At 44.7% G+C, this 144,179-nt stretch overlaps 3 protein-coding genes across 11 annotated transcripts in view; 1 reads left to right on the plus strand and 2 right to left on the minus strand.

Moving 5' to 3' along the window:
• Positions 1-1,115, minus strand: part of GTF2B (general transcription factor IIB) — a 23,711-nt gene extending 22,596 nt beyond the window's left edge. The window contains exon 1 of the mRNA XM_066597324.1: positions 979-1,115. Within this exon, the coding sequence (XP_066453421.1) occupies positions 979-995 (17 nt within the window). The 5' untranslated portion in view covers positions 996-1,115. The remainder of the gene's footprint in view (positions 1-978) is intronic.
• Positions 1,116-11,176: 10,061 nt separating this feature from the next.
• On the minus strand, positions 11,177-78,977 carry KYAT3 (kynurenine aminotransferase 3). 7 transcript variants are annotated; one of them, XM_066597325.1, is made up of 14 exons: positions 78,914-78,967; positions 61,167-61,267; positions 47,194-47,252; positions 43,149-43,293; positions 38,808-38,957; positions 36,470-36,556; positions 35,458-35,583; positions 32,190-32,310; positions 30,356-30,432; positions 28,119-28,208; positions 23,768-23,954; positions 17,795-17,868; positions 16,874-16,960; positions 11,177-12,864 (listed from the first exon to the last, which is right to left on the minus strand). In XM_066597325.1, the coding sequence occupies exons 2-14, from the start codon at positions 61,263-61,265 to the stop codon at positions 12,811-12,813; spliced, it is 1,356 nt and encodes a 451-aa protein (XP_066453422.1). In that variant the 5' UTR covers positions 61,266-61,267; positions 78,914-78,967; the 3' UTR covers positions 11,177-12,810. The 7 variants fall into 7 exon arrangements, with proteins under 7 accessions (XP_066453422.1, XP_066453423.1, XP_066453427.1 ...); XM_066597326.1 differs by having other exon boundaries at positions 78,907-78,967; XM_066597330.1 differs by lacking the exon at positions 61,167-61,267 and adding an exon at positions 77,706-77,797 and having other exon boundaries at positions 78,914-78,949.
• Positions 78,978-79,178: 201 nt separating this feature from the next.
• Positions 79,179-116,348, plus strand: LRRC8B (leucine rich repeat containing 8 VRAC subunit B). Of its 3 annotated transcripts, none has more exons than XM_066597333.1 (4): positions 79,179-79,229; positions 98,559-98,684; positions 103,626-105,739; positions 106,584-116,348. In XM_066597333.1, the coding sequence occupies exons 3-4, from the start codon at positions 103,640-103,642 to the stop codon at positions 106,848-106,850; spliced, it is 2,367 nt and encodes a 788-aa protein (XP_066453430.1). In that variant the 5' UTR covers positions 79,179-79,229; positions 98,559-98,684; positions 103,626-103,639; the 3' UTR covers positions 106,851-116,348. The 3 variants fall into 3 exon arrangements, with proteins under 3 accessions (XP_066453430.1, XP_066453429.1, XP_066453431.1); XM_066597332.1 differs by having other exon boundaries at positions 79,195-79,256; XM_066597334.1 differs by lacking the exon at positions 79,179-79,229 and adding an exon at positions 81,992-82,063.
• The last annotated feature ends 27,831 nt before the right edge of the window (positions 116,349-144,179 follow it).

The following is a 144,179-nucleotide window of genomic DNA, read 5'->3' on the forward strand; positions in this document are numbered from 1 at the left end:
ACAAATATGCGCATAAGGCCTCCGGGGTGACAGGTGTGCCTGCAGCGCTTTACAAGTGTTTGAGATGCCACAGACGGGCAGCAGTTGTACTGCGCCCGCCCATCTCACGCCCGCGGTCACGGCTTTTTTTTTTTAAATTCCCCTTTCATAGCGGGCTGCGCATGAATCGTCAGCCAGAGCATACACCGTATAATGCGTACGGGCAGTATGGCATATTGTGCCCATACAGAAGCATGGGCTGGCTGGCACCAAGGAGGAGAGCCTGCCGCCATCTATACGCTACTGATCAATGAAATCCGCTGCCTATTCCCCGCGGCTGTGTGACCGAGCCGTAACGAGCCGTACCGGTACGTTTCCATGGAAATAACACCTCCAGACACTAAAATAATAATGCCAAGCGCAGATTTCGCCTTGTCAGTGATGCCCGCCCAGTGCGACATTCCAGTGAGCCCCACAGCCAGGACCGACCGCTCACGTCGGCGCGGAAACGCCGTTTTAGGCGTTGGAATGCTACGCCTGAACATAGCCCACTGACAGCGCACAAAGAGACGCAAATCGTGTCGTGGTTTGTGAGGTAAACGGCGCCGACTGCCCGCTGCAGGGAATTCGCATCTGGTTTGAGCCAAAATCCGTACCGCTGGGGCGAATCCACGGCCGATTGGAAATAACGCAGGTTTTCGGCTACCTGTGGATGTACCCGCAGACCGGCAGCGTCACCTGGGAAGGTCACATGACTGACCCTCCAGAGGCAGCCATGTCGGCAGTCACCCGGGTAACTAAGCAGCGGCAGAGCTGTTATAGCCTTCTAATACACCCCAGTCATGGCTCCTCCACAGCTGGCAGTGCGGGGCCTCCACTCCCCTAGGAGCTCCACACATACGGACATGTCACCCCCGACTACCCTGACAGGAGCCCTCACCGGGCCACACCACATACACACAGCTGGTCGGGGACCAGTAAACCAGACGGCTCACTCACCGACTCGTTGACGCCATTTTATTATTTTTTTCAAAGGCGTCTGTCCTAGCGAGCTACGGCCGACAAGTGAACCAGCAGGCTGTGCGCTCCGTCCTTTTATAGAGCTCGGTCACGTGGTCGGGGAGACGCGCTCAGCAAGAAAGACGGCGTCTCATTGTTACCTCTCGCGCATGCGCACACAGAACGTGAAGATTCTAGATCGGCAGCGCGCAGGACTGTAGTCGGCCAATGGGAAGCTGCGTAGCGCGCATGCCCGGTGGAAGTCTTCGCGTCGCACTTTGCACGTGGTTTCGTTTTTAGACTCCGGTGACGGAACTGTGGCAGCCGCAGTAAATACAGGCACAGCATCATGAAAATAATGGTGGAAGTTGAAAGGCAGATGCTATTAACACGTGACTGGTGAAGATAGGTTCTGTCACAGACAGCTGGTCCTGCAGCTCAGCTCCATTGTAAAGGGGTTGTCTCGAGTTAAAAGGAGTTTTCCCACTACCTAAAATTGCTACACAGCCACTTTGTACTTCCTGGTTGCTATGATCAAGTCATGTGACTGCTGTAGCCAATCACTGACACAGCAGTGACCTTCGGTAGCCAGTGAGTGGCTGCAGCAGTAACATGTTCTGGGAGCAGCAAGTAGGAAGTACAAAGTGGCTTTGAAACAATTTTTGGGAGGGAGAAAACCCCTTTAGGGCTCTTGCACACTTGCATTTTTCTTGCACTTTTTTTCACGCAATATCGCCTTTTTATTAACGCAAATGTCAATGGGAATTTCTAATGTTAAAAACGCATTGCACAAAAATTGCAAGTTTGTGCGAAGTCCCCTTGACATTTGCGTGAAAAAAAACGCAAGTGTGGAGGAGCCCTTGAAGTTATCCTCGATCATGTGCCGGTTCAGGTCCCACATCGTACCCATCCGCCTTCTCAAATAAATGCAGCTGCAGCCGAGCATCAGTCCCTTATTCCCTCTTCTACGAAATAACTTTAAATCATGGGTCAAACCCTTAAAGAGATAATCCAGGTTTTAGGCTGGTGAGGGTCTGCTGCCTGGGACCACTCCTATTCCGCTGATTGAAGTGGTGACCGTCGCAGCTGCTTCAGTGATTACATCCGAGTACAATCATGTTCACACTCAGAATGTTGCACTTTTTTGTAGCAGCTTTTTTGAGGCCTGCAGGTGTGTCCCATTGATTGGCACTGGCTTGCAGCACCCAGAACAGCCACTACGGAGAGTACAGACGTAAACCGCCATGACGCTCATCCCTTCAAATCAACTGATTGGCAGAGGTCCCAGGTGGCGGACCCCCTCTAATCCGACAGGCCATCAATTTCTAGAACCCGGATAATCCGTTTAAGTCATTTAGTGGCCTTTTGATACAAGAAACAGGGACCGGACGAGACTGTACTGTAGCTATAGATATAATGCATTAGTGGGGATTTCAGCTGTCAGGCCCCCCCACCGAAGGCATTTCCTACCAGGTTTCCCCCAAAATAAGACCCCGTCTTATATTAATTTTTGTCCAAAATAGGCACAGGGTCTTATTTTGGGGGGGTATCTTATACCCACCTAGCAGGTGCCATCTGGGTCCCTCCCGCTGCTCTCCGTTGTTCCTGCAGGCTTCCATGCAATTGTCAGCCTCTGACAGACCATTTCTTGCTGGTAACAAGATTGAAAACCCCGCCGACAGCAGGATTGCTCTAATTGGTTCTCGAGGGCCGTGCTCAGCCAATCAGAGCCAGCACTCGATGCACCAATCACAGCCATTCAGGTATTTATTGCTTTTTCACGTACTGCAGCTAAGGCTTATTTTCGGGGTAGGGTTTGTATTTCAACCCCACCCACATCCCCCTACCCACACACACAACGAAAATCAGGGTAGGGCTTTTTACCGGGGTAGGTCTTACTTTGGGGAAACAGTATCAACACAGTTCACAGCTATCAGCTCAACTCTTCTTGGAAGGGGTCCTAAGTACCATGTGCATGGATCTGATCCCGAACAGTAGGGATTCCCCTATACATGATGTGTGTTGCATGTTTTTAGAGAATTTGCTTAATAAAGCAGAAGTTTTAAACATCTCTTCATACAGCAATTCTGGCGTTATTTTTTTCTGACATTACACTTTTGTTACCTTTTATTTTTTTCCAACTTAATAAAAAACTTTTAAAACTAATTTTTACATTTTGTTTTAGTCCCCATAGGGTACAAGCACTTGCGATGGTCTGATCACTCCTGCAGTATGATGTAATATCATAGCATTAGATTATATCATCATTAGAGATGAGCGAACGTACTTGTCCGAGCTTGATACTCGTTCGAGTATTAGCGTGTTCGAGATGCTCGTTACTCGTAACGAGTACCACACGATGTTCGAGTTACTTTCACTTTCATCTCTGAGACGTTAGCGCGCTTTTCTGGCCAATTGAAAGACAGGGAAGGCATTACAACTTCCCCCTGCGACGTTCAAGCCCTATACCACCCCCCTGCAGTGAGTGGCTGGCGAGATCAGGTGTCACCCGAGTATAAAAATCGGCCCCTCCCGCGGCTCGCCACAGATACATTCTGACATAGAGGAGGGAAAGTGCTGTTGGTGCCGGAGCTGCTATAGGGAGAGTGTTAGCAGTATTTTAGGCTTCAAGAACCCCAACGGTCCTTCTTAGGGCCACATCTAACCGTGTGCAGTAGTGTGGAGGCTGCTTTTTGCAGTGTTGCACTTTTTTTTTTTTTTTGTATATCGGCCGTGCAGAGCATTGCGCCCTGCAGTAATTATACATACTCCAGGGCCAGTAGTGGTGGTGAGGCAGGGACAGAAGACATATATTTATTGAATATAGGCAGTGGGCCTTTCCAAAAACATTTGGGAAAAAAAAAATCTATTTGGGCTGCCTGTGACTGTCCTCAGTGTACTGGGTCTGTGCTGGGTGTAGTTGTCCTCCTAATTCATACGCAGCCAGCTAAGTGTTACAGCAGGCTTGCGCAAAATTATTTCCTGGCTCTGTGTTAGCTGTTACATCACCGCTGTATTCCAGTCCACAGTGCAACAGTCTGCAGTTATTTTACATACTCCAGGGCCAGTAGTGGTGAAGGAGGGACAGAAGACATATATTTATTGAATATAGGCAGTGGGCCTTTCCAAAAACATTTGGGAAAAAAAATCTATTTGGGCTGCCTGTGACTGTCCTCAGTGTACTGGGTCTGTGCTGGGCATAGTTGTCCTCCTAATTCATACGCAGCCAGCTAAGTGTAACAGCAGGCTTGCGCAAAATTATTTCCTGGCGTTCCGTAAGCGAAGTCAGCCTCCAACCACAGGCCAATAAGCGGCACATTTAATTACAGCGTTCTGTTTCTGCACTACTGGTAATACACCATGCTGAGGGGTAGGGGTAGGCCTAGAGGACGTGGACGCGGGCGAGGACGCGGAGGCCCAAGTCAGGTTGTGGGCACAGGCCGAGCTCCTGATCCAGGTGTATCGCAGCCGACTGCTGCGGGATTAGGAGAGAGGCACGTTTCTGGCGTCCCCACATTCATCTCACAATTAATGGGTCCACGCGGTAGACCTCTATTAGAAAATGAGCAGTGTGAGCAGGTCCTGTAGTGGATGGCAGAAAGTGCATCCAGCAATCTATCGAACACCCAGAGTTGTGCGCCGTCCACTGCTGCAACTCTGAATCCTCTGGCTGCTGCTCCTCCTTCCTCCCAGCCTCCTCACTCCATTACAATGACACATTCTGAGGAGCAGGCAGACTCCCAGGAACTGTTCCCGGGCCCCTGCCCAGAATGGGCAGCAAGGGTTCCGAATCCTCTCCCAACGGAGGAGTTTGTCGTGACCGATGCCCAACCTTTGGAAAGTTCCCGGGGCCCGGGGGATGAGGCTGGGGACTTCCGGCAACTGTCTCAAGAGCTTTCAGTGGGTGAGGAGGACGATGAGACACAGTTTTCTATCAGTGAGGTAGTAGTAAGGGCAGTAAGTCCGAGGGAGGAGCGCACAGAGGATTCGGAGGAAGAGCAGCAGGACGATGAGGTGACTGACCCCACCTGGTTTGCTACGCCTACTGAGGACAGGTCTTCAGAGGGGGAGGCAAGTGCAGCAGCAGGGCAGGTTGCAAGAGGCAGTGCGGTGTCCAGGGGTAGAGGCAGGGCCAGACCGAATAATCCACCAACTGTTTCCCAAAGCGCCCCCTCGCGCCATGCCACCCTGCAGAGGCCGAGGTGCTCAAAGGTCTGGCAGTTTTTCACTGAGAGTGCAGACGACCGACGAACAGTGGTGTGCAACCTGTGTCGTGCCAAGATCAGCCGGGGAGCCACCACCACCAGCCTCACCACCACCAGCATGCGCAGACATATGATGGCCAAGCACCCCACAAGGTGGGACGAAGGCCATTCACCGCCTCCGGTTTGCACCACTGCCTCTCCCCCTGTGCCCCAACCTGCCACTGAGATCCAACCCCCCTCTCAGGACACAGGCACTACCGTCTCCTGGTTTGCACCCACACCCTAACCTCCGCTGTCCTCGGCCCCATCCACCAATGTCTCTCAGCGCACCGTCCAGCCGTCGCTAGCGCAAGTGTTGGAGCGCAAGCGCAAGTACGCCGCCACGCACACGCACGCTCAAGCGTTAAACGTGCACATAGCCAAATTTATCAGCCTGGAGATGCTGCCGTATAGGGTTGTGGAAACGGAGGCTTTCAAAAGTATGATGGCGGCCCCGCGCTACTCAGTTCCCAGTCGCCACTACTTTTCCCGATGTGCTGTCCCAGCCCTGCACGACCACGTCTCCCGCAACATTGTACGCGCCCTCACCAACGCGGTTACTGCCAAGGTCCACTTAACAACAGACACGTGGACAAGCACAGGCGGGCAGGGCCACTATATCTCCCTGACGGCACATTGGGTGAATTTAGTGGAGGCTGGGACAGAGTCAGAGCCTGCGACCGCTCACGTCCTACCCACCCCCAGAATTGCGGGCCCCAGCTCGGTGGTGGTATCTGCGGCGGTGTATGCTTCCTCCACTAAACCACCCTCCTCCTCCTCCTCCTCCTACGCAACCTCTGTCTCGCAATCAAGATGTGTCAGCAGCAGCAGCAGCACGTCGCCAGCAGTCGGTGTCGCGTGGCGTGGCAGCACAGCGGTGGGCAAGCGTCAGCAGGCCGTGCTGAAACTACTCAGCTTAGGAGATAAGAGGCACACGGCCCACGAACTGCTGCAGGGTCTGACAGAGCAGACCGACCGCTGGCTTGCGCCGCTGAGCCTCCAACCGGGCATGGTCGTGTGTGACAACGGCCGTAACCTGGTGGCGGCTCTGCAGCTCGGCAGCCTCACGCACGTGCCATGCCTGGCCCACGTCTTTAATTTGGTGGTTCAGCGCTTTCTGAAAAGCTACCCACGCTTGTCAGACCTGCTCGGAAAGGTGCGCCGGCTCTGCGCACATTTCCGCAAGTCCCACACGGACGCTGCCACCCTGCGGACCCTGCAACATCGGTTTAATCTGCCAGTGCACCGACTGCTGTGCGACGTGCCCACACGGTGGAACTCTACGCTCCACATGTTGGCCAGGCTCTATGAGCAGCGTAGAGCTATAGTGGAATACCAACTCCAACATGGGCGGCGCAGTGGGAGTCAGCCTCCTCAATTCTTTACAGAAGAGTGGGCCTGGTTAGCAGACATCTGCCAGGTCCTTGGAAACTTTGAGGAGTCTACCCAGATGGTGAGCGGCGATGCTGCAATCATTAGCGTCACCATTCCTCTGCTATGCCTCTTGAGAAATTCCCTGCAAAGCATAAAGGCAGACACTTTGCGCTCGGAAACAGAGGCGGGGGAAGACAGCTGGATAGTCAGAGCACCCTCCTGTCTATATCTCAGCGCGTTGAGGAGGAGGAGCATGAGGAGGAGGGGGAAGAGACAGCTTGGCCCACTGCTGAGGGTACCCATGCTGCTTGCCTGTCATCCTTTCAGCGTGTATGGCCTGAGGAGGAGGAGGATCCTGAAAGTGATCTTCCTAGTGAGGACAGCCATATGTTGCGTACAGGTACCCTGGCACACATGGCTGACTTCATGTTAGGATGCCTTTCTCGTGACCCTCGCGTTACACGCATTCTGGCCACTACGGATTACTGGGTGTACACACTGCTCGACCCACGGTATAAGGAGAACCTTTCCACTCTCATACCCGAAGAGGAAAGGGGTTCGAGAGTGATGCTATACCACAGGACCCTGGCGGACAAACTGATGGTAAAATTCCCATCCGACAGCGCTAGTGGCCGAAGGCGCAGTTCCGAGGGCCAGGTAGCAGGGGAGGCGCAGAGATCAGGCAGCATGTACAGCACAGGCAGGGGAACACTCTCTAAGGCCTTTGACAGCTTTCTGGCTCCCCAGCAAGACTGTGTCATGGCTCCCCAGTCAAGGCTGAGTCGGCGGGAGCACTGTAAAAGGATGGTGAGGGAGTACGTAGCCGATCGCACGACCGTCCTCCGTGACGCCTCTGCCCCCTACAACTACTGAGTGTCGAAGCTGGACACGTGGCCTGAACTCGCGCTGTATGCCCTGGAGGTGCTTGCTTGTCCTGCGGCTAGCGTCTTGTCAGAGAGGGTGTTTAGTGCGGCTGGGGGAATCATCACAGATAAGCGTACACACCTGTCAACCGACAGTGCCGACAGGCTTACACTCATCAAGATGAACAAAGCCTGGATTTCCCCAGACTTCTCTTCTCCACCAGCGGACAGCAGCGATACCTAAACAATACGTAGGCTGCACCCGCGGATGGAAGCATCGTTCTGTATCACCATCAAAAACGTGGGCCTTTTCATCAATCTGTGTATAATATTCATCCTCCTCCTCCTCCTCCTCCTCCTCCTCCTCCTGAAACCTCACATAATCACGCCGAACGGGCAATTTTTCTTAGGCCCACAAGGCTCAGTCATATAATTTTTGTAAACAATTTTTATACGTTTCAATGCTCATTAAAGCGTTGAAACTTTCACCTGAACCAATTTTTATTTTAACTGGGCTGCCTCCAGGCCTAGTTACAAATTAAGCCACATTAACCAAAGCGATTAATGGGTTTCACCTGCCCTCTTGGTTGGGCATGGGCAATTTTTCAGACGTACATTAGTACTGTTGGTACACCAATTTTTTGGGGCCCTCGCCTACAGTGTAATCCAATTTTTTGCCCACCTGCATAAAAGCTGACGTTACATCAGCTGTGTTGGGCACTGCAATGGGATATATTTATGTACCGCCGGTGGGTTCCAGGGAGCCACCCATGCCGTGGGTCCACACGGAGTTGTAACTACATGTGTCCACTTCTAAAGAGCCCCAGTCTGACTGGGGCATGCAGTGTGGGCCAAAGCCCACTTGCATTCAACATGACATTACCTCAGCTGTGATGGGCAATGCAATGGGATATATTTATGTACCACCGGTGGCTTCCTGGCACCCACCCATGCTGTGGGTCCACACGGAGTTGTAACTGCATCTGTTTCCACTTCTAAAGAACCCCAGTCTGACTGGGGCATGCAGTGTGGGCCGAAGCCCACCTGCATTTAATCGGACGTTACCTCAGCTGTGATGGGCACTGCAATGGGATACATTAATGTACAGCCAGTGGGTTCCAGGGAGCCACCCATGCTGTGGGTGCACACGGAATTCCCATTGCGGAGTTGTACCTGCCTGTGACTATTTATAAAAAAACACGGTCTGACTGGGGCATGCAGACACCTTGACAGAATGGTGTGTGGCACATAGGTTCCCCATTGCTATGCCCACGTGTGCAGCTCCTGATGGCGGTGGCACAGGATTATATTTCTCATTGCTTCTGTACAGCATTGTGGGCTATCGCCCCGTCCCTTTTAAAGAGGGTCGCTGCCTAGCCGTGCCAACCCTCTGCAGTGTGTGCCTGCGGTTCCTCCTCATGGCAGACGCACTTATAAATAGACATGAGGGTGGTGTGGCATGAGGGCAGCTGAAGGCTGCGCAGGGATAGTTTGGTGTGCGCTGTGGACACTGGGTCGTGCGGGGGGGGGGGGGGGGGGAGGGGGGGGGTTGGTCAGCATGTAACCCAGGAGAAGTGGCAGCGGAGTGTCATGCAGGCAGTGATTGTGCTTTGTTGGAGGTAGTGTGGTGCTTAGCTAAGGTATGCCTTGCTAATGAGGGTTTTTCAGAAGTAAAAATTGTTGGGGGGGGGGGGGGGGCACTCTTGCCGCTATTGTGGCCTAATAGTGGGACCTGGGAACTTGAGATGCAGCCCAACATGTAGCCCCTCGCCTGCCCTATCCGTTTCTGTGTCGTTCCCATCACTTTCTTGAATTTCCCAGATTTTCACAATTGAAAACCTCAGCGAGCATCGGCGATATACAAAAATGCTCGAGTTGCACATTGACTTCAATGGGGTTCGTTACTCGAAACGAACCCTCGAGCATCGCGATAATTTCGTCCCGAGTAACGAGCACCTGAGCATTTTGGTGCTTGCTCATCTCTAATCATGATCTAACAGGCAATCTACCAAACAACACCACAGGCATGGCTTAATAGGCAATCTGCTATGGCAGCCTTAGAGGCTCTCAGAATGCCACTGGCTGCTGTGGCAACCACACAGCACCCTGCAATCTAATCACCGTATGGGACCCCCGAACATCGATCAGGGGATTTAAATACCGCTTTGAGATGCATTAAACTGTAAATCACATGGGGTGGTTTTAATTTGGTAAAAACTACGGTTTTTTTTTTGTTTTTTTACAGTACATGCAGCAAAAAACCACAACTGTAGCAAAAATACTGATGGCTTGTAGGTGTAGGTTTTACAGCTTCCAAACAATCCCTGTAAGAATACAGAGTTAGGACTCCTAATTCCAGCGCCATCATGTAAGGCAGCGTGTCGTGTGAGCTCGTTCTTCAACCTCTCTACTCTCAGTGCTAGCTTTTCGCCTCTGCATCAGGCCTCTTTAACACAAATGACAGCAATATCACCGCAAGTAAATTGCAGCTGTATTCCCGCAATTTCAGGCTGTGATTGGTTCTCGAGCGCCGCGGCTCAGTCAATAAGAGCCAGCACTTCCTAGAGGCAGGATTTATGACCCCCTGACCAGGAAGCGGCATCCGAAGACTACAAGTGTTGCTTGGGCTAGGGCTTATTTTAGGGGAAAACTTACTGATTTCCTGCAATGCAACTCAAATGAAGGCTCCACAGGGAAACATGGGCTACAAAACATTGCAAATTGCGGCAATATTCAGCCAGCCGTGACTTTTATTCGTAGTCCAAAATAGAAAACAAAAGGCCTTTTTTTATAAATAGCATCTGGTAAGAAGATTGATTTCCATGTGCTGCCTTATCTCCTTGCTTTGTTTTCTCTTGCAATGTTGCATGCTACAAAATATCACTAATGTGAAGTAACCCATAGGAAAGCATGGGCTTCACATACATGTGACTTGTGGCACCGTCGTATTGCGAGAGAATCGCACAATTTTGCAGCCCGCGTGAAAGCAGACTTACTTTGAGCACCTTCAGGGACCAATTTGTGGTCAGAATGGGCAAAAAAGGTACTATGTAAATAAGGAAGATGAAACAATACCTCTGCAGTGCCACAGGCCATGCTGAGGCCTCAGTGGTGGTGGTAGGTTCAGCAACCTTCTCCAATAGACCGAGATTAAAGGGACTGGCCACTTTATAGAAAGGCATTACCAAAAAGAACATAAACTTCTGTTGTGTCACAGACAACTCTAACTGCCCTTCTAGCTTATAGCAGCGCTTTGATTGAAGGAGAGAGTCATTCTCCAGGTATCATATTTACTAGAGATGAGTGAACCTACTCGTTTCGAGTAATTACTCGATCGAGCACCGCGATTTTCGAGTACTTCCGTACTCGGGTAAAAAGATTCGGGGGGCGCCGGGGGGAGGCGTGGCGGAGCGGGGGGTAGCAGCGGGGAACAGGGGGGAGCCCTCTCTCTCTCCCTCTCCCCCTCACTCCCCGCTGCAACCCCCCCCCCCACTCACCCACGGCTCCCCCCGAATCTTTTCGCCCGAGTATGGAAGTACTCGAAAATCACGGCGCTCGGGCGAAAAAGGGGCGTGGCCGAGTAGGTTCGCTCATCTCTAATACTTACCTAGATGACCGCTTTCTCTGCTGCTCCTGGTTGCAACACCTGCGCAGATCTGATGGAGAGGAGGGAGGGGAAATGCAGACAGAGCCAATATGTAGAGAACACACAGCAGGCCGTATTTATAGTTTTATTTTATTTTTATTGTATTAAAATAAATGATTGCATTAGACTCTGTACAAATAAAATCATGGCATTAGACTGGACAGGGCCCCATTAGACGGTGCAGGGCCCCATTAGACGGTGCAGGGCCCCATTCACACTGCAGCTAAAGCAGAGAAGATTTTAACGGAATAGAAATTAAACAGGTTCACTTTTTGCAACTATTATGGATTTCTTCCTCTAGGATTAATGAGAAAATACCAGAATGGTTTGTGTACATTACTTTTAGTACAATTAGGCCCCATGTCCACGGCCAAGGCGGAATATTGCTAGCGATATACTACCACGGGGAAGAATAGATAGGCTCACTGCAGAGAATCGCAGCATGTCGCGATTTAAATTCCGCGAGTGGAGAATCGCTAGGATTCTCCGCTCGTGGATGTCGGCGCTGCGCTTTCCATAGCAACCCTATGAAAAGCTTTACAGAGCGTGATTCGCGGGCGATCATCGCCCATGGACAGGCAGCCTTAGTGATGTGAATAAGGCCTTGGGCTCTACTGACATCTACGTTTATGGTTTCCATTCTTCTATTCCATCATAGAAACAGAAAAATGGAGACACTTATTTACTTTCCCATGGATTACAACTGGAGGGGGGAGGGGAGGGGGGTTTAGAGCTCTCATGTTTGTCTCCCTTCTGTCAAGTTCCTGTTTCTTTTCATGGAGACAATAGATGGCAGTGCTAGATTTTCTGTCCAAAAAATACACAACTAGAAACCTGACAGAAAGTTTCCTTCCGTTTTTGTTTTCTTTTTTATTACATTGTATCTATTTGACTAAAAAAAAAAAAAAATGGATGGCAAACTGATAGAAGCAGAGGGTAATATTGTTTCTGGTGTTGGATGGGCCAATCTAACTGATTCATAAATAAAACGGAACCTTTCCATTTGTTTCAGAATCTGTTTATGGGATGCATTAAAACAGAAACCAAATCGCAGATGTGAACAGAACCTAACCTGAGGCTAAAGATCATCAAAATGTTGCTGTACAATTAATAAAAGCTATATATGGTAGAAAATGTATGCAGGAGGCGGTCTCGCTGTACTGGTTGGCCTCTTCTTATAAACACCCCATTACATGACGATTCAGCAGTAGAGATGAGCGAGCGTACTCGGCCACGCCCCTTTTTCGCCCGAGCGCCGCGATTTTCGAGTACTTCCGTACTCGGGCGAAAAGATTCGGGGGGCGCTGTGGGTGAGTGGGGGGTTGCAGCGGGGAATGGGAGGAGAGGGAGAGAGAGAGGGCTCCCCCCTGTTCCCCGCTGCTACCCCCCGCTCCACCACGCCTCCCCCTGCCCTCCGGCGCCCCCTGAATCTTTTCACCCGAGTACTGAAGTACTCGAAAATCGCAGTGCTCGATCGAGTAATTACTCGAAACGAGTAGGTTCGCTCATCTCTATTCAGCAGCAATCACAATTTCATCCATGGACTTTATCTGGTTTAGATCTCCTGGCCAGGGTACTCAGCGGAGCGAACTGCAGTGTAATACTCGATACGTAGGCCATTATATGCATCTATCTCTATTGCTTTTATTTGAAAAATTAATAAACGGATTAAACATAAAGGCTGCAGATTCTAGTTCTAGGGTCTTCAATTGTTCCAATTCTTCAGGATCTTCTCAGCAGCGTCTATTGTTTCGTCTCGCTGTAAGGAAGCAAAAATAAATGTTAGTGTAAAATGTAATTGTTAATGGAGTAAGTAATGTTCAAATCAAAATCTTTTTTTTTTTTTTTTTTTTTGCAGTGGAGTCTAACCAGCAACTTACTGCACACTGATGAGGGGCAACCCCCCCCCCCAAACAGTCATTGCTATAAGGCTTGTTATATGGTCTGATACGGACTTGCAGGAATGCTGCCTTCTAATATAGACATTGTACACTGACTAAGCTCCTGCCATACACACTAAATGTGTGCACAGGCACCCAATGTGTATCATAAGAATGTCCCTTTATACGGGTGAAAAGAAAAATAGATCCCGCGCCGTAGAAGAAACTAATATTTTTTATTAGTAAAACAACGCGTTTCGACACTAAAGTGTCTTTATCAAGTTTATATAGACAATAGTGTGCATACAGACTTCTATACTGTGGTTACTCTCATTGTGGGATGCTCAACCTGTTCTCCTGGGGGGGGGGGGGGTTTCTAGGGGGAGGTGATTTGTTAGTCACCTGACAATCTACGGAGCTCTCATGTGTTCCATGGTTTTTTTCAATTAATTTTATTGTTCTGTTATGTTAAGTGTTTTCGTCCGCTTATTTCATCTGATTGATGGTTTGGTTTATTGTATTTCTATATCAAATGAATTGATAGCTTTTTATTTTATCATAACATAAAAAATCTAGTTGTTTCAATAAAATATTATTTGTGCCTTATACATTTTATATAAAATGGTTTCTATAATACTAGAAGAATATGTATATAATAATTATGTATATAATAAATTGCTATTTTGATTTAAAAAAATATATATATTATATATGTCTCTATTTTTTATATATATATATTTATTTATTTATTTCAGTATTCTTTAAAATTTCTCTAGCACTTCGTTTAGGCTATTTGGCATTAGGGTGTTAAGGCGATAAATCCAGAACATTTCTTTTCGTCTTAATTTCATTATTGAATTTTGTTTTATGGTTTCAAGGGGAATTAATTTTAGATTTTTACTGTCTTTATTGTGTTTTTCATTAAAATGTTTTGATATGCTATGTTTTTCATACCCTCTTTTTATGTTGTATCGGTGCTGGTTAATTCTGATGTTTAAACTATTAGATGTTCTGCCTATGTATCTAAGCAAGTCCACTTTCAATTAAACTTAAAGGGGTTGTCCCGCGCCGAAACGTTTTTTTTTTTTTTTCAATAGCCCCCCCCCCGTTCGGCGCGAGACAAACCCGATGCATGTGTTGAAAAAAAAAAACGGATAGTACTTACCCGAATCCCCGCGCTCCGGTGACTTCTTACTTACCTTGCGAAGATGGCCGCCGGGATCTTCACCCTCGATGGACCGCAGGTCTTCTGTGCGGTCCATTGCCGATTCCAGCCTCCTGATTGGCTGGAATCGGCACACGTGACGGGGCGGAGCTACGAGGAGCAGCTCTCCAGCACGAGCAGCCCCATTCAACACGGAGAAGACCGGACTGCGCAAGCGCGTCTAATCGGGCGATTAGACGCTGAAATTAGACGGCACCATGGAGACGAGGACGCTAGCAACGGAACAGGTAAGTGAATAACTTCTGTATGGCTCATAATTAATGCACAATGTACATTACAAAGTGCATTAATATGGCCATACAGAAGTGTATACCCCAACTTTGTTTCGCGGGACAACCCCTTTAAGAGCATTTTTAATTGCATGAGAGGCGCATTTTAAACTATACTTTCTATAAGAATGTCCCTTTAGTATACACGAGTATACTTTATTTTTCACAACATATAGGATAGTTTTGCTGTATAAAGGAGCAACAGCTTCCAAGTGTATAGATATTTAGCTGCATCCTGTTGTACAGAGTTTCCTCAAATTACAATAATTTGTTCCCTATTAAGTTAAAGGCCGTCTGTCAGCACTTATGAGCCCCATTAACTAAACTTCTGGCCTCACAGAAGCGGACCTGCTGAGTCTGGGGATGTGAGTATTAGGGTGCTTTCAGACACACTGGAACATTTTGCAAAATGCAGCGGAATATCCCACAGCAAAATCCACAAATCTAACAAAAATTTAAAAAAAAAAAATCACTAAAAATTCAAAAAGTAAATCCACGTAAAAATTCATGTTAGATACTCGGATTTCCGGAATGAAGTTTTCCACTGCAGGTAGCGAATACTTGTGCGTGCGCAGAGGGAGAGGACTACTTCTCTCAATCTATGTGCCATGTAGTTCACGAGATTCTCTGCAGAGCATAGCGAGTGAACAGCGGGGAAGACAAGTATAATACTTACATCCTGAACTCCACGTTGCAGCTCCTATGAGCCCATAAGTTTAGTTTATTGCACCCAAAAGGAGCTAAAAGACTTCCTTTACAAAATATCATAAAGGGCCTGAACACATTTTTTTTTTATGTTCAGCATATTCCCCGGGAAAAGCTCCAGACATACATGTAAGGCCTCATGCACATAGGCGGATTTGAATTGCGGAATCTGCAATCGGCACCCACGCAGAAGTTGCGCAGTCAAACCGCCCATAGGAAATCATGGAGCGTCGGCACCTCCATACACACATGCGGATTTGTTTTGTGTATCTTTTGTACAGAAAAGAAATCGCAGCATGCTTCATTTTACCGCGGATTCCACGCGGATGGGCTTCATTGATCTCTATGGAAGCGAGCGATCTGTAATGCATCCGCAATTCAATTGCGGATTTGTAGGCAGATACCTCTCTGGTTGCTTCTTGGAGACCAAGCAGGGAGGTGGAGGGGGAAGGCAGTCACTTTGGGCTCGCAATTTTTTTCAGCACGGATGATCCGCAGTGCATCCACATACATGCGCGCGGAAAAATTACATCCACGATCACCGCCAAGCGTTTAAAAATCATTTCCGCACACACTCGCAGGGTCTTCCGCTGCGGAATCCACGTGTGCCGTGTGCATGAGGTCTTAAACAGAGGCTGTGACAGATGCCCAACGGCAACTTTCGACACCCAAAGGCTGTAACAACATCCATTTAACACATACATTGTGAAAGCCTCATGACAAGGGATATAAGCATAGAGGGTGCAAAGAGTGTGGTGACACCCAAGACCCTTCAACTTTAGAGGGCCCATATGAGTAGACCAGTACTATAAAGTGAAGCATGATAGTTGGAGGACCCTGTAACAGATCTTGCATTGGGGCCCAGCAACTTCAAATTTCATCTCTATTCGTAACATATATGTTTAGTAGATGCATGTAAAGGATGCCATTCAGTAACATCTATCACCTAACGGCTCCAGTGTTTAAAAAAAAAAAAAAGCCACATGGTACTCATTTTTTTCTTCATTGGACTGTGTAATGCCACTTTTTTTTCCTTTACAGTATACTACCATATACCAGCTGAATGGGGATGGAAATCAGACTCTTTTGGCCTCTGCTACCATTAGACTGTAGGGGTTAACAACTACCGAGACCACAGCACTGGATCCCGGTGGCCATGGAGGGGTATGTATCTTTCAGTTTGTTGGCGAGGTTGTCTGGTAATCGGACATCCCCTTTAAGAAATGGACCTCTATGGACATGCTTTGTGTGTATGTTGGGAGTTTTTCTCCATTTCCCGCCCCACTGCCAATGCTCATATGACTGCAACAGCGAACGATTGGCTACCGCTGTCACATATCTACGTGTCATCACTGGAGCAGAAGAACAGATTGGCAGGGGAACAAGGGAGGCATAGACGGAGGGGTGGCAGGGGGGGAACAGTAAGGTGAGCATTATTCCTTTTGTTCTTTTAGACCTTTGTAAGCGGTTTACAGTTTTCTGGGTTGAGTGTTAATATACTGCATGACAATTTGTACGCGAATGTTTCAGTGGAGTCGATTAACATTCAATGTGAATATAGTGGTAGATCACGTTTCACGCTGACCTCACATGGAAAACAATATTCCAATCTCATCAATAGGGGTACAGATGGAGGTTCATATCCTGAAGTCTGAAGATCTGAAAAAACTAATATACTTATCGACTTACCTTGATAAAACAAAACCGTATATAGGTTTCAAATTGTTTTCTAGCTTCTGGCCCACAAAATGCTGTTACTGGGATAGCAGCAAGTTTCTATAACAGATTGCAGAGAGATTACTGTAAAGGTTTTACTCTTAAAGTTACCGTAGTTACGTATACACTTGCTACACTATTTTCAGATAAAGAATTTAGTGAAAATATAAAGCAAACGGCAAATGCCACACAAAATTGAAAATTTCGACTTAAGGGGGTTGTTCAGTTGTAAACTACTGATATCCTCAGGATAGGCCATCAATAGTAAATCGGAGGGGCTCTACCTTCTAGGATCTCTGCCAATCAGCTTATTACGTCCAACCAGGATCTGTCACCTGCAGATTTCCCACAATTGCAAACAAATAGTGATAAAACAAAACAGAACAAAAATAAGCAAAACTCTGTCCAGATATAACTAAAACAGGGGGGGAGGAACCTGCCTAAAAAAAGGGTGATCGCCCCATTAAGGACGGCCCTCACTGCTGGCCTCGGACCCTACTTGACCCTACGCAGGGAAAGGGGAATACTACAAGAAACCAAAAATAAGATAGCAAACATGCGCAATACTTAGTTCTGAGATGCACAGGTAATTGAGAGGTCCAGGACCAAGCTCTGGCGACTATCCCAGCCAAAGAGACTGCAAAATCAACAGCAACTCAACTCAGTATCAGGCCAAGCAAAATAGCCCTGATATTTACCCACATGTGCGACTAAGGACGTCACACCTAATACCACACCCACCTGACCTAGAAGATGTAGAAACATCTCTAAAACCAGCAATAGACTATTAGCAAGGCAGCAATGGAGCTTTACAGCCTACCGGAACCTCATTCATACATGTACATACGACTGTCATAGAGCTACATAAGAGCCTACTCATGCTATTTTACTTACCTTTGTTTTTATCATCCACTTTATAAATCTGTAATCGTAAGCTTCATCGTTCTTAAAATCAGAAAGGTCCACACCTTCAACAGATCAGGAAATAAGAAATGAGCTCAGTGTATTTATTAACTACCAATTCACTACAGATCTCCCTCACCCCAACTCCCATGATCACAACCATAATGTCTTCACCCTGCAATTACTGACCAATGATACTTGGAAAAAAGTAACAAAAGACCCACTGGAAGAAACCTACAGTGATAGATTATGTTAGGCGGTGTTCACACGCTGGAGACAGAGACGACTTCCGAAACAAGTTTGTAAAATCCAGCACCAACTTGATGAAGAACAAAACTTCACTTTATTATGGCATCTTTAAAAACTGTTCTGACTGGCACCAATACCCTCCTAGTTTCCAGCGTGACCCCTCTTAATCGTGGCAGACATACAAGCGAGAACACCACAATATTAAAAGCAAATAAAGACCAATTAAAAAAGCCGCACACCCAAGGTCACATGTTCTACTTGAATGTTTATATATGTGTATAATATAAACCAATTCATGTGTATCATACAGAATGCAAGTTAAAAATGACATTATGCACATTTATTGAAGCTAAAACCCAGCGGGTATCTTGTATTTAAGGGTAATATCCAATACGCCTCCTGGAGGAGGGGCTACTGTATGTTTTGTTCTATAAGACACATTGAATGATAAGACACACCCTCGTTTTAGAGACAGAAAATAGGGGGAAAATATGTTGAACCCACCCAGGGATAGTGCAGGGGATAGTACTGGGCGACGGAGCAGAAGGCGCAGCAGAGGTCTGAAACACTAGAGTTCCGTGTCACAGCGGCACTTGTATACGGCAGGGGGAAGGGAAAAATCTGATTGGTGGAAGGGGGGAGCAGCAGCAGTTCCCACTGGCGCTTACCACCAATCAGCGGTACGTACGGGTGATAGTTAAAAGGAGAGAGAACTGCTCACTTAAGTGATCGCGAGTTTCTTTTCCCGATTGCTCGCACAATCGCGCAAACAAATAGCAAATGCGCTCTATAAGACGCACTGACCCTCCCCTTAAGGAGCAAAAAATACGGTACTTCTACTATCACCTCTTCTTGTGGGCCGGTTAACTCTTTCAATCCCATAGTACCCTATGTATATATTTACAAAGTCTTTGGCATCTCTATATATATTTCTTTCCATCAGCAGGGTTATTAATGTCCTCAGGATCTTCGGATATCCTGCACCTATGTAGTACAACCTACTTCACCTTGCATGTCATGCACTCAATAATATGCACCATATATTCCACATTTGCGTTTTGTATGAAAGCTTTGTGTTTACATGTAGCTTATTGACGGCGGATCTTTTCAGCTGCAGAAAACCTGCACTGAATAAGCTTTGTGTGAATAAATCTCAACATCGCAGAAGAATTTGGGAGTACAAGTTTATAACCACCCATGACACTTTCAACACAGGCCTAAATTCTTCAAGAGGCTTCATGCCTGACTGGCGATTAAGAGAAATCTATAGCACAGATAACACTCTGGCCTGGTGACCCCCTAACACCAATTTAGGAACCATAAAACTTTCACATCCCTGATCAATGGGCTAAGTATTTACTCCTCTGCTCATCTTGTTCTGGTATTGTTTTAAGTGCAAATTAATCACACCATGTCTGTGCCTTGTAATGTATAGATATGTATGTGTCTTCGGACCTTTTCTATTATGCCTGAGGAAGGTTCGAAAGCTCGCTATAACATTATGTATTTTTGTTAGCCATTAAAAGGTATCATATCTACAAGATTATTTGGTTTCTCGTGCCAAGAACAATTACTTAACATCTATTTGAACCACGTTTCGTATTTGCTTTCTATTTCAACTAAGGCCGGTCTCACCATTGGATAGGAATTGCAGATTCCGCAAGAGAGTTTGATGCGTGGTAACAAGCGGATCAATCATATGCATTGGATTACGCAGTTCCACTCCCTTTAGTGAGTGGGAGTTACCAAACCCGCTCGTGGAAAATAGAACAATGCATGTTCTATTTTACTGCGGAAGCTCGCAACAGAGCCCATTGTTCTATATGGTCATGGATATACCCGCAGCCCATATTCTGGCCTAAGTAGATTGGATTTTGAAACTGTTAAATAAACTAAAATCCTCCCCCTTTTAGCTACTGCACAATAAGCTTCAGCCAATATCTTAGCCAAGATAGGATATTGGAATAATAAAAAGGTATATTCTAAAGAGTTATGGAAATAAAAAAGTAATTCCTCCTCCAGGAGGCGTAATGGATATTAATCTTGAACACAAGATGGGGATTGATTCCCGTCAGAACTGTTTTTAAAGATGCCATAATAAAGTTACGTTTTTTTTTTTATTCATCAAGTTGGAGCTGGATTTTGCAATTTTTTTGGAGGTCTCCTCTCCTAGCCGTCCACTAGAGCTTCCGGGCATCCAGCTGGAACACATTGGGAATTTATCCGGGACTGGATGAGCTGACTTACTGCTATTTGTATTTACTTTGTGTTCACAAATAGCTTATTTAATGCAAATTTCCTGCAGCTGAAAAGATCCTCTGTAAATAAGCTATGTGTAAACACATCCTGAAAGGGGTACTTTCATCTCAGCTTCGCATAGCCAAGAAAGGAAACCACTGCCACAGCACATAGTCACCCACAGTGCACTACGTCGTTTCCGTAACTCCTCGACTCTTTCTGACAAGTGTTCGGTATACAGCTTCCGGGTTTTCCCATTTCGGCCATGGAAAGCAGAGATGGGAATATCCCTGTAACATACACTAGAAATGAGGTGTAGTGTTTAGTATATTGGATGCACCAATATGTATCACATAGATGTCCATTAGATGGCAGCAGATAATGCTACGTTTTTATGCAATGTTCAACTCAGTCCCACCCGATTCCACTAGTTAACCTGGAGGAACAAAAAATATAGCGCATCCGAGTAGAATGAAGAACTATTCTGATTGTTTTGTGGCCGAGGCCTACAAGCTTACGAAGTAGAAAAAAATGGTGAACACACACTTAAAAGATCAAAGTACAAAGGCTGTGATGATTTACTCCAGATGCAAGCAGAAGTTGCAAAGTTTTTGACGTAGCCCTTTTTCAAGCTTGCGGAGGAGCACGGGGAAAATCGACCAAAGGTCACCCGAAAAGGGCTTCACCTAAAACATTGCAAAATTCTGCTTGTATCTGGAACAAATAGTAACTACAACTACATCTTGATCTTGTAATATGCGCTCGACAATTTTCGTATGTTGTCTGATCAGGAGTCATTGACAGTGGGGGCTCGGGTGGCAGCAGTACGCTCTTCAACCAGAAGGGTTAGTGCTAGTACTTGGTCGTTCTGTATTCTTCCGTCACAGACATACAGGCCAATCTAGGAATTCACAGAGTGAGACAGCACAGCACAAATCTGCTCCTTATGTACATACCGTTCTCCGTGTGCAAGCCTACACTGACAATCTCTGGATTACTTTAGGTTGTTGAAAATTGGGTCACCTGGATGTGCACCACGCTTCATACCATGAGGATACAAGAGTGACAAGCACTCAATTGATACAAGCTAATGCAAGATGCTTATATGATAGTGCCCTTTCTATGAACAAGACAGAATACTGTTTTATGTCGGTCTGCAGGGCCATCTGCTGTGCGGCGAAAGTCCTATTCAATAGGATAAGACACAAAACTCTCTATAACTGTTTGCTTTGGAACAGCCCTATCCAACCTTCCGTCTCTGCCTGGGAACAATTCCCTTTATGCAATGAATGCAAAAGATGAATGCAGGAAAGCAAGCTGGTAGGCCGTGCTCACTAAGGATATGTTCACACCTGGCGGATTTGCTATGTGTTTTTTTTTTTTTTAAAGAATCGGTCAGAAAGCCAATTTTGATGCTCCGATATCTATGACACATATGCCAAAGATGCACCGCAGATGTGCACTAGGATTAGACCCGCTGCCATCAGTGGGGCTATTTCTCGCATTTTGCACTTAGAATCCGAGGCGAATACATAACTTATGTTGCATACTTTTTTTTCCCCCTTCTTTCTTTACATATCATGGATGGAAATTTGTATAGAAAATTTCCAATGCACAGAAATGGGGCTGTAGTAACCCCATTCACTTACATTGGAAGCGGTTTGCCAGAATTGATGTGGAATTTGATGCTGAATCGGCACCAAAATCTGGAACGTGTAACTATAGCTAACCCTGTCATTTGTAGGCGAGTGAAAGGATTGCAAACTTGGTGACCACGGAGCATGGGTCACCACAGAGTAACCAGATCAATTGGTCCTCAAGAGAAAAGAACAAAAAAAAGGAAAGGGAGAAGGTCAATTCTACAAGTTTTGACATATTAAAAAGGTTGTCTCACTATTACAACCCTGGTTCATATGTCCTGTGGACATCCCAGGAGGCAGTTCCCTACTTGGGACCCACCTTTTTATATCAGAACGGATGGCTGCTTTGGATGGCCATTCATTTTAAGGGCCAGGGTGTAATGTTAGGTTTCCCCTGGCTGTACCCCTGATAACAGCTAAACGCCAGGGGTGAGAGAAGCTGAACCCATGAGGATACGCCAGTTGCTGCACTAGCTTCTATTAACCCCTTAAGGACCAAGCTGTTTGGTACCTTAAGGACCAGACACTTTTTAGGGATTTTACCCATGTGGTGGTCTTACTGCCCTATTTTTTTTCCTTTAGCTACCAAAATTATTTTTGCTGTATTTTTTTCTGTGACATATAGGGCAATTTTTTATATATTTTCTTCACTGAATTTTTTTCCCAATTTTTTAGTTTTATTGGGGGCACCAAGCTAAAAAGAAAAAAAAGATTAACATTCATTTATTAATTTTTTTTAATTAGTATATTTAGGCTAACATAGTATGGGAATGGGTTCATTTTGTCGTAGATGTTTTCATATATAATATGTATGGTTTTGTATTACAGGAAGAATATGGTGATGGTTTTTGTTTGTGTTGGCTTTGGGTCATTCTCTTTTTTATGCATATATATTTTTATTTAATTCTGTAATTTTATTTTACTTATTTTTGGAACTATTGTTTTTACCATTATGACGTCATATAAGACCTCTGGAGTCATTCAAATTTTTTTTTTAATTTCACACTTTTCCACTGTAGCTGATGCATCCATAGGATGCCCCAGTTACAGGAAAAACCATCCCCCTGTAGTGATATTAGTCACTGGCAGAGCTGATCAGGGACTGCTAGGACACTGCAGCTCTGCTGTAACAGGGGATCCCGGCGGTCACGTGATCAGTGGGTCGCTTAGTGGAAGTTGTACTTTCACTTTCACATTGAGTGCTGTGTACCCAGGAAAGGAGAAGGCAGAAGTGGTTAAAAACTGCTTCTCCCCTGGGGTACTCAGCTGTGACTAACAGCTGACAACTCGACCTGCTTGATTGCAGGAACATAGGCTTTAATCCCGCGCCGTACATCTGCTATTGGCGGGCATTAAAGCCCAGGACCAAGCGCCATATATTTACTGCGCTTGGTCCTTAAAAGGGTTAAAAAGTTGTTGTCCTCGTGATGAATCTTTAAGTAGGGGGTTAAAAAAATAAAATAAAATTTGTACTGCGTATGTCTGATGGCTCGCTGTGCGAACCATCTGCAGTACAGAAAAGAAGAAGAAAATGACAGGTACGTCTGGCGGATACCGGCCGAGCACAGGGTTGGATTGCGCTACGGGCTCACGTATGCGGAATCCGACTCGGTCATGTGCAGTTGGCCTAAGCGATAATGTTTGCACAGTGCTGTGGACTATGCTGGTGCTATAAAAATATTAACAGCTTCTCACGTAAATCCCCATTTCACGGCAGCAACACCTGAGCGTCAGCGGTGTGGACGCCATGCGACTGCTCAGGTGGCTTTACTTTGGTTTGCATTTGCACTCTTGTGAAGTAATGACTATTTTATATGTATTGGAAAACACTTGTTACCTAGTACAGAAACATCAGCAACCATGAAATATCCTCCTTGTGGTATGACCGGCTTCAGCCCAGCTTCCTGAAGTAGACGAGCCACGCGGTCACGTTTCACTTCCAGTTCCCGAGGTAGTTCATTGAAGTAACATTCCGCCTCATCCATCCTTTTCAAGTCCTTGAACAGAGCGTGGGCCAAGGCTTCCTGCAAGTGACACAAAGTTCTTGAGGGACAGGCGAGACCGTGCAGCAGGTCTCTAGGCTAAAAATCCCTTGCAAAGTAACAATGAGTGCACAGTAGGGGAACATACACAAAAAATCATTGCGAGGGTCTGTGTGTGTATAATGAAACTTGCTGTAAAAGTAGAACACATCCTCTGTGATCTCAGCTAGAAGTATCATTATGTAAAAGTGACCAATATATGGCATATACACTGGATATACAGTAAAACTAATCATTCAATTGCAAAACTTTTTAAGTTGGCAATTCAATGGCAAGCAAAATTCAGTTGACTTATCGCCTGTAACCGTGGTCACTGCAGCTCCTTTTATAATAGCAGGTTAGGTGAAGTCAGTTACAACAGCGACTGAGTACTAAATGTTAAATCACGTCACTGCCAGCAGACGTATAGCAATCTGCCTGTCTGTATTCTGCTGGGAAGTGGTGTTTGTACCTACCTTTGTAGATCTTTGTATTAGTATATACGTAAATACTAGTAATAATTAGGAAATTATAGTACCAGTGTTTCTGGTTGTGTTATGTGCCACACAGCTCTGCTACATGCACGTCACACACACAGCACTGTTACATACATTGTTCATCCCATCCAACAGGGATCAGAAGCAGCACACTGTTGGAGATGAAGGACCTGTGATCACATCACTGTCATGCTCCGCCCCTGATCACATGACGGTGATGACATTAAAAAGGCCCTGTATCCTTGTGCAGGTTGCAGGCGAACTACAAACTCAGTTGCTATGGAATACTAACGAACACCCAGCCGGACAGCAGCCGTGTGCGTACAGGACCTGTGATGATGTCACCATCATATGATCAGGGGCAGAGCATGTAACTCCCTCACTGGGGATGAAGGACCTTTGACGACATCACTGTCATGTGATCAGAGGCAAAGTATGTAAATCCCTCACTGGGAATGGCGTATTACTAAATTCCACACCACCTCCACACCATTTGCAACCTGATTGGTTGTTTGGGTTAACTGTTTCACGGTGATTGGTTATTTAAGTTGCCTGATTCACAGTGATTGGTTATTTGGGTTGGCTGATGCACGGTGATTGGTTGTTTGGGCTGGCTCAAGCAGAGGTGGTGTGGAATATAAAAATATGCCTGCGAATGAAGGACCCTTGACGACATCACAGTTATGTGATCAGGGGCAAATTATGTAAGTCACTCACAAACCAACTCACTCACGCACGGACGGACAGATCGTCCTTAGTAGTTTGATGACTGCTAGCAGTGGTTGTTCATCAGTATAGACTATATTATAAAGAAACTTTACTACTCCCAGCACCGTATATTTGACCAAGTGATAAAAATGACCATTTGTTGGCTTACTTACTCAGAGGGGACACAGCATTCCCCCCTATTGTAACTGTTCATGGTGCTGCTGGTAAAAAGCCCCTATATTGATTAACCAGATATTTGCTATTTTCTATACCAAATTTTTCTACCTGTAGACTCCTTTGGATAAATAGCCTGAGGCCTACCTTAATCCTTTCAGGTCCACTGTTGGACGTCTTCTGACAAAATCATTGAAGCCTGTACACCTCTGATGTGGGAAGATGTCTGACTGTGGCTCTACCACATGTCCCAGCATGTAGGTACTGGCTTTAGCCAGCAGATGGCACCATTGTATAAAGGCAGAAGCTGCAAGCATTCTAGGAAACCCTGAATCCTAAAATGGCTTGGTAAGGGTTAATATTACTTTCCCAAAACTATCCCAGAGTAGTGTGGCTAACCTTGAAGAGCACTGAGTGAGGATGAAATAGAAGATGCCATTGCATCTTTCCCTAATAGAAAGTCCTCATGTACTGATATATTCTTTTTATACCATTCAATTGAGAACTTAACATTTGTAGCTCCCAGACTTCTGATACTCTACAATTCCATCTTGCAGAATGGCACGTTGACAGCTACTATGCTTGAGGCCTTAGTTGTCTTGATCCCAAAACCAGGGAAAGACCCAACAGACTATGGCTCTTACCACCCCATTTCCCTCTTAAATACGGACGCCAAGATTCTAGCTAAAATATTAGCATTTTGCATTAATACAATTTTTAAGAAAATTATACATGCTAATCAATCTGGTTTCATGCCAGGTAAGAGCAGGTATATGAACCTTAGGTGACTCTGCACTAATCTTGCGTTGGAGTACTCTAATTGTGGGAAACTGACTCTTGTATTTTCTAATCAGGTAAGGCCTTCGATTCAGTGAAGTGGAGGCATTTGTGGGCGGTGATGGCTTGGTTTGGATTTGAGACAGTCTTCGTCAAATTGGTGCAGATCTTATAAAGTCTCCCAGTAGCTAGTATCAAAGTGAATACCCGTATTTCTGCACTAATCCCACTATTCCTCCAGTCCATCCTCCTGATGGACTGGGGCCCTTCCCTACTTGGCCAGCTAGCTAGTGTATGCCAGCTGGTGGTTAACCTTGAATGACTACAACCCGGCGATTGGCTTGGAGTGCAGGGTGGTTGGTTCGACATTCTGGGGGCTTCACGCAGTGTAAATACTCTTTCGGATATTGTGAGCAAAGGTACTTTTTGTATGTTTTTTGCAGCTGCGGTTAGCTTTCAACACACTGGTAAATTCGTATCTCAGATACTACCAGCGGCGCCACGCTGATAGGAACCAGTTCAGTGGCCTGACCATTCTCCTCTCTCTGAACCACTTGGAAGCTCTGGCCCAGATGTCCTAGTTACTGAAGACGCTCTTTAGTTTGTACAGCTACTAAACATTACACTTACGGGAGAAAACCATCCAAAAAAGGATGCTAGATGTTCCAGATTTGAACTCGGAGGATAGTGAAGACATATTAGCTGGTTATCGTGAGTGCTCAAAATAAATTTGACTTAAATGAATTTTGTCACTTCTCGTTTACACGCTGGGTCTACCCTCCTCAGCGAATCATCCTTAATATTTAACCACTTTGGGCACAGTCATACACACGTTTAGGGAGTGTGATGTATTACAAGATTACTGGAAGATGTACTTGAATTCATGGAATCTCATTTAGGGGTTCCAAGAATTCTTCCTCCTAAAGTTGGCCTATTCGAAGAGTTGAGCGAGATGCCAGTGGATGTAGCCACCCGTATAAAAGTTTTACTTTTCTATGTTTAAAAGGTAATTTTATAGAATTAGAACACTCTAAGAGGCCAAGGGGTAGTGCTATTTGACGTGTCAGAAGCTTTGGTCAGTGGGGGTCTAAATATGGAGACCCCCACTGATCGCTAAAACAAACGGGCAGAAGCGCCGCTCATCTGACTGCTGTGCCCGGTTGGCTGTCATCTGAGAGCAGTGTATGCACTTCATAGACTTTCTTTGGAGCCCGAAGAGAACTCTGAACAAAGCCGTAAGTAGCTGAAATGGCACAGTGCACAGGTGAGCACTTCTGTCCATTGATTTTAACAAGCGATGTGGGTGTAAGCACCCAGACCCCCACTGATCAAAACTTCTGACATGTTACTATGACCTCAGAACTTTTTATAGAAGTTTAGAGACACTTTAATAAATTCTCCATACATCTGACCGTGACATTTTAATGCAATTGTCCCTAATAGGGTATATTCACACAGGGCAGAAATGCTGGGGATTTTCCAAAGTGAAATTGGATGCGAAAAATCCACAGCATTTTACAACAACATTTTACAGAATGGGTAGCTGGATTGGGATTTAAAAGGAATGCCATCCACACTCCGTGGAAACAATCTGCAAAATTGGAAACGGACCCGCAATACTGATTTTATATTCGCAATATGAAAATTTATGCTGTGGATTTTCAGCATTGATTTCACCTATTCATATGAGGGAAATCCATTGTGTTACATTTAGACTTTGATGCGGAGCCACACTGAGATCCACTATGTGTGAACATAGCCATAAAGACCATTTACATGAACTGATATACAAGGAAAGTACATAATGAATACAGAGTTTGGATATACAAAGACATCTGAATACTATATTACTACAATAGATTGTGCTTGCATTAGAATATAATATATTGGCAGCAGTTACTATACTAGCACAATCTGGGCATGTATTATTGAATTGTAACTGGATTTACGGTTTGAGGTTTTATTAACTTCGGGATCTTGTGTCACCATTTTAAGCACACGTACGACTTACTTGTAACGGAGTAGGACAGGTATATATAGAGTTCTGCTGAACAGTTTGCAAATGTTTGATGAGATGTGCAGGGCCAATGGACCAACCAAGCTGGAAGAAAGATTTAGACAATTATTCATTATTCAAAGCGATTTTTAGCAAAACCTCTGGACTTAATCACTAAGGTTTGACGAGGATTTCCTAGTTTCTAAAAGATTACTCCACCTACAAATGAGACTTTGCCATCTCTTATCAAACAAAACCCCCACATGTATAAAAGGAAAAATTCTGTCAAAACCATCCTCTGAAATAAACAGATAAATGTGAGAATCAAACGTTCATGGGTACTGGATAGAATAACGTAAATGGACATCAACATTTCACACAAGCAATACCCCTCTAACAGCCCAGGTGTGCATCATCCAGCTTGGAATATTACTTGCATTAAAGGTTTTTTGATTTTTTTTACTACTGAAAATCAAGTTGGACGTGACTGCCACCAGGGGTCGCCCTTCCAGGACCTTTGCAATCCACTGCCTCTCATTAGGCATTTGACTTTTCTAGTAACAGGGACATGGAGACACTGTTACTACATGCTACAGAGGGGTGGGCATTCAGGGCCTTGCAGCTGATTGGGGCAGGGCTATGCAAGGCAGCATGGAAAGTGATGGAGAGGAAGTCCTGGCCAGTATAGTAGCAGCTGAATGGCTGCTTGGCACCCCCCCCATACCTATAGGTGGATGGCAAACAGCAGGGCAGCAGAAAAATAGGAAAATCTACATGGGAAACAAGTAATAGAGCTCCAACAGGGTGCAAACAACCAGCCACGGCCAATGAAGAGCTGGGCTGCTTTGGAAAGGTTTTAAAAAAAACTTAAAGTATGCTTTAAAATATCCTCCAATAGTATATTCTCCATTTCTCATACCTCCCCCACACCATTCCAGCCTAGAAGCTTGCACTTCTCTAACTACAGTATACTTCAGGTCACGGGCATCCCACCCATTTTTAGGATTTCTAATATAGCGGACATTATAATTGAGGACCTTATCCTACATAGTCACTATACCAAATTCCGTACTATTCTCTTCCTCAAGCTGAATCTGAATAAAATTGAATTAGTCACCTTTTACCAATACCTTTTTGCTCACCTAAGTTATCAAGTACTGTTAAGAAGTTCAAATTGTCTCAAATCTTAGAAACCTACCTCTGTCTTTAAACCTTGTATCTTTATAACCCTGCCTGCAACTTAAAGACCTGTCACATCTTCCGACAAGAGAAACGGGGCGCTAACCTTCACATCTGCACCCATGCTGTTTCCATTACAATTTTAATTTTGTTTCAGCCCCCTTCCCCATCAGTTTACTGTCAAATGGGCGGTCTCTATCACCGAAGGTCAAAGGCTGACATGAGGTTTAATTAATGTAACCCATTTTCCTTGTCAGTTTGATAAGTCCTCTTTAGAAACATCTGCATCATCATCATCTCCTTCATCTATGGTATGAACTCAATACTATTGCATGATCTTCTCACATCCTAAAAGACTGCAAAGTTCACCACTCAACGGATCCACCTCTACCCCAAGAAATCCATAACTCATGGTCATCACTTCTGCAGATTACCACACTAACCATACCTCTCTCCCCAATACACACTAGACTTTAGCTATTGGAACCCACGTATTTTGGGCAGGACTGCATGACTCATGTGTATGGGGGGGGGGGGGGGGACTCTCAACTTCCGTCATCGAATGATATTGGGAGAAGGAAGAACCCGATTTACTGAATTTCAACATCTGATCCTTTCACTTGCAACACCAGATCGGTCTGGTTGCAGCCTTCTCCACAAAAAACATGGATGCTCAGCTGAACTGTGTGCCAGAGTTGGGAGAGGCGGACAGCTATTGAAGGTGTGTGGGGGCCATGACTGTATATACAAAGCTATGTTAAATTTGTCTATTCTAATGCTTTTACCTTTGTCTATTCTAATGCTTTTACCACCAATCTCTAGATATCAGCCAAAACAGAACTTCTATAATGCATTTGATCTTTTGTCTTTATGCTATTGACTTCTCTCATAACTCCACTGGATTCACCTTGAAATATATGTTGGAGTTTAAAAACTTTTAGAATTTAGTTTTGGGTGCAAAGGAACAATAAAAAACAACAAAATACTAAGATAAAATAGCATAAAACAAGTGAATAATAAAATAAAGTTACATTGACATGCAAAAAACAGGAATATATTCTTGCAATGCTTACCTTCCATCCTGTTACACTGTATGTCTTCCCGGCGCTTCCAATAGTTATTGTTCTATCCCACATACCTGGCAGCATTGCTAAAAAAAAAATAAAACAAAAAAAGTAACTCCAATGTAGTTTATTGTACTGCCGGAGATTGCTGAGCAATGTACCTGGCCATCTCCCTCAGTCATCAACTAGAAGCACTAGAAGCCAAGTTAGGGTGCTTATAGTTTAGGCGGTGTGGAGTCCAGGGGGCCTCTTTTTTTCATACTCACCCACTCCCCTGTTCCTACAGTGGCCCCTTGCAAAATTAGTGCACACACAACATGCTTGACTCTTTTTTTAGAAGGCTGTGTGTGAATGCTTCCAAAGAGATGAAAGGGAATGTGTGCGCACTCCGCTCTGAAAAGAGTCAAGCTTGTTGTGCGCGCACTCACCTTGCCGAGGGATTCCCAGACCCATTCCTGCAGGGAGTATGAAAAGAGGCTCCCCGGACTCCACTTCCTCTAAACTATAAGCACCATTGCTCTGTTGTTTATAGTGCTGATCCTTGATGACAGATTCCCTTTAATCTACACAACCATCAATATTATAAGAAAATAATTACATGTAGCACGTTTGTTGCAAAAATTTCTGGAAAAAAAGAAAAAATCCCTTCCATACATCTGAGTGAGGCTGCTTGTGCAGCATGTGAATGGATTTCTGCACCTCATTCAGAGGACTGGGTCCGTTGCAGATTGCAGACATTTCAGAAAAAAAATTTGAAGCACGTGGATATACCCTAAAAGATTTCACCGATGGTCTCTGGTAGTAATCTGTGATTGTTCTCCGTAAGAGAAACCAAGTAATCTTATAGATATGATACTTTTTAATGGCTAACAAAAATACATGATGTTACAGCAAGCTTTCGAACCTACTGAGGCCTGAGGAAGAACCCTGAGTAGGTTCGCAAGCTCGCTATAACACTATGTATTTTTGTTAACCATAAAAAAGTATATCTACAAGATTACGTGGTTTCTTTCACTGAGAACAATCACATTTTGCTCTATTGGCCAACACCGTACCAAACGGATGTGTTCATTTCTCTTCAAACACAGCAGGACTAGATATGTAGACACAGCAGCAAAGAGTGAATCAGTAGCCCATACATAGACATCTCCCTTAGGGCTTATTTACACGTGCGTATATCGGACGCGTTTTCACAGCTGGGCCGATATACGCGACCATCTGATGCAGAAAGGCGATTTTCCAGTTCGTAAAAATGGCTGGCCAGCAAAGGTAACGTATATTGTGCACATTTCGGCCCCCATATTCTGGACCTATCTTTTCTGCCGGTCCCATAGACTCCGGAAAAGGGAGGTGGGAGGGAGTTTAGCAGCGTCTCTACTAAACTCCCTCCCCCTTCCCTCCGATCCTTGCCGGGTGTCGGCAAAAGGAGTGGGCAGGATATTAGCATTTTAGCTCCTGCCCCCTCCCACTGCAGACAGCCAGCAAGAGCGAAGGGAAGGAGTTTAGCAGAGCTAAACTCTCTTCCCCCGCCAAACTGTATACTAGGTGCACCCGGGCCGTCTAAATGGGCACTTAAATGGCTGATGCACAGACGGACGAAAATCGCAGCACCCGTGTGAAGGAGCCCTTAGGATGTTTTGTGCTTTGCCTGACACATAAAACTCGTACAAAAATACAACTGTCGCCCGTGTGAATGCATCCTATGTAATAAAACAACTTTTACCACAAAATGATGAGGCTGTGCAGCTCCAGGACCAGATCTTTTATTTTGATTATCTATTAAAAAGTCATGCAACAGAATTTGGAGAAACCCTCTAAATATACTCATGTAGGGATTCACTACCTATTTTTACGTGCTTGCTTCCAGGGTACACCAGCCATTCATAAACTTCATCACTGATACACAGTGTGTCATGTTTTATACACAGGTCCGCGATAATCTGCAATTCTTCTTCTGTGTACACCTAGAAAAAGAGTCAATGACATTTTGGTCATATTTTATGGACCCTGACATGAACTTCATATCCGGTTTAGACTAATCAGTTTAAAATACAGTGTTGTCATTCACTTTAATAAGACGCTTTAATTTTCCACTAGAGTTCTCTTTTATTATCCGGCCATTGGGGTGTTCAAGTGGTGTTACATTTACTGGCGTTACAGTCTTATTTGTTTCACATGAATTTTATTACATTTTTGTATAGAATAATGTTACATACAAAAATGATTAAACAAAGCAGTCAATATTAGGAGAGCCTTTGGTATAAAACATATCAAGGGAGATGCTGACCCTAAGAGAATGTTGTACGTACCCAGTGAAGGTGTTAGAGACAAAATACAGTGATACCTTGGGTTAAGAGTACCTCAACTTACAAGCTGTTTTACTTTAGAGCAGGCTCTCTCCTGAATTTTTGCTTTGACTTAAGAGCAAAAACGTGGGTTAAGAGCCTTGCTCTCAATGGGGCCGCCGCTGCTGCCGGTAGCCCCATTGAAAGCAATGGCCTGTTGACAACCCCTGCAGTGATTTTCGGGGAAGGGTTTAAATATAAGCCCTTCCCTGAAAATCATCCATAGCTGTAGAAAAAAATATATACTCACCTGTCCGCCACTGCCGGGGCTCAGGCGTATATAGCCGCCGCTTGTTCTTCCTGCATTTTTAATCCCCGCCTGCTGAAAAATTTCAGAGCATTGCATGGAGAACAAGCGGCGGCCAGGCGCACCTGAGCCCTGGCAGACAGGTGAGTATATATTTTGTTTTTTTACTGCAGCTCGAAAATCACTGCAGGGATGCTGGCGTACTATTGCTTTCAATGGGGCAACGCCATCCTCATTGAAATCAGTGGGAGAGCTTCACAATCCGGAACAGATTAAAGGCGTTTCCATTCATTTTAATGGGGAAAATGGTTTTGAGATAAGAGTGTTTTGGGTTAAGAGCTTCGTCATGGAACAAATTAAAGGGGTTGTCCCGCGCCGAAACGGGTTTTTTTTTTTTCAACCCCCCCCGTTCGGCGCGAGACAACCCCGATGCAGGGAAGTAAAGAAAGCTTACCGGAGCGCTTACCTTAATCCCCGCGCTCCGGTGACTTCAATACTTACCGCTGAAGATGGCCGCCGGGATCCTCTGTCTCCGTGGACCGCAGCTCTTCTGTGCGGTCCATTGCCGATTCCAGCCTCCTGATTGGCTGGAATCGGCACGTGACGGGGCGGAGCTACACGGAGCCGCTCTCTGGCACGAGCGGCTCCATAGAAGACTGCAGAAGACCCGGACTGCGCAAGCGCGGCTAATTTGGCCATCGGAGGGCGAAAATTAGTCGGCTCCATGGGAACGAGGACGCTAGCAACGGAGCAGGTAAGTAAAAAACTTTTTATAACTTCTGTATGGCTCATAATTAATGCACAATGTATATTACAAAGTGCATTATTATGGCCATACAGAAGTGTATAGACCCACTTGCTGCCGCGGGACAACCCCTTTAAACTCTTAACCCAAGGCACCACTGTACTTCCCTACACCATTATGGAAGAAATATATCCGGGAATAATTTCCTAAGCTCATGACTGCAGTAATAAAAAACAGGGTAAACTGGGGTCAAAACACAAAGGGAAAATGGGGTGGGTAGGAGTTGGGTGACTCCATGAAACGTAGAATTCTTCCAACCTCATGGTTTCACTTGGCCTACTACCCCTTAAATAGGGGGAATAGAAGAGACACTAACAGACTGACTGGGATTGCTGGGGAGGGTTTGGTTTAAGGCCCTGGGGTTCCAGATCCGCATAGTTAGGGAGTATTCATACCAGGAAGCCCAGGTACGTTCAAAAAGTTCCTCCCGATCCATTAGGAGAGAGGTCAATTTCTCGTTAAGGTTGAACTGTCGTGGATAATGATTAACAAGATCAATGCTAACCGATGCCTTCCTCCAGGAGCGCGCAATAGCCATGCGAGCCGATAAAAAGCATAGGGACACCATCGGGACATATGTTTGGGAACATCCGGAATCATCCTGCCCTTATTTACGCAAATTTAAATTTGTGATGGAAAAATTATTAACTCGTATCCAAAGTCGCCGTAATTTGAGACAATTCCACCAAACATGTAAGAATGTGCCCACCACAACCTTGAAAGCATAAACCTGATGCCCCTGTGAACATCTTAGAGAGCCTCTTGGTGGTCAGGTACCATCGCATAAGAAGTTTATGTCTCTGTGATTGATACATTGATTGACAGCTTTGCAGTAGCTTTAGCTATTTTGTGCCACTCAGAGGCTGGTATCTCCTCTCCCAACTCCTCCTCCCATTTGGTCATGTAAAAGAGTTTGCCCCGCGGTGTCGTAAAATTAGAGTACAACCTAGAAATGGCACCTGCCTCCCCAAAGATTGTGTTGCATACGCTTTCAAAAACGGACATAGAAGCTAATGTACGCCTACCCTCAGTTAGAGACCACACAAAATGTTTGATCTGCTGCAGGCGGAAAATCTCCGTATCCGGAATTCAGTGTGCTGCTCAAAAGAATTCAAGCGGATGAAATCCTAGTCTGTCGATTACATCAGCAATCCGCATAATACACTTCACAGGGTATTTAAACCTACTGATATCAAGACCAGGAGGGAATGCAGGATTGCCCAATAAGTTAGATATCGGGAGGTGTTTTGTTAGCAGTTCTATCCCACATTTCAAGTGAAGAGGAGAGGGCCGGGCACATCACCACCGGCCTATTTTTCGCCGCTAACCGAAGGGTGTGTTCGATCGGCACGGGGGACACTGCTGGTGATTCGATATCAATCCATGAAGGTCTATAGCTATGGGAAAACAAAGCGGACGTTACATCCTTTTTTAGTGCTCTGATTAATTATTGCTTTTATTAGATGGTACATACTGTCATTCTTCATATTATTGCCCTATTAGACACATTGTACATTTCAGGTTTACCTCTGTTTAAAAAAGTTGCACTGATACATTGTCAATATATTGAGGTTTTCTCACGGTTATTTTGAGCCCCATCTTGAGTGCCATCTTTTGCTCAAATACACAATTTCGTCCATTTTCTGTTATATTCCAAAAACTCATTTAAAAAAAAAAAAAATAGAAGAAGAAAACAATGCCGAACTCTTCTTACCTTTCCTAAAGGGTTGTTTGGAGTATTTAAGATTATAGCCTTGGTTCGTGGACTGAATTTACTGGCCAGTTCTTCAGGATCCAGAGTCCAATCACCACTTGACACAGTGACTTGGTTACTTTCCTTCTGTCATTTACAAACATATTTAACATCAAGAAAATCTACTTCAGAATATAAAAGGTAACAAGATTTACCCATAGGAGAGGGGAGCATTCACCCCCTGGGACCCCCTCCAATGGCTACAACATGGGACTCTGACACGAACCTGCACAAATACTAAAATACATGAATGAATTCATTCACACAAGCGAAACAAATCATAGTATGTTCTATCTTTGGGATGTTCCCTCGGAACGCTTTGCCCATTGTTTTCGATGTGACCTTAAAAGACATCGAATGGCACTCGCATGCCGTGCAATATGCATGCGAGTGCAATGCAATGTTTCCCATTGAAGTCAATAGCGGATTCTAACACACGGATAAGGACTGCAATTTCACAGAAGCGATGCGATTTTTACTTAAAAACGATTTGCATCGCCATGAAAAATTGCACGTTGGTAAGCGTGATATTGGTCAGAGTTTCTTGGCTCAATATCGTGCTCAACTGTGTGAATGTAGGCTGAGGGGTAACATTGTAGTGCTTTTGGTTTTTCAGCTCCATTCACTTCAATTTGGGAAAAAAAAATGTTCCTAGGAGGACTTAAATTGGCTGAGCCAGCGGCACTCATGATCCAATCATAGCACTCGCTTGTTGAGGGCGGGGTACTCAAAGACCCGTCACCAGAAAGAGTGTGCTGTGTCAACACTGAGGAAATGGTAGCCAGTAGAGCCGGAGACCAGCGCGAGGGACTCAGATGCCGCCGGCTAGGTGAGTATTGCTGTTTTTTTTTTTACTGTAGTTTAGCTAGGGCTTATTTTCAGGGGGGGGGGTTATATTTTAAGCCCCACCCCAAAAATGGGGGTAGGGCTTATTTTAGGGGGGGGGGCAGTATATATGTAGCATGCTACTTACATATCTAAGTGGGATATGGACAGGGATGCCTTTAGCCATCTTCACCATGGGTTCATAACAGTCATAAAACGGTTCAATTATTATCACCTGTTTAAAAAATTAACAAAAATTAAATATATTACGAAAAGTGCGTTAGTCAGTACAGTATATACAACAGATATCAGGTGTAGCATATTCTGATCAAACTGTACCTACACTTCCACGCTAACATTTTTTTACAAGCACTGATGATATGCGAATGGAAAGATGGAACAATACCTCTACAGCACCACCTATTGGAAGGCAGCATTCCTGCAACCCAAGGTCATAGCTTTTAACAATGACTAGGAATTGTGAACCAAAGCCAGAATAACCATGCACAGAAAGCAGTTTCGGGTGTTTGCCCAACATCAGTGAGCAACAGGTTTCTAGCTTGGCTAGTAAGAGGCCTATGACGTAGGTTGGGAAAGGTATCATTTCTCTTTAAGGAGAGCACTCTGAAGGTGAGTGAGGCGACTTATAAGGCTATTCATGCTCCTCTGTGAAATATGCATATAAGGAAGATAGAACAATACCTCTGCAGCACCACCTACTGGAAGGCAGCATTCCTGCAAGTCAATGTTAGACTCTTTATACAAGCCTTATAACAATGACTGGGAATTCAAAACCAAGCCAGAATCCATACACAGACAGCTGTTTCAGGGTTTTTGCTCCTCATCAGTGTGCAGTAGATTTCTGGCTTGGCTAGTGAGGTCTATAGACATGGGTCAGAAAGAGTATTGTTTCTCCTTAAGGAGAGCACCTAGAAGGTGTGTTTGAGGAAACTTATAAGGCCATCCATGATTCTCTGGGAAATATGCAAATAGCAAGATGGAACAATACCTCTGCAGTGCCACCTATTGGAAGGCAGCATTATTGTTTCATCTTGCCATTTGCATATTTCCCAGAGGATGGTATTTTAAGTCTCCTCGCACACCTTCTGGGTGCTCTCCTTGAGGAGAAATTATATGCTCCTGAAGCATTGATGAATCATGTACAAAAAAAATCATCCGTACCTTCCAGGTTACTTGCCATATTATCTTTGCATGAATTTTGAGTAGGAAAGTGACATTTACCCTGCCTGTTATTACAGCCTTGTTTCAGATGTAGAGCCCTGGCCCCCTGTCCACAGGCGTGATTTCGCCGGCGGTCAATAGCTGGCGAATCACGCTGTCTGAAGCTTTCCATAGCGTTGCTATGGAAAGCGCCGGCCCCTTGTCCACGTGCGGAGAATCATTGCGATTCTCCGCTCGCGGCCGGCAATTCACAGCATGCTGCACGATTCTCTGCGGTCAGCCCATCTATCAGACAGGCTGACAGCGGAGATCTGTCTGCCGGCTCCTGCTCCAAGGGCGACGGCTCCCGCTGCGGAGATCCGCCACGGGATACCGCAATGCCCGTGGACAAGGGGTCTAAGTTTATGGAGAGTCTTGCACGGATTCACATTGCCAGCAGAAGCTCAACCTGAGCTGGGCTACACTTGAGTTTATAATGAGCTGTATCGGACTATAGGTATCAATTTGGCCATTCGAGTATGAACTTTGTTCACATTCACATCATGGCTTGCAGTTAGGGCAGACAACACCACAGTCATAGACAAGTCAATACCACTGGCACTTGACAGACCCTATTGACGTATAATTCTCAGATTGGTATCCGTCATGGTTTCTGTTGTTCAGATGGAAAGGACATTGCTGCAGGTGACGCTATTCTTGCCATCAAAGGGAGTAAAACTGGACTTCATGTTAATTGCTAAGCATCAAATTAAGTAGTACTATCCAAAAATATACAGCTTGCACACAATAACCAAGACTTGCTCACTAACAGTTTATCTAAAGCTTCCATATTACAAGGAAGGGAAGAGAAATAAATGCAGTAAACTGTTGCTGCAATACAAAAAAAATAGTAGGAATCAAGGCTGTATAAAAAGCATGGGGCCAAAACCCCACCCACCTCCGGCTGCCAATAGCCAGAAAAGTTTGCTGATAATGTTGCCCTTTTACACTCAAAATCGTCTTACCACTGGCCGCCACATGTCAATGGGGTTTCATGCAAATAAGGAAAATGGAATAATACCTCTGCAGCGCCACCTATTGGAAGGCAGCATTCCTGCAAGTCAATGTCAGACTCTTTATACAAGCCTTGTGACAGTGACTGGGAATTGAAAGCCAAGCCAGAATCCATACACAGACAGCTGTTTCGGGGTGTTTGCCCCTTATCAGTGTGCAGTAGGTTTCGACTTGGCTAGCGAGAGACCTGTGATGTGGGGTTTCAGTCACTTGTCGTTTATGCAGCAAGGGATTCTACCCCAAATCCTTACCTCATCACCCTCTTCAACCAGGCCCTGAATAGCACTGAAGAGGGAACCGTATGCTCCAATTGTCACAAGAATATCTGTATTTGGATTAATCTTCCTTCCTGTGACTTTACCATAAACTTGAGAAAGAGCATCTACCAGCACCGGGTGACCCTAAGGAGAAAGTTAAAAAAAAAAAAAAAGCAACTGAAAATATATACAGAATATCACCACAATAACTTAGTAGGATTCCTATGTGCTATATTCCCAACATAGCATATGTTGCTGAAGAACATGGTGCAGCTAACGCCAGATTGGTTGTGTCGAATGATAGGTACAATTTCCTAAACTGAAAACTTGCTAAATCACCAACACGTTAAAGCTACAGATGTAGCAAACATCACGGTAAATGTCACTTTAACTACAATGTACTACAATGCTGTGAATCAAGATCTCACAATGCGCCAGTCATGTTAACGATTGCTAAATCTGTACATTTCCAACAAACGATAACCTAATTCTATCCGTTCCAGTCGTGACTGCTGAGCCATTTGCTAGATCCACTGATGCCTTCAGCTCAAGAAAGGGCGTCTCTTACATCTAGAAAGATCTGATCAGGTTAGACACTTCTCACTTAATTTTAAGGTTTTCTGACTGGAAGATATACGCCAAGAGTGGCGCAAGTCGGAGCTCGAGCAAGGATTCTTCTTAGCGAACAAAAATGTAAAGCAAATCATGTAAGTTGTGTAAACCTAGTTATTTACTCCAGAGGTCCGGTCAGACATGAATAATTACACGGGGTAACAGAGAAATTACCGCTCTCCCTGGGTTGTACCTCAAACCAGTCATCCGTAGCAGCCATGGCATCAGAAATGGTGTGAAATTTGGTACCCTTGAGGCGTTTCTTCAGGTTTGGAAATAGAGGATAGTCGGAGGGAGCTGGGTCTAGTGAATAAGGTGGGTGGTCAACCAGCTGGAAGCCTAGCTCCACCAGTTTTGCCGTGGTCGCTTGTGCAGTGTGAGCGTAGGCGTTGTCTTGCAGGAACAAGATTCCTTTTGACAGCTTGCCGCACCTTTTGGCCTTCAGAGCTGCCTTCAATTGGTCCAAAAGTTCAATGTAATACCTTGCATTGATGGTGGAACCATTCTGAAGGTAGTCCACTAGCAGCACGCCCTCCTTATCCCAGAACACAGACGCCATCACCTTAGTGGCAGATTTTTGCACCCTGAACTTCTTTGGGCGAGGAGAACCACTGTGCCTCCACTTTTTTGACTGCTCCTTGGTTTCAAGGTCATACAAATAAATCCAGGTCTCATCCATAGTGACCAGTCGATCCAGGAAGTTCTTAGAAGTCCAGAAACGCTGACAAATGGACCGGGAAGTTTTCACTCGCATGCTTTTCTGATCTGTTGTCAAACATTTGGGGACTCACTTTGCAGATAGCTTCTTCATGTTCAAATGTTCATGGATAATGACACAAACACGTTCATGAGAAATCCCCATGATGTCTGCTATTCCTTTAGCTGAAATTCACCAATTCTCCAGTATGAGGTTGTGCACAGCATCGACAATCTCCGGAACAACAACCTCTCTCGGTCGTCCAGGACGTTCCTCATCATTGGTGCTGAAGTGGCCCGTTTTAAATTTGGCAATCCAGTTCTTAACTGTAGAATATGAAGGGCATTGATCCCCCAATGTCTGCCACATATCACCATGAATATCCTTCGCAGACTTTCCTTGCAGAAACAAGAATTTTATCACTCCTCTGCTCTCATTTGCTGTGAATATCGCCTTAGACTCCGCCATTTTATTTTCCCGCGTGCCTAGATCACTGTTGCCATAAGCCACACACACACACACACACACACACACACACACACACACACACACACACACACACATTTTGAAAACATATATTGACACATAAGGCTTTCATGTGATGTAACATTCCTTACCCTAGAAACAAAAAAAGAACACAAAGCCAAAGACTTATCAGCAGCCCCTCGTAGAAGACCAACAAATGAAAGAATACTGACTCTGTAAAAAGGATTCTTCTTTATTTTTTATTCCAAACATGTAAAGTCCCATATTGTACAAAAGGTACCGCTGTAATGTTGAGTCCTAGTAGGTGTGATCAAGGAGTCAATCGGCTTTGAAAAACATTAAAGCGTGGGCAGAAGTCTTAACGGAACCTTTTCCCAATATGGGATTTTAACTGTTTGGAATTAATAAAGAAGAGTCCTTTTAACAGAGTCGGTATTCTTCCATTTGTTGTAATTACACAGGGGTAGACCCCAACAAAAGAGAACCTGGTGTAAGAACTTTATATGGTACCAACTGTAGCGTCTAGACTAGCTGTGGAGTTTCAGAAATAAAGCTAGGAGACGTTAGTCTATTCCTATGAATGTATTTTCATGTAATGATTGTTTGTACAAGTTGCGATCTCTTCTCTTTTCACCTGGCCGAGAAAATTGTACGAGATTTGTGTGTTGCGGAAACAAAAATCTCCCACGGATAAGAACCCCATTCTTTTGAATAGGGTCATACACATGAGCAATTTTTTACATGAATCACATTGCAATGCGATGCCGGAAACAAAATCGCAGCACGTCCTAACTTTAAGCATGCCATTGCATCACATAGCCCACTGTTTTCAATGGGGCTGGTGGCAGCATCGCAGTTCCTGCTAGGGGCACGCAATGCGATGCAAGGTTTCCCCAATAAAAATAGTGGGAGAAATTCTACGGCAGGTTTGAGATAAAAATGCCTCGCATCCATGGGGAAAAAAAAATTAAAATCATTGCATGTTGCGGCGAGCACGATATCGCGCCGTGAATCACCGCTAGATATTATTCTCGCCCGTGTGGGGTTAGCCTTAAAGAGTACTCGCACTTTTTTTTTTAATGTCCAGAATAGGTGATTCTAAGCATTTTTTGCAATATGTTTTATGAGCCTATTCTGTAAATTTTTCTTTAAAAAAAGCAAAAAAAAAAAAAAGGTCTTCTGCTATGCAGCTACCTTAAGACTTGTCTGAGAAATCAGTCATCACGTAGCTGCATAACAGGCTAAACAATAGCGGAAGCTAAATCTTTACAGATCAGATTTAGACCCAAGCATTCTGTTGTACCAAGACGACTCCTAGATATACTTTATTTTCTCTAACGCCGTGCTCCGACTCTGTCCCACCACCCGTATGCCTTACTGCCCTCTACGCTCACATGCCACCATCATTCCCGGGTGCTATGAAGGGAAGCTGTTCTACGCTCCAGATGGCTTCTTCCCTTCACAGCACGCTCAACGCCGGTCCTGATGCACTGAGAGCTCCTGTCAGTGCATCAGATTGTAACATAATAGCGAACACATGATGCACCGAGAGCCCCTGTCAGTGTATCGGGTCCAGCGGCCAGCGAGCGCACGGTGAAGGGAAGAAGCCATCTGGAGCATAGAACAGCTTCCCTTCACAGAGCCGGCATATGAACAGGAAGGGCAGTAAGGCATATGGGGGATGTGACAAAATGGGAGCACAGCATTACAGAAAATAAAGTGTATCTAATGGAGTTTTCTTAATACACTGTTCTACACAACCAAGCATGTGTGTCTGAATCTGGTGCTGCAGCCTTTACTGTTATGCAATAGGTGAAGATGGATTTCTTAGCCCAGTCTTCATGCAGGAGAGGTTTTTTTTTAAATGAAATATGTACAGAATAGGCTGATTAAAACATATTGCAAAAATGCTTAGAATCTTTTTTTTTTTTATGTAAAAAATAGACAAGTTCAGGTACTCTTTGCCTTGTTAAACTACTCTATTGACTTAGCCATATTTCTAACATGCAGTCAAATGTCAGAGTCAACAAAACCCTAGCCGGTTCAGGTATTTGATGCGTTTTAGGTCAAGCACACCTGATGCAACCAATGAAGCCCTTGATTAGTTGCATCAGGTGTGCTTGAGACAACACCTCATTTGCAAATGTGTGCTCTTATGTGGGATTTTATTCAGGGGGTTGAATAATTCTGAGATTGCAATAGTCATAAAAAGTGGTCTTTTATGCGGAATTTTGAGAAATTCTGACTTGTAATATTAGTTGTGTTAACCTATTTATAATGTTTGTGTTTTGCTTGCTTTTTCGCAAACAGCTAAAAGTTGGTAAATTTGGCAAATAAACCTAATTTGCAATGAAGGTTAAATAACTCTGATTGCAACTGTACATGAATATTAGCAGTTGTGTGTATATGTAGTGTGTGGGTGTAAGCAAGTTTACTTTTGATACGTGTATGTAGGGAGTGCGTAGCTCTGTTCAAATGTAGTTAGTATTTGTATACACGTACGGTCTTATTTCCAAAAACAATTCAAAAGTTTTACTCACAAAGCCACGAGTGTACTGATTCAGTTTGTCAACAAACACTGCTTGAGCAAGACCTTCCTTTACATAGGAAGGAGGAGATATGTCCGGGAACCCCTGACCGAGATTGACCACCGAAGGATCTGCAGCCAGTGCAGTGAATTCAACCCTGTACATGGAGATGAACGATAGGTGGTATGAACACGAGAGCTCACATATATACAACAAACAAGGGTATAATTACGAAGTAACATAAACAGCATGAAATGGTAAACCTTAGTAACTTTTGTACCCCATTTAATTGCTTAAGGCTGGTCTGACACAACCGGATTTCAATTGTATATCACCTTTGCGGACGATCCACCGTATTGTACACACATTGAAAAAAAATAGAATATTCACATATCTGCTCAGATGAGTGGGTATCAATTGCGAGTTCCACGAGCGGATTAAAAAAAAAATAAAAAAAATAAATAAATAAAAAAAGCGCACCATGTTCTATTTTTCTGCGGAATCCGCAAGGATGGCTTCCATTAAAGTCAATGGAAGCCGTCCTACCGGCGGCCCATCTGCAATTAACACTGCGGATGGGCCATGGGTGCCCGCATCATCACCTAGCGGTGGCGCTGGAAAAACAAATATGTACTGCGCATGACTGACGGCGAGTGTCTGCAGTCATCTGCAATACAGAAAACCGCCGGTACGCGTGGTTGCCGTCCGGGATCAGAGCCGTATTCGGCTGTGGGCTTCCTCATGCAGAATCCAAATAGCTCGTGTGAGTAGGGCCTAGAGAGTGTCACCCGAATACTCCTTTTCTAAGTGTCAAGTTACGCCTCTGGGTACAGACACTAGAAAAGTAAAAAGATATTTATCATACTGTCCACAAGCGCTGCGGAATATGTTGGCGCTATATAAATAAAGCTTATTATTATTATTACAAGGGTACGGGTGAAACCATTACTCCAGATGTTTCCAGCTAAAGTTCTTCAGATGTTGTACATTTCTTACCAACTTTAGTATGGTTCTCTCATCAAACTTCCTCCTTCCACCACATCCTGGAAGGCTTCTAACTGTTCCCTAAGTAGCAGGCTTATTTATAACATTTCTAGCTGTTTAAGCTGGGATGCTAAAGGTCTCCAGAGATACTATGTACCCTTTAGACTGCTTATGCTTGTTGAGTATAGCATTTCTAGTCCACTCAGATAGATCTCATTTTTACCATTGTGAACAGGCAATAAAACTGCCCTTTAAGTATCAAAGCAAATCCTGCCTTTTCTGCGGCGTGGCACACTGCCCCCCCTGCTGGTGTGATAGTCTGGGGGGGCTATTGCATACGTCAGTCAATCACCCCTGTGGTACGAGAGACAAAGACCGCTCAGCGATATGTTCAGGACATCCTGCAGCCACTTGTGTTCCTCTCATGGTGGCTTCCAAGAGGCATTTACCAGCAGGATAACAGTCACACACAAGGGGGGGGGGGGGTGACAGGAACGTCTCCACAACATTGTCACACTTCTGTGGCCTGCCCAGTTGCCGGATTTATCATTAATGTGGGACCATATGGGACACCAACTTCAACTGTGGACTAATTTGCCACAAGATACCATACGGAACCTGTATGCCTCCATGCCCACCCGTATCACATCTTGTATCCAAGATAGAGGGGGTACAACAGGCTACTAGAGCCTCCATGCCTGCCCATATTACATCTAGTATCCAAGCTAGAGATGGCCAACAAGGTACTAACGCCTCCATACCAGCCTGTATCACATCTTGTATCCAAGCTAGAGGCGGTACAACAGGGTACTAGAGCCTCCATGCCCGCCCTCATCACATCTTTCATCCAAGCTAGAGGGGGTACAACAGGGTACTAGAGCCTCCACATCCATTTGTATCATATCTTGTATCCAAGCTAGAGGCGGTACAACAGGGTAATAGAGCCTCCATGTCCATCTGTATCACATCTTGTATCCAAGCTAAGGGGGTACAACAGGGTACTAGATTCTCCATGCCCACCCGTATCACATCTTTCATCCAAGCTAGAGGCGGCCCAACAGGGTACTACAGCCTCCATACCAGCCTGTATCACATCTTGTATCCAAGCTAGAGGCGGTACAACAGGGTACTAGAGCCTCCATGCCCACCCGTATCACGTCTTGTATCCAAGCTAGAGGGGGTACAACAGGGTACTAGAGCCTCCATGTCCATCTGTATCACATCTTGTATCCAAGCTAAGGGGGTACAACAGGGTACTAGATTCTCCATGCCCACCCGTATCACATCTTTCATCCAAGCTAGTGGCGGTACAACAGGGTACTAGAGCCTCCATGCCCACCCGTATCACATCTTTCATCCAAGCTAAAGGCGGCCCAACAGGATACTGGAGACCCCCTTCAAGGGGTCAGTTTACTGCCATAAATTATCCTTTTTCTCTGATATTGTAATCTTTTACTTATATCAACGTTACAATCACACAGAGAAAGTTTCATTCGACCCACCAACTGCTTCTAGAGGCTTAATTTTTTTTAATTTTTTATTTTACAATGAGTGTATATTACAAGCCCACATGGCATATTTAAAAGGGACATCATTGACGTCCCGTCAGGTGCCGTGCTGCTGGGGCGCTGCCACGTTAAGCACATGGAATCTTACGCTTTATTAAAACCTTACCAAACTCTTATAAATAACAGACACCAATATTGGATAAAGAAGGCCGCGGTGTTTATTAACGGGGTTACAAACATTGGGGAGGAATGTAACCAATAATAACCATAACACTTCCTGTAAACTCCATCTTACAGACATGAGTTTACCACCACCAAACCCTCCCCAAGTTTACCTGCCCACCGCCTAATGCGGGCGACAATCCCCCATTAACTACACCGCGACAAACCTAAGGCAGGGAGGGTGGGATGCTGCTTCCTTTCCAGATGATGATGGCCCACATCCCTGCACCTCCATATCTCACTGCTGCTCCTCTCAGCCTGCTCCTCTGGGCCAATCACCAGCCTCTGCCAGCCCACATGATTCTGCCCGACAACCACTGGCATTTCCCACCATTTTTCTTTAGCCAATCATTTGCTGCTGCCAGGCACTCCATCACTGGGCAGAACTCACTCTGTGCCATCACATCTGACCCAGTAATAACCTTTGTAACATATCTTGGTTAACCAGAAAACCTCGTACATAGAGGGTGACATATCATCCATCCATCATGTACATAAAGCTCCCAGATCCCATGAGGCTTTCCCTCCTAACTGTCCCTCAAGCCTTACATTATGCAAAGCATACGTACTTTGGGCCCCTTGGCCCAAATGTATAATTAAAAAGAAACAAACAAACTCGGACGACCCCTTTAAAGTCCCAGATTGTGGATGTCATTTTTATGTTTGACTTTCCTTCTTCCTCCAGCTGTAAACCCACAAACCATCTGAGTGATGTATGCAAATGAGGGAGTCCTCTGTACTACTTCATCAAGCCCAGAGATGTATCAGCATGCAGCCTATTTTCTAGGCTTACAGCTAATGAGTACAAGCCTAAAAAAGGACATTTAAAAAAAAAAAAAAAAAAAAATGTTTTTTAAACTATTCCCTGATTACCATAGTTCAGGCAGTAATCAGGAGGAGACGTCCTCTGTAAAATGTTCCTATTATACTATAATTATTTTTGTCTTTACCAGCAGATGGCAGCATTGAGTTGTATTTTAGACATATAAGATCCTTTCAGAACGATCGACTATCTGCCGCTTTTAGTTTTACTAGGAAATAAATTTAAAAAGGGACATTTAAGAACGCAGCAGCCAGCAGGTGATCTCATGAAAATAACAAAATAAGCGATGCGCACACAGAAAGTCTTCTACGCAGTCCTGCAGTGGTGCCGCTGCGACTGCCGCATGCGATTGCTGCAGTGGCCACAAGTGGGCAGTCTCAGGGCAGTCACTGCAGAACACTGACTGAGACCTGCTGGAGCACCGGAGGATTTCAGTTGAGTTTTGCTATATGGTAATATTAGCAGACATGGATCTAATTTGACACCCTGAGTGCCTTTATATTTCCACGTGGCGTCTTACCAAACATTTCCATCAATCCCCTCGATACGTTTAGAATTTTTTTGTCTTGAAGGCATAATCTGAAAGAAATATGGAGAAAAATTGTAGTCAAAATAAATACAATTCAAAATCAACAAATATAAGATTTGTGTAAACTAACACAAAATAGACACTGAAGATATGTGGGCATTTATTAGCAGGGTTGATTTGGGGACAGCAAACAAAATTGCGATGTGTTTGGGGCAAGCAATCCCCGTGAACAAAAACGTATAGGAGACGGTTAAGAATTTCTCTATGTATTCCCATAGAGGAGTGCATGCTGAACATTTTGGAACCACTTTTCTCTAAATATTTTTTTCCCCCCACTGTATGTAGTCAGATACCAATTGTACAAGTTTCCCACTTAAAAAGATGAGAGGCTGTAATTGACATCATAGGTAGACCTCAACTATGAGAGACAACATGAGAAAACACATCCAGAAAATCACATTGTCTGATTTTTAACGAATTGGTTTGCAAATTATGGTGGAAAATAAGTATTTGGTCAATAACAAAAGTTCATCTCAATACTTTGTTATACATCCTTTATTGGCAATGACAGAGGTCAAACGTTTTCTAAGTCCTCACAAGGTTGGCACACACTGTTGCTGGTATGTTGGCCCATTCCCACATGCAGATCTCCTCAAAAGCAGTGATGTTTTGGGGCTGTCGCTGGGCAACACAGACTTTCAACTCCCTCCAAAGGTTTTCTATAGGGTTGAGATCTGGAGACTGGCTAGGCCACTCCAGGACCTTGAAATGCTTCTTACGAAGCCACTCCTTCGTTGCCCTGGCGGTGTGCTTGGGATCACTGTCATGCTGAAAGACCCAGCCACATTTCATCTTCAGTGCCCTTGCTGATGGAAGGTGGTTTGTACTCAAAATCTCACAATACATGGCTCCATTCATTCTTTCATGTATACGGATCAGTCATCCTGGTCCCTTTGCAAAGAAACAGCCCCAAAGCATGATGTTGCCACCCCCATGCTTCACAGTAGGTATGGTGTTCTTTGGCTGTAACTCAGCATTCTTTCTCCTCCAAACACGACGAGTTGTGTTTCTGCCAAACAGTTCTACTTTGGCTTCATCTGACCATATGACATTCTCCCAATACTCTTCTGGATCATCCAAATGCTCTCTCGCAAACTTCAGTCGGCCTTAGACATCTACTGGCTTAAGCAGGGGGACACGTCTGGCACTGCAGGATCTGACTCCCTGGCGTAGTGTGTTACTGATGGTAGCCTTTGTTACGTTGGTCCCAGCTCTCTGCAGGTCATTCACTAGGTTCCCCCGTGTGGTTCTGGGATTTTTGCTCACCGTTCTTGTGTTCATTTTGACCCTACGAGGTGAGATCTTGGTGTGTCGGCGCGGGTGAGCGGTGAGTTGCGGAAGTGAGCAGGGGGGGGGGGGGGGGGGGGAAGAGGGAGAGATCTCCCCTCCGTTCCCCCCCCCACCCACAGCTCCCCGCCGGCACCCGAACCTTTTCTTCCGAGCGGGCAGGTACTCGCTAAGGACAATGCTCGCTCGAGTAATTGCCCTTAGCGAGTATGCTCGCTCATCTCTAGTCTTCACCATAGTGGAGTTTGGAGTGTGACTGCTTGAGGTTGTGGACAGGTGTCTTTTATACTGATAAGTTCAAACAGGGGCCATTACTACAGGTAATGAGTGGAGGACAGAGGAGCCTCTTAAAGAAGAAGTTACAGGTCTGTGAGACCCAGAAATCTTGCTTGTTTATAGGTGACCAAATAATTATTTTCCACTATAATTTGCAAATAAATTCGTTTAAAAAAAAAATAAAAATATCAGACAATGTGATTTTCTGGATGTGTTTTCTCATGTTGTCTCTCATAGTTGAGGTCTACCTATGATGTCAATTACAGGCCTCTCTCATCTATTTAAGTGGGAGAACTTGTACAATTGGTTTCTGGCTAAATACTTTTTCCCCCCACTGTATGCAGACAAGCTTTTAATAAGGGAACTGATCAATTACAATAGGCTTTATTTTTTTGGGGGGGGGGGTGTTGGGGGTTGACACAATTATTTTAAATCTATGGTACTCAGGGCCAGCACACTAACATTATACCAAATGGGTGGGCAATGGAGCCAGCAGTAGGCACAAATGTCAGCAGGGTCTGTTTGATTCTCTCTCTATGCTCAAACATGGGTCAGAAGGCAGAAAGGGGAAACGGCGGTGTGAACGAGCCCGTACAGCTAGTGAACACTTAAAGCATTAGCACGCTACATGGACCTGCGTGACTGTGGAGGTAATCGGATGTATCGCTGCTGCACTCTATACGCGGTTGTACTGTAGAATTAATAAATTTCATTTTTGTTGAACACAATTACAATATTTCACTTGTATCCAATAAAAAAAAGTTATATTGTACTTCTGCAATACAACCAAATACTGGTGCGCGTTCATCGTTATCCCTCGTTATTTTCAGTAAACGTTTCTTGATGATTTCATATTATCAGCATCAGCCAAAGCTTCAATAAGGACCCGCTCACACGTTCGGGATTTGACAAGGATCTTGGCACAGATTCCACATTGCAATACAAAAGTCCCATTCACATGCAAAGATGCACGAAAAAAAAACAAAAAAACAAGCACAACAAAAGTCCACTGCAGAAATAAGCAGCATGATTTCACACACAAAAAAAAATAATAATCAAGGGTTAGGCAATTAACCCTTTCCAATCCAATTTGTATGCTGGTTTTAATAGGAGGGGTGGGAGGGCTTAGTCTTTTTCTGCCATTATAAAACAGCGCTATCTGCTGGCTGAAGCCTGTACTGCATGAGGTGACACGTTGGATAGGCTCCAAACAGCTGGCAATATACAGTAAGAGAACCCCAACGGATGTCTTCCAACATCGTAACTGTACAGCCTTAAATCATAATGTCTTTAGATGTCAGACAGTGGATTGGAAAGGGTTAAATAAAGGGTAAATTCTCATGTGGTTCTGCGGCACTTCGAACTGTACTTCCGCATCAGAGATCTGAGTATCAACTTCAGATTTCTGTCAGCAGATCATTTCTTAAATGCTTGTCAGATTTATAATCCTACCCAAAGAGATGAAAAACGTTTGCTAGGCTGCATATGGAGACATGAATGAAGAGGAAAAAAAACAAAAAAAACATCAATGTACAGACTCAGGGCTTATTCACAGGAGAGTATAGAGTTTTCACGGCCGGACGACATACGCTACCATCTGATAGATGGGCTCTGTGTATATGCCGTCCCTCCCGCTCGCCGGCTCACCTCTTCTCTCTGGCTGTCTGCAATGGGAGGGGGTGAAGCTAAGTCCCCCCACCACCCCCATCCGCAGCCAGCAATGGTAGGGGGCGGGATGGGGCGGAGCTTAGCTCCATCCTTGCCCATTGTAAATAGTCGGAGGGGAAGAAGAGGGGAGGAGAGTAGGGGGTGGGAGTTTAGCAGTCACTCTGCTAAATTCCCTCCCACCTCCCTTCTCCGGACACTGTCATTGGCTCCCATAGGCATCTATGGCAGGGGCCATAGTTCGCGGGAGTACGCCTATGCATTGGAATCCAATGCATCAGATGGTAGCATATATCAGCTGGCCGTGAAAACAGCGGCCGATATACGCTCATTTGAATAAGCCCTCAATATGCAGTTCCTGGTCCTTTTTTTTATTATGGATACCATAATATGCGTTACAAGCAGATTGCACTCGCACCATGCCAGTTCAGTCCATTTTTTTGTAACCCAGCCATGGACATGAAGCCGACTTTTTTTTTTCCTCTGGCAAAAACACACACAAAAATAGGACATACTGCAATTTTATTTTTAAACTCAAGACTGTTCGTCCGATTAAAAAAGAAAAACACATGTGAATAACCCCCATACAGATCAATGTGTTCTCTTCTAACGCAATTTCAGACTGATTTTTTTTTTTTCAATCTGAATACCGCATGCAAAAAATAAAATAAATCGCCTCAGTGAGTATACCCCAAGAGGGACATCAAATGGGTTTGGAAGACATTAAAAATGAGAAGTGCTCAAATTGTTGATAATTTACAAGAAAAGGTTACAACGATAATGTAGTCATGGAAACCCGTAGACAAGATTAGGGCCGCTGTAGATAAAGTCCGAATCACAGTGGAATCCAAAGGATCAGAAGCGACTTCAGGGAGGAACTAGTGGATGTATGGAATAGAAGAAGTGGTGATCAGGCGCAACGCAAATGGAGGGCCAGGAAAGTGAATCCCACAACAGATAGAAAGAAGCACCTTATCTCATAAAGAGGTTCACGCCATGAAAACCTTTGGGACCAATAAAGTGACTCCACTGCTTTTCATGCACATCAGCTACACATTCCATACAGTTATCCCATCTATGAGGAATGACGTTAGATCCCCCTTGAGAATGCTCATCCTGACATGACAATCTCTTGGACCCTTTGGCTTTTGCTAGCATACAAATACCTTTTTTTATTTATTTGTATACATTTTTAAAAACGTGCTTTGGTATTTAGCTAGGAAATAATTCCAGCAGACAGAACCCTGGTCCAGCAACTCATTGTGTCATAAATGAGCTATTCTCACACCAGATAAGGGTTTTCTTGAATATAACAGGTCACAGGTTAAAGTCCCATTTACACATAACGATTATCACTCACAATTCCTGCAAACGATGGCTTTTGAGTGATAATCGTTGCATGTAAACGCTTCATTCTTTCACTCTTCATCTGGACGATGATTTTTTGGTGAGCATAAAATCCATCCTTCAGCTGGAGAGAGATAACGCAGACCGCATGCCGTGTTCGCCACGGGAGCAGCTGATTACATTGTATTCGGCAGCCTGTGCGAAGACAATGCAGCTGAGTGCAAAGTCCAGACCACATGCTGGGATTTGCAAACAGCTGCTGAAGGCTCATTTACACATAGATGAAGGTAGCAGTTTATCCAAACTATTAAAACTACCAATCTTTCAATCGTTTGAAAGATTGTCTCTGCATGTAAATAGACCTTTACAAATTCATGTGGAAAAGGGATTACTATCAGCTCACCTCCCACTGTATTGTAGCAAATAGGCTGGAAGGAGATCCACCAAAAGCACAGAGAAGTAAATGGATGCCGGGATGGTTCCCAGGAAATAGACTAGAACAATAGGAAACTTCTCCAGACATTTATTTGATAACCTTTAAAATTATGGGGTGCACAACCCAATTAAAATGAACACCAACGCGTTTCAAGCATAAGCTCTTACTCATAGTATACTCCAAATGAACATTAGCAGAAATTTTATAAACATTCTAGTGGCAATAAAGAAAACATGTAGTAGATGGAAAATCCACTCCGGTTGACCTATAAACAATCAACAGAAATCCACGAGATCATACCCTTTCTACTCCAATATCAAAAAATGAACTCATGTTGGCTAAATGAAGAAGTGAAAAATAAAATGAAGCGTCCGATTAATTTCATGCAGTGGAAGCTGTTGCTCCCGATACAGTTTTGTCTTTAAATTTACAGGTAGTATACCTGATATATTGGACATGCCATATAGACAAACCTATAAGATAAACCATGCGACATGTTGCAAATTATGTATTACGACATGGACTAAATTTTTTTTTTGTCACGGCAAATAAGAAGGCAGTAGACTCCGTAATAAACTTGCATCTACCACGACGGCTGTAACCTTTTTTTTTATAACATTTAGGGCTTATTCAGACGACCGTATATTGGCCGGGTATTCACGCCGGCCGATATACGGCGTCCCTCTCTGCAGTGGGAGGAGGCTGGAAGAGCCGGAAGCAGTGCACTGAGCTCCCGCCCCCTCTCCGATTCTTCGCCCCTCGGCACTATTTGCAATGGGAGGGGAGCGGCGGGGCGGAGCTAAGCCTCTCAACTTAGCTCTGCCCCGCCCGCCAACTCCCATTGCAAATAGTGCCGAGGGGCAGAGAGGAGGCAGAGAGTGGGCACTCGGTGCACTGCTCCCGGCTCTTCCAGCCTCCTCCCCATGCAGAGTGGGACACTGTATATTGGCCGGGTATTCACGCCAGCCAATATACGGTGTCCCACTCTGCATGGGGAGAATACCCGGCCGATATACGGCTGTCTGAATAAGCTCTTAAAGAGGTAAAGTAGAGCATGCCCTCCTTGCTCAAACTCACCAATTGGCCGGATGACAACATTTGGCATGTAGTATAGAGTTGTCAGCTGAGGATCCAAATAGGCCAAGTAATTACGAGCCATATTTGCATTTGATCTCCATATAAGGAGGAGGTAGTCTAGTTAACAATTATACCACTCAATGATTGGTGGTCACATCTAGACAAAACTCCTGCCATGACACGTAAAGGTTGGCCAATGAGGGGAAAGACTAGTCCTTATTCGGACAACCAAATATCTATAAATAAATAAAACATTGTCAAACATAAAAGACATTGTTTTTGAGAAGAACAACAGAGCAGCAAGAATAAAATGCTGTAATACAACAGAATAATTATTGGACTTAGCTGATAGGCTACAGCAACTAATGCCTTATTTTGAGGAATGGACATATAAAAGACAAACATCACATTGTGATACTGAAAAATCCATACACCATGAAAAGCCATCCATAACTTTTAGTGATCCTTTAGTATATTTAATGTCACCCGGTATTTTGTGGACCAGGGGCTGAAGGAGATCATCCACTCAGTCACTTGGTTCTTGCAATGAATCAATCCAATATTATTGGTCTAAAAGGCAAGGGGTGAGAGTTATACTTTTGTGGGTTTTGGGAGAGGCATGGAAAATTAACATATTTGGATATTGAATTAAAGAAAAAAAAAGTTAATTTTGGTTTACATTAATAATCCCTAAAGACAAACCTTCATTTAATAAATTCTCAAAAGATGTACATACTGTAGGTGTAGGTTCTCAGGGCAGCTTCCTGCACACAATGTGTGACTTTCCCTCTGATGTAGGCACCCTGCACACGGGGGAAAATTCCGCAGCGGCATTTCCCGCAGAATTTCCACCTGTGCCCGCCTGCATAGGATCGCATTGCAAAACGCATTGCTATGCACACAGCCGCGAGTTGTCCATGTGAAAACAGGCGGCCACAAGTAGTCCACATCTGCAGGCGGCCATAGAGAGATATCCAGGAGGACCACGGAACTCCCTTTATCTGAGGGTCAGACGATTATGTTGGTATTGGCACGTAGCTGCTGCAAAACAAGTCTCTCAAAAGAAGTTATATTAGACTTAGCAGCCATAGAGATGACCGAGCACGCTCGTTTAAGGCTGATGCTCGAGCGGGCATTGGTCTTTTCGAGTAACTGATTACTTGTCTGAGCACCATGCCCCCCCGCATGGTGCTCAGACGAGTAATCAGTTACTCGAAAAGACCGATAAGCATGCTCGCTCATCTCTATTAGCAGCATTAGAAGAATGATGAAATTGACAAGGTGGGGCTCAACAACTTTGCAACAGGACATACCACGTTTCCCCGAAAATAAGACATCCCCTGAAAATAAGACCTAGGTGTTTTCCTTAAGTGCTAAATATAAGGCCTTCTACAAAAGGTAAGACCTAGCTCTGTCCCTGCTGTGTGAGTCTGCTGTGATGAGCTCCCCCTGGTGGCCGGAAACTGCACTGCTGTACAAGTGGTCCAGGAACTGCTGTGGGTGATCGTTACAGTCTCCAGACGGTGTGTGGGGGCCAGGTACTTTATAGCCCTTATTTTTTGTGGCCCTGTGTGTGAGTCAGGCAACCAATGTATCACTTTGATTCTTTAGGGGGTGATTGTTAAAGTCTCCAGACAGTGTGTACATGGAAATAATGGTAGTAACAAGAAAGTCTTGATAGGATTCACAGTTTGTCTGGTTATGCTGGTTTGTAAGAACTACTGTACAGTATATAATAAATGTTCATTTTTTTAACAAAGAATGTGAATTATTCTTCATGGAAAAATAAGCCATCCCCTGAAAATAAAACCTAGCAAAAAATATAAGACACTGTCTTATTTTCAGGGAAACTGGGTAGCTAAAATAAATAAAACTGTTGCTCAGATCCAACTTTAGTTTATGATGATCTATTCATGTTGCAGTGGAATTTTTTTTTTTAAATTGATGGAATTAATCATGCCTTTTGAATAAAAATAAATTAGTCTTTGGATAAAATTGCTTATTAATTTGTATTCATTATTGTACAACATTTCTACACATCTGAATACAAAACTACAAGATAATATTACTAAATTAGAAGATACATATGTGCAGACTAAACACTCTAAATGTAACCAGGATCTTAAGGACTGCACTACAGGTACAGTATACATATAATAATAATTATCTTTATTTATATAGCGCCAACATATTCCGCAGCACTTACAAAAACAGGGGGATACAGATGTACAAAAGTACAGAGACAGTAGAGGTGAGGGCCTATAGCGCTGGTCTCAAAATAATACAACTCCAGTTTAATCTTAAAAATAAAAAATAAATCATAAAAAAAAAAAAAAAAAAAATAGGCAGTTAAACCACCACACGGGGTAAAATCCCTAAAAAGTGTCTGGTCCTTAAGGGGTTAATATATTGGAGCAAAATAATTTCCTCTAAATATGGAGTGCAGATCAAAGGACTGTCCTTTCCTGAATGGTTCTTCAAGAATCGGTATATGATGATTTTCAGTTCATTCATTCTACTACCGTGTTTCCCTGAAAATAAGACAGTGTCTTACATTAATTTTTGTTCAAAAAGGTTTAACTTTTTTACATGTATAGCTGCCTGGACACTATTTAAATTGACTTTTTAAATTAACTGTTAGCAGGTCTTAATTTTGGAGTAGGGGTTATATTTCAAGCATCCTCAAAAAGCCTGAAAAATCATTTTGCATCCTCAAAAATTCTGGAAAATCATGCTATGTCTTATTTTCAGGGGATGTCTTATTTTCAGGGAAACAGGGTATCTAATCCCTTTTAGCCAGTTCAAGCTCATAGACCTGAGAAGGATTCTTTTAAACAAGTGGATCAAGACCTAGTCAATCGTTCTAATAATGCCAAGTCTAATATAACTTCTTGTGAGAGACTTGCTTTGCAGCAGCTAAGTTCCAATGCCAACATAATCATCCGACCCTCAGATAGAGGAAATTCTGTGGTCATCCTGGATAGCTCTTAATATCAGAGGCAAACAGTTTCCTCACGTTTGATTCACGAATATTGGGTTGTCCCGAAGGGGGCCAAATTTTCCCCCTCATTGGCCAATCTTTTACATGTCTGGTTGTGAGGAGCATCGTCTGTGCGACCACCAATCTGTTGCAATCATCTTATTGTGTGGTAGGGTTGTTCTATAGACAACCTCCTGCTTCTATGGAGATTAAATGCAAATATGGCTCACAATCTTTTGGCCCATTTGAAGTCAGACGATAATTTACATTTTTACTAGCCCGTTTGAGTTTTTTCTATCAGTTTTTTTGATGTTCAACTATTTGAGGACATTACATCAGGTAAGGTTTCTTTCACTTTATTGAGAATATCCTTTGCTCACAACTCTATTACATGCCAACAGTTGTCTTCCGGCCCACATCATTAAAAATTTACCAATCAGCGAGTTTGTCAGAACAAGTAGGGAAAGTTCCACTTTACCCCTTACCAACAGGAATGCAGTAAGCCCAACCAGGTTATTCTCAGGTACGTCTCACACGTGTTGAATGTATTGCTGAATCTAAACCTAGATCTGCTTATTTATAAGAATAGTGACAATTCTAAAATCTTGTTTTTCACTGCTTTCCCCTCTCAGTATATAGCAGCATAGTACATATATAGTACATAGCAGCCATTCTAAAGGTCATCCCCCATTGTTGTATGGGGAAGAAACTCTCACTAATAGTCTCACATATGGTATCTGTTGGGTAGCTTAAAAAAATACACATCTTTGTCCTTGGCTGATTTTGTGCCGCCATAGTCTTTTTAGGGCTCTCCAGTTACATACTTCCCGGCTCCAAAACAGGGGCTGCTATAAATGTGGTTACGGCCGTTGCGGTACATGCACGTTTATTAAGGGGTCTACTACCTTCATGTCTGACGTGACTTAACAGAAAAAAAATTCTTATATCTTTATACATAAATTGCAACATGCATCACGTAGTTGATTATTTAGGTTGCTCTACATGCTATGGCCAATAGATCGGGTGTACTACCAGGGTGGCCAAACATGCATCGGGAGCAGCAGCTTCCACGACGCGCCATCATCCAGGCACTTCATTCTATTATTCCCATCCCCACTACAATGTATAAAATGTGTGATGTAACTTATTTGCAGTAGGCTACGATTAAGAGTCTAAGCTCAAAACTCATTGGCCGTTTTTAATTGGGTTGTGCTCCCCGTATTTTAACAATGATCATACAAAAGGTCTATGGTTTATACTGCTGAGCAGGAAACATTTCCTATTGCTCTACTTTACAAATTGTCACCCGCTGTTATCTTAGGAGCGTTATAGCATAACAATGTATCTATAGAACTGAAGGTTATTGAAAAACCACTATGATTTAGCATGACCTAGAGCAATCTGACAGAGCCAATCATTGGGAAGTCATCATTCTGATTAAGATGATGGAACGTTATGAGATTTTCTGGACTGCTGGGCATGCTGATGCAGGAAATCAGCTAGCAGAAAACAGAACATGAAGGATTATGAAACTCCGGCATGCGGGGGGGGGGGGGGGGGGGGGGGGTAAATCTTCCAATCTCATATAGCAAAGTTGGAAGGGGTTTTCCAACATTTAAAAAAAAGTATCCCAAGGCGGGGAATACAGTGAAAAGAGAGAAAGAAAAAATCTCAGCACTCAAGAATAGGGTACCAATTAGCTGTGAGGTTAAATGTAGTAATAGACTTACTTCACGGAGGCGTCCGTGGGTAGACGCCTCCGATCCCAGAAAGCATATAACAAAATCAGTTTGCTGGGAAGGGGTCTGGATCTTCAATATTCCTGATTGTCAGCTACTTGATGCTTGGGACTGACAACTGCTGCACCTCATACGCAGTCACAGTAACGCCACTCCAGACACAAGAGAACAAACTGCCCGTCCTGAGTAGTCTCCGTCGAAATGGCCGCTGCTTTCATTTCGACGGAGACTATTCAGGACGGGCAGTTTGTTCTCTTGTGTCTCACAGCTAATTGGTACCCTATTCTTGAGCGCTGAGATTTTTTCTTTCTCTCTTTTCACTGCATACTTTTCCCCCATCAATTAATTGTTTGGGGGTCATCTCAAGTCGCTCTGCAGCCTTCATCTACCTGCATGAACTGGGACCTCAGGATTTATCTGCTTAACCACAACTCATCAACTATGGTCATCTGAATAGTGAGCGCTCCCTTCCTACAACACTGTTAAGGCGGGGAATAGTATAAACCACATTACCTCTGATCTAGTACCGCCAACCCAGTCACAGTAATATGCTGGAGGTCTTACAGGGAACCCATCTTTCGCCTAACTAGAGCACCATAAACTAAGTTATAGTGCTGTTAGGGGAAGTGACAGGGAGCCAGGTGATGTAGGTTGGGGCAGGTTGTTTTTATTAACTAAAGCTAGAAGTGGATTCCAAAGAAGTATGGAAATATAAAAGGAAGGACGTCTACTTCTCTCTCCTACTAGATCCACTTTTGCCTTTGGCTCAAGAAAAAAAAAAAAACACATGGGGGGGGGGGGAGGGGTTAAAAAAAAGGCAGAATATGCTTTGTGAGACCACCCTTCTTGAATGCGACGGAGCTGAAATACCACACACAGCTAATGAAGACGACTGGTGTTGTTTCTATGTGGTCCACATTTCTTAAAGGGATTCTGTCCCCAGGTTCAAGCTGCCCAAACTGTAGGCATGAATCCGGTACAGGTATTCTCACTACCCCTGTGTACATTATTTTTAAGAATAAATACACTTTGGCATTTGACTGGGAGCTGAGCTTTGAGTCACGGAGTTTGGCCGCACTGGCTTCCCCTTGCAGTATGAAGGCTGACAGCTCTTTCCCTTTTATGAGTAGAGAGAGAGCTGTTACTCTGCATAATGTGGGCAGGGGAAGACCAATGCAGCCCACCTTGGTACTCAGCTCAGAGTCAAACTGCAACATGTGTTTACTCTTAAAGGAGTTTTCCAGATTCTGACCCCTGGCGGGCGCTGTCTGAAACACCCCTTTAAACTCCCCCCCCCCCCCCCACAACAAATCACATCAAGATTTTAAAAAACCCTCCCAAAAATGTTATTTTTTTATTGTAGATTTTTTATGTCTTATGCAAATATATTTGACGCAGAACTCAGTTGCCTCAAGTGCATTTTTAACCCTTTAGGTGACATAATTAATTATAGCCTTAAGAGCCAGTAAATAGTTTTCCCCTTTTGGGTTCCAGTGGTAACCATGTATATTTACAAGAATACTTTTTATGTGGCATCACACTCCAGGAGCAAAACGTTTTTAATTTTGAGTCGACATAGCTGAATCAGACCTGTTTTTTTGTGGGACAAGTTGTAGCTTTTTTTTGGTACTATTTTGAGGTATATACGTTTTTTAAAATTATTTTTTATTCCTGCTAGATGATCGGAAAATAGAATTAGAATTTTTTTTAAATAGAATTTTCCCTGCTTGATGTAATATTTCATAGTATGGGTTGTTATGGACGCAACAATACCAATTATATGTAGGTTTTTTGTTTTTTTGTGGTCTTTTCATTTTTTTTCCATATTTAACACCTTGTGTAGGGGTAAAAAAGGTTTACATATTTTTCTGTAAAAAATGTTTAGATGCCATGGTAAGCAAAGACTGCAGCATCTGCGGGATTAAACGATGTAGAGGAGCGATTAGATGAGCAAGTCCCCATCATTTCACTCCTTTCCTGGGAAAAAACCCATATGTGACAATCAGAGAACAAATATGCTCTCTGATTGATGGGGGGTGATGACAAACAAAAGTTCCCATATCCTTTTTCCTTGGACAGGGAGGTATACAGAAGTATCACAGATCTTTTCTGTTACAGCTGATCTCTCCTCCTCCTCTCTTCTTCACACCCACTAAGGGCTTCTTTAAGGGCTATAAAGCCAAGAATTTTGCCTGTGGTTCGGGCAGCATGAACCTGGGAGTGGGACACCTTCTGCCCTCCGTGGGGGTTTTATTCTGAAACATTGTGCATTTCAGAAAATACACTCTGAAATTTGACACAGCTGAGCTCCGAGCCATTGGGGCAGGCCAAACCGACCTTACCCCACCTGCTGCGGCCCGGCCCCACTGGGGCAACAAGCATCCTTGTTCCAGATTCATTCTGCCCGTGGTTCGAACAGCATGAACCCGATGACAGAATCCCTTTAAGGTACCCTTACGCAGAACAAGCACCTGACAATCCTCCAAAATCAGTTGGACACTGCAGTCTCATGCATACAGATTTAGCCCATAGTTTACAATGGCGTAAATTCACACGGATTACAATTCTTGGTGCTGCTGATTAGAAAAATCACATAATGTTTCCATGACATTTAGGGTAATTTTAACATCCAATGTTCTCCTTATGTGTTGTAGCCATCTCTTCATTTCCTGATTCTCCTCCAGCATTTTCCGAAATCAACAGCGACTGACAACGTTCCAGTTCATTACAACAGATTATTGAGTTGTACTTAAAACGCGTCAACACAAATTTGGCCACGTTGCGTGCATGTTTGTGTATATTTAGATTAGAACAAACATCACATACTTGCTCGAGTCAACAAATAGTAAATTCCACTTACTTCCCCACGGCTGTCCCGTCAGTGTCGGAGCGGAGCAAATATCATTAGGTCAGAATAATGGAAAAAATACATACTGGAAAACAACAACAAAAATATCTCTGAGCAAGAAATGTGAAGTTTAGGCTCATTGAGGATACATTACTAGTTCCAAAAATAACCCCCCTGTATAATGCGGCACCATCAGAGCCAAAAGCAATTCTGCAAAGAGTCCATTGGAATGTTAAAGGCAATACATACTCCTGTAGTGGAAAACCTGAGGGGCTGAGAGGAACGAACTGTCTTCAGCAACTGAGAGCGATTCCCAAGATGGCAGACGGCACGAAAAGCAATTAACATGCCTATAGAACAGGTTAATGAGAGAGGCAGAGAATTAGGGAAACAGTCGAGCAATTAGGATTGTGTGATTTCTAACAATTATATTCATGCAAATAGTCTATACGAATTATAACGCTCCCTTCATTCATTTGTTACACGTGCCTATACCATATACAGAGTGGTGGGAACCAAGATCGTAGGACCACACAAATGTTATTTCAAGAAAGTGAGAGGTTAATAAGGTCTATCTTAATGGTATTTACTAGGTGCACAACTTTTTCTGATCCAAGGACCACATTGCCATACTGAGCCACTTCCAAGAGCCGCAAGAGTATTCTCACTGGAGACATTTATGGTATATCCCAAGTATATGCCATAAGTTCCACTTCCACTACACAGTCCACCCTTGGTACTTGTCCTAATATACAGGGGATCCAGACGTGGCTACACAGTGCACCCTTAGTACTTGTCCTAATATATAGGGGCCCAGACATGGCTACACAGTGCACCCTTAGTACTTGTCCTAATATATAGAAGATCCAGACACGGCTACACAGTGCACCCTTAGTACTTGTCCTAATATATAGGGGACCCAGACACGGCTACACAGTGCACCCTTAGTACTTGTCCTAATATATAGGGGACCCAGACACGGCTACACAGTGCACCCTTAGTACTTGTCCTAATATATAGGGGACCCAGACATGGCTACACAGTGCAACCTTAGTACTGGTCCTAATATACAGGGGGCCCAGACATGGCTACACAGTGCACCCTTCGTACTTGTCCTAATATACAGGGGGCCCAGACATGGCTACACAGTACACCCTTAGTACTTGTCCTAATATATAGGGGCCCAGACATGGCTACACAGTGCACCCTTAGTACTTGCTCTAATATATAGGGGACCCAAACACAGCTAAACAGTGCACCCTTAGTACTTGTCCTAATATATAGGGGCCTAGACATGGCTACACAGTGCACCCTTAGTACTTGTCCTAATATACAGGGGGCTCAGACATGGCTACACAGTGCACCCTTACTACTTGTCCTAATACATAAGGGACCAAGACATGGCTACACAGTGCACCTTTAGTACTTGTCCTAATATATAGGGGACCCAGGCATGGCTACACAGTGCACCCTTAGTACTTGCCCTAATATATAGGGGACCCAGACATGTCTACAAAGTGCACCCTTAGTGCTTGCCCTAATATATAAGGTACCCAGACACGGCTACACAGTGCACCCTTAGTACTTGTCCTTATAGGGGACCCAGGCATGGCTACACAGTGCACCCTTAGTACTTGCCCTAATATATAGGGGACCCAGACATGTCTACAAAGTGCACCCTTAGTACTTGTCCTAATATATAAGGTACCCAGACACAGCTACACAGTGCACCCTTAGTACTTGTCCTAATATATAGGGAGCCCAGACATGGCTACACAGTGCACTCTTAGTACTTGCCATAATATATAGGGGACCCAAAACCGGCTACACAGCGCACCCTTAGTACTTGCCCTAATATATAGGGGACCCAGACACGGCTACACAGTGCACCCTTAGTACTTGTCCTAATATATAGGGGACCCAGACATGGCTACACAGTACACCCTTAGTACTTGCCCTAATATATAGGGGACGCAGACATGGCTACACAATGCACCCTTAGTACTTGCCCTAATATATAGGGGATCCAAACACGGCTACACAGTGCACCCTTAGTACTTGTCCATTTCTTTAGTCCTGGTATGTGCTACTCTTCTTCACCCTGACATGGAAACTACATGTGAGAAGCTGCACATAGATATTTCTGTGTCCAAATAATTGGGGCTGCACGGAATGGTATTGTGGGCCGCATGCTGTGCACCCAGATGTATAGGGTATACTGTATGTGCATTTCAAATTAAGGAAAAATTATTAGAATGTAATGCTGACATGTAAAGGCTAGGGACAGCTTTGGTGGCAATTTTTTTTTATTACATACATGTATTTAGGGCTATCATTTTTGCAATGGTGTTTAATTTAAAAAATTGGCAGCATTTGTGTTCTGCAGCTTCTGCATATTACTGTATGTAGATACTGCAGTTTAATGAGGTTGTCCGGTTACCAGACAACATCTCTTCAATAGGGATGACTATAGTGAACTTATAAACTGAGCATTACTACCTCTCCGCCGGGATCATCACAGGAGTGATGACCGCTCAGTGAATGGAGGTGGAGCGGGCTAGAGATCTCTTCCAAACACCTGCCTCCATTCACAGTAAATAGGCAGTCATTCATAGATAAACGACTGCCTGTTCACACGTGCCAATTGTCGTTTGATTTTCATGCCTGCACAAACTGGATGATGAACGATAAGCAAAAATATCGCTCGTTGTTCAAATCGCTGGCAGCGAGAATCTAAATGATAGTTGTAGCGTGTAAATGGGCCCTTACAGTCCTTTTACACAAGCAAAATCTGTCCAGCAGTGCATCGTCAGACACACTTAAAAAATAAATAAATAAAAAATAAATAAATATAGACAGACAGACAGAGATAGATATCCATATATATCCCCCTACTGCCACCAATATATTTATATGTCGGAAAGTTAAATGTCTCAAAGTTAAAATAAGAAAAATTAAAAAAATATTGCCCCCCCCCCCCCCACCACCAAAGGTGTCCATAGCCTTTAAGAACAATGATTACGGTACATATGTGTACACAGATTGATAATATACTGTATAATGGAGAATTAGGATAACGAAACAAGTCATGATTACTTGTTACTTCTATGGGGGTTCAGTAGTTGGTGCCCATAGTAAACTCAAAAATGGGCGGGTTCTAGATGCAATTTCAGAAGGGAGGCAGCCATGCATGTGTTGTCACCTGTAATTAAATTAATGGAAGCTATAGAAACCCGTGTTGCACAGCTACTTTAAAAAAAGTGCGAGAAATCTTTCATATAAAACCACCACAATAAAAGATGGGAAAAATCTAAATTTGTTAATCATAAAACATAGTTAAATTGAAAAAGAATAGATTAAAATAAATAGCAGAGCTGTGAAGGAGTATTTACATCATAGACGGTTATGGAATATCCACAGGAGAGGCTATAAACGTCTGACAGGTCCCAGAGGAGGAACTGGCGCCTATCTCAAAAACAAAGGTCCTCAACCACGCCTCGCCGGGTGAGACCGTTTTCATACCGTAACTAGGCACAGAGTTGGTGACGATTACAACAGACCTTGTAGTGTTACGCTGTTTTCATACTGCACTCTTAGGACTCCTTCAAACGGCGTACGCGCAAATGCGTATGTTTCAGTACAAAATATTTGCGCTATTAAACAGGCTGATTTGAACACGCCCCGATTTGCATGGCTATTTAGCCTAATGAGGTCCAGAGGTGTTCTTTTTTCACAGAATTGCACAGTGTGCATTTGAGCGTGCATTTATGCATCTCCCACAGACTTGCATGGGACCTTTGGTGCGCGAATGCGCAGAAAGATAGAGCAGGTTCTATTTTTGTGCGTACGAGAAATGGGAATGAACCCATTGAAATCAATGGCTTCTATTCCTTGCGAATGCGCACACCATTTTTTGTGTGCCCCAATAGCCCACATGAAAGAGCCCTTAGGCTGGATTCACAAGAGTGAGTAGAAGGCTATAACATTTAAACTGTTGGAAGCATTTGTGAGCTTTTCACGTGTGTGAAAATTGCAAGTACATGGATATGATGCGTTGTTTAACCCTTGCACTCCCATGTAAATCCCATGCAATTTAAGACTATTTTTCTACATGCTTTAACGGGTACCAAAATCTAAAGCTATTCCCTATCCATAGGATAATGGATAACATTAGGCTCTGTGGAGGGCCAAACACTGGAACTCATAAGTCCCCAGATCGGAGTCCCAACATGAATGAAGCGGAAGATGTGCATGGTATTATTGCATCTTGACTCCACCTGGAAGTCCTGGTGGAGTCAAGATTGACAAGGGGGAAGGGGGGGGGTGGGGGGGGGGTAACGCCCCTGTACCTGATTGGCTGCTGTGCTGCAGATCCTGAAAGGCCACTAAGAATTAACTGCAGCAAGTGTCTTCCCCGGAGGTGGTAGAAGCGCAACTCTGAGTAGTAAGTGGCTTCCCCCACGGAGGTAAAAGGGCAGCGCGAGGTCACCAGGAGTGCTTTTACATGTCCCCTGCAGCGTGTTTTACGGCGGCTGTGGGGCACAAGCGTGCTGGCCCGCACTCCCCACCTTCATGGCCGAAGTTTGCAGCATTGGCAGCTTTCAGCGGGGAAGCAGCCGCCAGGGACCACACAGGCAGCGGCCATCACGCAGGTTAGAGCCACCTGCCGGGATGCAGCCGTGTGGAACACAGCACACAGAGCACGCCCGTGTTAACCTACACATCCAATGGGGGACAGCTGCTCCGCTGACACTGCTGGCTGCAGACTGTGCATTGCTGTGTCCCAGTGATGCAGGCTTCGGCTGAAGGACATTTGTCTTCTAAGGCCCCCTGCAGACGGGCGGGTCGGATCTGGCGGCGAGGATTCTCGCCACGGGACCCGACCCGAGCGCCTGCAGAGAGCGGCGCGTACTTGCCCGCGACTCCGCGAGCCCCGCACAGAAATAGGGCATGCCGCGATTTGCTTGCTGCGCAATATTTCGCGTGCCCGTCTGCTTAGGATTCGCAATCCTTTGGCAGCTTTCATGTCAGCGGGGGGGGGGGGGGGGGGTTGGATCCCGCCACGGGAGCCTGCAGCGGGATCCTACCCTGCCTGCAGCCATGTACATTTTATTAGCTGTCCGGATGCAGTGCGGTTCTTCTCTGTCCTGGCCGGATCTTCTTTCTTCTGCATGGCATGCGCAGTACTTTTTTTTTTAATCTCCTGCTTTCCCGCAGTGTCAGTTGTGGGTGTGTCACGGATCGGACAGCTAACATTGACTTCAATGGAAGCCGTTAGTTTGGGATCCGCAGAAAAATGGAGCATGCTGCCATTTGTTTTTCTAGACCGAAAGGTGCACAAATCAAATCCGCATGCTTCAATTAATTTGCGGATGCTCATGCATTCCTACGGGCGGCTTGATTTGCGGATCTCCCGTGCAAAATTCGCAAATGAAATCCGCCCATGGACATGAGCCCTAACTCAAAGTGCCAAAAACTAAAAAGACTCCATAGGATGGCAAAAGAAATGTAAATCGCTTTGTTCAATCATTTCTCTTTTCATTTCCCAAATGAAATTGAATGCAAAATTAAGATGTGAAGTCAGGCCATATCCCCCCTCTTACTCTGAACCTCAGCTTATAGCCTACAACATTTTAAACCTAAAATACCACCCCAAAAAATGTGAAATCTAGAGCCAAGATTCTAAGGGTAACTTCTCTCTGAAGTCCTCCTCCGGGCCCAAAAACAAAGCAGTGACAGATTGCACAAATATAAATCGCTCTGCAACAGCTAAGATAGGAAAAACAATTATCAAATCTGGCCAAAATATACAGCCTAAGGCCTCATGCCCACGACCGTCATGGAATACGCCCACGGATTTACGCCGCGGGAGTACCGCGTTGGTAAACAAAACGTGCCCGCTGGTAAAATTTTATGCACCCTCACCGAGTGGCTAGCTCCTTCCATTGGCCTCTGAGATCTGACACATGTTGGATTCCTGAACACCACATCATTGGTATCCTTCAAGAACCAATTTCGACGGCAATGGGACGACAATACAGTTTTTCCGAATCAATTGTTTTGCAAAATGGAACAATTCCAATCAAATTAAAACAATTCAAGTCCAATTACTCAATATTATGGCTTTGGCTTGGGAACCAACGAAAGACACCCACTATCAGGCTTGGGATAAAGACACCAACTGAACATTAGGCTTGGGATCCTAGGAAAGATACCCACTTTCAGGCTTCGGAACCTGCAATAAAGAGACCGCCCGTGGCTGACCTTGCATGGCTATCGGGCGTGGCCCCTCATCAATGGGGTTACCAATTCTTGACAGCTGACAGGCTTACAATGCTTAGCAATTGTTAAGAATTGGTAATGGTAGAGCCACCATGGACCTACGCAAGGGTTTCATTAATTAAATTATTCTTCATTGTACCAGATGAAGAGCACCATGTTCAAGGACATTTTTAGGCTTTACTCTGAAAGACACCAGAACGGCACTGAGGATAGATCTTGTTAAAAAAAAACATGCTCTTTCAAGTGGCACCAAAGTAAATAAAATTAGAGGTCACCCTTTTTGAGATATTTGATTTGAAATTAGGTTAGATTTGGCTTTTAAGCGTTTTGCACCATGTTTGTGTGTTAATATCTCAACAAGTATGTGAGCCTTTGTTCTGATTTTGAAGCAATATATTGTCATGCAGGGGATTAGTGGACTGAGACAAGCAGAACCTACCACCTGTTTTTGAGTTGTACAGTGTCAAAATTTGGCTTGAACATTAGGCAAAAAAAAGTCCAAATAGTGCATGATGCCAACTGATGGAAACTCACGTGTCACAACCAACTCTAGAAAAGATTAGGTGTAAAAAACATTAAAAAAAGCCATATCAGAATTTGCAGATAGCCATCAGAATGATAACTCTAATGCTCCTATTCAATTGGAAGCTTTGAAGAGGTTTCAATTGATGCAACTTCTAGCAAAAAAAAACAAAACAGACCTCTAATAATGGGAATCCTTCGGACACCTTGAAGGCTACAGACAGATTCTCTCAATTCTAGATCAACGCTCTTGGGGTGCCGAGATAAAGTTAGGAGAGACCTATATGGGGACAAATATGCTAGCTGGTTAGCCAGAAGTCTGCACCCAAAATCACTTCAAACTCATGTTCCTAGACGTCGTGGAGCGGTTCACTCCATGACAGACATACTAGAGGAGTTCGGAACATTTTATGATAAGCTTTAAAACAATAAACAAGAGCAGATAGCAGTTGGACTGTTGAGCGAGAAAGACCTGGTCATATTTGGATGAACATACACCTAGACCTACAGGTTTAATAAACGTGCAGGCTATGGAATCTGACTTTGTCTATAGAGTTGTTGGAGATAATTAAAAGACCTAAAAGTGGGTAAAAGCCCAGGGCCAGATTGTTTCTACCCAAGGTTCTACAGACTGGAGAGGATGTCTCGCCATTTATTTTACATTCTTACAATGCAATCGCACATAGATGCTCCTTTACCCCACAGGCCCTTCAGGCCCATATACCGCTTACAACAAAGCTGGGCAAATATTATTGACATAAAATTATTTTATTAACAATTATTGACAAAAAATGATAGCGATGCGTGTACAACCTTACATTTCAAATCCAATTCATAAAGAGCAGGTGGGCTTTGTCCCTGGAAGAGAAGCCAGGGATAATATCATTAAATCTCCGTCATAGATTAAGCAGGTTCGTTGTACAGGTTCTCCACTTTGGCTTTTGATGGTAGACACAGAGAAGGCATTTGATAGAGTTTGACGGAGATTCCTGGAAGCGACCCTCGAGAGGATTGGTTTGGGTCTTCGTGTGAGGGCGTGGATAATGGCGTTATACAACAGACCCACCTCTCGAGCACGTGGTAATTGCTTGCTGTCAGACTGCTTTCAAATTTGTAATGGTATAAGAAAGGGATGTCCCATCTCCTCCAGTCAACATTCTGGTTATGGAGTCTTTGGCTAATGCGAATCGACAAGATGACTCCATAAATGCTGTTATGGTGGGCCCATCTGAAAACAAGATGTCCATTTTCGCAGATGAGATGCTTTTATATCTATCGTGCCCTAGGGTGGGCTTGCCAGTGATGCTACAAGTTTTTCAGAGACTTGGCAGGGTAATTTTAATGTCAACTAACAGAAATCCTGAATATCACACTGCCGCAGAGTGAGGTGTCATTTTTGGAGAGAAGTGCCCTTTTAGATGGAGATAAATGCTTTTATTAACGACCTAGGGATACATTTACCAGCAGACCCCTCTTAAGACTTCTCCCTTAGTTTTAAACAACTTTTGTCCAAAATGGAGAGGGATTTAGATAAATGGAATTCACTTCTACTAGCCTGGTGTAGACGAGTTAATGTTATTAAAATGGATACTCTCCCAAAATTCCTTTACCTATGTCAGACCTTGCCTGTGTGACGGCCTAGAACCTTTTTACTAGGTTTCTTTAGAGTGATTTTTTTGTATGGAAAGGCCGTAGTATAAGACTTAAATTTGGCCTCCTTACACGCCAGAGGTCATCAGGGGGCTTAAGCCTACCTGATTTTGCCTTGTATTATAAGGACAACATTTGTAAATGTGTCTTGGACATGCTAAAACATTGTTCCCTTAAACTATGGGTAGAGATAAAATATGCTACGAAGCCTAGGTTGACTTAGGAGGTGTTTTGGCTACTGAGGCAATATCTCAGAGATTCCCATCTTGTCCCTACCCTTACAAAATAACGGAAATTTGGGTCGGGTTCACTACCTTATGCGATATAGGCTCATCCCCAGGCCCTCTCACACCCCCTAATGGGCAATCCTCAATTCAGAGGCACAATGCATAATCCCTCCCTTCTATCCCTTCAGAGCTCCTATACCACGATTGACGGACGTGCTGAACTAGACAGGTTTAAAGCCATTGACTGGCTTTTTTTGACCAAGAAAGACCAAGATCCCCGACAGAGCATGGATGCAATATTTTCAACTAAGAAGTTTTGTAAACTCCCTGAAACCTGCGGTGAATCTATGTAAGGCACTAACTCCATTTGAAGAACTACAGATTCCCCTAGACATATGATTTCTGCATTATACCAAATATTGCTGACACGGGAGACAGAGGACACTTGCCCAGGTTTCGTCGGAGCCTGGGAAAGGGAACTGGGTCAATCTTTCTCACAGGAACTTTATTTTAACTCACAAATTGGCGGTGTCTTGTCAGTCACAAGAATTAAATTACAAGATGCTTACACGAGGGTACAGAACACCGGAGAAACTACATAAAATGTATGATCACGTTTTCCCCCCCCCCTTGTGCTGCAGACGCGCTAGTGATGTAGGGAATATGGTCCATATTTGGTAGCAGTGCCCTCCAGTAGCTACTCTCTAGCGCACGTGTCAAACACAAGGCTTGCGGGCCGAATTCAGACCGCTGCCTCATGTTATGTGGCCCACGGCGTGCCGACGCCGATCACCACTGCAGCGATTTCCAGCTGGGGTGCCGCAGCTCCCCGCTGGTAATCGCGCTGTTACCGCTGATCCCGGCGCACACTGAGGTCAGTGTGCAGCTGGGAATCTCCTGCTCTTCAGATCCGCAGGAGAGGACTCGGGGAGGAAGCGTGCCGGGCGCACACACTGACGTCAATGTGCATCCGGGCTCAGCACAAGCAGAGGGGGAGCAGTGCTGACAGCAAGGAGGAGGTAAGTATATGGGATAGGGACGAACTATTATTACTGGGGGGGGGTTGTATTACTGATGGGGGCTTATTATTACTGAGGGGGAGCTTATTACTGATGGGGGCTTATTACTAATTGGGCCACTGTGGGGGTCGTTATTTTTACTGGGGCCACTATCAGGGTCAATATTAGGGCTCGTTCACATGGGTGTAATTGTATTCCGGTCGCACAAACGCTGCGTGCCTGCGCAATCAAAAAAAAACAAAAAACGCTTATGCCTGTATATTTGCATACGCAAAAAAAACGCAGATGGGCCCACTGAAATGGTGTTCAAATACATTGTGAATCCACAGGTGTCCTGCGCATTCACCACGTATATGCGCGGCCCATTCACTTCAATGGCCTACTGCGGTGCGTAGTACGCAACAAAATAGGTCATGCTGTGTGAAAATAAACATCATGTGAATGAACTCTTTAAAATCAATGGCTTCTATTCACTGTATATTATGTATGCAAATACGCTTGTGTGAACAGGCCCTTACTATACTGTCTTAGGCCCCCTGCACACGGGTGGAAATTCCGCAATGGGATTTCCCGCAGAATTTTCGCCCGTGGAAGCTGCCATAGGATTGCGTTTTCTAACGCAATCCTAGGCAGACGGCCGTGATTTGTCCGCGTGGAAAACCGAGCGCGGCATGCTCTATTTTCAGAGCCGGAGCTGCGGGAGCAGGTGAGACCCGCACTGGTCCCTGCAGGGGCTCGGGTCGAGTCCCGCCGCGAGAATTCTCGCAGCGGGATCCCACCCTGTTGTCTGCAGGCGGCCTAACAATCGGCCCTTTGAAGGTCACCATAAGCCTGATGTGGCCCTCGGTGAAAAGGAGTTTGACACCCCTGCTTTAGTGGGATGTTATAGACTTGTACAATCATTTGTGGTACATCTCTGGCCCTGACCCTGGAGGCTGCCCTATTATCTTCATCTTCTGCTTCTGATTTCTCACAATAAAGAGAGATTTTGCTCGTTTTTTTTCGCCCTTGAAACCAGACAAGTTATACCTAGATTATGGCGCTCCACTGTCGCACCATCCAGAGTGATGTGGATGGAGGTTGTAAACATGCTCATGGGATATGAGGAAATGCGGGCAGGCGAAGAAAATAGCTCTTCTATTTTCTATACCTCTTGGGAGGTCTTGGATGTCTATACGATATTACCACAGTTATAGTGAATGGATATTTTTGAATCTGATCAGGTCATAAGAATTCTAGAACGGAATAGTAAGTAGGACATTGTTAGCGTTGCACCCAAGACCTTCCCTCACCTTCCTTTCTTAACCCATGGTTATATTATGGTTTTGATTTTGAATTGCATATAATTTTTAAAAAAATTTTTAGACACTTGCATTACAATTTGTATCTGATGACCCCATGGGTTACATCATAATACATTGTTAGTTTCTCCTTTTGCTCTCAGCTGGTTGCATGTTATTTACCTTGTACATGTTATATATTTGTTACGCGGATGTCTAATAAAATCTTTTTCAACAAAAATACGATAAAGAAAATACCCTAGGCCGGCACATAGCAAAGTAAAACTTCAAACTAGAAATATAGCCAGGGGGGCTCAGGTAAAAGGCGAAAAGCAGATTTAATATCAGCTTTGGCCAATAAGTCATTGTGATCTCAGTGCCTTAACAAAACCAGTGGCGACTCAAAAGAAACAGTCAACTGATGGTAAATTAGTATCAATCTCATCATCGACTGACAAATTAGTGGGGTAAGATAAGTCACGGATAATACGAAAACTATTTGGGTCCTTTTTGTGGGGGGGGGGGGGGGGGGGGGGAAGGAGGAGAACAACCACTAGTAGAGATAGTCTAAATTTGGTAAAAGGGGACTATCAAAAGGGGCAGCAGCATGGGCCTCAGCTACCTCTTTTTCAACTTTAGATCTAACAACTTGATGATTAATATCCACAGACTTAAATTTTAATCCAATAGACACCCTAAACCTGTAAACTCAGGAACTCAAAACCCAAACCAATTAGCTCGGCCTTCAGATGGTCTGGGTAGACTTCTTCTGGGTAGCCAGGGAAGCATTCTTGGTAGCCTCACTAGTGTCAAGTCCTATGGTTAAAAATTCTTTAACAGATGGATGGACATTAAGTTGAGCGGCACTTAAAACACAGCAACATGGTATGCACCACACAAGAGGAGCATTCATGGTGGCATCTACAGTTCTGTAACCATTTACATTGGCCCTCATTCCAAGAGAAGCAGATGCCTCTACGAAAGCCAGGCAAAGTAGCGCCAGAAGACTGCAATTAAACATCGGCCTTGGAGGAAGCATTACGTTCAAGTAGAGGCCGACATCTTTGACACCCCAGTTACCGTTAGGATAAACTGCTAGTTTTTGGCAAAACATTTCGTCATACAAAATGATGAGAAGCTTCTAAAATTCTGTCGGTATGTTGAAATAACCCGGAAGCACTGACTTGTGAACCTTCTGACAAAACAGCAGCAAATATACAAAAGCCTTGAAGCCAATTATTAACAGACTTCCCGGGAGCTCTCCTCCGCTCGCCCGGCTTGTCATCGACCTTTTTATTGGACTTTGTCGCAAACTCTTTTGCTAACAGCAATAAGCACAGCAGTTCCACAAAATCACTTTTCCATATGTTTTCCTTTAACCGCTAAGGGAGATAAAAACCCATAGGGGACAGCCCACATGTCCGCACCTACTTCATACATACTGAATGCCTGCTCCCTACTCTAAACTAGGTCTAAAAGAAGTAGGCTCCCAGGTTGGAAACGGACCTGCATTTGACAGCCCAGAATCAGTAGATGTATTGGCTGGTAACCTAGCCCCACTCCCTGCATTCCTTTGCAGTGGAATAGAAAGGGTTAATAAAACATTGTTCAAAGCTGCAATATCGAGTTCACGATTACTAGGTAAAAAAAAAAAAAGGAAATAGCGTTGCCATTGGACAGAGATTGACTCTGACCTCCAGGGATCTCGCCACGTACTTCAAGCCTTTGTCCCTGCGATGCTGACAGGAGCGATGCCCTCCTGTGGTCTGCTCTGCTTCTTGCTGTCAGCGGTGGTGGGGAGTAGCACCTCCGTTCTCACCAGGCTCTCTTTCCAGCACATCCGGTACAGAGGAGATCTACTTCCAGTTCCAGGTGACTGACCTCCGCGACATACCCTTGCTTTCCAGGGTCAGTTCCAATGCTTTTCTGCAGGGGGAGTGGTGGCGCAACTAAGCATCGCTTCAGCCATTCTTCACCGCCGGCCTCTTCAACACAGATAATAAGCTGCCTGAGGGGGTCCTCCACCGCAGTGCGAGACGTCCGGTCTTCAATCTACATCTGGATTCCGGAGTCTCACTTCTCTTCTTATGGGCTCTAGATCTACCCACCAGCCACCCAATCCAACGCTGTCACCAAGCCACCCGATTCTCCAGGCAGATGTTCTGGAAAGTGTCCAAGGACTCCTCAGCTGACCCTATTAGACAAGCCGATTCTTGTTTAAACGAGCGAGTGACGTCATCGCTAACTCATTCGTACTAGTGCAGCCCGTTTATACAGGAAAACGCACCATTGGCTCATTCAAAGGAGAATCGGTCAGAATCATCCAGTCCCTATCAAAGGAGAAGGACTGAATGCGGGTTAAATCCAATAATAAGCGAACGAGCCAACAATGATTGTTATGCTTGCATAAAATAAACAACGAACGAGAAGCGAACAATTCTTGTTGGCTCACATTTGGACCGATCATCATTTACGATCTCCTTTGAACGATAATCATTAATCAACCATATAAACCATTTAACGCCTGGATCCCATGTGACCTCTGCTCCTAAATGTCCCATTGGCCTTAGAGACATAACTCAACATATCCTTGGTCTTCAATATAATTTCTACATTTTTTGAAAGCCATGAGCGATGCGAGAGAGAATACAAGATGGATTATCGGCTTCCCTAGTAATAGAGGAGATCTGACACTCAATAACTCTACAGTTCACTTCACAAGCATAAATGACCATTGAGGACAGCGAGGGACATAGGCAGGCATGTGACCATGAGCGGCGTGTCTAATGTAGAATGACGCTTCAGGCTATAGTGTACCACAGTGAAGCACATGACTGTTACGGTATACAATAACAGTACAGTAAAGAACTTCAGTCTACACCAGAGGTGCAAAAGTTTTTTTTTTGGTCCAAGGGCCACAATTATAGACTCTAGACACAGGTTTTGCGGGTATTTACGTACATTCAGCGATTTCAATGGGCTTCTATGGTGCGTAATGCACATCAAGAGTCTTAGCCTGGGTTCACACGGGACGGAATCCCGCTGGAAATCTCGCGGTTTGGCCGCAGCAAAAACCGCGAGATTTCCGCCGGGAGAACCGCCGCGGCTTTGAAGCGGCCCGGCCGCTCGCTCTTTCGCTGCGGCCGCCGCTCCCAGAGAGGAGAGCGCGGCCGCAGCGGAATGAAAAAAAGAATGGACATGCTGCATATTCTGAAAGCCGGACTTACCGCAGCGGATTGGCCGTTCCGTGTGGACAAGATTTCTGAGAAATCTCGTCCATATGGCTGGATAATCCCGAGATTAGCGGCCACGGGCGGATTTGCCGCGGCGAAATTCCGCGGGGCAAATCCGCCGTGTGAACCCAGCCTTACACTTATGTAAAAGAGACTCATTCAATGAGTTCTATTCACTGCGACTCGAGAGAACGAGTCATAATAAGGAGTTCCAAACTTTCCCCCAATTGCCAAACTCCAGAGAAGCGAAGACAAGGTGGATGTACAGGTATACGGCCATCACCATTGACATTCTCAGAGTGCTCAGCTATCTCCGCAGTCCCATTGAAGCTGAATGGAGCATCAGCACACCAATGCTCCATTCAGTCGTCTTCTCACCGTAGGGGGTGCAGTGAGGAAGAAGGAGTACCCAGGATCACCATTCTCGAGTATCCAACCTTTATTCATAAAAATACTTGTATTCAGATACTACAATCTTACATTAATCTCCTTCTAAGTCATCCCCTTGGGCAGCCACACACTCCTCCCAACGCTTCTGCCACTGTCGGAAATAGTACTGAAAACGCCTCTTATGAGATGGTGTGTAGCTGGTCCGTCGCATTCTGCAGGATGTCTTCTCTGGACTGAAATCTGGTTCCTTTTAGGGATATTTCCAGCTTGGGGAAAAGCTAGAAGTCACATGGAACCGTGGGGAGAGTAGGGAGCTTGAAGAAGCACAGGTGTGTTGTGTCTGGCCAGGAAACTCCGTATCAAATGTGGAGAACAGGCGGGTACATTATTGTGGTGGAGCTGCCAATCGCCTGCTGCCCACAGGTCCGGCTGTTTGCATCTCGCAGCGTTACGAAGGCGACGCAGAACCTCCTTGTCGTACTCCTTGGTTGTGCCATGTGGTGCGTACTAATGATGAACCACACCACTGGAGTCAAAGATGACAGACAGCATGACTTTGACATTGCTGCAAACCTGCCTTGGTCTCGGGTATGTTAGATGCTTTTATTGCGATGGCTTCAATGTGGTTTCTGGGTCGTCCCCATAAACCCAGGACTCGTCGCCAGTGATCACTGTGTTGAGGAATTTGGGTCGGGAGGGGTAACATTTCTCCTTAAAGAGAGCACCAAGAAGGTGACTGAGGAGACTTATAAGGCCATCCATGCTCCTCTGGGAAATATGCAAATAATGGAGATGGAACAATACCTCTGCAGCACCACCTAATGGATGGCAGCATTCCTTAAAATCAATGCTTGACCCTTTATGCAGGTCTGTAGAGCAATGATTGGGAGTTGAAAACTAAGCCACAGTCTACAGCATGTCCTGCGCGATCTCCAAGTGGAGTTGCTTCTGCTCGATCATTAGCAGCTTTGGTACGAACTTCGTTGAGGTTCTCCTGAAGCCCAAATCCTTAGTCAAAACGGAATGAACGGATCCAGTGCTGATGCTCGCCTCGCCTAAAAGTTCTCTGGTAGCGATCCTGCATCACCGGGGTCCTCACTTGGCCAATAACGATCTCAGTTCCGGATGTTGAGGGTCTACAAAACGTGTTCCACTCTCCACTGGTGTGCGCCCCCCTGTGAAGCGGTTGTACCACGCCTCTATCTTGTGGTGCCCATTGAGTCGTCCCCAAAGGCCTTTGGAATCTTACGGATCGTTTCCACTTGGGAATCGCCAAGCTTTACACAAAAATTTAATGCAGTAGCGCAGTTCAAGTTTCTCTGTCATTAGGTGTCTCGTATTGCGTATCTGCCTTAGGCCTCTTTCACATTGTCAACAGCAATATCGCCGCGAGAAAAATCGCAGCGATATCACATCGGTGTTCTGTGCGATATCGCTGCATTTTCTCGCAGTGATTTCGTGTTGCTACAAAGTCATGTGACTTTGTAAAACTCTTTTGCCGGGATTTTCGGGGGGGGGGGGTGTTTTGGGGGGAAGCGAGGGCTTGAAATATAAGCCATACTCTGAAAATAAGCCCTGGCTGCATTAAAAAAAAAAAACAAAAAAAAAAAACATACATGACCTAAGAGGCGCTGTCCGGCTCCGCCGCACTTCTCCTCCGTATCTCCGGCACTTGATTGAAGTCCTCCGGCAGAGCCTCCTGGTCGGGGCTTTGAAAAACCCCGCCTCCAAGCGTTGCCTTTGATTGGTTCTCAAGTGCCGCGGCTCAGCAAATCAGAGCCAGCGCTTGATGAACCAATCACAGCCATTCATTTGCCCCTTAGGTGATAGACTGTGCTTTTTTTTCCCATGCAGCCAGGGCTTATTTTCTGGCTTTCCTACTATATGATTTCCTACTGTAAAAGATGCATCGCACCAGACGAAATCCGCATTTTCATGTGATGCAATACAAAGGAAGGGTCCACAAGGAAATATGGGCTACAAAACCTCGCAAATCGTGGCAATATTCCGCAAGCCACAATTTTTTTGTCACGCAATGTCGCAGGCTACAAGACATGGCTAATGTGAAGGAACCCATAGGAAAGCATGGGATCACATACATGCGATTTGTAGCACCGTCGCAACGTGAGAAACATCACGCAATTTTGTCGCCTGTGTGAAGGAGCCCTTACTCTAGTCCTCTTACTTGTCTGCGGTCAGCAAGAAGGGTTCGCCAGTGACCCAAGTCCAATTCAGTAGGATGATAAGGGGGTTCGGGTGTAATTTGGCCACGTGAACCTGGAATTATACAGAATTGCGTTATATTACACGGACAACGTGAGAACCAACCAGACGGCGAGAGATCCGCTGACAGCAGGGATCCCAGCAAGAGAACCTACTGGAACCAGTCCATCACTAGGAGAGCTGTTGGAAAATAACGTATCTGCCGGTGGCAACGCCTCCTTCGACAAGGGCAATCGCACAAGTCTTTTGCGCTTGCATTGAAAAAAAAAAAAAAAAAAACCTAATCAGCCCCAACAATTAAATCGCGTTTTTTACGGAATTGACTATGCTTTTTTGCGCAAGCATCAGAATATTTTACCGTACTGTTTGCGCTTGCAAGTCACGTTCATATGTGCGCGGCAAAAACAAAAAAAGACGCATCCATTGAAATGGCTAATAAGTCTTAACGCGTTGCAGATTCGTTTTTTTCCCCCCATGCGCAATTGTGCGGTGCTTCACGCACATCCTTGTGTATTGCACTCATATTTGGGCATACCCGTTGATTTCAGACGCGCGCAAAATATGTAAATGTGAACAACCCCATTGAAATCGCTGGTTTTTGTTCTCTACGTATCGCGCACGCAATACGCAGAGCATAGAAACCATTGATTTTAATTGCAGTCGTTCACTTTTACGCATTTTGAACACATTTTGCAAAAGACTATACAGCAGGTTCTATTTTTCTGCATATGTATGCGCTAAAGATCCCCATAAAAGCCAATGGTGGAACGTGCAAACGCGCACGCAATACGCAAGGAGACGCCGCGTTATTTTGCTGGAAAAAAGAACACATCTGGAACGCATTAAAATGAATCAGCCATATCAATCAGCGCAGCTTTGTTTAAAATGCGCAAATTAACATGTCTTGCGGGCGCAAAGAGTACAGTGAAATACGCCAACGCACACGAAAAAAAAAAAGCATAGTTCATTGTGCACACACAATTGCGCATCCGCTCATGTGAAGCCGGCTTTAGCGTTCAATATTTCGTAATGCCACAACTGTAGCAATCTCTCTATTCCCCAAGCACAGAATGCCACAAGAGCTTCACCAGGCTTGGCCAGCCATTAGCAGAGAGCAGCAGCTCATGAGAAAGTCTAACGGTGCAGTACTGGTTATTACACACCACTTACTGGCGGCGTCCTTCTATCACGGGAGCCTCACATGGAAGGAAAGGGAGGGCAGCGGTGACAGCAGAGGGAGCAGGAGGCATGATTGATGAGCAGCTCAGCCAATAGGAGCGCTCAGAGGTGGGTCCTTCCCCTTCCAGCAGAGGTCTCTCCTTCTTTATTACTATAGGTCAATGAGCGTTGAGTGACAGCGTGAGGAGCCAATAGAATGAGACTATAGGATGACAACAGGATTCTATTGGCTGGTGTGTGGAGCACTACACGGCATCTCTGCGGGAGTAGGAAGGAGACACCGCTAGAGGCCCCGGGCAGATGGGAGGTGAGAGCTGAGCCGTGGAAGTGACAGGTGTGTCCGGCGCTCATCACTGGGCGGAAGCGGGTCTTATTGCCAGAGGTTATGAGGAGAAGTCATGTCATTGTGGGATGCGCCGGGACCGTTAGTGTGATGGACTGTTATTTGTGGGCGGCACGTTGGGGCTCATTTATGCAAAATGACTTGGTTGCCCCGAGCAACCAATCACAGCGCAGGTTTCATTTCTCAGTCTGCTGTGGGAAGATGAAAGCTGCGCTGTGATTGGCTGCTACGAATAACAAAGGCTGTGTTTGTTTTAGACTGTTTTGATAATTCTACACCATTGAATCTAGGGAGCCGTTCACACGGCATGTTCTCGGCACCGTCCGTTGTCCCATTGTACAGTTATGTCTAATTAGTGTAGTATGTGTTATTTTCGTGCGCAATATGCACGAAAATGGGACATTCTGCTTTTTTTTTTTTTTTGCAAGACCAAAATGTGCGCAAAAAAAAAAAGCGTATATAACCAATCCCATTGAAAGGAAATGAGTTCTATTAATTTGGTATTGTATGCAGGTGTAATACGCAGCGCAAATGCCTTCGCGTGAATGAGCCCTAAGATCATTGTTTCTTCATTTTTCTAATCTGCCTTAAGGCCGCCTGCACACGAATGCGGGAGCCCACAGCGGGATCCGTCCGTGACCACAGCGGGCGTCTGCACGTTCCTGTATTTAAACCGTATGCAGCTGGTCCAAACGTCTCGCCGTTGGACATGCGCAGTATATATATTTTTTTTTAATCCCTTTTTTTTCCTGCGCCGTCGCTGGACCCACGAGCTTTCCACAGTGTCAATTGTGGAACGGTCGCGAATGGAACGGCTTCCATTGACATCAATAGAAGCCGTCCGACCGGAATCTGCGCAGAAATAGAACAGATGCGATTTAGGATTTTTTTTATTTTTTCCCCAAGTGGAAATCGCAATCACTGTCCGCTCGTGTGAGCCGGCATGCAAATGTTCCATTCTTGCTAATGGATGCGGAATGCAGCGGATTGTCTGCGCGTTGTTAATCGCGGATTCCGCAATCCAAATCCGTCCGTGTGCAGAGAAGCAAATGCAGTAAAATACAGCTTGTTTTGTGTCATTTTTTTCCTCAGTTCTGTCTGGTTTTTGTTTTTTTGACTGAAAAAAATGACATTTCCATGAGACCCCGTTCACACCTGCGCCGGGGCTCCTGGCGATTTCCGTAACCGCGGGATCCGAATTGACTATAATGGGTTCTGTCCGGCTTCCAGCGCTCCGACTGACGTTTTGCTGGATGACCACTTGTCCAGGATCTCCTGCCGGTAAATCGGCTCGGTGTGACCGTTCCCTTAGACAGCCAATATACATTTTTAGCCCATCGATTTTTCAGAAAAGCGGCGAATTTTTGTGCCGCGCCGACTTCAGATAGGGACACTGCTGGGTCGCGGGAACGGGCGAGTTTAAACAACACATCACCTGGCTCCCTGCCTCGCCCTCTGACAGCACCATAGCTACGTTTTTGATGCTGTGGTACGTGACCGGTTCCCATTAATACTTTTTAACTGTTGGGCTGCTTTCACACGGCCGTGAAAATCGCGTGAGATTTCTGCGTTCCGAGAAGCACGGATATGAACCCTGTTCATTTGAATGGAGTCATATACAGGAGTGGTTTTTTGCCCATGCGCCGTGGTGTGAGAAATATCGCTGCGTTCCGCAGCCCACAAGCGGAAAGTGATCGCAATTTTCTGCTCATAGGGGAGAAATCGTATCATTCAGCGATTTTCCTGCTGGCTACACGTGGCTGGCCTCCATTGAAGTCAATGGAAGCCATCCATCCCGCGGCCATTCGGCAATCATCATTGCAGAATAGTCGTGGGAGCTGCGTCATCGCCATAGCGACGGCGCGGCGTCCTCTGTACTGCGCCGGCGCTCCAGCCAGCACATTCGCAGCAGAGGAGAAGACCGGCAGACAGGTACGCTGGGGTCACCGGCCAGGCATCGGGTCGAACTCCGCTGCGAGAATCCGACATGTGGGGTCGACCGCGCCCGTGTGCCGGAGGCCTTAGTCTCCACAGGTTGGATTGAACTTGGAATCAATTGATCGCTTGTACTATATACTGAAATACTTCAGTATTGCAGTATGTATAGGGATTCTTGATGTTGCTTTTCTCATCTCCGCATGGCAGCAGTGGGCGCCTTCAGTAGGCTCCGGGCTAGTCCATCAGCACCCTCCGATCCTGCTGTGTGAGGGTGCCGATGGGATGTGGGAGGGGATCTCCTCCCGCTGACTATTATAGATGCGCAGTCAGCTTTGAACCATTAGCTCTGTGCTAGCCCTGGTCCTGGCAGTCAGTGGCGGCTGTCAAAAACAGCTGATGGCCTCCAGGTATGGAGCGGACTTGGCTCCTGAGCCTTCTCCTTGCTCCCTTCCCAACCGCAGGATGTTTGTATGTGTTTGACAGTCCTGAAGTGGTTAAACTAGTAGACGTTTGGAGCACTTACTATATGTTCCTGTATGCATCATATACATATACATTTCCCTCCCATTCCTGACTCCGGAGTTCTGTGTCTCTTCTTCAGCTTTTGGTCCCCAGAGCTAAAGAGGACCCAACCCAAAAGCAAGGAGGGTCTGTAAAGGAAGGAGTTGCTGTAGTAACTGAGGCCGTGCATACTTACCTAACTGAACTAAATAGCCCCAATTACTACAGTAAGGGCTCATTCACACAGGCGTATTTTCTGTACATATTTCAGGCACCAATGTTCAGTGGACAAATTCTCAGGCCATGTAAAGGAGACCCCAATCAGCCAACGGACAGCAAAAGAATACTGGTGACCAGCTGTACGTCTCCCTGTGATGATTGGAATTCCAATTGTTCGTCCCCATAAGCCTATTCTTGGACTGTATAAAAGAAGTGCCAATGAACATGCTTGTTGTTCAGTGATCGTTACATCTGGCCAAAGGCATGGTGCAATACAGCGGCGGGCCTCCTTGGACTTGGGGGCCTGGTCGTAACCTACAGCTTTGGTTATACAGCCGTCTACACTGGGAGAATGCGTAGCGGCTGGATTGGCGGCCAGGTGTCTCAGTTGTTATGTACAACCCCTAAACTCTGATGGGAAGAGCGGTATAACGCCCATCTCTCTGTCAGGTAGCTCTCACAACGGGTTCACTTTAAGTGATTGTGAAAGTCAAAGCACGGGGCACTAGTACGCAGCGTTTGGTGTTCAGTAAACAAGCTTTTATGGCAGAACAATAAACATGAAGCACGTAATGACCTTGTGAAGAACTAACTCATAATGTCCATATCGAGACTGATGAAGGCAACATCACTCTAAAACCCTCCGGCTGCGGTAGCTACATCCCATTACCGGTACAGACGTGGTGACCGGCGGGCGCTAAAATGTTGTTCTGTTGCACAGTAATTACTTTCCTGTTTGTTTTTATCAGTTGGCAAATTGGAGCTCTTAACCCTCATCAGAGCCGCCCTAGACATGTCAGATGTTCGCCGGTATACAAAGTGTTTGCTATTAGGCTTTGGTTTCCGTTATAGGAATCCATGGTAGGAGGGATCCCTGGAACTACCGAATACACCGAAAAACCTCCCAATATGGGAAATCTTATGCCTGTCTACAAAATATAAAAGAATCAGAATTTCTAATGTTCCTTAGTATATGTTCAAAATGTGATTGTTCTCAGCAAGGTAAAGGTAAAATCACCTTGGTGCAAGCACCGAGTCATGACGGATTCGTAGGATGACGTTTTCTTGGCAGACTGTATTTGCGGGGTGGTTTGCCATTGCCTTCCCCAGTCATCTTTTAGCTCCCAGCAAGCTAGGTGCTCATTTTACTGACCTACGAAGGATAGAAGGCTGAGTCAACTTTGAGCCGGCTACCTGAACTAGGCGGGGACTTAACCCACAACCTTCAGGTAGGGAGCGAGAGCTTAGGACTGCATATCTGCCGCCCTAACACTCTAGGCCACACAAGCAAGAGAAACCAAGTAATCTTGTGGATATATCTTTTAATGGCTAACAAAAATACATGATATTATAGCGAGCTTTTGAACCTATTTGGGGTCCTTCAGGCTTAATAGAACATATGTACGCACGCACGCACGCACGCACACACGTCATTTTAAATCCCCGCCTGCTGATAGATCAGCACCACAGTGCAGGGGTCAGCAGGAGAAGACAGGGCTGAGCCCCGGCAGCTGAAGGGAGGTGAGTATCAATTTTTTTTTTTTTTTTTTTAAATCACTTTTACTTGATTTTCAGGGAAGGGCTTATATGTAAAGCTCTTCCCTGAAAAACAATTCAGTGGTGCCAGGAGATCGTTGTCTTCAATGGAGCCGCCGGCAGCAGCAGCGGCTCCATTGAAGAGAATGCCTGCTTCTTTTTTTTTTTTTTTTTTTTTTTTACACTAAAATCTTTCTTTTTCAGGGAAGAGCTTATATGTAAAGCTCTTCCCTGAAAAAGAATGCAGGGAGTCGGCAGACCATTGTTTTCAATGGAGCCACCGGCAGCAGCAGCGGCTCCATTGAAAACAATGCATGCATTCCCTTATGGTGCACGCATGTCCTATCTTTGCAGGCACGCACCTGGAAAACATGGACATGTGCACACACCATGGGGAATGTATTGTTGTAAATACAAGCGTGTTTTAGTGCGTGCGTATGCACGCACTAAAACACGTTCCTGTGAACCCACCCGTACAGGTTAAAAACCGGCACTTTTTTATTAGCAATTTTAAATTCTATGAAATTTTTTTCTGTACTTGGGAGTGTAATGTTTTTAAAAATATTTAGTGTAGTTTAGGAGATATGATGCAATGGGATGCCGGCAATCCCAGCAGTGATTTTGGGGGAAGGGCTTGAAATATAAAATCATCCCTATCTGGTGTAAAAAAAAAAAAATATATATATATATACTCACCTCTCCAAATGTACCCTAAAAATAAAATAAAAAAAAAAAAAAAAAATATATATATATATATATATATATATATATATATATATATATATATATATATATATATACACACCTCTCCGCCACTGTCAGGGTCTGGTGGGTCTTGCCACGTGGCTCCCTCAGCATCCCCGGCTAGCTTGGGTAAAAAAAGAATATATATATACTCTCCTCTCTTCACCCTAAAATCCTCCCTAGCTTGTGTTAAAAATAAAGTTGAGCAAACATACTCTGGCGAGCTTGATGCTCGTTCGAGTATTAGCGTACTCGATGGTGCTCGTTACTCGAACGAGCATCAAATCGCGTTCGACCCCGCCCCAGCTTTTGGCCCCTCCCCGCTGTGACGTGCCTGGTTTGGCCCCTCCCCACCGCGACGCAGCGCGCGTCATTTGAAAATCTTTGGTGGGAAGGGAGAGAGAGAGAGAGAGAGAGAGAGAGAAAAAAAAAAATTATTAATAATAAAAAGCTCGGGACCCTGCGTTCCACCTACAAAATTGCTCGAGTCTCCCATTGTAGTCAATGGGGTTCGTTACTCGAGTAGAGCTCTCGAATTTTACAAAAAGCTCGACTCGAATAACGCGGACCTGAGCATTTGGGTGCTCGCTCATCTCTAGTTTAAAAATAAAAAAATATATATACTCGCCTGTCTGTCGGGGTCCGGCGGGTCTTGCCTCGTGTCTCCATGACTCTGCACCGAAGATCTTCCAGTGAAACAGGGCAAAAACCGAGAGCCAGGATGAGATCGCCACACAATTAAACAGAGAAAGCCAGAATTACCTGCGGCCAAGCACTTAGCTATGGACACAACATAAAAGATATGAGCGTTCTGATACTAAAGGGTGGTTTCAAGTCACAAAGCCATAGAAGAATTTAGAAATATAGATTTATAACAACTTTTGACACTTTTAATAGAGGGTTAAATTATTCACGAGGATTCATGTTTGAGTGGGAAATACGAGAACTCTATAGCACAGATAACACTCCTGGCCTGGTGACCCCCACCCCACCCAACAGTAATTCAGGGACCATAAAACTTTCATTTCCCTATCAGTGTCTAGTTAAAAATGCTTGTTGTGTTTCTGTTGTAGTATTCCTTTAGGCCGCCTGTCCACGGGTGATAGTTCATTGCGGTATCTGTGGCAATAATCTGGTCGCGGGTAACACAGTGAATGCTTTCCATAGACTTACTATGGAAAGCGCAGCCCCGACGTCCACGAGCAGAGAATCATAGCGATATAAGTATGTGTTTATAAATATGCATGACTCTTCGGCTCTATTTAATTTAAACCTGAAGAAGGAACCCTGCGTTGGTTTGGAAGCTTGCTATAACATCATGTATTTTTGTTAGGCATTTTAAGTTATTTTATCTACAAGATTACATGGTTTCTCTTACTGAGAACAATCACATTTTAACCCTTTCCAGTCCAATTTGTATTCTAGTTTTCCTAGGGAGGCCTACTCTTTTTCTGCTGTTATATAATGGCGCTATCTGCTGGCTAAAGCCAGTACTGCATGAGGTGACACATTGGATAGGCTCCAACAGCAGAGAGGCTGGCAATATACAGTAAGAGAACCCCAACGGGCGTCTTCCTACATCGAAGCTGTACAGCCTTAAATCATAATGTCTTTAGACGTCAGACAGTGGATTGGAAAGGGTTAATATTAGTATGGATCATGGCTTGGATTTATGCTATAGAAGGCGCCTGCAGTTAAACAAATGATTTGGCCTGGAAACTGTGTGTTCTTTAGTTTGAGTTACACTCTTCTTATAAAGTCCAGATACAAAACTCGAATGCGATCCATCAAAATAAACACTGTTCCCCAGCAAGGTATTAGGGGAAACAGTCATCAGGTGTGCCTTAACGTCTGCTACACAAAACAACGCGGTGGAATGTTACGTAATTGACGCTGGTTCCGCTAACAAGGACATCATCCTGTTACCAACACGATCATCTGTATGTAAGATCCGCAGCAGCAGGGAGCGGACTACCGGGAGATTTGCCAAAGGAAGTATGTACAAAATGTAAGACTCTGTTCACACTTGTGGTTTTTGCCCTTCCGTCAGGTATTTTGGGGACAGGCGTAGTGCAGTGTACATTCGAAAACTAATCCGGCATAACTGTCTTGACTCCAAACAAAAGTAATAATGCTAAATTGAACACCGCCTTAGGCCGACTGTATGCGTTTATACGTTCGCCCAGGTGGGCCGTATAATCACATTAATGAAGATTAGAAGTGATCAAGGCACGATCTTTATACATGTATTTCCAGCCATTTACACGGGGCGATGCTGCATATAGGCAAAAAAATACTCGGAATGGATGTAGAATGCTCCAAATGACTGATAATTAGAGATGAGCGAGCACGCTTGGTTAAGGCAGTTACTTGAGCAAGCATCGCTCTTCTCGAGTAACCGCATACTGGTCCAAGCAGATTCGCGGGGGGATAGAGAGAGAGAGCCCACCCAACACCCCCCACCCCCCCAAATCTGCTTGGACCAGTATGCAGTTACTCAAGAAGAGCGATGCTTGCTCGAGTAACCGCCTTAACCGAGCGTGCTCGCTCATCTCTACTGATAATGATTAATTAGAGCTTCTTTTCCCAGCGTTGTCCCCACTTTTTTTTCCAGCTCCCATAGAAGTCTATGGGAGCTTGCTGTGTATCATGTTAAAGGATAGGGCATTACCTATCTTTTCACGCGGCGTATAAAACCCGTGACAGAAAGTGGTCGTTTATGTGCTATCTTTCTCAGCGTGATTATTATTTTATTTTTTTTTCCGTGGCCAAAAATCGTTTATTTGAATGAATACATTGGAATCCAATGTTCCGCCTGGGCATGTCTTTTGGGGTATTTTTGCTAAGTATTTGCATTCACACAGGCGAGCTTGATATCGGGCCGAGAAACTCTGGCCCCATATGATCCTTTTTTTCAAGCCAGTGCAATGTGTTTTTCATTTAAAAACTCCTCGTATCACTTCAGTGAATTGCGGTCCTCGTGACACACGTGAAACGTGTGCCTAAGATCACAAGTGGTTTCCATTGAGTTCAATGGGAAACAACACATCACACTTGTATGCAAATTGCATGGCACTCGCAGGCTGTGCAATGTTTTTACAGTCCCATTGAAAACAATGGGCAGGGTGTTCCATGGGAATGCCAAAAGATAGAACATGCTGTGATTTGCTTTTTTGTTTTGTTTTTCCTTCAGCATCTCTGCGTGGCAAAAATCACTCATGTGAGTAAGGCCTCCCTCACACACGGCGTTTTATACAGCGTTTAGCGCTGCCTTTTCAGCCCAGCGCTAAACGCTGTACAACACTCCCATTCATTTCAATGGGGCTGCTCACACAGGGCTGAAAACGCAGTGCCTCCCAACGCTGCGCTTTGACAGCGATGCATGTTCTATTTTGGGCCGTTTTCAGCCCTGCGTCGCCCATTGAAATGAATGGGCAGCGGTTTTAGCATTGCTGAAAACGCGGCAACACTTGGTGCCGCGTTTTTGGCAGCGTTAACCGCTCGCCGATTTTCGGGGTAAGGGCTTGCAATAGAAGCCCTCACCACGAAAATCAGTCCCTGCTAGGTGGAGAGAAAAAAAGAAAGCAATATTCACCTGGCCGCTGCAGTCCGGGTCGCGGCCGCTGGTCTCTGCCGCTGTTCCGGGCTTCCTCTGCACTCAGAAGTCTATTGACGGAGGCCAGGTTTGAGAACCCCGGCTCCGGCAATACAGTGCTGTGATTGGTTGTCGGCGCCCAATCACAGCCCTTCATTGACTGTCTCAGCCAATCAGCGCCGGCAAGCTCTGATTGGCTGAGACAGTCAATGAAGGACTGTGATTGGGCATCGAGCAAGCGCCGACAACCAATCACAGCACTCTATTGCCGGCAATAGACTTCTGAGTGCAGAGGGAGCCCGGATCAGCGGCAGAGAGCAGCGGCCGCGACCCGGACTGCAGCGGCTATGTGAGTATTTAGGTTTTTTTTCTTTCCAGCATTCTTGGCTGCGTTTTCAGCCGAGCTGAAAACGCAGCCAAAACGCTGGCATAAAGTATGCCAGCGCTGCTGAAACGGGGCGGAATCTGCAGTAAACGCAGCGTTGCAAAACGCTGCGTTTCTGCAAACGCCCTGTGTGAGGGAGGGAGTCCTTAAAGTCCAAACTGCAGACATCATGTTATGGAGCAGGAGGAGCCGAGCAGACGATATATCGTTTTTTGGGGAAAGTTTCAGTATTAGTTGTCACTTTATTTTTGTAACTCTTTTTATTCTGAATTTCTGCCCTGCTTAGCCGGAATGATGTTTGTTCAAAACATCATTCATACGAATGAAACTGAACCCTAATCTTTCAATTAGAACGTGGGCCAACGACTGACCGATGGGAGAGAATCGTGCAGTCTAAACGGGCCGAACGAGTTTGAGATGACGTCACCAGCTCATTCCATCGGCAAACGAGGATCGTGAGATTCTTGGCCCATGTAAAATGGCGATTAGAGGTCCAGTGGGCAGTCCCAACAGTGATTGACACCTATCTGTGTATGACCGCATAGAGAAATCGCTGTCAATCACTGATAAGACCGCCCACTGGACCTCTGAACCCAGAATTAGCGGAGATGTAAATGACATGTTATATTGACTATTTTCCCACTAAAGTATATCAGTCTGCCCAGCTCCTCCTGTTCTATGACATGCTGCTTTCAAAATAGACAACATTCTCAATGTGACAGGTTCAGTGAATGAAGAAGTAGAAGAAACGACAAATGAACCAGGAACAGCTTGAAGGATTCACGCTGACAGTCAACTTGTTTCGGTATCAGAAAAGCATCTTTCTCAGGCCATATTTCTCAGAGGAGCATGGATGGCCTTAAAAAAGGGCCATTAACATGCCACAATTATTGGGAAATATGCAAATAAGAAAGATGGAACAATACCTCTGCAGCGCCACCTAGGGTATTGTTCTATCCTCCCTATTTGCATATTTCCCAGAGGAGCATAAACTGCCTTCAAGGTGTCTCCTCACTCATCTTCTAGGTGCTCTCCATAAAGGGGTTTTGTTATTCTCATCTTCTGGCTCCTCTAGCCCCCCGGGTGAGGTCACCTCTAGCTGTCCGGATCCTCTTCTTCCTGTTTCGGAGCGTCAATTAGCTGCAGCTTACTTCCTGCAGGGCAGTGAGCGCTATGAGTGACGTAGCGTTCATTGCCTAGCGGGGAATGACAATGTACGCTTCGTCACAGGAAGAAGAGCATCCGGCTGGCTGGAGGTGAGGTGACCTGGACACTGGAGGAGCCAGGAGAAGATGTGGTAAGAAGACTGACTGGGGAGGAATAACCTAGTAAAGATTTTTTTATTTATTTTAACTTTTTTTTTTTTGACCGACCCCCTTAAAAGAGAAACAATACCCCTCCCGACCCATGTCACAGGCCTCTCACTAGCCAAGCCAGAAACCTACTGCACATAGATGAGGGGCAAAACCCCCGAAACAGCTGTATATGTATGGTATTCTGGCTTGGTTTTCAATTCCCAGTAATTGTTATAAGGCTTGTCTAAAGAGTCTGGTGTTAACTTGCTGGAATGCTGCCTTCCAGTAGGTGGTGCTGCAGAGGTTTTGTTCCATCTTCCTTATTTAGATGAAGATGTTGACGCACATCTGCACCAAAATGCCCGGTAGATCTCCTACTCCAAAAAAATCCCCTGCCTATGAATGTATCCATAAGGACAGTTCTCCGTAACAGTCAGACCTCATGTCCACAGGGAAAATCAGGCCCGCTACGGATTCTCCACGGAGAATCCGTAGCGGGTCCCTCCTGCCCCGCGGACATGAGCGCTGAAAATAACAATAAACCTACCCGCAGCGGACCGGGCAGGTCTTCTCTTCTTCACGGCCAGATCTTCTTTCTTCGGCCGGCGGATGTACTTGGCACGCCGGCAGCGTGCCGCGCGCATGCGTCGGGCACATCCACCGGGCCGAAGAAAGAAGATCCGGCCGCGAAGAAGAGAAGACGTGCCCGGTCCACTGCGGGTAAATTATTCTTATTTTAGGTCGCCCGCGGATCTGGACGGCTTCCATAGGCTTCAATAGAAGCCTGCGGGAGCCGTCCCCGTGGGAGACCCGCACGAAAATGGAGCATGTCACATTTTTTTTTTTCATGCTCCATTTTTTTTTTATTCACTTTTATTGACCATCTGCAGGTATTTATCTACCCGCGGGTGGTCAATGCATCCCTATGGGATGCGGATCCGCATGCGGGTGATCCGCTGCGGATTTAAAATCATATTTTGCCCGTGGACATGAGGCCTTAGAATACTCTGCTACGGCGGCAGCTTCCGGTTACAAGTCCCGGCGCCTTTAGATCCCCATTACATATCTATTCAGTGGTGACACTGGACGGAAAAATAGCTGCTGACGAGTTGATGAAGGTTTCCATGATGAGGATCCTCACTGCCGGCAGGAAGTGTCTGTACTGGTTAGCTACAACTCTCATGAGAGCTGCGCGAAAATAGCTATTGCGTATGTGAGTGTCCCTACAGCGGAACTGACATTACAGATTGTGCTGCAGATATCGCTGCATTATGGAGACTGGAGGCTTCTCTGCATTCACATTGGGCAATTATAGTTAACAAGCTTATAATAATTGGCCGGTGTAAATTGTCTTCACAGTAGGGAGCAGCCCTGGATCACAAAGATCTCTGCCTCTAAATATACCACTTGTACGCTGGAGCATAATATGAGCCCTCGCGGCATCCACATATCAGTCATCTGGCTCTTGTGCCAAAGACGACTAGATCCTATCAACGAAAGCAAATTATTCTAATCTTTGGCATTAAATTTATAGCTCCCTCATGGGGTATTACTCTGATTGTGGAAATGCAGCCGCCCGGCTTCATAGTTCGCTGCGTGCCGCCTGCATGAGACAGTCACGCGGCCTTCAGCAAGTACGCAGTAGTAATGGGTACTTGCTGCGCACCGCCAATCACCATGCACTATCTTGGCGTGCATGTGTGCGTAATACATGCCAAGATAAAATATGCCGCGATTTTATTTATTACGCGCAATTTGTGGGAGCGGCAACATTAGAGCCTATGGCAGATTGGTACAGCATATTACACATGCAAAACCTGCGTGCGTAATACACTGTCACCAGAAGTTTGTGTAAAGGAGCCCTAATATTTTTGCCCCTGCAATGTGGCCACATATTAGAGCCTGATTGTAGAGCTAATGACCTAGGAATCAAGGTTGTGCTTGTATTATACTCTTGAAATGAGGAGGAGGCACCAATTCCTATCAAGGTTACTGCTGATGATTAAAGGAACAGTTATAATGAGGGACCTAAAGCAATTACATTCACTGTCCTCCCTGCAGGAAGAGATGGTACAGGCTCTAGCTTCTCATGTGGTGGTGTTGTGCTAATACATCATGGGATTGATGGCAAAGAATAGTAAAAGAGAAAGCAGGGGCAAATCTCAGCATCAAGATGATGCCTGATAAGTATCAGACAGTAGGCTGCATTGCATGGAAATGACTGCTATATACTTTGGAGACGTACAGAGTGTGATAGACAATCAGGTGAGGAGAGGCGGGGGGGGGGGACAGGTCTGAAAAAAATAGTGTTCTCTCTGGAATGGCCCTTTTAACTAAAAGATGAGTAAAAACGGAAGTTACCGCTTCAGTCTTCAAGACTGCTTTATAGTGCACTATAATCTCCCTCACTGCAATGTTTTCATTACAGAGGTCAGTAGCCATTCCTTATATTATGTCTTTCTGAGTTTTATATAGAACCAAAACTATTAAACAGGTAGACATGTAATATGCGGAGTAGCATAGAGTGGGGATGAAAGTTTTTGCGACTGCAGCGTTCTGTGACGTCAGCATCATGTGAGCACCCGTGGAGTTAGGCCCCATGTCCACATGATTGAATTGCGAAATCCGCGTGGTTCTCTCATGCAGATGATACGCAGTTCAATATGCCCATAGACTATCATTGGGCATCCACAGATCGCACGCACAGGGAAAAATGGAGCATGCTCCATTTTCTGCGGTTTTCCCCCACGGACAGCTTCCACAGGCTTCCATTGAAGTCAATGGAAGCCGCCTGGATCCATGGCACGTCCGCAGCTGACACCGCGGAAAAGCAGGAATTAAAAAAAAAAAAAAAGGCAACCGAGGTGCATGCGCACGGCATGTTGCTGGTGTCTCACACGAAACTGCTGTGCAGAAGAAAGAAGATCTGCCCGCGACGGAGGAGAACCCCACAGCATTCCTACAGGTGAGTAAAATGTATTTTTTTGGCCTCATGTCTGCGGGCCGGGTGGAATCCGCTGCGGGATTCTGCACAGGGAAACCGTGTGTGCCTGTAGACACAAGGCCTTGTTTACACAAAAGGAAACGTTCTGGGAGACCATCAGGAGCCGGGTGGGTCAGGTTCACAAAAAGGCTCCCATATAAACATTGTAACTTTCGTCATGCAAGCAAACATGTATACTACACAACTATGTACGTATTTTGGTTATATCAATAATATCTCACTTTCTACACAACTTCTTTTTCTTTTATAGTAACCCTGCATATTGATTTCTTTCTTGCGGAATTCGTTGTTCTGTTCAATCATTTCTAATGGCTTCTTTTTAAACGTTCGCTGCAAATGTTCCTTTTATGGTTGCTAATTGCAGCTTTTAATTCTAATGCCATCCAGGCCATTCCTTGCACTTCTTTGGAGCCTATACACCATTAAGATAGGTACAGGATCAAAAACAACATTCCAAATTTCTTCCAAAAACCGTGCCACTCCCATCCACCTACTATACACTTTACTGGAGCCGAACTGCAATACTGGACACTTTTTTTTTTTTTTTGGCCACTAGTGATTGGCTGATTTGTATGGAGAACTGTATTAGGGAGGCTTCACAGGGACGTAATTCACTGTATGCCAGGCAACAAGTGCGCAGTGATATTCAGTTTATAGTCAATGACCTCGCGTACATGATGCCAACCGCCATGCACTGTCTTGGCGTATATGTGTGCCTAATACGTACCAAGATAAAACATGCTGTGTATTTTGCGCAATATTTTGGAGAGGTAACACAGGAGCCTTTGGTAGAGCGTATTACATGTGCAAAAGCCACACACGTAATACACTCTTACCACACGCCTGTGTGAGGGAGTCCTTAGAGAAACACCTTGAGCAAAACTAATACTGTGTTTAGTGTTTCAGCCGAGAGATCTCTCCCACTCGGCACAGGCAGAGAAGTACCATATATACTCGAGTATAAGCCTAGTTTTTCAGCACATTTTTTTTTGTGTGAAAAAGCCCCCTTCGACTTATACTCGAGTCAGGGAAGGGTTAATTTTTTTAAAAAAACCTCCATACTCCCCTCCCAGCCGGCGTCTGTGTCCCTGGCGGTGGTGCAGCAAGCTGCTTGAATTACTGTGTTCCCGGCAGTGATGCAGCAAGCTGCTTCAATTCTCCCGGCTGTCCTCCCCCGCCGTCCTCTCTGCTCGCCTCTTCCATCCCCCGCCATCAAGGCTGTTATTGGATCGAGCGCCAGCCAATCACAGCCGGCGCTCGATCATTCACAGCCTATCAGTGAATGACTGGCGCTCGATTCAATCACAGCGCTTACTTACACAGCACTGACGGCGGGGATTTGAAAGCCGAGAGAGAGAGAGGACAGCAGGGAGAATTCTAAAGCAGCTTGCCGCACAGACACAGACGCCGGCTGGGAGGTGAGTATGGAGTGCTTTTTTTTTTTTATCCATTATATACTCGAGTATATCTCGGCTTATACTTGAGTCAATAAGTTTTACCAGTTTTTTTGTGGTAAAACGTATTGACTCGGCTTATACTCGAGAATATATGGTAATTGGGTTTGTTTTTTATTATGTCCAATATATATATAAATGGCCCTGTGTTACCTTGGTTAGTTATTCCTTTCTGTCTGAAACTCTTGGCCTCTTCCTCATCAGATGGTCATGTGATCTCAATTCTGGACAGCTAAGATCTACTTGGGGTTACATGTTCAGTTTCTAGTCAATTTTATAGTTTGTGTGATGCTACTACATGGAACCTACTACAGACACTCATATTGCAGTCATTGATGATGACCACACAGCCACTGTCACACAGTTACAATAGAGGAGATCAAAGCTCCTCCTCCTGACTGTATAATTGTGATCTGTAGCTTATTTAGGTGAATATAGAAGGTAATAATAATTAACTGTCCCCCAGCAGGCAAAAATAGTCTAGCCTCTATCTAAACCTGTGTTGATGCATCATGGGATTGACTTGAAACTGAAAGGAAAAAGTCTCCCCATCAAGATGGTGCCTGATAAGCATTAGACAGGGGGCTGCACTACAGGAAAGTGGCTACAGTACTCAGAACCCCTCCAGAGTGTGACAGACAATCAGGTGACAGATGCAGGAATGGGAAAATGTGTTTGTAGTGGCCCTTTAACGCATTAAGGGCCAAGTACCTTAGTTATATGACACTTGGGCTTTAATCCTGGCCAATAGCAAAAAATATGGCGCTAGATTAAAGCTCCTGCAACTTGCTGGAACAGGTTGTGTGCTTGACTACCTCAGACAGCTGAGCATCCAGAAGGGAAGATGGAAGCCATGTGTAACTGCTTCTGCTTTCTCTGTTGCAGGGTACATAGTGCTCAATGAGACCCCCACCCCCAAAGATAGCGGAATTGCATTGTTGTTTTTTTTTCCATTTCACCCCATTTACAAATTTTTGAAAGTTTTTCAGTACATTATATCATACATTAAATAGGGCTATGAAAAAATACAACTCATCCCACAAAAAACAAGCCCTCAGCCAGCTATGTCGGCAGAAAAATAAGGCCTCCTGCACATGACAGAGCCGTCCACACATACCTGCTCTGTTGCCATTTTTTCTGTAGTGCGGATGGACAGATATTCATTTTTTCTTCTTTTTGCAAAAATTGTTTTGGCTTCCGCGCCATAATAAGGTGGCGTTGGGGAATCTGTGACTTGTCCGCACTGTTCATTGTTGACAGGCCGTGGGTCGGACTTCAGTGTAAGCAGTCTATGCGGAATCCGCATAAAAATGGAGCATGGTGCAATTATTTTTTCCCTCCGCGAGGGGAGATCACAACAGATTTCCATAGGAAGTACTGGGCGGTATTTACTGCGGATTCCATAGCAAATATCTGCCCATGTGCGGGAGGCCTAAGAGTTATGACTTTCATAAAGTTGGAAGGGAAAAACAAAGATGAAAAAAAACACTAAATAGCAGCATCCTTAAGGAGTTGGGGAAATATCCGATTAGCTCCCACTCCTATGTTATCCTGAATCCCTATGGTCAGTGATTAGCTATAATGGGCTGGCCATGTGGCCTCTAAGGAAAGTTGAGCAGAGCCCGCTGAAGCTTTATAGGTTGCAAAGTCTTCCTATCACCATGGCCACCTTGTAGGGATCATGGGGGTCACAGCGTTCGGACTCCCACTAAGTGTGATAAGTAGTGCTGTGACATTAACTTTCTTTCCAGTAATTTCTATTTCTGGGCTAGCTGGATGGTAATCGGGGGGGGGGCGCCGTCGCGGCTCCCACATGGGTGGTGGCTACACTTACCACCAGCACTCGGTGTGTAGGATCTGTGAGTGACAACTTCTACTAGTACTTGGAGCGATACTGCAGAGCTCCTGCGTTGGTTTGCACAGACAAAACATCCATGTCTTTCCCGTGGGACTGTTTCAATTGTTCCCATGTTAGAGCTCTTCCCAGAACAACTTGGCTCACATACATTTCAGATTTATCTGATGTTGTCCAGGAGGACCGAGCAGCATCTGCCGCTCTAGTTTTGTATAGAGTTCTCCAACTTTTTTTTTTTTTTTTCCATAGACTTAAGTTGTTATTTATTTCGAAGCATTATGATGGGGCCTCATTATATTTTCTTTTCTGTTTCAGTAATATTTATTAGAGAATGTGTCTTAATAAAATAATGTACAACAAAAACCTTAATAATCAGACACACATGATGTAAAAATGCAATTAAAAAAGCATTCAGCAGCCATGTAGTGCATGAAGGTTAAGTAGGTTATGGAGTAAAGAAAATTACGTCTATATTGATTTGAACAATGAAATGAATGGGAGCGGATAGATAACTAGTGGAGATGAGTGAGCATACTCGATAATGCAAACTACTTGAACGAGTAGTGCCTTATTCGAGTACCTGCCCGCTCGTCTCTAAAGATTCAGCTGCCGGCGGGTGACAGGTGAGTTGCGGGGGGGAGAGAGGGAGAGAGAGATCTCCCCTCCGTTACTGCCCGCTCTCCCCCGCCGCTCCCTGCCCGCCGCCGGCAGCCGAATCTTTAGAGACGAGCGGGGAGGTACTCGAATAAGGCACTACTCGATCGAGTAGTTTGCCTTATCGAGTATGCTCACTCAGCTCTAATAACTAGCACCAGGTAAAACAAAAGAAAATTACAAATCTAGCTCCTGCGATAGAACGACTGATGATAGAAGCAAAGAAGTTTATATGAGTAGAAAAATGTATAGCGATCGTCCAGGTAGGCACTGATCACAAAACATCCGAGCGTTTACATATAGATTGAAATTTCAAGAATAAAGATGGATCACATGCCAGCATTTTTTTTAATGTCTGGTAGATTAGGATGACCGTATCTCCTATAAGGGGGATGTCAATACTAAGTTTAATAGTGCCAGTACTTTACAGGCCAGAATTCGAAACAGTAGTAGGATCACAATGAAACTGATTTTGATCAATGCCAATGAACTTCGTAACCAACCAGAGAGGATACCAAATGAAACAGAGTCCCAACCGCCTCAATTTCCCCAACAATTAGCTGAACAATTGGGGTGTATTTAGGCTAGATGAACTGGTGTAGAATACTATCTTAGTATGATTGTCATTAATGTTCCTATGTGTGTGTGAACTGCATTTATTAGTTAACCAGTTGTACATCTGCGTCGAATTCTCCAGAAGGAGGTTTTCTTTACAGATCGGGCGGCAACTCTCGGAAGAAAAAGTGCTGCATGCAGCGATTCTTCTTTCATCCAAAAAGTGGGCAACTAGGCGGAAAACAGGTGACCCTATTGTAGCGGGGACAGAACCATTCGGCTGCGGGGATTCCTCTTTCCTTCTCCACGAACTGAGTAGGAAACTGGAATTCCCAGTGCAGGTGTGAATGTGCGCTTGGAGAGAGAGCTTGTTTCCCATCTTTGACCATAAATTTTTGGCCCAACTGTTTCTCCCATTCTCTTAGCGAATATGTTTTTTGGAAGCAAGCTCGAACGTGTAGCAATGTGTATGTAGGCTTTAATTCCACTAGAGAAAATGTGAAATATATTAAAATTGCCCTAAAATAATAGAGGTTTATGTGCTTACATGAAGTGGCTTCCCAATGGTCCCTTGGAGTCAAATGATAGTGAGATTTTAGATGCTCAATAAAACAAGAGATTCCTCTTGCAGGAAGTGTGAGGATTCCTGATGATCTCCACTTTGAAATATTGAGATATGGGATGGCATATTGAACAGCTCTGAAGTAATATATTCTTTCAGGAGAGAGCTTTGGGATTTTGGCCAATCGGGGAATTTTTTTTGATGTTTGAGTCAGTGGAGAGAGGTGGGTCGGCATGGGTAAATGTCATAGAGGGATTATGAGAAAAGTTCTAATCGGGACAAGAGCAACTAGGTGGTATTCAATGTTAGTGGCTTCTGGTTCCCACATCTCCAGCATGGAGCCAATTGGGGGACGAGTGTAGCTATATAGTAGTCTAGACCTCCTACCAATCTGTCTTTTGTAGGTATGGTCCTGGCCACCCGTGCTGTATGCTGGGCCCAGACAAATAGAAGTAGGATTTTGTTCATGCTTATTCAAAAAAAAAAAATTAGTAGTTCGAGAAGGACATAGCAGAATACAAAGGCGGGCAACTACAATAATAAATGGAATAGGCGGCCTACAATACTCAGAGAGGTTATCAAAATTGGGGTTATTTAGTTTAGAAAAAAGACGGCTGAGGGACGACCTAATAACTATGTATAAATATGTCAGGACAATACAGAGATCTCTTCCATCATCTGCTTATACCCAGGACTGTGACTGGAACAAGGGGGCATCCTCTAGGTCTAGAGGAAAGAAAGTTTCTACACCAACCTAGAAGGGTTTTCTTTAATGTAAGAGCAGTTAGACTATAGAGCGCTCTGCAAGAGAGTTCTACTAATCAACAGGGTGTACAGCGGTCGGACCCTCACCAGTAGGACATTGAAGGCTTAGTCTAACCCTTCAAGGACAATTCATGTGTTTTCATATTGACTGAGGTCTATAGGTATATAATTCTTACTACATATCTCTGTTACGTTTCTGTTTTACGTATTTCTGGCCTTTCTTACTTACAGGAGGATTACGATGGCGTTGGGCTGTGATCCAGAATGAAAGCAGAAATGAAGAGATTGAGATTGTACAAAAGATGCAGACCCCCTGACTGAAAGGTTTTCCAGTCTGTCTTTGTCTGTGACATTAAGGTAAGTTTGTTTTACGGAAGACAAATGGTTTAAAGCTCTTTTTCCACCTCAAACTTCTTTATACATGGATTTACTCTGCACATTTGTATGACGCATGGGGAGACCTTCATGTATACATTTTGAAATCCTTCTTTTTTTTATTTTAAAGGAAACTTAATCTAAAATGTGTGTGAACTAAAGGACATTACATTAAAGGGCATGTCCTAAAAAAGACCTTGAGGCATCAGTCAGTGGTGCACAGTACATAAGTAGTCACCCTCCATTACAAGGAACAGAAAAGAACTTTATATACCGTATATACTCGAGTATTAGCCGACCTGAGTATAAGCCGAGTCAATAGGTTTTACCACAAAAAACTGGGAAAACTTATTGACTCGAGTATAAGCCGAGCTATACTCAAGTATATACTGGGTAAAAAAAAACCTCCATACTCGCCTCCCAGCCGGCATCTGTCTGTGCGGCAAGCGGCTTGAATTCTCCCCGCTGTCATCCTCACCTTCCTCTCTGCTCGGCTCTGTCAGCGCTATGTAAGTAAGCACTGTGATTGGATTGAGCGCCAGGCAATCACAGCCGGAACTCCAACCAATCACAGCTCTCAGTTACACAGCGCTGACGGCGGGGGACTTGAAAGCCGAGCAGGGAGAATTCTAAAGCAGTTTGCGTGCGACAAGTTGCTTTAGAACTCTCCCTGCTGTCATCTCCCTGCTCGGCTTTCAAATTCCTCGCTGTCAGTGGTGTGTAAGTAAGCGCTGTGATTGGATCGAGCGCCAGCCAATTACAACCGGCGCTCAATTATTCACAGCCAATCAGTGAATGTCATTTACTGATAGGCTGTGAATAATCGAGCGCTGGCTGTGATTGGCTGGCACTCGATCCAATTACAGCGTTGACGGCGGGGAATGACAGAGCCGAGCAGAGAGGACGGCGGGGAATGACAGCTGGGAGAATTCGAACAGCTGGCCGCATCGCCGCCAGGAACACAGGAATTCAAGCAGCTTGACGCACCACCGCTGGGGACACAGACGCCAGCTGGGAGGTGAGTATGGAGGGTGTTTGTTTTTTTTGTTGTTTTGTTTTTTGTTTTTTTTAACCCTCCCCTGACTCGAGTATAAGCTGAGGGGGGCTTTTTCAGCACAAACAAATGTGCTGAAAAACTAGGCTTATACTCGAGTATATATGGAAATTTCAGTGTTAGTTTTGCATTTGTAGGCGTTGGTCCTAGTTGACAACCTCCAGTAAATAGCATGGCGTAAAATTCATAGTAAATCCTTTAAAGGGGTTGTCTGGTTACTAGATAACCTCCCCCAATAGCTGTAACTGCATTGAAATAACAAAAATAATTGTACTTGCCACTCCTCTGTCACCACAATCCCAAGCAGCAGCCCCGCAGTGGTCCCAGTGTTTGTTGTGGCAGATGATGTCACCAGAAGTCAGGTGACCACTGGCATCATGACGCCCAGGATGTCAGCTTTTATGTCGGGAGAATGGGTGTTGTCGCTGCAGCCTCTGACTGGCTGCAACAGTCACCTGACTCGGTGACCTCACCTGCCACAGCAAAGCCCAGGACCAATGCAGGGGTAAGTACAGCTCTTTCTGTTATTTTAATGCCTTTGCAGGTATCTGGGAAATGTGGTCTAATAACCGGAAAACCCCTTTAACTACTAAATGGTAGTTTATCTAATAGAATTTCCTCATCCAACAAGCTCACTTGTAATTTGTGGTTTGCCTCTAATACATTAATGTCAATTCAGGACTTTTCCGCAAGCTAATAGATTAAATAATGATAATTTTATATTGTGAGACTCTTGTTTAAGTTATATTTCTGATTTTATTTTTCTTTATTGGGTAGTCTTGGTGAGGTGGTTTCTAATAAAAATAAATACCGTATATACCGGCGTATAAGACGACTTTTGAACCCCCAAAAATCTGCTCTGAAGTCGGGGGTCGTCTTATACGCCGGTAATACAAAAAAAAGAAAGTATCAAAAAAAAAAAAAAAAAAATCATTATTCACCTCCCCCGACGTTCTGCGGCGCTGCTGCAGGCTGTCACTCCCTCCTGGTCCCCGGCAGAGCATTACTTTCTGAATGTGGGGCTTGAAATCCCCGCCTCCAGAAAGCTAATACTGTGATTGGCTAACACGCCGTCAGCCAATCACAGCCATTCAATGACATCATTGAATGGCTGTGATTGGCTGAAGGCGCACGTGTGTTAGCCAATCACAGCCATTCAATGATGTCATTGAATGGCTGTGATTGGCTGAAGGCACGTGTGTATTCACAGTCATTGAATGGCTGTGATTGGCTGACGGCGTGTGTTAGCCAATCACAGTATTAGCTTTCTGGAGGCGGGGATTTCAAGCCCCACATTCAGAAAGTAATGCTCTGCCGGGGACCAGGAGGGAGCGACATCCTGCAGCAGCGCCGCAGAACGCCGGGGGAGGTGAGTAATGATTTTTTTTTGCTCCACTGTATTCCCGGCGTATAAGGTGACAGTTGGGGGGTCGTCTTATACGCCCCGTCGCCTTATACGCCGGAATATACGGTAAATAAAAATCGATATAGAAGTAATTCTCCTAAAGAGGTATTCTCATCTCGGCAAGTTATCCCCTGTACGCATGATAGGAAATTAACCTGTCAGTCTGTGGGGGTCTGACTGCTGGAGACCCCACAGATCCTGAGAAATCGCACTTAGTGTGTCCTGAAATCTTGATTTGTGATCGTGCAAGCGTGCCACCATGCTATTTACGTCAGTGGGGCTGCCAGAGATAGCAGGATTCAAGCTCTCTGAAACCTCCAGCTGTCCCATTGAAGTGAATGGGACTGCCGGAGATTGCTGAGCACTTGAACTCTGTGATCGCCGTCAGTTCCCATTGAATCATAGACTGGTAGAGTTGAAAGGGACCTCCAGGGTCATCAGGTCCAACCCCCTGCTCAGTACAGGCTTCACTAAATCATCCCAGACAGATATTTGTCTAGTCTTTGTTTGAACACTTCCATTGAAGGAGAAATCACCACCTCCCGTGGTAACCTGTTCCACTCATTGATCACCCTCACTGTCAGAAAGTTTTTTTCGAATATCTAATCTGTGTCTCTCTTTCAGTTTCATCCCATTGCTTCTAGTCTTTCCTTGTACAAATGAGAATAGGGCTGATCCCTCTGCACTGTGACAGCCCTTCAGATATTTGTAGACAGCTATTAAGTCTCCTCTCAGCCTTCTTTTTTGCAAGCTAAACATTCCCAGATCCTTTAACCATTCCTCATAGGCCATGATTTGCAGACCGCTCACTATCTTGGTAACGCTTCTCTGAACTTGCTCAATTTGTTCAAATTGATTTTATAGTAGAAGAGGGTCAGCTATTCTGACAATGATATAGTTAGCGAAGGGGCCAATTTTATGTTGCCTGAGACAAGCAGGTATACCCTGAATAAGCAAGTTGGTTACAATAGCCTCTTCCAATGGTTCCATAATCAAAGTAAATAAGAGGGGATAAGGGGCAACCTTGTCTGGTTCTGTTGGTTATCTCAAAAGGGCTGGACAGCGTCCTATTCACCAGTACTATAGCCGAGAGAGAAGAATAAAATGCTTTAATAGCCTTCATGATGGCCCCTTCAAAACCGAATCTGCAAAGGACTGAGAATGCAAATCCCCAGTGTATCCTATCAAGCACTTTCTCTGCATCTAGGGTCAGAAGCAGAGAAGGTGTCCGATCCCTCTCCAGCACAGTCATCAAATCAGTTGCACATCATGTGTCATCTGGGGCTTGTCTACCTGATCCAAATGAATCAAGTCTGGAAGTATATTAAGTAGCCGTAAGGCTAAAGCTTTGGCATATAGTATTGTGTCACAGTTGATTAAAGAAATGGTCATAAAGTTGTCTAGGCACTCCGGGGTCCTCCCTTGGTTAGGAATCGTCACTATCGTAGCTAGTAGCATCTCCAAAGGAAGGCCCCCGGATTGAGCATTAACCCATTAAAGATCTCCACCAGGAGAGGTGAGAGTGTCGGGGGAGAAAATTTTAGTAATATTCGTTCGAGAAACCATCTGAGGCTGGGGCCTTTTCCCGCTTAGCGATTTATTTTTTTTTATAATTCTAAGACCTCAGCAAGTTAGAAAGGTTTATTAAGCACATCAAGGTCTTTGCTGGAGAGTTTGGGGAGATTGATAGTTATGAGAAATTAGTTAATCTCTTTCTCTGAGGGATGTGTACTAGAGGTATCGTTTCGTAGGTTGTATAACTCCCTGTAATAGGAGCTAAATGCATCCACTGTTTTCTGAGGGTGACTAGTTTTGTGTTGCTGACCCGTCAACCATATGTAGGGAATTCTGGACCTCAGGCAGAGTTGCTTAACCCTGTAAGCCATAAGTTTACTGGTCTTGTTGTAAGACGAATCGTATGTAGGGCGGTGAGGTTTTTCTCATATCCCGCCATGAAATCTCAATTTTATATGTGGTATCATGTAATTTTTGGGAAGAATCCACCTGAAACCAAGCCTCCACCTCTTTTATTTGTTGAAGCAAGTTTGTTGCGTCTTTTTCCTTTTGTTTTTTTATAGTGGGAACTGTGTTGTATTATGATGCCTCTGATGTAGGCCTTATGCGCGTTCCGGATTGTATAAATAGGTGTCTGACGGGTTCTTGTTGACTAAGTATTCTTTTAAATTGCGATCTATCTTTTCTTTAAACGTTGGAAGTATGTTTTGTTCTTAACCTCCCAAATGCCATACCCAAAAACCCAAATTTTTTTAAGACTTATTCAGTTGCTTGGCAGAAGTTATAAACATGGCCTTGCCTTATTCAGAATGTGCCCTAATAAGTTCATGCATTGGATTATTCTAAAATTCTTCATTGCTTGCTAAAAAAAAATTTGTATGCACTGAAAAACATCCAGTGACCTTTTATCTGATGTATTCATAATTGTCTTTTTCTTTCTCTGCCACAGCTACTACTGACAAGATGATTACGGTAACGGAACTCAAATCTTTGGCGGATGCACAAGTATCTTATCACATTTTGAAGCCCTGGTGGGACGTGTTTTGGTATTACATCACAATGGTGATGTTGATGATCGCTGTTCTGGCAGGTGCTCTGCAGCTCACACAAAGCCGAATGCTCTGCCTTCCCTGTAAGGCGGAAATAGGCAATGCGTGCGCGCATCCTCTGGATCAAGTCATTGAAAAAATTAATTTGTCAGCTAATACAATGGGAAGAATAAGTCCTTCAAGAGGAATCCAAAATGACTTGCACCGCCAACAATATGCCTTTATAGATGCAGTTTGCTACGAGAAACAGTTGCACTGGTTTACAAAGTTTTTTCCCTATCTGGTGTTTCTTCACACCGTAATATTTGCTGTGTGTAGCAATTTCTGGCTTCATTACCCAAGCACAAGTTCTAGATTGGAGCACTTCGTTGCGATTCTGTATAAATGCTTTGACTCTCCATGGACCACACGAGCTTTGTCCGAGACGGTGGCTGAACAGACCATGAGAAACTGGACAACAAAACCATCACGACGGTTGACTAGTGAAGACACTGAAACAAGGAAACAATCCATACAACACGAGGCCACCGCCGTGGAGGATGATGCTTCCAGCGTACTGGACAAGAAAGAAGGAGAACTGGCCAAAGCTCTATTCGAAAAAGTTCGCAGCTTTCGTCTTCACGTTGAGCAGAAGGACATCATTTATAGACTGTATCTGAAGCAGATTGTTGTTAAAGTCATTGCTCTACTTATCATTATTTCATACGTGTCTTATTTTTTGATGCACATAACATTTGAAATTGACTGTAAACTTGACATTGAAGCATTCACAGGGTACAAGAGATACCAATGTGTTTATTCTCTTGCTGCAATTTTTAAGGTTTTGGCTACAGTTTACATTCTACTTGTCTTTTTGTATGGGTTTGTTTGTTTTTATAGCCTGTGGTGGATGTTGAGAAACTCTCTGAAACAGTATTCGTTTGAAGCCGTTAGGGAAAAGAGTCACTACAGTGACATCCCCGATGTCCAAAATGACTTCGCCTTTATCCTTCACCTAGCAGACCAGTATGATCCATTGTACTCCAAACGTTTCTCCATATTTTTGTCGGAAGTCAGTGAGAACAGATTAAAACAGATTAATCTCAACAACGAGTGGACGGTGGAAATGCTGCGCAATAAGCTGATCCGAAACTCAAAGGACAAGATAGAGCTTCATCTTTTTATGCTGAGTGGAGTGCCAGACAACGTTTTCGAGCTCAGCGAGATTGAAGTCATGAAATTGGAGCTTATTCCAGATGCCAAAATCACCCCAATGATAACACAGCTTGTCAACTTCAAGGAACTCCATATTTACCATGCAACACTTACTGTAGACCTACAAGCGCTAAACTTTCTAGCGGACAACCTTGAAACTCTCCATCTGAAATTTACTTCAGTCGAAAAGATTCCATCTTGGATTTTCCTCTTGAAGAACTTGAAGGAACTGTATTTAGCCGGTTGTATTGACAACTACAGCTTCACACACGTTGAGGGCCTTAAGGACTTGAAGAACCTGACAACCCTTTACTTGAAGAGCAGCATTCCCCGGATTCCACCTGTCGTTACGGACATGTTACCGTTTCTTCAGAAGCTTAGCATTGACAATGAAGGAAATAGGCTTTTAATTTTAATTAGTTTGAAAAAGATGATCAACCTTACCAGCCTAGAATTAATAAACTGCGACCTAGAGCGGATTCCACATTCCATTTTTAGTCTGACAGAACTAAGAGAAATTGACTTTAGAGGAAATAATTTTAAAACTGTAGAAGAAATTATAAGTTTTCAGCATCTGGCCAAACTGACCTGCTTGAAACTATGGCACAATTCTATTGCCTACATACCACTACAGATTGGAGCTTTGGCCAACCTAGAACAGCTCTATATCAGTCACAACAATATAGAAAAGATGCCACTACAACTATTTCTCTGCACCAAGCTCCGAGTCTTGGACCTCAGTTATAACAATTTGAATGTCATCCCAGATGAGATCCAACTATTGAAAAATCTTCAGTATTTTGCCGTGACAAACAATAGTGTAAGTATATGTACTAGGAATGCCATAGTCCAGTGATGTCAAAGTTTATTAGATTAGCACTTTATATTGCTATACTAGCAACTTAACACCAAGAAGTGCCATTTTCTTATTGCATTCAGTTAATGGAAACTAAAGATATGTATCCTGCTGAGACAGATGTTGACGGTATTATCCTTCCTTCAGTGTGGCGGATGTGCTTCCTCTTTTGTAGTTGAAACTTTTAGTATCCTGTCTGAGCAGCTGTATTTTTTTCAGCTGTTAGTCTATAGCATAAATGCTCTTAGAACCAATTAGTTCTTGTGAAAAACATCTCCATGCGATGACAGAGGCCCTTTAACTAAATAAGTATTAAAGGGCAAATTAGGGAGTCAGCATTATTTTTAACATTTATTTTAAAGTTGTCTGACCTGGTTTAGTAAATTATATGCAAGTTACATACAAAGCTAAAACAGCAAGTGACTTAGTGACTTCTATGGGAAAGTGTTGCGGGCATGCTCTATCGTACAGGGAGAGGGATGAGCTATGTTATTACCTATTGGCAATTGTTGATCTTGTAACATTTTCTTCTAGCTTTAGCTTTTATGGTTATCCTGCTCCATTGTCTCACATGCAAAACTGAATGTGACTTCTCAACTTCTTTGGGAGAGTGTTTTGCGCATGCTCTACATCAGCTGCAGTATTCACTGTGCAGGGAGGGAGAGGAGCTGAGATGTCTAGCACTTTTTGTCAATGGTGGATGTTTTCTGCTTTCAGCTTTGCCTTCCCTATATGAACCCACATCATCCATATGTTTGTTATAATGTCTGCTTTTAGGATTCCTAACCTTTTTGTCTTTTCTTTACAGCTTGAGATGTTACCGGATGGGCTGTTTAGGTGCAGCAAACTGCAGTGTTTACTACTGGGAAGAAACAGCTTGACCAGCCTGTCACCGCATGTTGGTTATTTGATGAACCTTATTAAGATCGAGTTGGTTGGAAACCAAATTGAATCTCTTCCTCCCGAGCTTGAGTCCTGTCAATCGCTAAAACCAAACTGTATTATTGTAGAGACCAATGTGCTACATACACTGCCATCATACGCAAAAGATAATCACAAGTCCACGCACAGATAGGAAACCCACCACATGAAGGTGTAGAATTTGATTGCATTGTTCATTGCAACTTTTGTTGTAGAGGCTTAGTTTACTTTCTAACTACAGTTGACAGTGTAGCTTTTTTTTTTTCTATTATGAGCCACTTTTTATGGCTGCAACGAATTCTTGCATTGTTTATTCAGTACATTTTGCATACACAAAGGGATATTCCCAGCAGCCGGAAAACTTATTATTAGCATTTACTATGAAATTATTATTTATGCACTCCTTCACTGTTTTCCTTGAAAATGTTCCAAAAACTGTAGCCGGTTTCTAGGAGCGGACACTAGAAAAGCTAAAATATATCCTGTTTCTCTTTTGTAGTTTTTGTTTTCTACGCGTGTATAGCACTAAAATGTTAGCGCTGTTTGTAAAAGGAGTGCTTAAGTCGGCAAACGTTGGCCATTCATATTACGAGTACTTGGGTCTTATAGAGACCCAGGCATTGGCATACCAATATCATAAAATTTGAAGTGTGCTAAACTACTGTGATTGTAAAATATATATATTAGAAGTGTGTGAAAAGTAGGAATTAACATACTTTTACATGGGGTGACTGTTGAGCACTTAAGCACCCAACAGCCTTCCCAACGATTATCGCTCCCGTGCTTTCACATAGGAATGCTAATCGCTCAAGGAATGGAGGCAGAGTGTTACAGAGATCTCTTCTAACCACCCGCCTCCATTCAGAGCAAACAGGCAGGCGTTCATAGATGAATGGCTGCCTGTTGAAATGGGCCGAGAGTTGCTTGGTTTTTAGGTGAGCTAAAAATGAAGGCACTCCGACAAGTGACCGATTCTCGCCCACTTACCCTGTTGGGTCCTATGTTTACACAAGATGACAGTCGCCTGTAATTGCTCCTTTGAACGATTGTACCCAGCCTTCTATCAACACATGTAAAAGTAAACTTACAGGCTGTGTAAAACTTTGTACATTAGATACCTTAGCCAAGTCCCCAACAAAGCTGTGCACTGGATATACTACTGCTTCCGTGGACTCCGCATTCAAAGCGTTGGAAAATACTATAGCAATGGTATGTATGGGGAAAGATTCAGAGGCGGTTTGGCTACGCTACCAAAAACTATGCATCTGTTCCAAGCTGGTGGTTCCTTGTCCCGATTCATTAGCATCCATTATTTTCATTTTCTTTCTGATACCAATGTGAAATCCATGCAATGTATTTTGCTTGTGTTTTTAAGGGGTTTTCCGATGGCTGAAAGTTTTTTTTTTTTTTTTCAAAAAGCCTTAAAGTAAATGTTCCCACCACTATAAAGATATATTAAGAGATTAAAGGGGTTGTCCAAGTGTGAAGTGAAATAAAATAAAAAATGTCTGCAAATGTGTTAATTTGCTGCACGTTCTGCGGTCTTTGCCATCTTTGTTTATAAATGGCTACCAGCTGCCCACTTCAGCCATTCAGAGGCCATAGTGGTCAAATGCTATTTCCCTGACATTACCGCTCTGGTGCTAGGAGCCAGGAAAATGACAGGTGACTATTGCGGATTCTGATTGGCTGCAGTGATCAGGTGGTAGCTGTTCATAAACTCCGGAAGACCACAGGAGTGGCAGCGCTGGATCGCCGGGGAAGCCAGGTGAGTTCTGCTGCTTTTTTTATTTTTACACATTTGCAGGTTTTTAACAAAAAAATTTCACACTTGGACCTCTTCTTTTAATCCTCACAGAATTTTGAACCTAAAGACAGATTATCATAAAAGGTAGAATTAATATATATAATTAGTTTTGTGGGAAATGTTTCAGTATAGTTTGCATTTTATTTTCCAAAATCCCTGTTTTTTCTGGGGATTAGGAGTCTAGTGAGTGGTTCTTTCAGTGATTGATAGCCCAGGATGAGCATTTAAGGGAGTCTGTCATCTTGAACATCCTGTCCAAACTGCAGGCATCATATTATAGAGCAGCTGAGCAGATGGATATCTAGTTATATGGGGAGAAGATTCAGTATAACTTGTATTTTATTCATTTATATCTCTGTTACATTCTGAGCTGAACAGTCCAATGGGCGGAGCTATCAGTGATTGTCAGCTATCTGTGGATGACTGTACATCCAGGAGGAGCTGTCAATCACTGATAGGACCCCTTCATTGGACTGTTCAGCTCAGAATGTGCAGAGATACAAATGAATAAAATGTATATCTCTGAATAAAGTAGGTTCACTGAATCTTTCTCCATATATCCTCCCACATGATAGCCACTGCTTCCGTTTGGACAGCATGTTTGAGCTGACAGATTCCCTTTAAATGAATAAAATACAAGCTATGTAGTTTTATGGGACGATTCAGTACATCAATCTACTCCTCATCCTGCCTGCAGTCCCAACTAACTGTTCCCTTTAAGACTTTTGAAACCACTTATCTGCCACCAGGAAACGTCTTAAAACCCTAACTTGTAATTGTACGGTGTTATTTAAGTATTTATGAAGTGAATATAAAATACCTGCTGAGCACACGGACTGTGAAGTTCTAAGAATAAACGTTTATCAGTAAGATTGTATAAGGGGTGAACATACCTCTGGCTGGAGGTACATGGACTACTATATCAGGGAATTACATGATCTGCAACTTTCTTGTATATTTTGGCTATAGAAAATTGAATTGGGCATCTACAAGTGAATTAAATTCAAGATGGTTGCTTATTGACTCGTCAGCAACTTAAAGACCAGGTTTTCCAGTGGTCTATGGGTTGACTATGGCTGTTGCAGAAAAGTCATAGCAACTTGATTACCCTAGTCAGAATAGTTTTGCATGCAGCGGCTTATTCTACAGTAAGCTATATAAGGGGTTACAGGCATTTGTACCTTCCTAACCAGTTACATTTTAACCTTTAACTTTTTCCATTGACATTTGTTTTCTATGGACGTTCACTTTATACAGTTCTTGCTGTAATTATATTGTCGTTCAACTCCTTTATCCGTAGTATATGATTTATATTTACTTTTTTTTTTATGACTTTGACTGCTTAACAAGATTGGGTAACGTGTCTTTACAACCATTTTGCTTTTAGTTTGCTACAGTGCATTGAAAATCATAAAATAAAGCAATCTTTTCAATAGCAGTTATTTAATAATCCCCTTATTTTATATAGCGCATACATATTCCTCAGTACTTGACATCACTTGATATTTGATTCTGTCCCTATGGGGGCTTACAATTTTAAATTCACCCAAGGGTTGCTAATGGACTGCCATACATAATTGCTTAACATCCCTGGCAGGGCTTCATAGGCAACACTAAAAAAAAACACTAAAGTATTGCAGTATATACTACAAGGGATCAAATGATGACAGGTTCAAGTCCCCTTTAGGCACTAAAGGAAAAAAATTTAAAAAAATCTAAAGTTATGAACACCTCCCTTTTTTCCTTTTTTTTTCCGTTAAAAAAAAATTCTAAGCCATTAAAAAATACCATCGGTATCATCGTGTACGTAATAGTCTGAACCATTTAAATATCACAATATTTATTCCACATAATGAGGGCTGTAAAAAAAAAAAAGAGCGAAAATTGCATTTTTTTTTTCTTTTTTCAGATTCCAGCTCTCAAAAAATTTGAATTAAAAGTGACCAAAAGATGGGTGTTTCCCAAAATGGTACTAATAAGAACTACAGCTTGTTCCACAAAAAAAATGAGACCTTAGACAGCCCAATTGACAAAAACAAAAAAGTTGCAGGTCTCTGTATGTGACATCGGAAAGCAAAAAAAAATAATCTACTTCTTTAGAAATAGAAAAACATTATATACATTGTGTTATTTCCATAATCATACTGACCTTTAGAATAAAGTTCATGTGTAACTTTTACTACACTGTGAACTCTGTAAAAACTACTCATCCAAATGACACAATAGCATTTTTCTAATTTTTTTTTTGTATTTCTCCCCACTGAATTTTTTCCCCCCCCCATATATTCTATAGTACATTAAATGGTTCCATTAAAATGACAACTCCTCCTGCAAAATAGAAGCCCTCATACAGCTATGTCAATTAAAAAATATGAAAGTTATGGCTCTTGGAGTGCAGGGATGAAAATCCGAAAATAAAAAAATGAAAAATCTCCTGATCCTAAAGGGGTTAAATATTGCTTGACCCTATAATTGGGTTTGCTGTATTATGTTTGGTTGTTTGACCAGAGTCTTGAAAGCCTTTCTAGTATCTTAAAGGGGTTGTCTCGCGGCAAACCTCAAAATTTTACATTACCCCATTCCCCCTGTCACCCCCCTGGCATAAAATAGCAAATTAAAGCGATTTTTAAACCGCCTACTACTTACCGATCCGACGAAATAAGGACTTTAAAAAATCTTCTCCCTAAGATGGCCGCCGGTCCTTTCCCAGGGATGCACTGCGGTTTTCTCCCATGGTGCACCGCGGGTCTTCTCCCATGGTGCACCATGGGCTCTGTGTGTTCCATTGCCGATTCCAGCCTCCTGATTGGCTGGAATCGGCACAGGTGACGGGGCGGAACTACGCGATGACGCGTAGAAGGGGCGGAGCCAGAACGCCGCTCGTGCCTGGACCGAGCAGAAGGGGAGAAGACCGCACAGAGCAAGCGCGTCTAAAAAAGCAAGAAGACAGTGAAATTAGATGGAGACGAGGACGCTAGCAACGGAGCAGGTAAGTGAATAACTTCTGTATGGCTCATATTTAATGCACAATGTACATTACAAAGTGCATTAATATGGCCATACAGAAGTGTATAACCCCACTTGCTTTCGCGAGACAACCCCTTTAAATCCAGACTTGCTGCTGGGTGACTTACTGTAGAACATTCCAGTATAATAACTATACCTTCTCATCTCCAGCAATTTTTAATACTGGTTAACCACTTCATGACCACTTAATGTAAATATATGTCATGCAGTCGGGGTTTTATGACCTTTTTGTGCTGGTTTGAAGCACTTATTGTAGATGTTTTAACGCTCACACAGCCCTGTAAAACTAAAGGCAATATGTTATTTAGTGACTTCTATTCAGAATTTATTTATTTTCCACTGAACGGTTTATGTACTCATGGCGTGATGACCTCAAACCTGGTAAATGTGGTTTTCTATTCTTTGTAAATGTTTCTATACTAGCCTATAGGTTGTCACTATTTTCTGTATTTTCTTAAGTCCTAAAATATACCGGTGGAGACTGGAGACACCATTTAAACCATAGCTATTGAGTTGGGATACGGAAATTTAATATAGCTAGTCCTGCTTTTGTTTTTTGGGCATTTGGTCCCCAACAATCAGAAAAAAAGATTAATAGCAAACTGTAGCAGACACTTTTGTCACATACTTCATACATCTTTTTCATAGACCATGTTGTTCCTCAAACTGACTTTTTCTTATATTTTAAGTGTTATTCTAGGACTTTTACTATTGATGACCTGTCCTCCAGTCTTCAGGATGTCCGTTTAAAACAATGGGTTTCGCGGCATTTGTAATGTTCAATTATTGTAGTCACCCTGTAGTTGAGAGCTCTGTTGGACGTACAGTGGTGTTTGAAGGTTTGTGAGCCCTTCAGGATTTTCCATATTTCTGCTAAGTTATGGTGCTGTTAGGGAAGATGACAGGGAGTCGGGTGATGTATGTTTTTTTTTTTTATTATACTCCAATGTTGCCTGCCGCTGAAGTCCAAAAATCTGACTCCCTTCAGATTGCCGTACGTGCCCTCTCCCATACAAGTCTACGGGAGCATCGGGAACCAAGTTTATGGTGCGGTAGGGAGGTGACAGGTTCCCTTTAATGTTCACTAATGGTGAGCAAGGCCTTTAGTTGCTTAGAGGTTACCTTAGGTTCCTTTGTGACTTCATAGACTATCATATGCCTTGCCCTTGGCGTGATCTTTGTTGGTCGACCAATCTTGGTGAGAAGGATAATATTGAATTTTCTACATTTGTACATAATATATCTGACTCTCTTTTTGGAGATGGTTTTGTAACCTTTTCCAGCCTGATGAGCATCAACAACTCTTCTGAGGTCCTCAGAAATCTCCTTTGTTTGTGCCATGATACACCTTCACAAAGGTATTGTGAAGATCAGACTTTGATAGATCCCTGGATTTCAATAAAACAGGTAGCCCACTCACACCCGATTGTCCACCTATTGATTGACTCTAATTTCACCTTTAAATTATCTGCTAATCCTAAAGATTCACATACTTTTGCCACTCACAGACTTGTGGTATTAGAACATTTTCGACACTAAATAAATTACTAAGACTGTTATTTTTGACTCCTTTTGTTTGCTTTTGGTTTTCTTCATCTACTTTTAGGACTTGTGTGAAAATCAGATATAGTTTTAAGTCAAATATAAGCAGAAATATGGAAAATTCTGAAGGGTTCACAAACAATCAAGCACCACTTTATACCTCACTTTTTAGCAGGCCACCAATTGCTTTTCATTACATTCATGACCATTTCTATACTGACAACATTTAAAGAACCCACTACAAGACCTTTTTAAAATTGTATAAGAATGTTGCCTATAAAAGAACAAAAATTGTACCCGATTGCCTCCATACTTTACTCATACTGCGCTGTGTTCAGTGTCATTAAGCCACAAGTCTTAACTTCTAATCCATTGTAGTGTTTGTCTTTGTGATGTCATCTCGTTGTGACTTACCATAACTAATATTAATGTGCAATGTGTATAATGGCATTAATTCAGTGTGTATAATATACTCATGGGCTACCCCACTACACTTTTTATATTCTAATGTCTTTCCAGTATATTACCTATATTCAACTTGAAGAATCGGGACAACTGTGTAGTTGGCCTGTAAACTTAAAGGCTTTTGAGTTCCTGTTAATTTTTCCTTAAGTAGCACTATTATAAAATGTTTTAATGACTATTAATTAGTTCATACCATTGTGTTTAGGGCCATTAGTCCAGTGCTATAAACTGTATGAGGAAGAGCTTCCCGACACCATAGAGCATCTGCTTTTGGAGTGGAAGGTGAATAAGACCATCTACTTTTTATAACCTACTCCTTAAAAAGTGGTGCCAGACATGTCTGACAGCTGTCTAATTTTCCCTGCGGTTATTAAATATGCCCATCTGGGATACTAACAAGTGGTAATATGGCTGTTTTAAAGGGACTGTATTAGCAGTTTTGATGATGCAAAACTGCTGACAGCGTTGCGTAGGGGTCAACAGGGCTACAGTCCAAAACAAAAGTAATGGCACAACAAAGGGTATGTTCAAACTGTAATACACAAGAGAAGGCTCACCGTTGTCAGTTGTGCTAATATACGTACAAGTCTATTCATGACAAAACAGAACTGCCAATGTCCGCAATCATTTCAACAAGTTCCTACCGCTAGCTAGGAGCAGGGAAGACCATTTTACACACATTTTATAATGATGCTGTCCGTGATGACATCATTGTAACGAAGAACTGTAATCTTGGAACATACCACATCTCCAGCGGCCTGGAGGCAGTACTTCTTCCTGAGTACTTCTGCTCCCCGCAGTGACCATCTCAACAGCTCCTTCTCTTTGCTCATGGCTGTATTGGTTTCCTGATTGGATGCTATAGCCATCATGCAAAGGGGTGGAGTTGTGGGGCAATTCAGTGCAGCGACAAAGAGTACTTTGTCCGCCATGGCACTTGGGGTAGTGGCATGCTCCAGAGCAAAGTTCCTTTTCACAATGGCACAAATTGCATCCCTACAGGTGTGACTTACAAAGCTCTCACTTGCCTCTACCTATTGCTGCATAATCAAAACTGCTCATAGACTCAGCCTTGGTGCACACTAGCCATAATGAGAGTTGCGTCCTAAAAACTTGCATCCATGTTCTCTCTGATATACACGAATATGCGTTGCTACGTGAAATGGATAGGACTAGGATATACCACGGCCTTTTTTTCACATAGATCTATGGTCTGTGTGGAAAAAATCCATGTGTGTAGCCTCATTGGCGAAAATGGGGCCGCGTGCTTTCCATGGATTAACATGGTCAGTACACGGCCCCAAATACACTAGTGTGTTGAAGTTCTAAGATGCATGCATCAAAGCTGTAATTGAAAATATGCTAGTCAGATGATGTCTAAATCAAGTCTGTTCAGCCAAAAACTCGGTAGGATGACTCCTGGGGTGAGATATAAACATTTTAAGAAAGGAAGCCATTTGTCTTACAGCTAAGGTAACCAGATCTGGTTGTGATGCGTGGTGCAGGGTCTACTGTAACTGCTGGATTTTTGATAATTTAGATTGATTATTCTGCCTTCCTGTTTAATAAGGTCATAGCAACAACAGCACCTGTGGGGTTGTAAACTATCTGTATTAAGCCACCTAGTTGGACTACTCCATAAACATGCAAGCTTGCATTTGCTGAGCAAGCATATTTACTAGGATAAGCCGCTGCCACAACTCTGGCAGAGGCTTATGTCTGAAGAACAAAGAATTGGCCATATTAGTAAAGGTCCTTTTACACGGGATGAATGTCGGGCAAACTATGCCTGACACTCGTCCCTGTGTTCCTCGCTCCCGTGTTCCTGCACAGGAGCTAGCAGAGCAGGCTGATTCACAGAGCGGCCAGCAGGGGGGCAGGGCAGTGCAGGAGATTTCTCTGCTCTCGCTCACCTGCCCCTCTCCATTGAGATAACACAGCGGCCGTTCATTACTGAACATCCACTGTTTAAACTGCACGATGAGCGATCAGCTGATCGCTCATCATTTATGCAGCATAAATGATCAGCGATGAGCTCATCGTTCAGTAGTGAATGGCTGTTGTGTTATCTCAATGGAGAGGGGAGCTCTGTGAGCGAAACACAGAGCCGAGTGTCCGGCATCGTTTGCCCGACATGCGTCCCATGTAAATGGACCTTAAGAGAACGTTTCGTAACATATCTATAACATATCTATGAATTTGTATAAATTGTTTTGGGGTGGTTATTAACTCTAAGAGGAAAATGGGGTTTAACCAGCAGGTTCCTTTTAGGCTGGCTCCACACGGAAGCCTATCTGAAGCGGAATGTCCACACGGAAATTCCGGGCAAATCCACCCTATCTGGAGCCACTTTAACTGGGTGTTTTTCAGCACCTGCATAGCAAAGCCTCCAAATAAGCTGCATGTAACACCTAGGGTCACCTGGCCAAAATATGTATGAGTTACTGTACATTTCATATTTAATTATATTTTTGGTTCTCGTGTTTTTATATCTTTTAGCAAATCTGCTAAGGGTTCATGCACTTACTCTAGGGTACATGGAAACCACTCTGCATCATTTTTCAATCCAATGGTGTTCTAGAACTTTTTACAAACTTGTGTGAATATTTAGAAGTGAAAGTTGTGCCAAATTGTACCAGAAGGCAGTATTTCTTATGAGCATGAGCCCCAAGGGCAGACACTTGCCATGATTGAGGGGTTTTCCTGTTGGACATGAAGGTGATTTATTTCTGAATGTAAATGTATGCTGTATTACAATTGCTTTGTATAGAAATGTGCAGTTATTTCAAATAAACTTAGATTTTTTTCTTATTCTTGGACTCCTCTTTGCTATAAATGTTCTAAATTATGATCTTTCTTTTAGGGTGCTATTACACAAGTGCTAGTGCTCGCGTTTTCTTATCACCTAGCGGAGCCAACATACATGGAATTTGACAGGTGTTTGACGCCGCCTGTTACTGATTGGCTGTTCTGCATTTTCCCCGTCCTGGCTCTCACAGGTCCTGTAGCCACTGCTGGAGGATATGATGCCGGCCCTGCTGTGCCTCTTCCTGGCTGCAGTCTCCGACCTTCTGCTGCTGTGATTATCCCCGGCGGATTAATGCCGCAGCTGCTGTGCCTCTTGCCGGCAGCGGTGTCCCAGCGCCGCGCACCCCGCAGCTGTGATTGCTGCCACACATGTTTTGCCTGTGGCCGCCGTCAGTGTCCCAGATTATTGCATGCCGGTGGTTCGGCAGCTCCTCCCGCTGGCGTCCTTGCCTCGGCCAATAGCTGCCCTGCTGCTGTGCACGGCGGCAGTCTGAGCGAGGGAGGTAGCAGTGCGGCAGTTGACAAAGGAGGAGCGCATTGTCAACGCACCTCTGCGGGCTGGGCTGGTGAGTCCATTCAGCAGAGGAGCGGCGGAGATCAATGGAAATGGTCTCTTTCTGGACGGCCGGTTACCGCTCCGTCACACAGCAGCGCTGCTGAGTGCAGACCGATCGGTGTCAAGTTCCTGCACCGCCTCGACCGCTGCCCAGCAGAGTGCAGACCGACCGCTCTGACCTTCCTGCACGGCGTTGTTCTCTGCCCAGCACCACTCAGAAGGCCCAAGCAGCGCCTCTCGCGTTCCTCCACAGCGGCCGACGGTGGCTACAGGACCTGTGGGGAAGAATACAGGACAGCCAATCAGTAACAGGGGGCGTCAACCCCCTGTCAAACTCCTAGTATCTTGGCTCCACCTGTACTTCTGGTGGCGTCAAGATACACTAATACCCACCTGGCGGTACCTCCTGGGTGCAGGTGCCGCCTGGCAATTGCCACTATTGAGCTGTAACAATGCTAATGGCCAGGCAACACCTGCACTCATCAATGCTGCCCGCCCGGCAGTTGTCGGGTAAATGTGAGCACTAACACTAGCGCTCGTGTAATAGCACCCTTATTCAGCTGTTTTAGATCTAATCTTGTTCCTCTTGATTTATCTATACTTAATCGTGTTTAATGAAGCATGTCACATTTTCAATTTACTCAAGAGATTTGTTGATCTGTTCCTAGGATCGTTTATCTATGAATGTCATCTAGTTTTATTGCTTACAGCAGTAAAAGGAGTCCAGACTAAAGGTAGACACTGATGATGATGTATTAAACCATGAGCATATAAAGAATGCTAGCAGAATTACACGGCTTCACAAGGGTCTATTTCGTGTAACTGGTATTGTTTGTATGTGCACGGTTAAAAACTTTGTTTGCTACGGATATGAAGCCAACATCTTTATAGCGCCAAACTAGCCATATAGGTAAATGCGGTTCTTCGGAAGGTTTTAGCTCTATATAAATTTTTTTTTTCTATTCTGACTTTTTTGCAAATATCTTGAACTGTTGGTCCTAGAGAGCTGAAACCTAGTTTAAGACCTTTTGAGGCGACTAATTTACCTATGTGGTAAATTTGGTGCAGATTGGGCCAGTGTTTGGCCATGAATAAAGAACAGACAACAGAATTTCTATCTATCACCTTACATTCCTGCTGTGTGCTTGGAATTATTTTATTTTTTTCTTCTTTCAAAATTTGTTTATTAAATTTTCTATAATAACCATACATGCTTATAATAAAAAACATCAAAATGATTGCATTACAGGGATAGGTGCAGTAGAACAAAAACAGACATTTAACATAAACAACAAGAAAATTTCCCTGGGATCATATAATTTCTTCCTCTTATGTTTGGCAGGTATATATTTGCCGAATGACTACAAATATTTGAATAAACATTGATATAGGAAATAAAAATAACTTTAGCTCAGAATCTCCTCTGGTATCCCGGAGAACCACTGTCGGACGGGCTAGAATGGAGACTAGTTAAGGAACACAAATTGACGACATGAGCCTTTTAGAAGTTCCCGGGGGCCAGAGGAGATTTCCATATTTATCTATTGCAGAGAAAAAATAAATCAATTAAAAAAAAAAAAAACAAATAAAAGAAATGAAACCTGTCGAACAATTATCAATGTTATTGTCAGGGAAAGGTAGAAAAGAGGGGAGAAAACAACAACGGAAAAACCAAGAAGGAGACACAAGTGACTAAAAAGCCGGGGGAGAGGAGGTGGGAGTAGGGAGTGGGGAAATAATGGTCTCTCCTCTTCTTATGGAGTGCTAGAATAATAGAGCGTATGTATAAGCCAGTGAGTGTTAGGTGTTGTCTCAGGAATTTTGGAAGGATCGATATGTCTCTTACAATGATCCATCTGCTAGCCACTTAAAGGGGTTGTCCCGCGCCGAAACGAGTTTTTTTTTTTTTCAACAGCCCCCCCGTTCGGTGCGAGACAACCCCGATGCAGGGGTTAAAAAAGAAAACCGGACAGTGCTTACCTGAATCCCCGCGCTCCGGTGACTTCTTACTTACCTGGTGAAGATGGCCGCCGGGATCTTCTCCCTCGGTGGACCGCAGGGCTTCTGTGCGGTCCATTGCCGATTCCAGCCTCCTGATTGGCTGGAATCGGCACGTGACGGGGCGGAGCTACCAGGAACCGTTCTCCGGCACGAGCGGCCCCATTCAGAAAAGAAGAAGACCGGACTGCGCAAGCGCGTCTAATCCGGCGATTAGACGCTGAAAATTAGACGGCACCATGGAGACGAGGATGCCAGCAACGGAACAGGTAAGTGAATAACTTCTGATAACTTCTGTATGGCTCATAATTAATGCACAATGTACATTACAAAGTGCATTAATATGGCCATACAGAAGTGTATAGACCCACTTGCTTTCGCGGGACAACCCCTTTAAGAAACGCCGAGGTACTCTTAAAATCGATCCACACTGCCCAAGTGGCATAGGGGCCAGAGGGTTCGGGGCCCATCTCCAAGTCAGAACTTCTGAGATCCTCCATATTCTTAATGAAGTCCAGGGCCTCCACCCAAGCTGACCACGGGATCGCTCCCCTCTGTCTCCAACGGCGAGAGATAATGTGACGCATGGCCATAATGAAGTGTCTAAGAATACCCTTTTTGGCCTGAGAGATGGGGCCTGGAAACATTGAGAGGAGAGAAACCTCAGGGGTCAAAACCAGGGGGGAACTGGACACCATTCCATACAACCCGGCGACGTCTCCCCAGAGTGGGGCAATTAGTGGAAAACTCCAGCAGATATGGAGCATGTATCCTACCCCTGAGCAACATCTTCAGCATTTGTCTGGAATCTCTTGGAAAATTCTGTGAAGTTTATCCGGGGTTCTGTACCATTGCGATACTATTTTGTAGTTTAGTTCCTGCACCTTAATTGATATTGACATCTTGTGGGCTAGGGTGTAGGACGTGTTCCAGAGCTCTCCGGAGAAGTGTCTGCCCAGCGCCTCCTCCCATCTTGACTCCCAGGGCAGTCGAGCTCCTGTCATCTTCTCATTGATCAACAACCCGTACAGCAGAGATATCACATGAGAAGGGGGCTGGGTGCAACGCAAAGCTCCTCGAATGGAGTGAGGTCTGCATACAACGATTCAGAGACTCTAAGTGATGCCAAGTAGTCTCTCACCTGAAAATATTGCATCCATGATCCTGGTCTTGGTCTATGCCCTCCGCCCAGATCGCCCATCGGACGTATGCCCTCATGGCCCTGTACATCCCGGATTTGTGGAAGGGGACTGTTGGGTAGAAAGGATGGTTCTGTTAATTGTGTTGTGGCAGGGATCTCTTGGTTCCCGGTTAGTGGTGTCAAGGGGCCAGGTATCGTTATCATTCGTCTGCCTCTTGCTATACGGTTCCCGGCTTTGAGCAGGCCTAAAGTGAGCAGAGGGAGGCCTCTCCAGACAAACCTCACTAGGGATCTCTGCAGCTGGGTAAAGAAGTGTCTTGGAAGGTCACAAGGTACCGTCTGGAAAACATAAGATTCTAGGCAAGATGTTCATCTTTAGGGCGTTAATTCTACTGAACCAGGAGATATGTGTCTTGGACCAACCCTCTAGCTCTGTCTCGAATATGTTCAGCAAGGGTCTGTAATTTAGTTCATAGATATCTGTCCGGGTGGCCGGGATGTGGATGCCAAGATACTTTAGAGAGCCTTCCCTCCACTGAAAAGGAAAGGTCTCACGCAAGACAGTTACCTCGGAGGCTGGAATGGAGATGTTAAGAATCTCAGACTTTTGGCGGTTCATTTTGAAATTACTGAGGATCCCATATCTAGACAGCTCTGATATGATCACAGGTAGATAGGTCCTGGGATTAGTGACATACAGCAGCTGGTCATCCGCAAAAATAGATAGTTTATGATCCCCGGCACTGTCCCCTACTCCCTGTACATCGAGGTTGTTTCTCAGGGCGACTGCTAATGGTTCCATAACCATAATATATAGTATCGGAGAGAGGGGGCAGCCTTGCCTTGTGCCATTCTGGATTTTAAAAGTCTCGGATAGGAGACCATTGACCCTAATACGTGCGGAAGGGGAACTATACAGGCCATTATCCAGGAAAGGACCCTCGATCCCAGGTCCACCCCCCTCAGCACCTCCTCCAAGAAGATCCAACTTGCCCTATCGAAAGCCTTCTGGGCATCTACTGCCAGGAGATACAGGGGAATAAGGAGGCTGCGGGCCTTATTGATTAGTGGTGATGTTTTGACGGGACGAACCCAGCTTGGTCTGCGTGGATTAGATGGGGTACAAGGGGGTTTAGTCTGTCTTCCAATATCTTGGAGAATATTTTAAGGTCACCATTGATGAGGGAGATGGGACTGTAGCTTTTGCTCTCTGGCTTTAATATCACCACAATATGTGCCTGCAGTGCCTGAGGTGGGAAGGGACATCCCCGGGAAACTGCATTGAATGCCTCCAACATTAAATCTGTCAGTTGTTCACCAAATTTCTTCTAAAACTTCGGGGTGAAACTAGAGATGAGCGAACACCAAAATGTTCGGGTGTTCGTTATTCGGAACGAACTTCCCGCGATGTTCGAGGGTTCGTTTCGAACAACGAACCCCATTGAAGTCAATGGGCGACCAGAGCATTTTTGTATTTCGCCGATGCTCGCTAAGGTTTTCATGTGTGAAAATCTGGGCAATTCAAGAAAGTGATGGGAACGACACAGCAACGGATAGGGCAGGCGAGGGGCTACATGTTGGGCTGCATCTCAAGTTCACAGGTCCCACTATTAAGCCACAATACCGGCAAGAGTGGGCCCCCCCCTCCCAACAACTTTTACTTCTGAAAAGCCCTCATTAGCATGGCATACCTTTGCTAAGCACCACACTACCTCCAACAAAGCACAATCACTGCCTGCATGACACTCCACTGACACTTCTCCTGGGTTACATGCTGCCCAACCGCCCCCCCTCCCCCCCACAGCGCACACCAAAGTGTCCCTGGGCAGCCTTCAGCTGCCCTCATGCCACACCACGCTCATGTCTATTTAGAATTGCGTCTGCCATGACGAGGGACCGCAGGCACACACTGCAGAGGTTGGCACGGCTAGGCAGCGACCCTCTTTAAAAGTGGCGGAGCGATAGCCCACAATGCTGTACAGAAGCAATGAGAAATAGAATCCTGTGCCACCGCCATCAGGAGCTGCACACGTGGGCATAGCAATGGGGAACCTATGTGCCACACACTATTCATTTTGTCAAGGTGTCTGCATGCCCCAGTCAGACCGGGCTTTTTAATTCATAGACACAGGCAGGTACAACTCCCTATTGTGAAGTCCCTGTCGACCCACAGCATGGGTGGCTCCCTGGAACCCACCGGCGGTACACAGAAATATCCCATTGCATTGCCCAACACAGCTGAGGTAGTAATGTCGTGCTTAATGCAGGTGGGCTTCGGCCCACACTGCATGCCCCAGTCTGACTGGGGTTCTTTATAAGTGTACAGATGTAGTAAAAACTCCGTGTGCACCTACAGCATGGGTGGGTGCCAGGAAGCCACCGGCGGTACATAGAAATATCCCATTGCATTGCCCAACACAGCTGAGGTAGTAATGTTGTGCTTAACCCTTTCCAATCCAATTTGTATATGGTTTTCCTAGGGGGCTTACGCTTTTTCTGCCGTTATACAACGGCGCTATATGCTGGCTAAAGCCAGTACTGCATGAGCTGACACGTAGGATAGGCTCCGACAGCAGAGAGGCTGGCAATATACAGTAAGAGAACCCCGACGGACGTCTACCAACAACGGAGCTGTACAGCCTTAAACCCTAATGTCTTCACAGGTCACACAGTGGACTGGAAAGGGTTAATGCAGGTGGGTTTCGGCCCACACTGCATGCCCCAGTCAGACTGGGTTTCTTTATAAGTGGAAACAGATGCAATTATAATTCCCTGTGGACCCACAGCATGGGTGGGTGCCAGGAAGCCACCGGCGGTACATAGAAATATCCCATTGCATTGCCCAACACAGCTGAGGTAGTAATGTCGTGCGTAATACAGGTGGGCTTCGGCCCACACTGCATGCCCCAGTCTGACCGGGGTTCTTTACAAGTGGACACATGTAGGTTAAACTCCCTGTGGACCCACTGCCTGGGTGGGTGCCAGGAAGCCACCGGCGGTACATAGAAATATCCCATTGCATTGCCCAACACAGCTGAGGTAGTAATGTTGTGCTTAACCCTTTCCAATCCAATTTGTATATGGTTTTCCTAGGGGGCTTACGCTTTTTCTGCCGTTATACAACGGCGCTATATGCTGGCTAAAGCCAGTACTGCATGAGCTGACACGTAGGATAGGCTCCGACAGCAGAGAGGCTGGCAATATACAGTAAGAGAACCCCGACGGACGTCTACCAACAACGGAGCTGTACAGCCTTAAACCCTAATGTCTTCACAGGTCACACAGTGGACTGGAAAGGGTTAATGCAGGTGGGTTTCGGCCCACACTGCATGCCCCAGTCAGACTGGGTTTCTTTATAAGTGGAAACAGATGCAATTATAATTCCCTGTGGACCCACAGCATGGGTGGGTGCCAGGAAGCCACCGGCGGTACATAGAAATATCCCATTGCATTGCCCAACACAGCTGAGGTAGTAATGTCGTGCGTAATACAGGTGGGCTTCGGCCCACACTGCATGCCCCAGTCTGACCGGGGTTCTTTACAAGTGGACACATGTAGGTTAAACTCCCTGTGGACCCACTGCCTGGGTGGGTGCCAGGAAGCCACCGGCGGTACATAGAAATATCCCATTGCATTGCCCAACACAGCTGAGGTAGTAATGTTGTGCTTAACCCTTTCCAATCCAATTTGTATATGGTTTTCCTAGGGGGCTTACGCTTTTTCTGCCGTTATACAACGGCGCTATATGCTGGCTAAAGCCAGTACTGCATGAGCTGACACGTAGGATAGGCTCCGACAGCAGAGAGGCTGGCAATATACAGTAAGAGAACCCCGACGGACGTCTACCAACAACGGAGCTGTACAGCCTTAAACCCTAATGTCTTCACAGGTCACACAGTGGACTGGAAAGGGTTAATGCAGGTGGGTTTCGGCCCACACTGCATGCCCCAGTCAGACTGGGTTTCTTTATAAGTGGAAACAGATGCAATTATAATTCCCTGTGGACCCACAGCATGGGTGGGTGCCAGGAAGCCACCGGCGGTACATAGAAATATCCCATTGCATTGCCCAACACAGCTGAGGTAGTAATGTCGTGCGTAATACAGGTGGGCTTCGGCCCACACTGCATGCCCCAGTCAGACTGGGGTTCTTTAGAAGTGGACACATGTAGGTTAAACTCCCTGTGGACCCACTGCCTGGGTGGGTGCCAGGAAGCCACCGGCGGTACATAGAAATATCCCATTGCATTGCCCAACACAGCTGAGGTAGTAATGTCGTGCGTAATACAGGTGGGCTTCGGCCCACACTGCATGCCCCAGTCTGACCGGGGTTCTTTACAAGTGGACACATGTAGGTTAAACTCCCTGTGGACCCACTGCCTGGGTGGGTGCCAGGAAGCCTCCGGCGGTACATAGAAATATCCCATTGCATTGCCCAACACAGCTGAGGTAGTAATGTCGTGCGTAATACAGGTGGGCTTCGGCCCACACAGCATGCCCCAGTCAGACTGGGGTTCTTTAGAAGTGGACACATGTATTAAAAACTCCGTGTGCACCTACAGCATGGGTGGCTCCCTGGAACCCACCGGCGGTACATAAAAATATCCCATTGCATTGCCCAACACAGCTGAGGTAACGTCAGCTGTAATGCAGGTGGGCTAAAAATTAATTTGATTACACTGTAGGCGAGGGCCCACAAAAATTGCTGTATCAACAGTACTAATGTACATCCCAAAAATTGGCCATGGCCAGCCAAGAGGGCAGGTGAAACCCATTAATCGCTTTGGTTAATGTGGCTTAAGTGGTAACTAGGCCTGGAGGCAGCCCAGTGTAACGAAAAATTGGTTCAAGTTAAAGTTCCAACGCTTTTAAGCGCATTGAAACTTATAAAAATTGTTCAGAAAAATTATTTGAGTGAGCCTTGTGGCCCTAAGAAAAATTGCCCGTTCAGCGTGATTACGTGAGGTTTCAGGAGGAGGAGCAGGAGGAGGAGGAGGAATATTAGACACAGATTGATGAAGCAGAAATGTCCCCGTTTTGGATGGTGAGAGAGAACGTAGCTTCCATCCGCGGGTGCAGCCTACGTATTGCTTACGTATCGCTGCTGTCCGCTGGTGGAGAACAGAAGTCTGGCGAAATCCAGCCTTTGTTCATCTTGATGAGTGTTAGCCTGTCGGCACTGTCGGTTGACAAGCGGCTACGCTTATCTGTGATGATTCCCCCAGCCGCACTAAACACCCTCTCTGACAAGACGCTAGCCGCAGGACAAGCAAGCACCTCCAGGGCATACAGCGCTAGTTCAGGCCACGTGTCCAGCTTCGACACCCAGTAGTTGTAGGGGGCAGAGGCGTCACCAAGGATGGTCGTGCGATCCGCTACGTACTCCCTCACCATCCTTTTACAGTGCTCCCGCCGACTCAGCCGTGACTGGGGAGCGGTGACACAGTCTTGGTGGGGAGCCATAAAGCTGGCCAGGCCCTTAAAGACTGTTGCACTGCCTGGGATGTACATGCTGCTCGATCTACGCACATCCCCTGCTACCTTGCCCTCGGTACTGCGCCTTCTGCCACTAGCGCTGTCGGCTGGGAATTTTACCATCAGCTTGTCCGCAAGGGTCCTGTGGTATAGCAACACTCTCGAACCCCTTTCCTCTTCGGGAATCAGAGTGGGCAGGTTCTCCTTATACCGTGGATCGAGCAGTGTGTACACCCAGTAATCCGTCGTGGCCAGAATGCGTGCAACGCGAGGGTCACGAGAAAGGCATCCTAACATGAAGTCAGCCATGTGTGCCAGGGTACCTGTACGCAACACATGGCTGTCTTCACTAGGAAGATCACTTTCAGGATCCTCCTCCTCCTCCTCCTCCTCAGGCCATACACGCTGAAAGGATGACAGGCAATCAGCCGGTGTACCGTCAGCAGCGGCCCAAGCTGTCTCTTCCCCCTCCTCCTCATGCTCCTCCTCCTCCTCCTCCTGTACGCGCTGAGAAATAGACAGGAGGGTGCCCTGACTATCTAGCGGCATACTGTCTTCCCCCGCCCCCGTTTCCGAGCGCAAAGCAGCTGCCTTTATGGTTTGCAGGGAATTTCTCAAGATGCATAGCAGAGGAATGGTGACGCTAATGATTGTAGCATCGCCGCTCACCACCTGGGTAGACTCCTCAAAATTACCAAGGACATGGCAGATGTCTGCCAACCAGGCCCACTCTTCTGAAAGGAATTGAGGAGGCTGACTCCCACTGCGCCGCCCATGTTGGAGTTGGTATTCGACTATAGCTCTACGTTGTTCATAGAGCCTGGCCAACATGTGGAGCGTAGAGTTCCACCGTGTGGGCACGTCGCACAGCAGTCGGTGCACTGGCAGCTTAAAGTGATGTTGCAGGCTGCGCAGGGTGGCAGCGTCCGTGTGGGACTTGCGAAAATGTGCGCAGAGCCGGCGCGCCTTTACGAGCAGGTCTGACAAGCGTGGGTAGCTTTTCAGAAAGCGCTGAACCACCAAATTAAAGACGTGGGCCAGGCATGGCACGTGCGTGAGGCTGCCGAGCTGCAGAGCCGCCACCAGGTTACGGCCGTTGTCACACACGACCATGCCCGGTTGGAGGCTCAGCGGCGCAAGCCAGCGGTCGGTCTGCTGTGTCAGACCCTGCAGCAGTTCGTGGGCCGTGTGCCTCTTATCGCCTAAGCTGAGTAGTTTCAGCACGGCCTGCTGACGCTTGCCCACCGCTGTGCTGCCACACCGCGCGACACCGACTGCTGGCGACATGCTGCTGCTAACACATCTTGATTGCGAGACAGAGGAGGAGGAGGAGGAGGAGGAGGGTGCTTTAGTGGAGGAAGCATACACCTCCGCAGATACCACCACCGAGCTGGGGCCCGAAATTCTGGGGGTGGGTAGGACATGAGCGGTCCCAGGCTCTGACTCTGTCCCAGCCTCCACTAAATTCACCCAATGTGCCGTCAGGGAGATGTAGTGGCCCTGCCCGCCTGTGCTTGTCCACGTGTCCGTAGTTAAGTGGACCGTGGCAGTAACCGCGTTGGTGAGGGCGCGTACAATGTTGCGGGAGACGTGGTCGTGCAGGGCTGGGACGGCACATCGGGAAAAGTAGTGGCGACTGGGAACTGAGTAGCGCGGGGCCGCCGCCTCCATGATACTTTTGAAGGACTCCGTTTCCACAACCCTATACGGCAGCATCTCAAGGCTGATGAATTTTGCTATGCGGACGGTTAACGTTTGAGCGTGCGGGTGCGTGGCGGCGTACTTGCGCTTGCGCTCCAACAGTTGCGCAAGCGACGGCTGGACGGTGCGCTGAACTACACTGCTGGATGGGGCCGAGGACAGCAGAGGTGAGGGTGTGGGTGCAGGCCAGGAGACGGTAGTGCCTGTGTCCTGAGAGGGGGGTTGCATCTCAGTGGCAGGTTGGGGCACAGGGGGAGAGGCAGGGGTGCAAACCGGAGGCGGTGAACGGCCTTCGTCCCACCTTGCGGGGTGCTTGGCCATCATATGTCTGCACATGGTGGTGGTGGTGAGGCTGTTGGTGTTGGCTCCCCGGCTGAGCTTTGCGCGACAAAGGTTGCACACCACTGTTCGTCGGTCGTCAGGCGTCTCTGTGAAAAACTGCCAGACCTTAGAGCACCTCGGCCTCTGCAGGGTGGCATGGCGCGAGGGGGCGCTTTGGGAAACACTTGGTGGATTATTCGGTCTGGCCCTGCCTCTACCCCTGGCCACCGCACTGCCTCTTGCAACCTGCCCTGCTGATGCCCTTGACTCCCCCTCTGAAGACCTGTCCTCCTGAGTAAGCGTTGCACACCAGGTGGGGTCAGTCACCTCATCGTCCTGCTGCTCTTCCTCCGAATCCTCTGTGCGCTGCTCCCTCGGACTTACTGCCCTTACTACTACCTCACTGCAAGACAACTGTGTCTGATCGTCATCGTCCTCCTCACCCACAGAAAGTTGTTGAGACAGTTGGCGGAAGTCCCCAGCCTCTTCCCCCGGACCCCGGGAACTTTCGAATGGTTGGGCATCAGTGACGATAAACTCCTCTGGTGGGAGAGGAACCGCTGCTGCCCAATCTAAGCAGGGGCCCGAGAACAGTTCCTGGGAGTGTTCCCGCTCCTGAGCAGGTGTTATTGTAGTGGAGTGAGGAGGCTGGGAGGAAGGAGGAGCAGCAGACAGAGGATTCGGATTGGCAGCAGTGGACGGCGCAGAACTGCGGGTAGACGATAGGTTGCTCGAAGCACTTTCTGCCATCCAGGACAGGACCTGCTCACACTGCTCATTTTCTAATAACCGTCTCCCGCGTGGACCCATTAATTGGGCGATGAATGTGGGGACACCAGAAACGTGCCTCTCTCCTAATCGCGCAGCAGTCGGCTGCGACACACCTGGATCAGGAGCTTGGCCTGTGCCCACACCCTGACTTGGCCCTCCGCGTCCTCGGCCGCGTCCACGTCCTCTAGGCCTACCCCTACCCCTCAGCATGCTGTATTACCAGTGATTTGATTTCACAGGCAGCTAATAAATTGGCGCAAGACTGCAGGCCAAATATAATTTTTTCCCTTTTTTGAAAACGAAAGGCCCCACTGCCTCTAGTGAATGAATAATCTAAGTTTAATAACTGTGCTGTTTTCCTGCTAATGTGTCACAGAACGTGAGGGTAGCAGAGTTATTAACTGTGGCAGAGCAGGTATTTTTTTTCCCAATTAAGGAAAGCAAATGGCGAAGCCAGGAGTAAAACGTAGCTGGGTGCGTCTGATTTTTACAGGTTGCACACGCAGCCGACACGTGTCCACCGCCCTTAGGACGGACAGAGGCAGGACAAATAGAATTATTTTCCGTTTTTTTGCACCAAAAGGCAGCACTGCGTATATTCCATGAACATAAGAAGTTTAATAACTGTGCTGTTTTCCTGCTAATGTGTCACAGAACGTGAGGGTAGCAGAGTTATTAACTGTGGCAGAGCAGGTATTTTTTTTCCCAATTAAGGAAAGCAAATGGCGAAGCCAGGAGTAAAACGTAGCTGGGTGCGTATGATTTTTACTGGTTGCAGACGCAGCCGACACGTGTCCACCGGCGTTAGGACGGACAGAGGCAGGACAAATAGAATTATTTTCCGTTTTTTTGCACCAAAAGGCAGCACTGCGTATATTCTATGAACATGAGAAGTTTAATAACTGTGCTGTTTTCCTGCTAATGTGTCACAGAACGTGAGGGTAGCAGAGTTATTAACTGTGGCAGAGCAGGTATTTTTTTTCCCAATTAAGGAAAGCAAATGGCGAAGCCAGGAGTAAAACGTAGCTGGGTGCGTCTGATTTTTACAGGTTGCACACGCAGCCGACACGTGTCCACCGCCCTTAGGACGGACAGAGGCAGGACAAATAGAATTATTTTCACTTGTTTTACAAGCAAAAGGCAGCACTGCGTATATTCTATGAATAATAACTGTGTTGTGGCCCTGCCTATACAATTCTTTCCCTGCAGTATCAATGGAGGGTGCAATGGTCTGCAGAGGCGATTTTGAGAAGCAAAAAAAAATGCAGCACAGCTAACAGCAGCCTGGACAGTACTGCACACGGTTAAATATGGCCCTAGAAAGGACCGTTGAGGTTCTTGAAGGCTACACTCACTCCTAACACTCTCCCTGTCTATGCAGCACTTCTGTCCCTAATGCCAGGTGCAACGCTCTGCAGAGCCGATTTTGAGGAAAAAAAATTGCCACTGCTAACAGCAGCCAACACACAGCTATCAGTGGCCCTAATAAGGACCTTTGGGGGGTCTTGAAGCCTACACTAACTACCAATTCTTTCCCTACAGCAGCTCCGGTACAAACAGCACTGTCCCTCATCTAACTCACACGGCATCTGAGGCGAACCGCTGGAGGGGCCGACTTTTATGTTCGGGTGACACCTGATCTTCCCAGCCACTCACAGCAGGGGGGTGGTATAGGGCTTGAATGTCACAGGGGGAAGTTGTAATGCCTTCCCTGTCTTTCAATTGGCCAGAAAAGCGCGCTAACGTCTCAGGGAAGGAAGTGAAAGTAACCAGAACACCGCATGGTGTTCGTTACGAATAACGAACATCCCGAACACCCTAATATTCGCACGAATATCAAGCTCGAACGAACGCGTTCGCTCATCTCTAGGTGAAACCATCTGGCCCGGGGCTCTTCCCCACCTTTAGGTCTTTCAGTACCTGAGACAATTCTGTGGGTGTCAAGTCTATTTCAAGGGCTTCTGCTTCTTCGGCCGGGATGGTTTTAGATATATGTTGCTGCAAATAATGTGTAATGTTTTCCCTCTGAGAAGGCTCGTTGGACCCTGTCCAACGAGGGATATTGTAAAGCCCAGAGTAATAAGCTCTAAAGGCTTCCAGTATCTCGCCCGGACCATGGACCACTGTCCCAGAAGGAGCGAAAATGGAGAGGATGTTTGTCTGGGGTGCCCGGGGGTGCAAGGCCCTCACCAGCCATCTCCCACTTTTATTGCCATATTCGTAGTATCCTGCTTGAAACTCTGACTCTAAGGTATAGGGTGTTCTGGTCTAATATGGCAAGTATCTCATGTCTAATATTAGTTATTTCTATTAATAATGCTTCCGATCTCTGCTTTTTATTGAGCGTCTATCGTGTCTCTAGGGACTGTAACAATTGTTTAAGCTTGTATGACCTTTCTCTCTTGATCGAGCCATGAGACATGAACACCCCTCTTAGAGTACATTTTAGCGCTTTCCACTTAATTGGCGCGGGGGTGGTGACGGACTCGTGGGCTTCTAGGAAGACGGTGATTGTCTTAGAAATATCCGCCATGCCTATTGGGTCCTTAAGTAGGTTGTCATTTAACTTCCAATTACATCCCCTGAGGTCCTGCCCCCTAGGATTGAGCTCGCCAAACACTGGGGCGTGATCAGACCTTAAGAAATTGCCTAGTGAGCATTTGGGGGAACCGTCTAATAGCTTGTGTGAAACAAAGATGTAATCTATTCTGCTGTACGAGTTGTGGACCTGCGAGTGAAAGCTGTAATCTCTAGTGGATGGGTGGAGGGTTCTCCATAGGTCTACAAGATGGAGACACACCAGCATTTTCCATGGCTTGCAAGTGGCTGAGCGAGATACAGAAGAGCGGCCCAAAGAGGTGTCTAGATGTGGATCCAATGCGATGTTGAAGTCGCCTCCGACGATAATGGTCGAGTTTTCTGCAAACTCTGTTAGTCTCCGGAGAGCTCTGGAACCGGACAAAATCTGATCCTGGTTGGGAAAATAAAAATTAGCCAGAGTATAAATGGTGTCAGATATTTTTAATTTTAGGAAAATGTATCTCCCCTCCTCATCCTTTTCCATCGCTAGGATCTGTGGTTTAAGTGATCTGTGAAAGGCTATAGATACCTCGCACACTTTGCGGTTCGGATGGGGAGCGTGATACGAATAAGGGTAGTATCGATTGTGGTAACTAGGTGTGTTTGCTGAGGTAAAGTGGGTCTCCTGAAAAAAGGATACCATGACTCTCTCTTCTTATGGAAACCATATAGGATTTGATTCCTTTTTCCAGGGCTATTAAGGCCTCTGGCATTATATGAGCTCGACGTCAGCGACGTCATTGGTTCGGGACTAATGGAGGGCACCAGATAATGTGAGATGACCACTTTGTTCTTCCGTGATGGTGGACAAATGAGGAGAGAAAGTTAGGAGAGACCAAGGGTGGGATGGGGTGAAGGGGGAAAAAATAACATTTAAACCTACAAACAGCATTTGGAACTTAGAGAGAGTTGAAGGCAGTCTAAAAGAGACCATCCTCTGCTCTGTAAATGGTTGGAGTGGGGTCCTAGGCCAGAGAAGACCCAACTCCCAAACAGGTATAAACACGTAGCAGAAAAAGCTACGAAAGTAAATAACTCTAAGTGCAACAGCAAGTGTTGCTGGTCTAATTTGGAGGAACCCGAGCCCAAACACCGAACTTCAGCTCCCCCTAACCCCGGCATCATAATTGAACCCTCTAGGGGGTATATCTTCGGAGACATCGAGTCTCAGGGCCTCCACGGACTCCATCAGGAGAGGTTAGGCTGACTGCCCAAGGGGAGAACAGTGGATGTAAAGGACCCACAAGAGAGTCCAACCCCCAGGAGCTAATGTTTCCCGGTCAAGCCTGCCACATGCCACTCCTTGCTGGGGGGTATTGGGTCTGGGGCGTCGACTCTCCGCCAGTCAGGGATCGCAATCATTGGTAGTTCGAATTTTGCCAGGAACTTTGGTAAATTTCCGAGACCTCTAAAAGTGGCTGTATTCCCGTATTTTCTGGCTTGTAGCTGAAAGGGATAACCCCAACGGTACGGAATGTTCTTATCCTTTAGAGCCGTCAAGACAGGTCTCATGGCTCAGCGGAGTTGAAGGGTTCTATTTGAGAGGTCTGGAAGCACTAGGTGGGGGTTGACCTTGTAGGTTATGGGGCCTGTTTCTCTGATTCTTCTCAACAAGTCCCCCTTTTCTTTATAAAAATGGATCCTGCACACGACATCCCGGAGCCGGGCGGGATTATTTTATTTTTTGAAGGGAACCTTTCAGCCTGTTTCTGCTATCCTCTCTGAGAAACAATCACAGAAAAAGGACATATCAATTCAAAAAAATCAGACGGCAGCCATACTTATTGGTATACTGAGAGAAAACACACCAAATCTCTCAGCAAGCAGACAGGTAAATTGCTACTGTGTTTTCATGAAAATAAGACACTGTCTTATATAAATTTTTGCCTCAAAAGAGACACTGTCTTATTTTCTGGGGTCTCATATTCCCCTCGCCGCCAGCAACTGTGTCCCTCGTGCTGGTCCCCGCGCTGCTGCAGTCCTCGGCGCTGACAGGATTCTCTTCTCCTGGTAACGGGGCTTTGAATACCCCGCCCTCCAGTAAGTGCTGTGATTGGTTCATCAAGCAACGGCTCTGATTGGCTGGCACTCGATCCAATCACTGCACTTACCAGAGGCGGGGTATTCAAAGCCCAGCTACCAAGAGAAGAGAATCCTGTCAGTGCTGAGAACTGCAGCCTACAGCAGCGTGGGGACCAGCGCGAGGGACAGACGCAGGCGGCTAGTTGAGTGCAAGCAATAAGGTAAAAAAAGCAATAATCACCTAGCCGCCGGCATCTGTGTCCCTCGTGCTGGTCTCCGGTGCTGTGTCAGGCTGCAGTCCTCTGCGCTGATAGGTTTTCTTTTCTGGTGACGGGGCTTTGCACACCCCGCCCTCCGGTAAGCGCTGTGATTGGATCGAACACTAGCCAATCAGAGCTGATGCTCAAATAACCAATCACAGCCATTCAGTGATGTAATTTCTCCCCCCCCCCTTCCCCCTTTAAAAAAATAGCGGTAGGGCTTACTATTGGGATAGGACTTATTTTTGGGGGGAAACGGTATATGGAGGAGCATTATACAGGTGCAATATACTGATGAAAAAACAAAACACTCAAACAACTTTCATATATTGCGGGAGTTACTGCTGTGTATTGCGGGCTGCTCTTCACCTCAAAGATGAACCACAGTGGCTCTGACACCCTGGACTCCCCCAGCATCTAAAGCCAGATAGCTTGATGCAAAAAAAAAAAATCTTAAATGCCAATAAATGCATTGGTTAATATCTTGGCAAAAATATACAAGCTTGCAGCCCACGGCAAGGGTCCTTGCTTACCTGTGAGTCTATACAGAAACATTATAAATAGGGATGAGCGAGTATACTCGCTAAGTCACTACTCGGTCGAGTAATGTGCCTTAGCCGAGTATCTCTCGGCTCGTCCCTAAAGATTCGGGGGCTGGCGCGGGGCGGGGAGCTGCGGGGGAGAGCGGGCAGGAACGGAGGGGAGATCTCTCTCTCTCGCTTGCTCTCCCCTGCTCCCCGCCGCAACTCACCTGTCAGCTACAGCGGCCCCCGAATCTTTAGGGGCGAGCAGGGAGATACTCGGCTGAGGCACATTACTCAAGCGAGTAGTGCCTTAGCGAGTATACTCGCTCATCCCTAATTATAAACAAATCACAGAAAATGGCTAGTGACTACAATGATTGGTATATTCATGCAGAAATATAGGGGTAGGTATAATGCTTCACCCCAACAACATGCAGACCTGCAAATTGCTATATGAAAAAGATAGTTGGTGGGGGAGGCTGAACTGATAAGTCCTTTTTCTGTGATTTGCTTTTAATGTTAGTTTTTTGGGCTGGATACAAGATGGCTGTCAGGCACCAAAATAGTGCCAAAAAGTTTTCCCCACCCAGCTAAGTGTTATACAAGGTTTCCTACTTCAATCTCTTTTCATTCAAAATATATTCCACTTGCCCCTGACTCTTGAATCACCATGTGTGTGTTTACATATACATACACGCACTGACAAAAAAATAATGCATCCACACAGAAATGGTGGATTGCTGCAAAACTCAGCATGCCATTTCAGCTATCTAAATGACTACAGTTGTGGTCTGATTAGACACTGGGTGTCTGTCTCCTGCTGTTTCTGACAGACGTGGGTGTCATCCTGCTTTTCCTATAACTTTAACTATTGCATGCATACTTCTAGGACTTCAATGGTTACCTGTCCCAGCGCTTCTAGCTCAGCTGTAGGGCATTGGTAATTGCCTCCATATTTAGCTGAGCTAGGAACCCTCCCTCTTTGCCTCAGTGTTGTGTGCATGCCTCTGACACCCAGCATAGCTCTTTTCTGTCTTCATATCTGTGCTTATCCTGTACTTTAGCAGGGTTTGTTGCTTTCCATTCTTGTATCCCGAGGCCTGTTCTTCAGCCTTGTCCGTGTATGCTTCTCCTTTTGCCTTCCCATCCCTGCACTATTCCTGGTCCTGTTCTGTGTTTTTGGTGTATACAGTGGCGTGTTCAGTGTCCTGTCAGGGTTAGTCAGGGCCAGTCAGGGCCGAGAGGAGGACACTGGGGCCGTTCTTATCAGGGCACCTACCCCGCTTCTAGGCAGGGTTGCCCCTCATCTCCCAGACTTGCAAAGAGCAAGGCTTTCCATCTATATTGCTCCTCACTGGTCTGCTTCTCACCACCTGGTACCAAAGCCTCTGATCACCAAGGGTCAGCTGCTAACCTTGCCTGGATTTGTTCTACGCCAAAACTGGTAAGTTGACTCAGTGGGTCCACGCTGGGTGTCCCTAACAAGTGCTTTTCATGCTGCCTTGACATTTTTCTGAGTTTACAGACTTTGAGAGGATGCGCACCATTAGAATGAGAGAAGCAAGATGGTTGTTTTGATGAATTCTGACTAAGCTGTTAAGAGGTGGGGGACCAATGGTTACATGAGCATACGCACACATGGCGAACAGGCTCCATACAGACCTCCAGTGGAGAAGGTTGTTTGATCCGCTGACAAACACTAGCACATCAAACAGTTTCACTGTCCACCATCCAAACACAGGTGGCACTGTCACTACAGAACCCTGTTTAAACCCAGATCATTTCCAAGCAATTAGAATAAGGCTATTTGGTGTCATGACGCCCATTATGGGTTCATTTGCAGTGGTGCCATGAAAGGGAAAGCTGGACTGCTGCAGATTAGAAGCACATCATAGTTTCTAGACCCTGGCAAGATTATTGCGTGCGTGAAGCCGTATCCAGACAGACACCAACCGCCTGGGGAGGCTTAAAAAAGGCTAATACAAATCAATATTGCCACAACATGGGAAAGGAGGGAGGCAGAAATAAAGGATAGCTATAAAATTAGATTTTGGTGTGTCGCAAGTTCTAAATCCAATTATTGAAATTAGTAGAAATTCCAGGAAAAAGTACAGGATGATCACTGATGGAAATAAATGTTAATTACATGATTCTTTTTCTTTTCTTTTTTTTCTCTGCTTTCTTCTGTTTTATTGTTGACTTCAGCTGGTTTGGTGTATCTGAAACCAATGGGAGGAGAAAATTATACACAGCGATATATATATTTACATACAGTTAGTCGAATCATCCTCCTAGTCTTATGTAGGCGAACAATGCATAAGGTGAATCATACATAGTCTAGTTTATTGAAGGCTGTGAAAACACTATGCACCAACACGGTGCCTGAGTTACTGTAGGAAACTGTATGTATTGAACGCTTTTCAGCTGGAATATGTTTATATATTGTATTCATGATCTATAAGATTTTGTAATGTCTTAAACATGTGAAAAATTTCAATAAAAAGAGTATTTAAAAAAAAAGCACATCATCTTTGGCAACAATTCCAGGTTTTATTTGGAAGCCAATGACTGTTGTTTTCAAGTATCAAGGCCTTAGGGTGAGCGCTTCAATCCGGCCTTTATTGTAGAATGACACACTGCCCTTAACTGCTGGGGTGATCATCTAGGGAGCCATGGCATTCAATAGTCAGTCACCCCTTGTAGTCATAGAAGGAAACTAACCGTTCAGTGACATGTGTTTCATCCCATGGCAGGCCTTCCAACAGGCATTTTCACATAGGATAATTCTCACCCACACAGTTTCCCAGGAATGCCTCCGCCAGGTTGCCAATCTTCCTTGGTCTGCTCGGTTGGCAGATTTTTTTATAGGACCAGCTGGGACGCTGGCATTGGCAGCCTATGCATGTGTAGGATCTAGAGATCTAGTTGCAACATTTATAAGCAAAGTTGCCATAGGATAACATGGAGCCTGTATGACTCCGTGCGCGACCGTATCTCATGGATCCAGGCTAGAGCCAGCCCAACAGGGTACTAGAACCCCCCTTTGAGTTGTACAGTTTTCCCCAATAAACCTTTCATTTTGCTGTAATATTATAACATTCTCACACAGATTCAAGATTAATTAGATTCCAACAACTCCTCCTTGGTGCGTTATTTCTCTTTTCAATGAGCGTATATTTTTATATATGTTTCCTCAGTTTGTTAAACCAGCTTGATGAAGAATCCTAAGTAGCCTCGAAAGATTTCTGTAACCTTGTATCTGTCAGCCACTATAAGGTATCGTATCAGATCTACAAGATTCTTTAGTTTCTCTTACTGTCCGTACTGTTCAAGCCTCTTGTATTTTGCTAGACCCAGATGGTCATTGAACAGCTCAGGTGTGCTACATCTTTGTCGGTAATCACCTATCCTATACCACTCGCCAGCATATGAACCCTCTATGTTCTGAGGTTTTCCATGCATCACCAGTTTCTGATCCCTAATCCATGTGTCTATATAACTCTGTCTGTTCCGTCAGTCTAAGCCTAAGGTTCTAAGTGGTGGTCACAAGTTCTGGTTTTCTGTTTCTGTCAACCTTTTGCCTCTAGCCACTCTGTTCCTTGTCCCTCTGATTCCAGGGTCTGTTCCTGTCTTGTTTTTGGATTTTGCTTTCTGCCTTGCCCTTGGAGATTATTTGTGTTATCTTTTATTCCTGTCTGCATTGAAGACTGCTCATCTATGCCCGGTTACTGTTTGCCATTCTTTTCAAGGTTCCACATCCTTAGTCCTTAACACTGAGAACAATAACATTTTGTTCCATTGGGTTAAACTGTGCCACACTCTTTTCCCATCTCCAATAAAGAAATCATAATTTATATACGGTATTTTTCTTTAATCTTTATTCGGATTATCTTTGCCTAGTAGAAAAAGAAGTTTTAAAATCTCAAACATTCTAGCGTGACAGATATTCGAAATTGGGGGAAATTGGGAAGGGGTAAATACATTTTCACAGTACAGGGAGGAGTTCCTGCTTGTATGCCATTACATATCCGTACAAGCTCCATTTTTACATTTTTTTTCCCCTCTTTTAATAAAGTACACCCTAAGTAGAGATGAGCGAGCACCCAAATGCTCGAGTCCGCATTATTCGAGTCGAGCATTTTGTAAAATTCGAGAGCTCTACTCGAGTAACGAACCCCATTGACTACAATGGGAGACTCGAGCATTTTTATATGTGGGACGCCGGGGACCAAGCATTTTATTTATTTATTTCCCTCTCCCTCTCCCGCCCCCTTCTCCCTCTCTTCTCGCTCTCTCCCACCTCTCTTCCCACAAAAAATTTGCCAATGACGTGCGCTGGGGCGGGGTCGAACACGGCTTGATGCTCATTCGAGTAACGCTAATGCTCGAACGAGCATCAAGCTCGGCAAAGTATGTTCGCTCAACTCTAACCCTAAGGCATATTTTTTTTGCAAGATGCCTCCGTATCAATTAGTATATCAAAATGCCACCTGGGTATACCAGCCTGATGGAGGCAAAAAGGATACACTTTTTTTATCCACTGTTGAGTGCACGGGGACGTTTTGACATACATCAGTACCAACTGACACTGTGTGAATTCGGGCTAATATGTTTCCACAAAGATTGCATCCAATACTTACAACGGAGAACCTGGTAACAATTGACTATTCAATTGTTCCTCATCTGAACTTTACATTGGAGTTCTTAGATTTTTAGATTATTCAGCGAGTACATGTCTTCCCTACAGCACGACTTGTCCTGAAATTCGGGTATTTGTATTTACACGTAATCTCTATATATAGTTCTTCTTAATTGCTCACAGACAGCATCTACAAACTTCATGTAATATTTCAAGACTGTATTTATTTATTTTAAGGCTGTAAACATGACATAAATCTGGAATGTCAAGGAAATTTTAAGGATTACTTCCCTTATCTTAAAACATTTTATTTATGTTTGTGTATTTCTTTCCCAGGGTTATGCATGGCTATAATTGTTGTGTTGTTATTTCCATTTGCATGTAACTATTGCCTTTTATAAAAACCACAAAGTATGCTTGATTGATCCCTATAAAGTGACCTAATTCAATAGTGCTGCTCTTCATCCAATTCAGACTTCAGCTCATGACATCACTATACTTTTAAAGGCTTTATGCCCAGCTTTGTGACCAGCTTTTTTTCTTATTCTCCTAATGTATTTAAAATAACAAAATTAAGCAAGTTTGTCTACAGTATGTATGTAAACCTATGCATCTCCATGGTAACAGACTACAAACAGTGTAGTCTAATCTTGCAGTCATACTCCCATCTTGGTGTCCTCTACTTCTTGGTAACTTTCATTTGTACACTTCTACATAGTAAACTACCACGTGTATTTTAGCAGCAATTCCGAGCATGGATGGAAGGGAGTATGGCCAATCATTATGGACTGCTATATTGATTATTAATAAGTCAAATGTATTGCCTCTAAATTATGTATTATCCTATGAACAAAATTGTCTGTTGACCTACTGTATGTAAATGTGGCTACAAGCCTTTTCTGCTTTCATCCTACTCCATTATCATCATGATCTCTTGAAAACTAGGGAAATGCCCCAATAACTGGCGAGTGTTGACAAGACTGTAAAGATACCCACACATCTTGATAGTCCTCATTTGGCTGACTGCTATTTCTTCCCGTTTTCCCATACACATGAGCACTTGGTTTAGCCAGGAGTTCATGTGTTTTACATGGAGAGATTGGAGAAAGCCACAGCCAGAAAGCTGTGGCAGCAGCTTATTCCCAGTGGGGTCATAATGATCCGATATGGAAGTTCAATATGCCTGATATTTCTTTACCCCTGATTTTGGGGGAAAAGTGAGGAGACTCCCATACCCATAAGACAGCCCATCCTGCAGAGATAGGCAAATTTTAACAACTGTGGTCTAATGTCTATGGTGGCCATACATTGGACAGAAGTAGGTTGATGGTTGACCAAAACTATGTCTGGTGAATGATCACTTTGCAGAAACACCCATACTGGCTATTGCAGCCATTCAGACTGGCCATACATATTAAATGACACCGAGCAAAAGACAATATCTTTCTTTTAAAAAAGATTGTGTCACTGTCTCACTGGCCGGGTTGGATTGAGACCGGGTTGATTCCATGGCGTTAGCCTCAACCTGCGTGATACACAGGCCAGCACATGCTCAGTGCCATTCCGGCGTTGGACGCCAACATGATCATTATTTTTCTGATGTGTGGATGGATTGGTCAGCTGAGAGGTATGTGTCCCAGCCGAACAATCAGTGTTTGCCTGTACACATTTATTCCAGCTTCTCACTGAAGATGCCGGTTATACTTCTTGGGGTTGAAGGTGTTTCTGGTCAAGTCGGTGGCTCCTGTACTGTCTCACAATTCAGAAAAGTCTATTTAGCGTTTTTGTTATCTGGGATGTTGCAACATCTATCTCCTGACTATTACTATCTTTCCATTAAACATGCACTTGACTCATAATGTGCTTATGTAATATCAACTCTGCACATATTGTTATTCATTGTAGCTACCATTATTCCTATTTCCATCTAGGGAGAGTAAGGGTTGCCAAAGATTCCTGATGTGGGATCGCCCTCATCAGGGCAAGGGCTTTGCTTTTAGGTATGGTCTTCTCGCATCAGTAAGTATGGGGTAGATTTCCCTGTTCTCCTACTTTTTTTATTTATATATTGTGTTCTCTACATTAGTATATTGTATGTGTGTGTGTGTGTGTGTGTGTGTATATCTGTCCGATCTAGACTAATTGTTTAAAGGCTGTGTACAAGGATTGATGCAATATTAACCAGCTGATCATTAGCTGCCATTCAGGACACTTGAACTGACATCCTTCCCCATGGTCTCTCCCCTCCCTAATGACTGCCAGGCCTTTGATGACCATGTGGCCTTAGGAAGCGCTTTGTTTATGGCCATAAATTTAAGGCAATGACAAGGGGATGTTAATCACCTCCCTGCCAGGGAGGTGTGACACAGACTCCCTGGCAGCAAGATTTTTATTAAGGGAAAATCTCTTAAGAGTTATTAGTCGTTTGAAGGTCCTAGCCCAATATGAATTATATAAGTTCGGAATCGGGCGGGACAACCCGATTTTGTTAGACTTTGGAGATACATTACGGCGCAAGGCTTTCAGTGACACTGTATGAACAGAACTTTGGGCTGAATATCCCAAATCTGGTATCTATCTTTATTTTCTCCTTGCTTTATTTTAAAATACTGTCTGTTATGTAAGCCTGAAAACATTACCTCCATTGTAACATCTTTTTCTGTATATTTTTGTATACTTATAAAAATTTAGCACTGCTAGTCTTCTTTTAGAATAAATCTGCGATTTCTTAGTCAAGCCTTGTTCATTTTAAAACAAACCATAACTTCGAAAATTCTGTTGATAATTCCTAGTCTGGGTTCTAGCTTCTCTGTAAAACAAGCTGGTGGTGGCAGTGACTATGTGGGTATTGTAGAGTGCTGGGGATGTTACACCGACCAGGGGGTGATGCAAGCTTTTTATTCTGAATGCATGCAGGAGCCTGGGAAAGCTGGGTACAAATCTGCCTGTATTGTAATGACTCCGCGCTTGCAATTGCGCTAGAGTGATCGACCGAGGCTCTGCCGTGACAATTGGTAGTGGCTCATGTACAGAAGGTAAATCAAGCTGAGCAGCATCAAATGATAAAATTCTTCTTTATTCGTCCATTGCGGTAAAAAGTGAACAAGCCACGTATCAACCCTGTCACAGGGTCTTTTTCAAGCAAATCATTTGATGCTGCTCAGCTTGATTTACCTTCTGTACATGGAACTTGGAACCCAGGAGTCGGGTTCCCATTTGGGCTCTGCATGATAGATTGCCTCGCACCACTGGTGATATACACGGGAGTGCTGTTGCAACTTTAATCTTTACTCTAATTGGTAGTGGAGGGACCGCTCAAAGTCAGGGTCCAGCTCAGATGTACCAGATTGTTTGTAAATTAGAGATCATACAGAAGAACGAAAGCTCTTTTTGTCTGACTATTGGATGAATATGTGGCCATCTGCTTTTCAGTCGATGAGTCATTCCACAGCTTCTGCCAAGTACTTGGGCAGCCGACATCTATTTCTCCCAGCTCCCTTATACAATTGAACACTTAAGGCCCATATATACGCAACGATTATCGCTCAAAATTTGCTCAAACAATGTCTTTTGAGTGATAATCATTGCAAGTAAATGCTACCATTTTTTATTTTTCAGCCGAACAATGATTTTTAGGTTAGCATAAAATCCATTTTTCGGCCTGAGAGCTGATGGCAGGGACCGCATGCTGTGTTCTCCATAGGAACACTGATTACATTGTATTCAGCTTGCAGTCCCGCAGCAGAACAAAAGACCTGTATGCAGAGAACAGACCACCTGCTGTTCTCCGCATACAGCCCCGGAGGCTCATTTACATGCAAATGAAGGTAATAAGCTGCCAACGGACATTAGTGCTCATTAGCAGTTTATGCAAAAGATCGCTAAAACTGTCAATCAGCCTATCTTTTGAACGAATTTTGAGCAATCCTCTTTACGTGTAAATGGGCCTTTAGTTTGGCTGAGGATTCATGTGTTTTCAGTGGAAGCAATGGAGAAAAACTACTGCCAGAGCTGGCTTATCTAGATGTGGCTATCTCCAAGGGGAACAAAAGGATCAGGCATTGATGTGCAATGTGGCTGATCCTTCTTTACGCCTATATCTTCTCTTGAGAAAAAGTCGTGAGGCTCCATTCACATGCAACAGTAGTTTGCCTTATCGAGTATGCTTGCTCATCTCTAATTAAAATGTTTTTGTCTCTAACCATTGAAGACTGAATAATGACAAAATATAAGTATTTGGCCATCTGGCAGAAACCCTTTGCAATGTTGCCCTTTTAGGAACATTTGAAAGAATCATGCCACCAGGTGGCACTGTGTGATGTTTGATCAATCTGCAGTTCTCTGCTTTTGAGTCCTATGGCATGTATAAGAATAGTGTAAGAAATGCCAAATGGATTGTAGTTTTTTAAGCTCCTCCATCCTAGGCAGAGTGAGCAAAAATGATCTACAAGTCATTAGGTAATCAAGGATTTAGGGATCCACTAATTTACAAAGAGTCCCTGTGAATGCTAAATAGCTATAAGGTTGAAGCATAAGTGGTGTAACAAGTTTAATTTCTGTGTATTTATATCATAACTTTATTTAGAGAGAAGAGGCAAAATATTCTGCGTTTTTTGTGACAATTTTCTTAGTCCTAGAATAGTAGAGTTGGAAGGGACCTCCAGGGTCATCGGGTCCAACCCCCTGCTCAGTGCAGGATCACTAAATCATCCCAGACTGATGTCTGTCCACCCTCTGTTTGAAGACTTCCATTGAAGGAGAACTCACCACCTCCTGTGGTAACCTGTTCCACCCATTGATCGCCCTCACTGTCAGAAAGTTTTTTCTAATATCTAATGTGTCTCCTCCCTTTCAACTTCATCCATTGTTTTAGTCTGTCTTTGTCAAATAAGAATAGGGCTGATCTCTCTGCACCGTGAGTCATGGTTTTCAGTTCTTTTTTAAGACTTCTTCATTTCCGAGATCATGAAAAGGGGAGGTGATTAGAGAAGATGAGACTATAGTCTTTCTGTACAACTATTTGGCTATAATCTGAATAGCAGTTTTTTCAGTTTCTTAAGAGATCTTGACTCCAAAACGTTCTACAGTGCCCAAGTGTTTGGTAGAAACTATGTTGTACATATCCAATGTAGATACACAAGTGGCACTGCCTGAGGCTAAGATAGCAAGTGTATTTTTATACATAGTTATTTAAAGGGATGTTCCGATCTCAGGCAAAATAAGAGTACAGACAATAAATGGGAAACTTTTAAAACAATCTTAAACACTCGCCTTGCAGGAATAAAAGCTTTAGGAATAGGAGAAAACCAATGTGACTCAATAAAGATGTAAAGGGAGCAATAAACAAAACAAAGAAAGCATTTAAAAGACTTAAAAAGGCAGCGAAAAAGCACTAAAAAGATACAAGGACAAAAATAATTATGTAAAAAGCAAATAAAAGCAGCAAAGGTGGAGACAGAAAGACTCCTTGTCAAAGAGAATAAAACTAACCCTAAACTGATCTACAACTATACAAATGGCAAAAAGATTAAAAGGGAGAGTATAGGCCCCTCTAAAATGTAACGAGGGAAAAATTGTAGAGGATGATAAGGAGAAAGCAAATCTGTTAAATATTTTTTTGCCCAATGTATTCACTTAATTAAATGTAAGGTGAAATCAGAGTGAAAAGTAAACTCTGCATTAGATGTCACCAGTCTGACTCGGGAAGAAGTGCAGAACCACCATAAAAAGATTAAAAAGGACAAATTTCCAGGTCCTGATGACATACACCCCCAGTCCTAATATATAGGGGACCCAGACATGGCTATACAGTGCACCCTTACTACTTGTCCTAATATATAGGGACCA

The sequence above is a fragment of the Eleutherodactylus coqui genome, chromosome 3 (genome assembly GCF_035609145.1).
Source record: "Eleutherodactylus coqui strain aEleCoq1 chromosome 3, aEleCoq1.hap1, whole genome shotgun sequence".
In the NCBI taxonomy this organism is placed as follows: domain Eukaryota; kingdom Metazoa; phylum Chordata; class Amphibia; order Anura; family Eleutherodactylidae; genus Eleutherodactylus; species Eleutherodactylus coqui.

Coding starts and splice junctions, on each gene's coding strand:
- KYAT3 (XM_066597325.1), bottom strand. CDS start 61,265: ATGTTAATTGCTTTTCGTGCCGTCTGCCATCTTGGGAATCGCTCTCAG. Junction 32,311..35,457: donor CAAACAACCCTTTAGGAAAG/GTAAGAAGAGTT, acceptor CTCTTTTTCTAG/GTGTACACAGAAGAAGAATT. Junction 17,869..23,767: donor TGCTGATGTTTCTGTACTAG/GTAACAAGTGTT, acceptor GATCTGTTGAAG/GTGTGGACCTTTCTGATTTT.
- LRRC8B (XM_066597333.1), top strand. CDS start 103,640: ATGATTACGGTAACGGAACTCAAATCTTTGGCGGATGCACAAGTATCT. Junction 105,740..106,583: donor TTGCCGTGACAAACAATAGT/GTAAGTATATGT, acceptor TTTTCTTTACAG/CTTGAGATGTTACCGGATGG.